At 50.2% G+C, this 139,892-nt stretch overlaps 5 protein-coding genes and 1 pseudogene across 10 annotated transcripts in view; all 6 read right to left on the bottom strand.

Moving 5' to 3' along the window:
• The window catches only part of STK40 (serine/threonine kinase 40), a 40,985-nt gene extending 24,716 nt beyond the window's left edge, over positions 1-16,269 (bottom strand). Inside the window, exon 1 of one of the 4 annotated variants that reach the window (XM_059377278.1) lies at positions 15,899-16,269. The gene's annotated coding sequence lies outside the window, so the exon portion shown is untranslated. Of the gene's footprint in view, positions 1-15,466; positions 15,646-15,898 lie in introns of those variants that run through there. The other 3 variants (XM_059377280.1, XM_059377276.1, XM_059377279.1) reach the window with 3 other exon arrangements.
• A 6,136-nt stretch (positions 16,270-22,405) lies between these two features.
• Positions 22,406-25,141, bottom strand: LSM10 (LSM10, U7 small nuclear RNA associated). The gene is made up of 2 exons (XM_059377281.1): positions 24,845-25,141; positions 22,406-23,163 (listed from the first exon to the last, which is right to left on the bottom strand). The coding sequence occupies exon 2, from the start codon at positions 23,138-23,140 to the stop codon at positions 22,769-22,771; it is 372 nt and encodes a 123-aa protein (XP_059233264.1). The 5' UTR covers positions 23,141-23,163; positions 24,845-25,141; the 3' UTR covers positions 22,406-22,768.
• A 9,229-nt stretch (positions 25,142-34,370) lies between these two features.
• On the bottom strand, positions 34,371-61,322 carry OSCP1 (organic solute carrier partner 1). Of its 2 annotated transcripts, XM_059377282.1 has the most exons (11): positions 60,870-61,322; positions 57,142-57,171; positions 52,314-52,468; positions 47,506-47,673; positions 46,899-46,979; positions 39,112-39,215; positions 38,531-38,659; positions 37,482-37,551; positions 35,950-36,089; positions 34,927-34,990; positions 34,371-34,705 (listed from the first exon to the last, which is right to left on the bottom strand). In XM_059377282.1, the coding sequence occupies exons 1-11, from the start codon at positions 60,979-60,981 to the stop codon at positions 34,589-34,591; spliced, it is 1,170 nt and encodes a 389-aa protein (XP_059233265.1). In that variant the 5' UTR covers positions 60,982-61,322; the 3' UTR covers positions 34,371-34,588. The 2 variants fall into 2 exon arrangements, with proteins under 2 accessions (XP_059233265.1, XP_059233266.1); XM_059377283.1 differs by lacking the exon at positions 57,142-57,171 and having other exon boundaries at positions 60,870-61,319.
• A 3,504-nt stretch (positions 61,323-64,826) lies between these two features.
• On the bottom strand, positions 64,827-71,073 carry MRPS15 (mitochondrial ribosomal protein S15). Its single transcript, XM_059376349.1, has 8 exons — positions 70,829-71,073; positions 70,499-70,543; positions 69,777-69,852; positions 68,929-68,977; positions 68,327-68,411; positions 67,377-67,435; positions 65,228-65,419; positions 64,827-64,979 (listed from the first exon to the last, which is right to left on the bottom strand). Exons 1-8 carry the CDS (start codon positions 70,959-70,961, stop codon positions 64,842-64,844), a joined length of 777 nt encoding a protein of 258 aa, XP_059232332.1. The 5' UTR covers positions 70,962-71,073; the 3' UTR covers positions 64,827-64,841.
• A 650-nt stretch (positions 71,074-71,723) lies between these two features.
• On the bottom strand, positions 71,724-87,100 carry CSF3R (colony stimulating factor 3 receptor). 2 transcript variants are annotated; one of them, XM_059377286.1, is made up of 17 exons: positions 87,013-87,100; positions 85,795-85,849; positions 83,906-83,989; positions 81,736-82,032; positions 80,257-80,380; positions 79,914-80,101; positions 78,701-78,870; positions 78,439-78,592; positions 78,275-78,354; positions 77,660-77,867; positions 76,515-76,703; positions 76,041-76,142; positions 75,304-75,450; positions 75,038-75,178; positions 74,708-74,801; positions 74,382-74,460; positions 71,724-73,951 (listed from the first exon to the last, which is right to left on the bottom strand). In XM_059377286.1, exons 3-17 carry the CDS (start codon positions 83,967-83,969, stop codon positions 73,472-73,474), a joined length of 2,517 nt encoding a protein of 838 aa, XP_059233269.1. In that variant the 5' UTR covers positions 83,970-83,989; positions 85,795-85,849; positions 87,013-87,100; the 3' UTR covers positions 71,724-73,471. The 2 variants fall into 2 exon arrangements, with proteins under 2 accessions (XP_059233269.1, XP_059233268.1); XM_059377285.1 differs by having other exon boundaries at positions 74,382-74,463.
• Positions 87,101-139,505: 52,405 nt separating this feature from the next.
• Positions 139,506-139,845, bottom strand: LOC132002035 (large ribosomal subunit protein P1-like; annotated as a pseudogene).
• Positions 139,846-139,892: the final 47 nt, after the last annotated feature.

Consider the following 139,892-nt stretch of genomic DNA (forward strand, 5'->3'; position numbering starts at 1 on the left):
AAGTATCCCCCCCCACAATGAAGGTTCACAGACGCCCCAGGCAGCGACATGCACACGTGCACAGAGACGGAGCGAGCCCCCCGTCCCCCACAAGTATGAGGGCAGCGATGGAGCCCGCCCACTGCATGGAAAGTTCTGCACTCAACACTGCCTGGGCTTCCTGCTGCAACCTCTGGGTTCCTGGAGAGATGGGTGACCCTGCACACCAAACCAGTGAAGGCAGAGGGCAAGGTCAGTCTCTGCAAGGAGCGGGCAGCAGACCCTGGCCCAGTGCGTCATTTGCCATGGGTCTGGATGTATGATGACAATGGCGGCTGGTAGCCATAACATGTCAGGAGCCTCCCATGCCTGCCAGGAGCCAAAGGGCTGTGTCTACACTGCAGGGTCAGGCTGAGAGGACGGTGTCAAGATCCAAGCAGTCCCTGCCAGCAGCCCCACTCCCATGTCTTCTGGCTCTGCCAGAACAAACCAAACCAAACAAACAAAAAGTCCTTGAGCTGTGCAGACCTCTCTCTTCTGGACTTCACCTCTGGCACTGTATACTGCAGGCAGGGACCCTGCAGCTCTGTTTGGCTCACACAGTGCATAAAAGGGGGCACAGAGCTCCCACCCATCCCTGGCCTCAATCCCATTGGCCGCACACGCGTTAAAGGTCTGGGTGTCTAGACTCACATCCCACCCCAGGAGGGAGGGAGCAGAGAGGACACAGTAACATGGTTAGAGCAATGGGTCTCGGGCTTCTTCACAGCACAACACGGACAGAACCATGTCTATGACACTTTGGGGTAAAAGAACACAGGACCCCCGCCGTCTTGTGCCTGGCCCATCTCCATCCACATAACCCACAGCGGCTGGGAACCTCTGAGTCAGAGCTAGCGTTCTGGGGTGAGTCAATCCTGGTTCAAACCCCAGCTAGTTACTTAGTCAGCATCTACAAAACACAGAGCACAACACCTACCTTAGGAGGTTGAGCTAAGGATTCAGTAAGACAACCCATGCAAAAGGTTCAGCAGAGGGGCACCTGGGCAGCTCAGTGGGTTAAGCCTCTGCTTTTGGCTCAGGTCATGATCTCAGGGTCCTGGGATGGAGCCCAGCATCGGGCTCTCTGCTTAGCGGGGAGCCTGCTTCCCCCCCTCTCTCTGCCTACTTGTGATCTCTGTCAAATAAATAAATAAAATCTTAAAAAAAAAAAAAAAAGAGGTCCAGCATAGTGTCTGCCTCTATACTGCAGCATTCAGTAGCATGCGCTGTCATTAGCTTAAACACCTAGCTCTGTATTTCTCATGCCCAGAAGAGAAAGGGGTTGTTAATAGGCACTGACTAGGGGGAGGGGATGGGTAGAGGCAGAAGAAAGAGGGTATCCGGAGGCAAGGCTTAAGAGACCCTGAACCTGCCACTGGGCTGCTGGCCGGGGGAAGTGGCGGTAGGGGCACTAGACGAGCTCCTGAGGAGGGGAGAGGTGCCGGGCAGCAGTTAGAGTGCAGAGGCCCACAGCAGCTTGTGCTCTTGCTCTGGGCAGTCATCAACCCAGGGCACAGTAAGGGACTGTCCAGGGGTCTGGAATTAAGACCTAGTGCCTCTAGTCCAGGATGTGCATTTGTCAAAATGACTGAACTAGATAATTAAAGGATCTGTGAAACTGTGTGTATATATACCTCAATTTTTTAAACAAAGCAAGCTGTGACTCTTAACCGAGGGATCAAAGTTAGTATCACTAATAACAGAACTGACATCGTATTACTCCTGATACAACGTCAACTTTCGGTTGTTATTTTGCCCCAAATGTATAGCCTTAATGTGATCATGAGATGAACCCAAACTGAGGGACATTCAACGAAAACAGGCCAATAGGCTTCAAAAACACAATGACCGGGGCACCTGGGTGGCTCAGTGGGTTGAGCCTCTGCCTTCAGCTCAGGTCATGATCCCGGGGTCCTGGAACAGAGAGCCCCTTGTTGAGAGCTCCTTGTCGGGCTCCCTGCTCAGAGAGGGGGGGGTCTGCTTATCCCTCTACCCCTCCCCCCGCTCGTGCTCATTGACACACACACTCTCTCTCTCTCAAATAAATAAAATAAATAAAATCCTCTTTTTTTCCTTTTTTTTTTTTTTTTGGTGGGCAGCAAAGCAAGGTTTATTAGGTATAGCAAAGTGATAGTACAAAGCTTCCAGGGAGGGAGGGGACCCGAGGGAGTTGCCCTCTAATAAATAAAATCTTAAAAATAAATAAATAAATAAAACAAAACACTGACTGTGGAGCCAGTCTAGCTTAACGGAGCCTAAAGACACAAGACAAGTAAATGCAGTGAGTGATCCTGGGGGGTGGGGGGCAGGCATAAAGGATATGGCTGGGCAACTGACAAAATCGGAATACGGACTGTGTGGATGTTAAGTTTCCTGAATTTGAAAAGTGCACTGTGGTTACATGGGAGAACGTCCTTCTTGGGTGAGAGTCGCTGAAGAGTTTGGGGTGAAGGTCATGAGGCCTGCAACTGACTCTGAGGTCAGAGACAGGAGAAAGAGCGAGCTGCTGAAGCTGCTGAAGCTCCCAAAGCCCTGCAGGAATGTGCTGTCCAGATTCACAGATTCAAAGGGACTCCTTGTGCGGGCACAGTCCACAGTGGCAGGACAGGGGATCTCATCCTTGTTGGGCAGAGGCGGGCTGGCAGGAGCCAGAGCTGCAGAGCTGCGTCTCAAATGCCCCCCACCTTCAGCCCCTGCAAACATGGTGCTAAAAGGGAAGAAAGAGGCCTTTGCGCCATCTCCAGGTCTGCCACCTGGTGGCATCTTTCTGTAGCACATCTTCAAAGGGTTCCTCCCTGCCTCAGGTGCAAGGCAAGCGGGATGCTGCTCTAGGTGGCCCATCAGGAAGGATGCAGGAAAGACTCCGTAGAAGACCCGCCTCAGCTACCTTTGTAACGGGGGCCTTGAGTAACAGATTCAAGCACCTTGCACTTTCTCCTCTGCTCTGGGACCTGGGCCTGCAGTGTTTCTATCCATCTCCGCCGAGGGGGTCCTCTGATATCCTTCTGGTCTTCAGGAGGAAACCCCAACTCCTCGGTGAGCCTGGCCAGAGCCTGGCCAGAGGCTACCTGTCCAGCCTCACTGCCTTAGGAGGCCCCCTAAATCCAGCCACACCTAATGACTCACAATTCCCTGAGTGTGCTGTGTACACCCTTGCCCTGCCCTCCTCTCCCGGGTTGGCTCATCCTTCTCCCTCGGTCCTCACTGCAGCAAGTCCTTTCCTCCTCCAGCTGCCAGAGCATCTGAGCATACCTCTGCCTCTGTTCCCTCCCACTGTCCTGTAACCACTGATTTATCTGACTCCCCCCACCACTGAGGGAGCAACTCCCATTCATTGCTGCTTCCCTGCACAGTGTCCAGGGCCTGGCACACTGCTGAATGAGAAAACGGAGTGTAGATCTGTTTGTTATGCACCCAGAATGCATAAGAAGCCACAATGGGGCAGGGGACAGAGACCACCCAGCTGGAGGCTCGGGCCAGAGTGGGGCCCAGCAGTACGGACGGTTGGTCCACCGGCTCATGGCAGGAGACAGAATCCGGGATCAGATCGCAGCTATACGGAACTGGGCTGCAAGGCTGCCGGGAACCATTTGTCCAGGCAAAGTCCTATGTCAGAAATGCTTGGATGCCTGGGGCAGGGAGGGTGCCAGGCTGGCTGCTGGCCGGGTGGTGTGCTTAGCCAGTGTCTGTTGCCACAGAGCGGCCCCCACTGAGGAGTGAATTCATTCATAGCATGCCTGAGGCTTGGGCCCAACCTCTCACTGGCAAAGGGACACACTAGCCCCCTTTCGGCTGAAGCCAGCAAAAAGATCTGCTCTCCCGCAGCGAGATGTGGGCACACGTGAATGACGGCGTGGGCTGCCCCTAACACCAGTGATCAGTCCTCTGGGTCACTCTAGGCTCGTAGTGCGAAAGTCCTTCTACGGATCAGAAAGATTCCTAGCACTCTTGCTACCCCTAGAGAAGAGAACCTGGGCTCAAGTCTGCATTTTATCTGACTACACCTGGAAAGAAACACCAAGGCTTGAGGTGAGCAGTGTGAAATCTGAGCAGATGACCCGACTAAGACATGTGGCTCTGCTTGGTAGACAGACCCCTCCACACTCGAGGTCTGACAATTCCCTCGAAACTTCCCCAGGCTCCTTCCTGGATGGTGAATTTTGGACTCAGAGCCCACGTGGGAGGCCCATAGCCTCAATGAACTCTCCCAACAACTAACTTTTGCACACAGCTCTGTAGTTTACAAAGCACCTTCCAATACATGACTGTAACTGACTCATGCTCCCGCCCCGTACCACTACCACCAAACCCAGCATTGTCTAGAAAAAGAAATGGAGACTCAGAGATCCCGAGACCTGCCTAAAGTTACCAGACTGCTTGCTCAAAGAGGAGAGATGTGGACACAGGTTTTCCAGCTCTGAATCCCATATTCTTTCTTCCTCCACTGGTCCTTTCCCACCTGATGATGGCTGCGGGCCTAGGAGTGGCAAGCACAGAGAGGACAGTGCCCTCAGGGCTTCCTTATTAGCAATTGTTCTCCTGGAATTGGGGAGCTGCCAGCCAGAAAGCTGCAGGCAAGCAGGGAGAGAGGGGCTGAGCTTGTCCCTGGAGAAGGAGGTGTTTTGGGCCCCCAAGCAGGTCTCTCTGGAGAGAGGGGCCAAGCTGAGGGTTACTGAGATATCCTTCTACCAGCCAACAAGTATGTGTCCCCCACCCCTCCACGACCCAACCACTCTGGGAGCCACCCCTACCGCATCCCAAAACTCACATGTAGATGTTTACCAATGCTCCCAACTTCCAACCTGCTCTCCAACCACAAAGTCAACTCAGGGAAACAAGAGGAATTCTTTGTGTTTCAAATTGTAGACCAGTGACCCAAATGCTAGTTGGGAGAGCAAGATGGATTTTGAGGTCCGGTAGATCCAGATTCAAATTCCAGCTTCTGTCACTCACTTGCTTTGTTTTCCTGAACTAATCACCTACCCCTCTGTGAGAGGGGAGCCTAGAGACCCTGGCCAGTTTACCAGGCCCACAGGAGGCTGCCTGAGGCCTGATCTCTTCCCCTCCTGCTAGGTGGAGGGAAGGGGGGGGGGCTCTGTTTGTCAGCTTTTCCTTTGAGTTTTAATGACAGCCACCCCCGAAGTAGGCACGAACCCTCTCCCTGGGAGCCTGAAGGCTATAATGAACCTCTCCGGAACCCACTGGAAGCCATTTGCTTCTGAGCTCAGGATGGAGCTGGGGGGATGGGAGGCAGATTAGTAATCCCTTGGCTTCAGCCAGGACTCCCTGATGACAAAGATTCATGCATGTGCTGTCATCTTCACTGTTCCAAAACAGTGTGATGATTTTGCTCATTTTTAAAATGCAGGCTATGTATAGCTCCAATTTGTCAAGAATCCGTAACATCACATCATTCCCTAAACGTCGTGCTTTAATGCCTCGGGGGTACCCAGTGAACTGGCTGCTTCTAAGGCAAGCCCAGCTCCCTCTCAGCTCCCTCTCGTGGCCCAGGGTGAACCCACCCCCCTGCTCTCCAGTATGTGGGAGAGTACCTGCAGCGGCCAGAGAGGAAGTGACTCAGCCCAGTGGGAAGTGGGAGGGGCGGCCAGAGCGAGGGCCCTGTGCCCAGCCTGCTCCCCCTCAGCACATCCGCACCAGACCCATCCTCTGTGGCCACCTTTCCCCGGCAGGACTCCAGTGTGGCCAGCACAGGCAAGGGCCCAAAGACCCCCTGCTCACAGCAGGCCTAGTGTCCACAGTTCGGCTCCCATGTCCTTTAGGAGGCCAGAGTCACATACAAGGAGATTACGTAATCAGAGATGTCCCTCTTGGTCCCACTGCCTCAAGGAAGTCCCCACTGGGCTCCTCTGTGGCCTCCATGGGGGCCGGGGGCAGAGAGTCTGGAGGCAAAAGGCTCCTGGGCAGAAGGATATGTTCCCGAGTGACTCTGGGAGAAAGGGCTCCGAGTCTGTGTACACAGAGGTGGACCCGTGCGCCCTTGGGCCCCTCGGGGAAAAACACATAAGGAGAGGAGACCAGTCCCTGCAGACGGGGCAGAGGGCCTCACCGGCACCACTCTGAGAACAGCTGTGCCAGTCCTGCCACCAGCTCGTCCCTCCCAAGGGCCTCCGGAAGCAGCTGATGTGACAACAAATAATCCGTCACTGTGTGTGGGTGTCGGAGGAGGAAGGGACAGACTTAGTAGCTCTTTCTGGGGCTGTGCTGCTCTGGTATCTCCCATCCAGAGGAGCCAGGCCTGGGAGACGTTCCTGGGGGCCCCCTGGCTCTGTGGGGGGGGCCTTCTGCCTTGGGCAGTGAGGCCAGACCAGGTCACTGACAGCCCTCCCCTCTCCTGCCAGCCTGCCCTGCTACTAAGGGGACCCATTCGCAGCTCAAGCCATCAGTGACTGCCTTGTGCGGTGACTCAGCCAGGGAACCAGGCCTGCCACAGAGTCCCACGTGGAGTTTGGGTTCTTGCCGCCCACAATGGCCCAGATCACGCAAGGAGAAAAGAGCAAGTGACTGAAGAAAGGCTGGCTGAGTCTGCGAGCCACCTTCGTGTCCGCGGTGCAAGCTGAATCCGCTTCTCAGCCCACCCCTGGCTCACCTAGAGGAGAGGGATGGCGCCTCCCCTGCACAGACAGGGCTCCCTGAGGACTGTGTGGGAGAGGTGCCAGACAAATGTTCCGGTTCCTTCCTTCCACTCCAGATTTCCAGAGCAACAGACGGGGAAAGCCTGGGCCAGGCCCAGGTACAAGTGACTTTCAGTCTTTATACTGTTGTTGTTGTTGCTGCTTTTGGTGGGGGGGTGGTGTGTGGGGCAGGAGAGGGCAGAATGTTAAGCAGGCTCCATGCCCAGCACAGAGCCAGCTCAGGGCTCCATCTCATGACCCTGAAATCACACCCTGAGCCAAACTCAAGAGCTGGATGTTCAACTGACTGAGCCACCTGGGTGCCCCTCTCTTTATACTGTTTTTAACAGCAAAAATCACTATGCCATCATCCTGTAAGAGAGGCAATTTGGACTGGGGTCAGCAAACTGCCTTAACTGCCTCCATCAAAAATTAAATCCAATTAAATTTCACAACTTTCACAATGAATAATACAGTTCATGAATGCTGCTGGCTGTGGCAGCTCAGAGGGGCAGGATGGCACAGGCTCCGGCAGGAGGGGCCATCGGAGTGCCCCTCAGTGAGCCATTCAGACGGCGGGTCTCCGTGAGATTCTCACCTGTTCTGAGCCACCGAGAGGCTAGCCAGGGCCAGTGCTGAGGTCCACGAGCTACCACTGACACTCCATGGTTCTCACAATGTGTTCTCACTCACTGTGTTCTCGCAATGGTGAGAACATGCTCATTGCCTGTTTGTCTCTTGGGAGGGGGAGCTCCTATGAGCAAGGCCCACGCCTTGGCCACCTCAGAATCCCCTGCCCAGGCTTGGGAGGTACGCAGAAAGTATGTGTTGAAACCACAGCCAACAAAGTAAACAACAACAACAACAACAACAACAACAACAACAACAAAGCACACCTCAGGCCCAGCCTTTCAGTTCTAGGGATTTATCCTACACATATACCCATGCAAGTTCACAAAGATAAATGTGCCCAATGAAGGTTCCTGTAGAACCATGTGTAGCTGCAAAAAAAACACAAAAGATGAAACCACAAAAACCAAAATACGCATGCACACGGATATCCAGACAGGAAGCACTCTACATGTCCACCAAGAAAGGAATGGTTCACTACATTCCATTCCAATCCATGGAACCTATATGCAGCCTATAAGACTAGGTCCACACCTGCAGATAAAGATATCTATGGTATATTTAAAAAATAAACCCAGACAACAAACCGGTACTATTTGTATATGATATGATCCCATCTGCGTAAAGAAAAAAAGATTATACACACACTTGAATATGCACAGGAAATTTCTAGAAGAAACACGAAGTGGGTACCTCCAAGCAGGACGAGGGGCCCAAGGAGGGGAGAGAGAGTTTTATTTTATATTCTTCCATACTGCTTAACGATGTTACCATACACTATTATAACAATACATTTTTTTAATCTAAAAATTTTTTAACCCATTAGAATTGTTAAGAGGAGTAACGGGCTCAAGGCAGGCCGGACCTCAGGTAAGGCACACTTGAGGGAGGACAGCATGGGCCACGGGGGGAAGCGGGAGTGTCCAGAATGCACCAGCCTGGGCGCCACTGCGAGGCCGCATCAGGAGGCTCGGGTGGAAGGGACAAAAGCACTCCTGGTACACTGAAGCTCCCTCAGGCAGCTTGCACACATGCACATAAGGAACTTCCTGCTTGCCAGCTAGTATCCATCCAGGCTGGGAGGACCACCAAAATGTTCAGACTGGAGACCTGGGAGCTGCCTCAGGACACCTCTTTTGGACCACTCCCAGACCCGCTAGCAAAGAGCTGACCCGGACCTCACCAGAGCTGGCCCTGCATCCTGGCTGCAGGCCAGGCACTAGGCTGAACCTGTGACAGACAGTAGCAGCTCGCGCGTAATCCTCATTACTACCTTAGGAGCAAGGAGCAAAGTGTCCATTTTACAGAGGAGGAGATGAGGCTGAAGACAGGCAGTGACTCGCTCAAGGTCACTCAACTGGTGAGTGGCAGAACTGGGTTTTGAAGCCAGGTCTGATCTGAGCCTAGGCCTTTAACTTCTAGGTGATACGGCTGCAAGTCTCCTTACCTACTCCCCACAGGCCAGGAAAGGGAGGGACCTACCTGCAGGAAGGAGCAGTTCCAATCTTCTGGCAAAGAAGGGACTGCTTCAGCTTTGTCAAAGACCCTTCCTACAACTCCCTGATTCCAAGATTCCGTGTGGGCTGGACTCCCTAGGGCCAGAGCTGGCCCAGGCTGAATGGCCTGGCGTGGGACCTAGAGTCACCCAAGTGTAGGCCGGAAGTCTGGCTCTGCTCCTACCAGCTGTGAAACAGTAGACCAGTTACTTAGCCCTTCTGGGCCTGCGGTTCTCCTCTATAAAACAGAGGCACCCCTCCTTCCTTAGATTCTGAGAAATATGTACTATGTACTGAGGAGTACTTAGCAAAGTGGTGGTAATCTCCCTTTTCTGGCTAGCTTCCTTCCTCTTCCTTCAGAAGGGACCGCGCTGGGAGAGCAGTCCGAAGAGAATGCATCCTGGAGAACTCCCGCCAAATGCAGCACCTCCAGGAACCCACCCCGACTGCAGAAAGGAGCAGGATCGTTGTTCTCTAGAGCTGGCAGAAGCCAGAAACGGGGTTCCAAAAGCTCCACGGAATTTGGGGCTAGCCAGTCCTAAGGTCTCCCAAGGAAGCAAGCTTATCTCTAGAAGTACCTGTTGTCCCCTCATCAAACCTCAGACTAGCTCTGGCCCAAACCTAAAGACAAACGACAGGCACACCAGCCCTCTTCTCGCCAATTCCCACTACAGTGTCTGTGCCCCTTTGTCTTCCTCCCGGATGCTTGGGTCACAGACTTTTTAAAGTTAAACATTTTCTGTCTCTTTTGCCAAGTAGGTGACAGTCTGTAAACATATTCAGAGGGGACAGCTTTGTTATGAATAACAAGAGCCCTTCTCAGTTTTCTCTGGGGCTTTCCAACAACTAGAGTTTCTTTTAAGTCAGGCCTGTGTATTACTGCGCTGTGTAAGCTCTGGGGAGCCTGAACTCACTCCCCATGTAGACCGCCATGAATCAGAAGAGGATGACCACCATGTGGCTGTAGTCTCTTCAGGGGGAGGAGTCCTCAGTGCCCCCGCAGGAAGGGGCACCTCAACTCCAAAGAATATCTTTGCTTGCTGGACCCAAATCAGGCTGCTCCAGTTTATGAAAAGGGAGCTTAGAAGTTCTTTAAAAAAAAAAAAATAATAATAATAAAAGGTACTGTTTGAAGCAGCAACCTCTCTTCTAGAGTCCTGCAGATTCCGGCAGATCCCTAAGATGAGCAAAATCATCTGATGGTCACTACAGCTCTGTCTGGAGAGCAAATGACAGAGAGAATCACCTAAGGTCATCAGCACAGAGCCTGCTGAATAAGTTAGACACACTCATCATGAAAACTGACCCAAGCACCCATGAGCCAGAATAGAAGCACTGCTAAGGCAGTAAGTAACCTGGAGCAGGCACGACCATCCCAGATCTTGATGACAGAGCCTGAGAGGATGTGCAACATGGCTGTGGGCCCTGGGTCACCTGCAAGTCCCCAGTCTCATCTGAGCAGGCGGAGGAGGAAGATGTGCTCTGATTTCAGGCCATTTTCTCTTCCACCTTCTTGACCCCACAAACCCAAGGACAAATCCTTGAAAATCTCCCCAGTACCAAAGGGCTTGTCTGTCTCCTGCGCGCACCCTCACCAATCACAATAAGATTCTGGTCTAGCTCTGCACTCCTGTTGAGCTCAGGGGAACAAGTGCATGGGCAACTCCTTCTCACCTCTCTGGTGGCTCTGAGTCCCAGTGGCCTCTGGCAGACCTCTCCTTCTAGAGAAGAGGGACAGAAATCTGCTAATCCAGCCTAGGAAGTAAATCCAATCGCAAATTCTCTTTCCGGATAAGATCTCCAGGGAGTACTGGAGGGTGCTGTCCAGGACCCCATCAGCTCAAGCAGCATGGAGAAGAGCTGCTCTGTGAGGCCATCCAAAGGCTGGAGAAATCACAGGAGTTTTGCACACTCAGCCAGCTGAGTTTCTGAAACGCTGTACAAGGTCAGCTCCCTGGGCAAATCTGGGCAGAGGAAAGGTGAAGGGAGGGAAGCTGCCTTTCCCCCAGGCGCTGACTCAGGAACAACCAGAAGGATGCCTGGACTGAAGCTGGAAAGGGTGCCACAGACTGTAACTGATCCTCGCTGGTGAGATGCTCTCAGGTCTTACTGAATGGAGCTGGTGGGTTTCACCAGCCACTGTCTTGTCAAGCCTCCCTATCTCTGTGCTATCATTCACTCTGTCACCCAAACCAGGAACCTTCTCATCCCCTGTCACTGCTGCTTCTCCCTCAACTATCACTTCCAAACATTTCCAGAGTCTGACCAACTTCTCCCCAAAGAGCACCCGCCCTCTCCAACCCAACCACCTCGGCCTGATGCAGGCCCTCACGAGCCCTTGCTCTAAGCCTTGGAGCAGACTCCTAGAGGACTCCAGACTCGCTCTCTCCCCAGTCCACTCTCCCCCTGCAGCTAGACGGCTCTGGCTGGGGAAGATGTAGGTCTAACAGTGCTTCCCCACTTAAAACAAAGCATCCCACTGCAAGAGAATAAGAAGTTCAAGCATCTTGGACTGGCGCTGACCTCTCCCAACACATTGCAGAGCCCTGTGCCAGAGCCTCTGTGGTTTCTAAAGTCGCACCCACACCAGCACGCATCCCAGCCCGTGCCACGCTGCTCCCTTGCCCGGGGTGCCCTGTGAGCCCTCGGAAAACTCTCCTCACCCTTTGGGAGCCAGTTAAGTTCTAAGGGCTCTCCAATGTTCTCCCCAATCTCCTCCTTCTCCCCCAGTGGAACTGCTCCTTCCTCTTGGTTCCCACCACACGCCGCACAGACTGCTGTTAGACTTGCCAAACCATGCAAATGTTAATTGGTTAGGAGCCTGCCTCATCCCTGCTGGACCGCAAGTTCCTCCAGGCCAGGGACTGCCTCTCTATCCGCCTTTCACCACATACGGGGGCTCACGCGTGTGCAACTGGGGCTCTGCATTTTGAGCCCCTCCACACATCAATGTGTGTGATGCTTCTTAAGGAAACTAACTCAGATACCAGACCAGGGTCACTAAGAGGGACACACACAGAAGAAACTCTAGATACCTTTTTTCTCGTGAATACTTTAAAACATGGTATTTTTTTTTTCCCTCAGCACTCCTTCTATTTTAAAAAAATTGGTTCTTTCAAAGAGCTGAGCTGAATCATCTGCAGGGCTCCCATACAGACTGGGTAAACTCCCCACAGATTTTCTTTTCAGAAGAATACAATAAAATCCTGTGATCTTGTGATCCCTCAAGACACTTCTGACAGTGCCATGAGGCGCAGTTCAACTCTTTCTTGGAAGTTCTTTCCTCCGGTCTGTAATAACACTTACCAAGTGTTTCTCACTCCATGTGTGCTAAATGCTCAACCCACAACATCTTAATCCTCACAACAGCCCTCCTAGGGAGGGGCCTTGCTGTCCCCACTTTAAGGATGACAAAGCTGGGCATGGAGAGAAAAAGTTACCTCTAGTGACCAGCAGGGCTGGGACTGGAACTGGAACTGAGATCTGTCTTACTGCAGAGCCAAAGAGGCTCTTTTTTTTTTTTAAAGATTTTATTTATTTAGGGGCACCTGGGTGGCTCAGTGGGTTGAAGCCTCTGCCTTCGGCTCAGGTCATGATCTCAGGGTCCTGGGATCGAGCCCCGCATCGGGCTCTCTGCTCAGCGGGGAGCCTGCTTCCCCTTCTCTCTCTCTTCCTACTTGTGATCTCTGTCTGTCAAATAAATAAATAGAATCTTTGAAAAAAAAAAAAAGATTTTATTTATTTATTTGACAGAGAAAATTTACTTATTTGACACAGCGAAAGAGGGAACACAAGAAGCAGGAGAGGAAGAGGGAGAAGCAGGCTTCCCGCTCAGCAGAGAGCCTGATGCGGAACTCAATCCCAGGACCCCAGGATCATGACCTGAGCTGAAAGCAGATGCTTCACGACCAAGCCACCCAGGTGCCCCCTAAACAGGCTCTCAGTGACAACACTGTGCTGCCTTCCCAGGGCTAATGTAAAAGACACAGGGGAGCAAGGGCAGCACCCCCTACGACAGGCCTTCTGAGAGGGCAGCCTTACCTCCCCAGCTGCTCAAGTGACCTGCAACCCCAGGAAGAGAGGGGCATATGCACCAGGCACTTCTTTGCTGGGCGAAGCTCAGACCAAGGCAGGGAGCTTGACACCTGCCACCCTGTGCCCACAGTGCTTTCTCGGCAGAGAAGCTCCATCCGGGCACCAACTCTCCCTAGTCAGGGGCCTGTAGTGGCCTCTTGAGAGGAATCTAGTCCTTTAGGCTCTCCCCTCCTCTGCTGGGAGGGGACTGCCTGACTCCAGGCAGATTATTCTAAAACACAGATCCAATCATGTCACTCCTCCTCTTGAAGACCTTTTCACTGCCCTTGGCATAAAGTCCTAACCTGTTAACGTGGCATTTCCTTGTCAACCTACACTGCCTTACCTTGCACCATGCTGACTTTCACACCACCACATGGCACAATCTGAGGTTTCTGGAATAAACTATGCATATACTCAGGGACGCCTGGCTAGCTCCATCAATGGAATGTGTGACCTTTGATCTAGGGGTTCTCAGTTCCAGCCCCATACTGGGTGTAGAGATTACTTAAATGAATAAATTAATTAAAACGTTCAATTTAGGGGTGCCTAGGTGGGTCCATTGTTAAGTGTCTGTCTTCGGCTAAGGTCATGGTCCCCAGGGTTGGGCTCCCTGCTGGGCCGGAAGCCTGCTTCTCCCTCTCCAGCTCCCTCTGTTTGTGTTCCCTCTCTTGCTGTCTCTCTGTCAAAAAATAAAATCTTAAAAAAAAAAAAAAAAGACAAAACACCTTTCAATTTAAAACACAAACTATGTATGTACTTATCTCTAGGGAGAACACCTTACCCTTTCATGCTCACTGGCTAAGCCTTCCCATCCTTCTAGACACAGCCCCACTGTCATCACTTCAGCCAAGGCTTCCCAGGACCCGCTCCCCCACCCAGGCTGGGCTTCCACAGCCCTCTCTGCCTGCTGCTACTAGCCTTTTTACACCTTATTTCAACTATTTGTTTACAGGTTAGCCTTCCTTAACCAGACCACCAGCTTCTTGAAATAAGTTATCAAGTATCATGTAACAGACATGGTTCTGTGTGTTTTACATGAGTTAACTTTCTTTTTTTTTTTTTAAGATTTTATTTTTAAGTGATCTCTACACCCAATGTAGGGCTCAAACTTACAACTCTTGAGATCAAGAGTCACAAGCTCAGGGCACCTGGATGGCTCAGTCGACTAAGCATCTGCTTTTGGCTCAGGCCATGACCTCAGGGTTCTGTGATCAAGCCCCCCCAATGGGGCTCCTGGATCAATGGGGAATCTGCTTCTCCATCTTCCTCTCCCTGGACTGGGGTGCACGCCGGTTCTCTCTCTCTCTCTCAAATAAATAAATACAGTCTTAAACAAACAAACAAAAATAGAGTTGAAAGCTCCACTGACTGAGCCGGCCAGGTACCCCTACATGTGTTAACTTTTTTAATCTTTACAACAACTCTATGTTTTCACCCCTGTTTTAAAGATGAGGACAATGAGGCACAGAGAGGTTATACCACTCGCCTACTGTCACACAGCTAGAAAGCTGCAGAGCCAGAATCTGAACTCAGGGAGTCTGACTCCAAAGCCCACTCTTCACCATTATACCAGAGGGTCCTTGCTTCTCCAGGCAAAGACACTGTTGTCATGTGGGGAATGAATGAATAAATGAGGCCTACTTGGCAAACCACTGTCACAGCAGGCCCACAAGGAGTCCTGAAGCAGTTCACAAGCACTGTTTACAAACAAGGATTTTCTGGCCATACAACTGCATATTCTGCTCTTCCTTATCTTATGCAAAGCTAAACCAAGAGGAAAATGTGCCCAGCCCAGGGTGACTACCTTCTTCCCCACTGCTCTCAAAACCAACCAAAGCCAACCGGTTTCTCCCGTGACTTAAAACAGAGCAAAGTCTATCCTGCCACCAAAGGCAGCTGTCATCTCTTCCTTCCGCCAACAAACGGGCATCAAACCTAGGGAGCGGGGGTTGGCAGAGAACGCAGCGTCGGAAATCCCAAAGCCCTTACCCACAGCCCGGAAGGTGTGGCCCAGTGGTGTGGGAATGGGCGGGCCTGACCTGGCACCGCAGGTGACACTGACCACAGCGGCGTGCTATCTCCCAGCAAAAGGCCGGCCAAACGCAGCCCTGGCAACCAGGTAGCTCTGACCCGCACCTGAACGCCTCCTGCGATGCCCAAATTTCCTCAACTGCGACGTGAGAACTCCTGGAGGAAGCCCTGGCTGGCCCGCCCTGGGGACTCCTTCTAACTTTCAAGTCCCTCTCGGGATCGGGGGGGGAAAGCATGGAGAGGCAGAGGGTGCCTCTTGGGGCTAGCTCAGTTCAAACGCCGGTGCCCTCACTACTGGCCGAATGACTCCGAGAAAGGCTGGCAGTGCCCACCTCCCGGAGCTCCGGCCGAACCGAGGCTCCCCGCTGCCGGCCGGTACCCCGCTCACAGCAGCCCCCGCCCCCGCCGCTCGGGAAGGGCAGACCCCAGCAGAGGAGGGGGCGTTCGCTGTTGCCATTTCTGTAGCACCCGGACGGCCTCGGGGTGTCACCCGGGTCCCACCACCACGGCCGCTGAGGCCCGCCCCGCCAACCCGCACCGCCCCCGCCTGGCTCCCCGCTCCGGGACCCCCGCCCTCACCTTCCCCCGGTGCTCAGCGCTGCTCGCCCATAGTCCGTAGCCCGGAGCCGGGACTGCTCGGCGCTCCGTCCCGGGGGGCCGGGGCCGGGCCGGGAGCGTGGGAGCCGCTCACCGCCGCCTCCCAGCGCAGCCACCCGAGCCGCCACCGCCGCCGCCGCCTCCCTCCATGGCTGCGGCGCCGCCACCTGACAACGGAAGTGACGCACCGCCCCCTCCTCTCGGGCCAGAGCCGCAGACCCACCCCTCTCCCCGAACCCCGCCCCTCTCCTGTGTCTGCAGCCCCGCGGCCCCGGGATTGGGGCGCCATCTTGAGGATGGGCGGAAGCCTTCAGGCGGGAGGCTGAAATCCGATTGAGGATTGGCTCAGGATGGGGTCTGGGCCGAAACCTGTAACAGGATTGGAGGCTGCCTCACTATAGGGGCGGTACTTACCGCTTATCTACGTCTGCGGTGAGGCTGGGACGCGCACACCGCCCGCGTCCCAACTCGGCAGGACCTCGCGTGCCCTACACTCGCCCTGCCGGGTTGGGAGAAGTCTCCCGCAGTTGGAAGATCGGCCAGTTGCAGTGTATTTGTCAGAAAAATGGCTCTTCCTTGATCCCCATTTCTCGGTTTCTGTAGCTCTGTGCGCGGAGCGGCTGCAGTTGGACTCAATGAAATCACAGGAATTCCTGTCTCAGCCCTCACAGTTTATTTCATTCAGCGCCCCTCGCCTTTGAAACCCCGCTCCAACCTGAAGATCCCTGGAGCCTTGACCAGGGACGTTTACAGTGAAGAGGTCCTGTTAACAATTCCAACCATCTAACCTCTCAGTCCCTCCTGCTGCAGTTTCGGTCCCTTTCTCCTCCTCCTCCAGCAACCACGCCCTCCATGAATCAGCTTCTTGCACCAGCAGATGAGCCCTTTAAAGGGATTGCATCAGGCGGGTGACTCACGGAGGCCCTCTGAGAGCCTGGCTTCCCTCCTCTGGCATCCAGAAGCAGCTAGAAGGGCTCAGTAGCAGTGGCACCAACGACCGTGGCCCCAATCCTTTGTCTCGGAGGTGTGAGGCAGTGTGCTGGCCACATGTGACTGTCTAACTCCCGGGTGTCTTTCCGGCGGTTTCCTGCGTCACTCTGTATCCATGTGTGGGCATACATCTCCAAGCCTCTGTGTGCTGCTGGGTTTTCCTAGGGGCGTGTGGCCAGGTGCTTCCCTGTATGTGCATTTGTGTCATCTCCACACAAGCAGTACCAGGACGTGAGAGTCGGTGTGAGTCTGGCCTCCTCTGTGTCCATCTCTTTGTCTCTCGGAACACCTGGTGCCCACTGGGCTGACAGGACTAAGTGACAACAGTAATCAAAACAGCTCCCTGCTGTTGTGTCACATGCTGTGTTAAGCACTTTAGAGGCATCAGGGTTGGGAGTCTGTTTACAGAAGCAGCAGCAGCTAGAGCTCTGAGAGGGGAAGTAACCTCTCCCAAGACATACAGCTAATAACGACAGGGGTTGTGATTCGAACCAAGTCTGGCAAATTCCAGAAAGACTAGATTTGAGTCCTTGCTGCGTCTCTCACAAGCTGAGTGACTCTGTGTGGGTTCCCTGACCTTACCATTCTGTTAGAGTAGGGATCACACTTCATGGGATCACTGAGAGGACTGGGTGAGGATGGAAACATCTTCTCGCAGGACCTGGCCAGTAAAAGTGCTCACGCTCACTTCAGTAAAGTTGGGGACTGAAAGTCAGGCACAAAGGAGCCAGGCCACAGCCCCCAGCTTCTGTCTCTGACAAAGGGAAAAGCCTAGGAATTCCGGAAGCCCTGACTCTGCCAGGAATGAGTTTTGGGTTTTCCAGAGCTCTAATTATCAGCTAGATGAGTCACTTGGAGCTGACACCACCATCCCCAACCCCCAGAGACTTTCAGTTGCCTCACAATATAGCATTTTAACAAAGAAGAGGAGGAGGAAGAAACAAGAAGGGAGAAGAGGTAATGAATAAAAACGAAAGGTGCCAGCCAGAGGAAATGAGAAATTGTCGTCAGGACACCAACATGAGGAAACTGGCTGCACCACTCACACACTCACACTCACACACTCACACACGCTCCTGCTGCCTGCTGGCTCTCCAACTTTGGGCACACCAGCAGACGGTACTGCCATAACAAAGTGACGCCTGTCACAACAGCGAAGATGCTTGCTGCTTGCTTGATGAGGTATAGGCAGATCTGCCTGTCACAGAAGGAGAGGAAGAAACCTTCACCCCTGAGGAGCTTCCTCAGGCTTCTGTGACCCAGCACACCCTGCATACTGCTGGCTTCTGGCTTCTTCTTGTGGCCAAGTCCCAAGCCCTGGGTATGGCAGAGTTTCGAGTGCCAGCCCCACACCCCGGTGGGGGCCACCACGGAGATGAGCAGACGCACGGCTTCTTTTTGCCATCGGTGTGATGTCAGGAGTGCTGGGAAGCAGAACGGTGCAGTAGTTAAGATCATGGAGCTGGAGTCCTACAGACTTGAGTTCAAATCCTCACTATGTTATTCCCTGGCTCTTTGATTGTGAGATCCTGAGCAAGTCACTTAACCTCTTTGGGCCTGGTGGTGCATGGGTAACATGAGGCTATTAAGATATACCTCCCAGTTGTTGTTGTGATGAAAGGAGATGATTTTTCCATCCCGTGAAGATTTATGGTGCGCCTGCTATGTACAGAGCACTGAGATGCTGGGGACCCCGGGAGACCAAAAAGACTATGGCTCTGCCCTCCCACCGCCCCTGGCACAGGTCTGGGCCCGCAGTTGGAAGTCAGCAAATTGTAGCTGTTTGTGACAACTATCTTGGCATTCAGCCATTAACTTCACCATGGGGCCTGGGAAGAGCCCTCCTCCTTCCCTTTCACTCTGAAGAAACTGGGCCTCAGTTTCCTCTGCTATAAAATGACAGAGTTGGAATGGATCAGTGGTTCCTGATCCTCTTGCTGTCAAAGCTTCTGTCAGAATTTTCCCTCCACACAAGCCTCATATTCAGTAAGATTTTGTCTCTCGGGGCGCCTGGGTGGCTCAGTGGGTTAAAGCCTCTGCCTTTGGCTCAGGTCATGATCCCAGGGTCCTGGGATGGAGCCCCGCATCGGGCTCTCTGCTCAGCAGGGAGCCTGCTTCCCTCTCTCTATGCCTGCCTCTCGTCTACTTGTGATCTCTGTCAAATAAATAAATAAATAATCTTAAAAAAAAAAAAAGATTTTGTCTCTCATACAACCTACATCAAGTCATTTCTTCCCTTTTATTGATTATAAGCCTCACTTTACAGATGCTGGGGCATGTGACTGGGGGAGCAAGCTAGGGTGACCGCCGCTCTGTTTAATTTCAGCCCAAAACAGCACACCAGCTTGGTCACCCTTCACATACTATGTGCTGTTTCTCTGGGTCCTTTCTGGAACGTTGACAGGAGCTCAAGGGACCCACTTTGCCCTGGGGCGGGGGGCCCTTCAGCTGGGGATGCCAGATTGGAACTCAGGGTGCTAGATGTTCTCCTTCACATCCCATCCAGCTGAGATCCGGGGGGTTGGGGGGCAAGGAGCTCCATCACTTGGGTGGCCCCCAGGGAGATGTGAACTTCCGGCTGTATGTCCAGCCTGGCAGTCCCCTCCTCCAAATGACAGAGACCCCCTGCACTCTTCTCTATAGGAGGGCAGGGCAAGATGGGGACCCACCAGGCCACCTGGGCAATGAGAATTTCTGGGGGCTCAGTCATCCACTGGGCCTCCCCATGTTGGTGTATACTCAGGCTTGAACAAAGGCCATGGCAGTGAGCAGCAAAACACCAAATCCAATAGGGCGATAACACTTGGAAAGATGTTTTTCATCTTTTCCTTGCTGTCCCTTCCTTCCCCTCTGCAGAGAGTTAGGTTACTCTGCCTTCGTGACTTCAGGAAACAAATGATACAACAGAATGCAGAGCTCATTTTTAGCTTCTGAATTCCAAAAGCTTAGCCTTCGGGGGGAGGAATGGAAAGAATTTCTGTGCACGTACAAATTTGGAAAACTGTGTAGCAAGGGGGATCTGGGAGACTGAGACTTGGTGGGGGTAGTGGGTTGGTCCCTGAGACTAGACCAGCTTCTCCTTAGCCTGGGAGCTGGAGGGTCAGCCGGGTGTCCAGGCCTGGGGAGCATCAAGATCTGAGCTCTTTTCCTGGGCGAGTGAGTGCTAGGCAGTAACAAAACCCTCCAAAGAAACAGCTGTGTGCTGCATTTGGGCAAACAGGGCCTAAATAAGCCAAGAGCCTAAGAATTTCCTGGGCCTAATATGGCCTGGGAAAAGTAGAATAAAAATCTGGATGCCAATAGAGGTGTATGGGTTACTCCTGAAAGGGTCTGTGTGTCACGGAGGAGTGACTGGGTGGCAGCCTGAGTGGGCTGATCACAAAAGGCCAGAAGGAAATGAGGACATCTCGGCGATGCTAGTGTGATGGGATGAGCACCAGATCAGACCGCCTTTCCCACGATGCCATCTACAAGGGAAATGTGCTAGAATTCAACCCGTTCCAAGGAAAGGGAGAACTTTGAACCAGCGGCATTGAGTTTCTGCTACTCTGGCTGAATGGGGTGAAGTAGGAATTCTGCTGAGTTAGGAAAAATTCAAGTTCACTGGCACTGGAACCAGCTACACTCCTCATGCACAAGGCCTGGTATCATTTGCCCCATTCCTGTCCCCTTCTCTAGCCTCACTTGTCTCTCTCCCCTCTGATGGTCACAGTGGCCCTCGTTACTGCCCCCCACCTCCTGGGTTCCCACAGCAGGATCTTTGCACTGGCAGTTTTTTCTGCCTTCCCTTGGTCTTTAAACAGCAGACTCCTTGGTTTACATTTCACTTCTTCAGGCTACACTTGCCAAAATAAAACCACCTCTGGGTTCTCTCTCAAGTACCTCATTTATTTCCTTCATGACATCTGTAAGAATTTTTACTTTTTTGTCAGTCTTCCCCTCTGAAATGTCAGCTTTCCAGGGGAAGGACCCTGTCCATCCTGACGTTCCTTCAGTAGCTGGCATTGTAAGCAGAGACAGCTTAGTGGAATGCATGATGGGTAGCCATTGGGGAAATCTGGCTCATTATGGCCTGATGGGCACTAGGCTCTCCTGGCCCCCAATACTTCTGGGGCCCCTGACAGTTTTTCCCAGTAATCCAGGACCAGATGCCAACCTATCCCTGGAGTTTGAAGGCTTAGCTGTGCTCTACCCCAAGGGTTCAGCAGGAGTGTGTCTCAGCAGGTCTGTCTCCCCTCCTGCTCTATCCTTCCAGTGCCTCACATGTGGATGACAGTGGGCCTGTGGGGTCTGGCGCATGATGCTTCTGGAAGGAGGATGTGTGCTTTGGTCTCAGCAGTCTGAGCTAGCCTGCTAGCTTCCCTCCCCGGCCTGGGGGAGGCTGCGGAAGTCGCTGGCACACCCTTTAATAGAACTGGACCTCTCGTTCATCTCCAGGCCAAACTCCCAGCATAAGTCCTCTTCACCTTGGAAACGTCTGCAACGGAGGTTGCTCTGGGACTCCCCCCGCATTCGTCACTCCAGACAGGGTGGCCCTCCTTGCTTACTTCAAGTGCAGGGACATCTCCACAGTGAGGACCTCCCTTCTGTGCTTGCCTTCTGGTTTCTCAGAGCAGTGGTGTCGCTCCCCTTAACTGGGGCTGTCAGAGGGGCCTAGAAACTCAAGAGTTGTCTTGTCCCTGCTAGAACCCTCTGTTCTCTCCTGAAGGCAAAGGTCAAGTTTCAGGGACTTCTGCGACCTGTAGGCGATGAAATAAACAGTATTCAAAAGAGTCATGGCGCGCGCGCGCGCGCGTGTGTGTGTGTGTGTGTGTTGATGCAGATTCCTGGGTTCTGGATTCTGGTTCACATCTGGGGAAGGGGGAGCCAGCAAAGCGGCTTTTCCAGAAACATCCCAGTTGGTTCTGATGAGGTTGCTCAAGGACCACACTTTGACAAAGATTGGGAGGGGAGGCGACCGGATGCCCCGGGCTGCTACTGCCCAAGTGAACACATTCGTCTCAAGTCCCCCTGGAGAAATGAAAGCATTTGAAGGTCAAACGCCCCTGCCTTATTCAAGACTCGGGTGTAGCGGTCCTCAGGCTGGATTTCAGCCCGAGTTCTTGGTTCTTGACCCCCTCCTCCACCGGACAGGAAGCCCCACTCTGGAAGGGACCAAATCTTATTCGACAGTGTGTGCTCAGAAGGCCCACCTTGTATCGGCTCTCTGGATGTTTGATGAGGACACAGCTGCTTTGGCTAAGATCATCGCTTGCCCGTGGCAGGGCTAGTATGCTGCATGGCAGCCATGGCAAAGACTTGGCTTCTGCCCCCGAGAGCCCCTTCTTCCTGAGGACCCCAAAACTTCTCAGAATCAGAGCCTGATTTCTTCCTGTTCGATAAGCTCCCACACTCGAGGGGAGGGCCCAGGATTACCTCAACCTCTCTACCTCAGGAAAGAGCAAGGAGACGAACAGCCTCTTCAACAGGGAATCTGACCAGAAAAGCTGCTTTTCATCAGGCCAAACTGAAGCACTCACCTATAATTCTCAAACTTTGCTGCTTAGTAGTATTGCCTGAGAATTTTTTTTTTTTTTAAGATTTTTATTTGAGACAGAAAGAGAAAGAGAGAGGAACAGGAGGGAGCAGCAGAGGGAGAGGGAAAAGCAGATTCCCCTCTGAACAGGGAGCCTGATGAGAGACTTGATCCTAGGATCCTGGAATCATGACCTGAGCTGAAGCAGAGGCTTAAAGACTGGACCACTCAGGTGCCTCTCACCTGAGAAACTTAAAAAGAATCCCAGTGTCCAGACTATACCCCCACACCAATTAAATCTGAATAGCTAATGTGGTTCGACGGATTCCAGTGTGCTCCCAAGTTTAAGTCCACTATCTACCACGTTGGACCCACACGGAGCCCAGCACACATCAAGGAAAGCACGAGGCATGGACTTGTTTATATCCAAGTTTTATGAGAAAGCAAACACAACTGTGAGAAACCTGAACACTCAGGGGTGGCTGAGTCTGAGTACGCTCCAAAACCTGCACCGGGAGAGGGCCAAGGACGACTTGACAGAGGCCCGCAATCCGTACATCAGATCCCAGTGTAAATGATCAAGGCCACAGAGAGATAAGCAGAATCCCAGCGTGAGTCTGAAAGGCAGCTGTGACGGGGGTGTCTGTCTGAGCGACCCCGGTCTCTGGGCCGGCCCTGCTCTCTTCCTGGGCTCTAGGCAGGGAGGGGAGCAGGCGGGGTTGGCTCAGTAGAACTCTGGAGGAACCTGAATGAGGACAGGGGCTAGCCGAAGAGAAGGCTCATTTGTACTTTTTGGAGGGGAACTCCCGGCGGCCTTGGCCCTTGCTGCCGAAGTTGCGCACACGGTGGATGACCTGCAGCTGTTGCTCGATGGTGGCCGTGATGTTCACGTCATCAGGGATGTGGACGTAGCGGACGTTGCGGCCGGTCACGAAGAGGTCATCCAGCTCGACCTGATGTCCCCAGCGGTCTGTGTAGGTGACGTTGGCTAGGCGGATGTTCATGAAAGCATCGACATTGTCTATGCGGCCGCGGGCCACGCTCTCATCCCGCAGGTCCACGGTGGTCACCTGGCCCTGGAGGCCCTGCAGCAGGATGATGAGGCTGTTCTCGGAGATGGTCCGCTCCTTCACCGAGTGGCTCACCGCCATGCTTCCATGCCCAGAGCTGCTGGCTGTGGGAGCAGGAGCACACAGACGGGAGCTGTGGCAGGCTTGGGGGCTACAACTGCGAGCTCCCCTCCACCAGGCTCTGGCACAGATCTCTCCAAGTCAGCCTGGCCAGGCTCCCCAATCTCTGTGTCTGTGGAACACCCTTTGGGCCAGGTGATTGCACACGTCTCACACTTGCACATGTCTCACAGAACCCTTCCACTACCAGGCAAGCCAACAATTACTTCTACTCATCTTGTAAATAAAGAAATATGAGCAAGAGATGGGACGTGACTTGCCCAAGGTTACACAGCTGATGCCTGGAGGTGCTGGGATTCAAATCTATCACTGCCTGACTCCTGATCCCACATTGCTGCATGTTCAATCACCTGGTGGGTTTTTCCTGGCTGCCACCGCCCAAAAGGTCTGATTCATTCAGTCAGGGGTGGGGCCTAAGGTGTAGTTTACAACCTTGCTACTCAAAGTGTGATCTGTGGACCAGCACTAGCAGCATCACCTAGGAGCTTGCTACGCATGCAGAATCCTGGGGGGCCTAGGCAGCTCAGCTGCTTAAGCGGCTGCCGTTGGCTCAGGTCAGGACCCAGGGTCTTGGGATCAAGTTCCACATCGGGCTCCTTGCTCAGAGCAGAGTCTGCTTCCTCCTCTCCCTCTGCCCCTCCTCTTGCTTGTGCTCTCTCGCTCTCTTTCTCTTAAATAAAAAATAAATAAAATCTTTTAAAAAAAAGGAATGCAAAATCCCTGATCTCTCCCCAGACTGAAAGAATCTGAACTTTACCATGATCCCTACATCAATCACTCGTAGTTCTCACATGTTGGTGTGGTGTCTCGGAATCACCTGAGGACTCGTTAAACTGCAGAATGTTGGGCTCCCCTCTAGATTTCAAACTTAGTAGGTCCAAGGTGGTGCCGAATAATGGTAATTTCTAACATGTTCTCAGTTAACACTGATGTTGCTGGAACGGGGCCCATGCTCCCAGAATGACTGGTCTACACCATGCAGCCACCATGGAAGAAGAAATTTTGGTAAAGTGGAAAACAACAACAACAACAACACCCCCCCCCCCCCCCGACATGGCAGCATATAAAGCACACAGGTTTTGAAGGCAGAGAAAAGTAGGTTGGAATCCTCACTCCACCCACAAACCCTGTAAACCTAGGACAGTTAGTTACTTAATGTCTCTGAACCTGTTTCCACATCTATTAAACCAGAGGCTAAACGAGGCTAACCGAATCTCCCCACACGGAATGTCCTTTGCTTTCATCACGTCCTGATGCTGTATGAATGTAACTCTGTCTTATCTAGTCCCTCCTTTCAGACTCTCAGTGTAAGGTGGTGGAACTTTCCTCCCCGAGACCTCACTCAACCCCGACCCCAGGCTGTGCAGAGCTGGCGTTAAGTGTGGCAACCCAGGCCACACCACCGACGGGGGCGTCCAGCCGGAGGAGTGTAAAGACCCCACCCAGGCTTCACCAGAATGCCACTCCGGCGACAGTAAGGACTGCCCGGGGTGGGGGTGGGGTTGGGGGTTGCCCGGCGGGAATGGGGGGACGCCAAAGGGGCAGTCCGGGGCTCTAGGACGGGCTCTGCCACTTCCCAGGTGAGCGACCTCGGGCAAGCCGCTTAGCTTCTTCAAGCTTGTCAGCCCAGCGGGAAAATGGGGATGGTGACGACCCTTTACTCACGGAGCAGTGGGGGTGGGCGTGGGGAGATGGGCTCTACTCGGCAAATCGGGAAGGAAGCGCTTCCCCGGCTCGCCGCCGCTCTCCGGAGTTCCGGGCGCCCCCGAGCTCCGCCCCAGGCTCCGGGACCCACAGCACCGGACTTCTTCCGCTTCCCGGCCCGCCTCGTCGCCCAAACTAGCGGGCGCCTCGCGTGGCCGCTTCCCTCCCGCGGCGGTACCGAGAAGCCATGGCAACAGCCGGGCCGCTCTGTCCTACCGGTGCATAGAGAGCGCGGCCGACGTATGCTTGCGCCACGGCGGACGCGCCCGGAACTACAACCCCCAGAATGCCTCGCGAGCGCCACGCTCGCGCTCGGGCGTTTCCGGGCCTGCGTCTTGGGGTGTCTTCGTCACTGGAGCCATTCATTCTTTAAACAAATACTCATTGAGCCTCCTCCGTGCGTCAGGCCGCCTCCCAGGCTCTGGAACACACAGCGGTGACCAAGGAGATGATCAGCTCCCTGACCTGGCGATCCATAAATCTGCTTGGGGCGGGCTTCCGTACGAAAGCTAACAAGAAAATGATAAAAGTCCTTCAGAGAATTAAAATAGGGTGATGTGATAGTGGCCGGGTGGCTTTTTATTGGATGATCAGGGATGTCCTGAGACGGTGACTTCTGAGCTGAGATCAATGACATAAAGCCAATTTGTGAAAACTAGGAGAGGAGCACCGCGATTAGAAGGAACTGTTTGTGCAAAGGACCTGGTGGAAATGTGCTCGCCAGTTTGGGAAAACGGAGAAGCCAGTAAGACAGGACAGTGGGAGAGGAAGCAAGAGCCAGAGTACTTATGGCTTTGTAAGCCAAGGTAAGGGATTTGGATTTCTGGTTAGGAGTGCAGGCTCTGGAGGCAGTGCCTAGCTTCAAATCTGCTGCCTGCTAACTGTCCACAAGTGAATCATCCTCTTTGTGCCCAGGTTTCCTCAGGTATTACTAGAAATGCAATGATAGGCTATGGGGAGGGGGGGCAGGGGGTGATGTGATCTGATTTACATTTTTCAAAGGTTCCTCTATAGCCATGGTAAAAGCTTCAATTTCCCTGTCAGAAAACAAACAAACAAACAAACAAACAAGGTAGTGTCTATCTCAGAGAATGGCCCTTCATTCATAGGTGAAAGCACCTGGCTCCATAGGAGTTAGGCTTGTTTCATTCCTTCACTCTCTTTGATTTCCAGCTCCCCCAGGAGGCTTCCCCTTTCGCCAAAGATCACAGTTCGTCTCTTCTCATTCTAAAAGTAGATTCTGCCTTTGTCCTCCATGCCAGCTACTCTTGTTTTCCTACCTTTCACACTTGAAGTTCTTGAGGAGGCCTCTATACCTGTGGTTCTCCGAGGGTAGTCCTTTTCCCAACTTCTCGACCATTCTCCTCCTTAGTGTTTTTTTTTTTTCCTCCCTCGTCCCCGCCGCGGGGCACTGTATCATTTGGTTTGTTTCTTCTCCATCTCTCTCCTTTTTTAAACCTCACTCTCCTGCTGCCTAATATATGTGCTTTCTCTGGGGCTGTATTCCCAGCCTCCCTCTCTAATTGGTCACGTCTATACATGCTGCCTACTACTATGTCCTGAGTCTCTTGCCTAGCACACCAGCCCAGACTGCTCTGCAGAAATCCGTTTTCCAACTGTCTGATGGTTATTCCCACATGTCTTAGTAGTACTTGAAAGTCAGCACGTCTACAAGACGGATTTATGTCCTTCCCAAATTGGTTGTTGCCCTGAATTTTTCTACTTCTGTGGTTGCTACCACCATTTTTCAGCTACTCAAATTAGGCACCTAGAATAAGCAGGATAAGTTTGATCATTTCTTGATTCCCTGCCCCTATCAGTCACTGAGCCCTGCAAATTCTTGGAATAAGGGTCTCCCACCCTTTACTTGCCTTTTCATTTTGACTTTTGCCAACCCAGTTGAGGCCTTCTTTCTCTCATTTGATTCATAATAAAAACCATCTTACTGGTCCACTCATGAATGGATTCAAAATACAGTTATGATCTCATAATTTACCTGCTAAGAAAACTTTTGATTCACAAGCAGAAAAGATTCCAGGGCTGACACTGATCTGATTCCAACTCATGTTCCAGCTGGATCTCTTTCAGGTTCTCTACTCAAGCCCTCCAAGCAGTGTTTCTTAAAGTGTGGTATGGGAACAAGTTGCTTTCATGGAAGGCTTTGTTTCACAGAATCAGAAGCGGAGCTCGGAAATCTTCACATCCAATAATGCGCACTAAAATTTGAGATCCGATGTCCTCCTCTCTGGGTAGACGTAGCCACTCAGCAACTCAGACAAGCCCTCCACTCCTGCCTCTGCCTTTGTTATCCTGCTGCATCTGCCTTAGATCCTCTCTTGTTTATCCTTGGCTGTTAAGTCCAATCTCTCCTTCGAAGCCTGGCTTAGTTGCTATACCTTTCTGAAGCGATTACCCACCTTATAGTAATTACCCACTTTGGGAGCGATGTCTCTCCCCTAACCCCTGTCACATGTTGCTTGCTCTATGTATGTTTCTCATATGCAGATTCACCATACTTATTTATGTGAATCTTATTTCCTCCCCAGCTAGTCTCTTGGGTGCTGAGACAGAGAAGGCCTTAGGAGGCCCAAATGCTTCACACTACAAACCAGTTATAGGAGGAACACTGGTTATGAATGTGGTGAGGTGACAGGGATCTGAATAAAGATGGTGTCATGGGAATGGAAAGAAGGGCTGAATGTTCGAGACTGAAACAAGTTAATCCGAGTCTTTGAAGGCTGATTAGATCTGGAGTGTAGGTGGGAAGAGGAGGAACCAATGACTAACAGAGTCTTTTTTTTTTTTTTTTTTTAAAGATTTAAAGATTTATTTATTGGGGTGCCTGGGTTACTCGGTTAAGTGTCTTGCCTTCAGCTCAGGTCATGATCTCTGGGGTTCTGGGATCAAGCGCCATGTCAGCCTCCCTGCTCAGCAGGGAGTCTGCTTTTCCTTCTGCCTCTTCCCTCTGCTTGTGCTTTCTCTTTCTCTCAAAGAAATGGATAAAAGATTTATTTATTTGAGGGACAGAGAGAGAGTGGACGTGTCTGGGGGAGGAGCAGAGGGAGAGGGAGAGAGAGAATCTCAAGCAGACTCCTTCCCTGTTGAGCATGGAGCCCAAGGCAGGGCTTGATCACAGGACCCTGAGATCATGACCTGAGCCAAAATCAAGAGTTGGATGCTTAACTGAGTGAGCCACCCAGGCGCCCCTAAAGAAATTTTTTTTAAGTTTATTTATTTTTTTGGTAATCTCTATACCCAATTTGGGGCTTGAACTCACAACCCCCAGGTCAAGAGTTGCATGCTCTTCTGACTGAGCCAGCCAGGAGTCCCTCAGTGATTTAAATTGTAATGCTGGTTATCTTGAGAAATGGTGGGATGACCCTGTAGGGGCTATCTCATTTTTTGGCTACTCAGCCAATTAAATTCCTTTCCTCACATTTGGAGGAATCTGACATTCTATGCATTTCTGTGGGAAGTGGGGTTCTGCTTCCTACTACAGATAATTTAAGGGCCAGAAATTGTCTCTGATCCTTGTTGGCTATGGCATGGGCTTGCGACCTAAGCCAGCAGGGACTGTTCAGGTCCTGTGTCTGTGCCTGTACCATCCTAGGCCTGTTGCTAAAGCTGCTGCTGGCACTGGAGTCCCCTGCCCTTCCTTGGCTCCTGGTGCCCTTCCTTGGCTCCTGGCCATTCTCTCACGCTTCTCTGGTCTTCCTGACAACTGTGAGTTGCCTAAAGCCCTTTAAGTAGATTCCTCGTCTAGTTAAGTAGCCGGAATTGGTTTCAGTTTTTTGCAGCCAAACACCTAGCCTAGTGCTGGGTCCACTTGAACTGCCTTCATTTCAGGAGACTTGAATGTCTCTATTCCCTTTAGATGAGCTGGTATGGTTTAGTTTCTTTTTCTTTTTTTAAGATTATTTATTTATTTGACAGCCAGAGATCGCCAAGTAGGCAGACAGGTAGGCAGAGAGACAGAGGAGGAAGCAGGCTCTCTGCTGAGCAGAGAGCCTGATGTGGGGCTCCATCCCAGGACCCTGGGGTCATGACCTGAGCCGAAGGCAGAGGCTTTAACCCACTGAGCCACCCAGATGCCCCTCTAGTTCAGTTTCTAATTGTCAGAGGATCACAGAATCCCGAGAGGGCAATACCCAGGTCCCCTGCTCCAAGTCAGCACCCGGTGCCAAACCCCTCAACAGTCCCTTGCTCCCAGGCGTCTGAGTCCAGTGTTAGGATTTTTGGTAACTTCTACATTGTTTCTAGTTCCTTTCTATGGAAAACTATCCTATTCTGTATTACATTTAAAGATTTATTTATAGGGGTGCCTGGGTGGCTCAGTGGGTTAAAGCCTCTGCCTTCTGCTCAGGTCATGACCTCAGGGTCCTGGGATTGAGCCCCGCATAGGCTCTCTCCTTGGCGGGGAGCCTGCTCCACTGCCCACCCACCCCGGCCCCGCCTCCCTCTCTGCCTGCTTGTGATCTCTATCTGTCAAATAAATAAAATCTTCAAAAAAAAAAGATTTATTAAAAAAATATAGATTTATTTATTTTAGAGAGAGACCGAGAGCACACGCTGGAGCTGGGGTAGGGGCAGAGGGAGAGAGGAAGCAGACTCCCTGCTGAGCATGGAGCCCCACTCAGGGCTCTCAGTGTCATGACCCTGAGATCCTGACCTGAACCAAAACCAGGAGTCAGGCGCTCAACCGACTAAGCCACCCAGGCACCCCTCTATTATATTTAATTTTAGAAGTTTTCTTCAGCCTTTTGAAAGCAAGGTAAATGTACCAAATAAGTAAAAATGACATCAGTGTTGGACACTGCGTTATGAAGTGGTGTGAAAGGTCTCAGGGAAAGTGAGCCTGCCATGCCGGCGGGGAGAGGGGTCACAGAGATGTCCGAGTTAATAGTTGAAAATAACAGCCTTTTGGAAAGAAAGTGATGTCAACACTTTTGGGTGCTGCAGGGCACAGGAGAGCCTGTGTCCGGGGGAGCAGGGTGAGGAGGGAGAGGAGAGGAAGAGTGAGGACTGGGGCGAGAAGCAGGGAGTGAAATAGGGGCCATCTGGCAATTGACAGAGCCTTTTTTTTTTTTTAAGATTTTATTTATTTGAGAGAGAGAGAGAGAGAGAAAAGCCAGGGGGGCAGGAGTGGAGGGAGAGGGAACAGCAACACCCTGCTGAAAGCGCAGCTCACCCCAGGGCTCAGTCCCAGGACCCCTGAATCAGGACTGGAGCTGAAGGCAGATGCTCAACCGACTGGGCCACCGACATGCTCCTGACCTGGCCATTTTGACAGACTTTTAAAAACGGCTACAGCAACATCTGTACCATGCAGAGCAATCCTCAGTCAGAAGGCACTGAGGGAGAAAGGGGAAGTGTGGTCAGAAAGTAGGATGTGAGCCACTGTGGCCAAAGGGCAGAGAGTTTTAGGAAGAAAATGGGAGTTTAGAAGGGCCACAAAGACTTCCAGAGGTCCAGGGGAGTGGGGAAGAGAGCAGGCCATTGCATGAGGCAGAGTCGGGGAAGTCAGGGCTGGAGGAGAAGGGAGAAGGGTCTGTGTGGTGACAGGAGCTGGAGGAGGGGGCTGGGGAGGCAGCTGGGAAGCCCGAGTGCTGCTGAGGGAACAGCGGAACAAGGACCGCCAGGGAGAAGCCGAGGCCCAAGGGGTGGGTGGGAGCAGCTTGGCTGGGAGTTCAACCTCAGCAGCCCTTCAGATGCAGTCTGACGTGCAGAAAGAAGGCTGGGTGTGACTGAGGGAAGGAAGGGTACAGATACAAGATATGCTGAAGTGGGGAGAAGAGATGAAGGAAAGCACAGGAAGAAGTTGTAACTGAAGCTGGGAGGCTTTTAGGACATCCAGAGACCCGTGTCACAGGTCCTTGGCTGACACCATGACTTCCCCTTGAAAATGCCCAATAAGGCCCCAACATTTCAAAAGGAAGTGAGAGATTTTTATAAAGACAGAGGAGGGCAGTTGACCTGAGCAGATGGGCAGATGTGTGCATCCGGGGTTAGGTGTCCCGGGCCTGCCCCCAGCTCAGTGGAGCGGCTTCGCCATGACCAGTGCAATGGGGGTTTCATGTAGTTTGGGGAACTGACAGAGAAGGTAATGTTATTTTTGTCAGCAGAGTCACCACTGGCCAAAAACAAGTAGTGTGTGTGTGTGTGTGTGTGTGTGTGTGTGTGTGTGTAGTGGGGGGAAGTGTTAAAGAATTCGGAGGAATTTCCGTTGACCCTTGGAGTGCATTTTGACATTCTCATTTGAAAAGGGTGAGTTGAAAAGGCTGAGAATTTACTTCACACTAAGTCACAAAGCTCTGAGGGGAAGATCCAGCTGGGATGGGGTTTCCTTAATCCAAACCCTGGTAAACACTTCCCTTAACTCCCTCTCCTGCCAGCTGTCCAGGAATTTGGCAGCTGAAGAGGAGTTACCCAGGGCATAATACAAAGGGGAGTGAAGGTCAAGTAAAGGTTGTATTAGTTTTCAGATTTTAATTTGGGTCTTTATGATTAGATACTCTGGTAAATATATTTTTTTAAAGTTTGCGTTTCTCTTTTTGTGGTTTCCCACAGCTTAAGTTGGCTTCTGTCCTGGATATAAATCTGTGATCCAGGTGCAAGCGGACAAAGGACTGTGACCCTGTTTACACCTGAGGATCTCTGGGATCTGGTAACCATGCTGGGTGGAAGAAGTGAGTTCACCTTTAAGAATGGCTAGAGGGGTGCCTGGGTGGCTCAGTGGGTTAAGCCGCTGCCTTTGGCTCAGGTCATGATCTCAGGGTCCTGGGATCGAGCCCTGCATCGGGCTCTCTGCTCAGCAGGGAGCTTGCTTCCTCCTCTCTCTCTGCCTGCCTCTCTGCCTACTTGTGATCCGTCTGTCAAATAAATAAATAAAAATCTTAAAAAAAAAAAAAAAAAAGAATGGCTAGCTACATGGGGTGCCTGGGTGGCTCAGTCAGTTGGGCGTCTGCCTTCCGCTCAGGTCATGACCCTAGTAGAGTCCTAGGTTTAAGCCCCATATTGGACTCCCTGCTCAGCGAGGAGCCTCTTTCTCCCTCTCCCGCTTCCCCTGCTTCTGTTCTTTCTCTCTGTCAAGTAAATAAATAGAATCTTTAAAAAAAAAAATAAAGGAATTGCTAGATACATATGTGGACTAGATGGGGGGGGCTTTAGTCTTCGAACTGAGAGCTAAATACACCCTTCCCCCTTTTCTTTCTCCCCTTCACTCTCACTTTTTACATCTTTCTTCCGGGAACCATCAAAGAACTTTCATTCAGAAGAGTTTTCTAGGGGCACCTGGGTGGCTCAATGGGTTAAGGCCTCTGCCTTCGGCTCGGTTCATGATCTCAGGGTCCTGGGATCGAGCCCCGCGTCAGGCTCTCTGCTCAGCGGGGAGCCTGCTTCCCTTCCTCTCTCTCTGCCTGCCTCTCTGCCTATTTGTGATCTCTGTCAAATTAATAAATAAAATCTTTAAAGAAAGTTGCCGTCCATAATCTAGGGCATGCCAACACTATATGTACAGGAATGGAAGAGTATGAAACTCAGCTGAAAAGAGGGTAGTCCCAGGAGAGCTGAGAGAGAGCAGACCTACCCCCAGTGGAGTTGGGTATAAGTTCCTAGTTCTCAGCTCCCACCTGGGGCAGGGCCTAGCAATCTGTGCACTCAACACTGTATCTGGGCAAGCCAGCTTTATGCCAGCGAACGAGTTCTTTCTCTTTCTTCCAGCTAAGGGAACCGATGCTTAGTGAGAATGACTGCCCAAGAGGCCATGGTGAATTTGGGGCAGGGCTGGGGCCAGAGCCCAGTGTCCTGACTCTGACGATGGCACACCTTCCCCCGAAGTACACTGGGCACTGTGGTGGGACACCCTCATACCCAGGCGCTAGTTTCAAACGAACACTGATGCGATGTTAGTACCCAGTCAGTACCCAGTGCACGTTTGTGCCAGAGCAATCCCTGGCTTCCATTTTCTTTGCATCCTCCTGCCTCCTTTCTTTGATTGCCCTCAACCACCATGCAGGTAAACTTGTTTTTCTCAATATCTATGCAAGTCTAGAGACATGAAAGCCAGAGGTTGCCTCATCACAAGGCTGCCCTACCAGAGATCTGTATCTTGTTTATTTACTGAGGGAACAGACACGTTTGAAATCATCCGCATGGCTCTGGGAGAGGTAAAGGGAGGAGGCTGCTTCTCGGCAGCTGGTGGCCCACCTCCAAGGTCCTAGGACAGGCTTGAAGCAGGCGGTGAAGTCTGGGTTTGTAGCTCAGAAAAGGATAGACCCTTTCCCTTCCTCTGTCACCATTTCAGGCCATGCCAACTGGTGGCCAGATTGCTTAAAAGAGACTAAGACAGAGGGTACTTTGTAAACTGTAACAAGCAGCTTACACCGCGATCTGCTTCTCCTCCCCAGACCACCTTCCGTGGGCTTCTCCAGGTAAGAAGTGAAGCTGTCATCCGGAGGAAGCAACACAAGTTCATTTGGTGATTTATCTTTCTGTATGCAATTGCTATGCCTTAGGCATGCTAAGGACAGCTTCCCTGGCCCTCACGTTCCAGAACTATGTCTGCCTCCACTCTTGCCACAGTGTCAGGAGCCCGAGTGGTCCTGGTGGACCTGGTTGGCTCCATCTCAGGCAATGACCAGCTCAGCTCTGTCTCTCTCTTGCCTTCTGCCATTCTGGATATTACCTCCCTGGGACTCAGTGGACCTCGACCTCTAGATGTTGGCTGGCCCTGAGCTTGCCAGTTACTCAGTCCAGGATGAACATGCGGTGGAGGGCTAATGCTTCTTCCTGAAGCAATTAGGGCAGCCCTGGCCTGGGAGATTTTACATGGATCTTAATTAGACTTGGCCTCCTGCCAGGGGAAGTAACTCATCTGGTCTTGGGAAGGGAAAGTGGCACAGCATGCGTGCCTCCCACGTATCCTATCCACTTAAGGCTCTGCCCCGCCACTGAGGGCGAAGTGGAGATGGATGTCATGGTGCGTCATGCTGGGGGGAGGCTGGTTCTTTAGAAGACAAGAACACTTGAGTGGCAGAGTAAGACTCTGGGGGGGAAAGGGTACATATCAAACAAACAGTTTCCTTGGGATACACTGCCACATGGGATAAGCCCACAGCACACAAAGGTAGCAAGAGAACAACAGACACCTGCCTGCTCCACATGGGGCCCAGCTGCATGTCCCCTGTCGTGGCCTTTCTTACTGGGCCTCTGAGGTTACAATTTCCAGGGTGCCGGGCAGAGGAGGACTGGCTAAACTGGGCCTCAACTGCCTTTCCCACCTATTGCCAACTCCCAAGGCCGAGTGCATCCTGGGAAGCTCTGAAGTTTCGTGAGGGCTCGCAGATGGGCATCTGTGGGCTATGGGTGTCCACTGCAAAGCTACGATGCAAAGCAGCAATAGGCGTGCCCCCTCAGTGACTCTGGCGCCTGAACCTATGGCCCAGGATGCTTTGGACAGTTGCCATAAGGCAGAAGAAAATGGAAAACGTCCAGTTTAAAAGGCAGAATCTATTTTGTTGAAAACATGTGTATGTGTGTGCCTTGCAGACACAGTACTCCTTGAGGGAGGCTTGTGTAGTTCGTTACAACACAGACAGGGATGGGAGGTAACTGCGCACTTGGTCGAAAACGAGCAGCATCATTCTGCTCCCTGGGGCCTCCGCGGGGTGCCACAGGCGGTGGGGTGGGGGTGCCAGGCCAGCGCAGCTAGAACCCGTCCATCATGGCCAGCAGATCGTCCCCCTTGCTGGCACTATGCTTCGGCTGCTCCGTGACCTCAAACTCCCCCATGATGCGAGCCAGCTCCTTGTTCCTTTGCAGGTCCTGTTGGAGAAGTGAGAGGGCAAGGCCGAGAAGGGGGTGCGTCAGCACGGCTGCTTCTCTGAGCAGATGGTGTTGAAATTTGCCCCGCCATTGTGATGTGTGTCAGGATAGGGACTCTGGGTACATGCTGCCGAGAGACGGAGGGAGGGCCTGGGATATTCAAGGTTAGCCCGAGATGAGGATGGGACTGACCCCTGGCTTGTGTAATCACGGGCACCCACCTGAGTAGCTTGTATATTGATAACCTCGTAGGATAACTCTTCTGGCCTGGTGAGCGCAGCTTGTCTGCAGGAGGTGGTAGAGAAGCGGGTCAAAGGTTAGAGTTTTCTCCTTGCCAGCGTGGCACACTGGCATCTGATCATTTGGCAGCCTGTTTTTTTTTTTTTTTTTTGCCTCACCTTCTGCCGCTTCCCTTCAGCTTTCTGCCCTTTCCCCAGCAGTGCAGCCTATGCTCCAGAAAGTCAGGTCCTTATCTGTCTCTGTGCCTTTGCATGTACTGAACTGGGCTGAGAATGTTTTTCCCCCTTCCTCTGCTTGGCAAACTCCAAGACCAAGCCCGAATGCCAGCTCCCTCCATCTGCCCGTGCAAAGTCAATCACTGTGTCCTCCATTAGCACATTTATGACACGACACTGAACTAACTCATGTCGGGTACATTCTCTTCCTACCCTGTGAGCTTCTGAGGACAGGCTCTAGGTCTTATGCTCCCTTCTTTGTGTCCCTGGCACTTAACCATAGTACCTGTCACACAGAAATGCACAAAAGTTAGTTCATTGGGTATGGAACTAGAATCGCCAGGTTCTATATTGGGGTATGAGGAGGATCACGTGAGATAATGGTGCAAAAGTGTTCTATAAACTGTAAATCTCTGTGAATCTGGGTGGGTTACTATCCTTATTGGTTTTGGGGGAGACTACCTTATCCCAAAGATATCATGCTCTGACTCTCCTCTGGTTTCTTAACAGATTTTTCTTACTATGATTATCTTGACTTCCAATATTTCTTGTTCAGCTATGCTTTGCTAAGTAAAACCTTAGAACTATTTCTTGAAAAAATCCAGAAGGTTCAGACTATTTAATACTGGTGGATTCTTCTTTAAGTAGGTGATTGAATTTGCTGGGTTTTCCTCTGTGACCCTTACATCTATGTTTATAAGTAATACTGGTTTATAATGGCCATTTTTTGGTTCTTATCACACTTAGGATTTTTAGATATGCCTTGGAAGAAACAGGTTTAAAACATACTCCTCCTCTTCATCCGTGGTGAAGAGATTCAACCGGAATCCTGGCTCAGGGCCACTGGGTTTCTTAATCTCCATCCCTCCCATCAGCCTGGCCAAGAAATTCAGCTCTTCTTTAGCAAGAGGGTTTGGAGCAATGATTTCCTGCAGAAACAATTTCATGATTTTTAGCTACATGAAGGTGATCACATTTCCTGCTGAGACCCAGATACCCACGGCAGTATTACAGAACCAGGCAAAACAGTAACTGTTTCAATTGTCCTGGGAAGAACTGTGTCCAAATAAATTGTAGAAAACAGGCTTAACCCAAACAAACAATCCACATCAGAAGCAGGACTTTCAGCAAACCAGAGATTCTCACAGCAAACCAGAGATTCTCACACTTTCAAGATGAGTGGAGGGCCCCAGGCATCCCCGTTCTCCTCAGACGACCTTCCTAGGAGAAGAACATTGCTTCCTCTTCTGTCAGTCTAGTTTCCTGGGCATTTACCAGGAACCTCAGCCAATGCCCCAGGGCCAAGGGCACTCCTTTCATAGGAGCTACCACACTGCCCTCAGGTGGTCACTATGGTGAACACACACCCCGGACCCATTTCCTCCTCCTGCTGTCTGGCCCTGCTCAACCCTCACCCCTCCTTCCAAGCCTGCTCTGCTCCTCTAAACCAGCTGCTCCCTGCTCTGCTGTCCTTTTTTTTTTTTTGGTCACTCTGCCGCCAGTTATCCAAAGTAGAGTTCTCTCCCTTCTTCCTCACTGGAGATAAACCCCTCTGCATCTTGCCTAAATGGCAAAGTCCAAATTGCTTAAGCCTCTTTCCAATCGGGCCCCAGGGTCCTGGTCTAGGCGAGTCTCTGGCCACCTTCCTCAGTTGCATTATGATCTAGCCAAGTGGGAGAGATGCTGCTTCCCCGCTTCCCCCAAATACCGCTCTGCTCTTTTGTCCCTTGGTGCCTGACACCTTGGTCTGCCTGCCCATTTCTCCTTCTAAGTTACCTTTGCATCCCTGGGTTCCCAGCCCATAGAAGGCGTTCAAAAAATGTTTGCCAAAGAGCTGGGTGTTTCCTGACCTGTCCTAGAGTTAGCTAGTAGCTATTTCTGTGAGATTTTATAAAGATGGAATTCAGAGAATCCAAAATCCCACTTGAACTTCGCTGCCACGGCATTATATAGGGTAGCCCCGCATTATGGAGGCTTGCTGCGATGATCAGGCGACATGGGAGCACGGACTCAGCATCCGCAGATCCCCAGGGGCTTGGGTACAAATGCTATTTCACCCGGCCTGGTGTGTGGTTCTTGCTTAATTATGGTGGCTGAGCCGAGCCTAAAATTACCTAATTAGTCAGATCACTGGAAGTCTTCATGAGAAACTACAATTAAAAACCTTTGTACTTGTAAGGCCAAACTGAGAAGATTGCAAACAATGAGAGTGAGGGAAACACTGGCTAGCTTTGAAGTCTAGCGTTTCCACTCTTCTCCTCGTCCAGATTTTTATGTCGAGAAATAAGCTCTGAAGTAGAAGAAGGAAGGCAGCAGCTCACCTGTGTCCGGGAAGCTAAGTTTTTGGATGCTCCAGACATGTGGGTTTCCACGGGCCGGTTCATACTGTACCTGGTATCAACAGAAAACTGTGAAAACATCGTCCAGCCCTTTCACACCGACTTCCTCCTCCTTCTTCTTTTTTTTTTTTTTTAAAGAATTTATTTATTTATTTGACAGAGAGAGATCACAAGTAGGCAGAGAGGCAGGCAGAGAGAGAGAGGAGGAAGCAGGCTCCCCGCTGAGCAGAGAGTCTGATGCGGGACTCGATCCCAGGACCCTGGGATCATGACCTGAGCCGAAGGCAGTGGCTTAACCCACTGAGCCACCCAGGCGCCCCACACCCACTTCTTTCTAACTCATAAATGTAGTGCGTCACTTTCATTTTGAGACATTAAAAGGCATCCAGAGGGCTGCCTGGGTGGCTTGGTTGTTAGGTATCTGCCTTCGGCTCAGGTCATGATCCCAGGGTCCTGGGATCAAGCCCCGCTTCAGGCTCCCTGCTCTGCAGGAAGCCTGCTTCTCCCTCTCCTACTCCCCCTGCTTATGTTCCCTCTCTCCCTGTGTCTCTCTGTCAAATGAATGGATAAAATCTTTAAATAAATAAATAAATAAATAGTATCCAGAAATGTGCTGGGAGTACAGAATATAACGAAGTGGATGTCAGCCACTCAGATTTCACACTTTCCCAAAGAAAAATACCCGCAAAGCTGCGTGGAAATGGCTCTTCTGGGAAAGGGATGTATACTACCGCAGAGCACGGGAACACTATGTGACGGTCTCGCCTTTCTGACCTCCCCTGGGATGCGGGTTTAGGCTAGTTCTCTTCCATGGCCATTTACTATCATTTATCTCTTCAGCCTCATGAGCAGCCTTATGTTTGGAAATGTCAGGCGCCCTTTGAAAATGTCAGCGCTCTGCATGCCTTGTATCTGAGGGGAAATGATTTCACTTGTCAGTAGGAATTTTCATAGCGGAAGTCAAGTTGCTTTTTTAAGTGAAGTGACCTCCCTTGGACTTGAACTCATTCAGGGAGGGAGAATTTGCTTACATATTAGTTCCCAGTTTCAGGACGCGGTCTCCATAAAGTTCAAAAGAACCTTCTTTTGGTGCGGTGACATAGTGCCCACCATGCTTGAATTCTACTTTCTTTGCTTCTTTGCCTTTGTCGGTGAATATTCTACAATACAAATATGACATGATGGAATGTTCTCCAAGCTTGGGGAGTCCTGGAGGCTTCTTTATTCTTGGTACTATGGGACAAAAAGGAATTCATGCACTCCTTCAAGATAAAGATGTTGGCTGAAGCAATAACAGTGGTAATACAGTAATAGTAATATTTACCAAGCGCACGTTATGTGCTGGGTGCTGTGTGAGCACTTCAGAGCATTACTATCTTATCCACACTCACAGCAACCATTTAACAGATGAGGAAGTGAATCCTGAAGAACTGGGTGGTTGGCCTCAAGTGTCCGCTGGGCGGCACAGCGGGGCATGAGAACCTGACCTTCTAACTGCCACGCTTTACTGAAGGAAGCGGGGGACCGAGCAGGGCACACTCTCTGTGGTGGCCCACATGTTGGTTTCCTGGCACCCCAAACATTGGTCTGACAATTACAGTTGAAAATTCACCTGATGAGTCCAGGAACTTCAGTTCCCCAGGGAACAGGTCCAGACACCGGCAACACAAAGCGACCATTAGAATTCTGCACTTTGTCCTTTAGAAATATGGATACCTGGGGAAACAAATATACTTGTCATTTTTCTTGGTATGTTTTCCTAGACACAAGCACTCTGAGGAAGGGAAGTATATAATGGCTTGGGGATGTTACCTAGGCAGTTTATAACAATGAGAGGGAAAGTGGGGTGCCTGGGTGGCTCAGTGGGTTGAGCCTCTGCCTTTGGCTCAGGTCATGATCTCAGGGTCCTGGGATCGAGCCCTGCATCAGGCTCTCTGCTCGGCAGGGAGGCTGCTTCCTCCTCTCTCTCTGTCTGCCTCTCTGCCTACTTGTGATCTCTCTGTCAGGTGAATGAATAAAATCTTCAAAACAAAACAAAACAACAACAATGAGAGGGAAAGACTCAGCATAATCAGCCCTGAAGAGTTACGGTGTTGTACAAACAGATCTTTTGACGTATGTAGCAAGGCTTCCAGGTGTCCTGTATTACCCCATTTTAGAGATGAGGAAGCTGAGGCTCCCCGAGTGAGGGGACTTGCCCAAAGAGAACAGTAAGAGGGCTACGATTCAAAACGAAGTCCACACCCATTCCTCAGTTCCCTCCTGAACTTCCCATACAGCTCTGAGGCAGGAGCCATCAGAACCTCCATTTTAGGGATGTGGAATTGGCAGCTCAGACAGAGGTTGACACACTTCCTCGAGGATCCCCCAGCTCATAAGGGGCAGAGCTGAGGATTCAACCCTGGTGTTTCTGACTCTGGAACCCAATCTTTTGGCCAAGTGCTGGACTGGTGGGGCTGGAGCACATGGGTCCGGTTGGCATTAGTGCCTGAATGTTTTCTGTGTGACTGAAAACACCACATTATACTCATTTCTACTTCCTGGTTTGTGTGCCTTTTTTAATGTTTGTAAGTAATCGCTATATCTGTACCCAACATGGGTCTTCAAGCTCAAAACTTGGAGATCAAGAGTCGCATTCTCTACCGACTGAGCCAGCCGGGTGCACCCTGGTTTGCACACTTTGTGTTGACGTCAGGGTCACATAAAATCCCACAAAGGCTGTAGCAGTTAATCAGTTTATTGGATCTTAGCTTCCTCATCTGTAAAAGGAGATAAATTTGAAGACCCCTTCAAACTCTAAAATGCTACAAGATTATATTCAAAATATCCTCAAAAGCAAGCATCTGTTGCATGCGAACAAGTAATGTGAAGCGGCTGGCTCTGGGTTTTGGGTAGGTTACACAACCTCTCTGTGCATTGGTTTTCTCTTTGCTATACTAGGGGTCATAATTCTATTATTTTTCAATAATTATAATTCTATTATTATTAAATTATTATAATTCAAATATTATTCAGTTCTATTCAATGGGCAAGTGCTACCAGCTAAATCAGATAATGAAAAGGCAGTTATCACAGAGTCTGATGCACAGTAGGTGCGCCAAGCATGGTAGGTAATATGCTCAGTATTACAGTCTAATTGGACATAGGACCCGAACATAAAATGGGGAAAAGGGAGAGTATAAAGCAGGAGATGCTGCCTAGCATATGCTTACTTAAGTAGCCCACTAAGGAGAATGACCACAGGCATGGTGGTGGGTAGGCTGACTGTGGGTTTGGAAGTGGGCCTAGAGGAAGGTGGGTATGAAGACATTTTAGAAGCAGAGATGGGAGGGCACAGGGCATGTTTTTTTTGGGGGGGGGAATGTGTAAACTGGTTTGATTGGAGGGTTTGTCTGGATGACTGTTAAGGAATTTTTAAACCTTGAGATTCTGTGACCAAGGGATGTGAATACGAGCGTGGAGAAAGAAATTTTGGAGGAGTGGGAATGTATAAGTATGTGCTGGACTTTCTGTGAACCTGATTGCAGCAATGTTGACTATGTCACAGCAGGTCTGAAATGTACACGCTTCCGTCCAGTGTGTAGCTATGTTCGACCCAACAACCTGCCCTTGGCTGGATGGGACTGTTGGGTCTGTCCGCTTGCCCAGCCCCTCTGCTGGCCCAGTGTAACTGTCCCCTGTCCTCCTCCTCTCACTCTACCCTTTTGTCCCCCAGCTGATCCCATCTATTCCCAGTGCTCACCTCTGTGCTGATGGCTCCCAGATCTTGAGCTGCCACTTAGCTTTCTTCTCTGGGCACTGGATGCCTCTATCCCATTGCCCATTACATGTGCCCACCTACAGCTTCCATGGGGTGCACCTCAAATTCACCCTGCTTGGAACAGGGTCATCAATTGTATTTCCAAACCCGATCCTTCTCTGGTGTTCCCAATCGTCGTGGATGATACCGCCTGGGCACCACGCCAGCAATCTGCACTCCCCTGCCCCCGCCTTCCCATGTCTATTTGGTCATCAAGCCCTGCCTCTCCAGTGATCACACCTTGTATCTGGGCCCTCTCCTCCACCCTGTCTCTAAGGCAGACCTTTGTCACCTCTGGCTTGGCTGCTGCAGGTGCCTCCTACCTAGCTGGGCTCCCTGCCTCCCCCTCACCTGGCTGGGATCCCTCTCCAATCGGCTGCTGGAGACTCTTCTAAACTTCTATCTGACCTTGTCCCTCTCCTGTTTCAGTGGCCCTCTACTGCCTGCCAGATAATGTCCTGTTGGCCCTTGTTCTTCTCTGTAGCCACGTTCTTCCTTGAATCCTATGTTCCAGCCACACCCAAACGCCTGCAGCCTTCTGCTCCCCCACCACCCCCCACCCCCTGCACCACCAAATACGCCAGGCCGATCCGAGCCTCATGCCTGTATTGAGATGATGTCCTCCAACAAGGGTGTCCAGTTAACCCCTCCCTGTATTTCCCATGGGCCTGTGAAAATATCTTTTTAAAAAAAGATATATATATATATTTTAAAAAGATACTTTTTAAAAAAGATATCAGATCCTCTATGAAGACTTTTCATTTTCTTTTTTAAAAAATTTATTTAAGGGCGCCTGGGTGGCTCAGTGGGTTAAGCCGCTGCCTTCGGCTCAGGTCATGATCTCAGGGTCCTGGGATCGAGTCCCGCATCGGGCTCTCTGCTCAGCGGGGAACCTGCTTCCTCCTCTCTTTCTGCCTTCCTCTCTGCCTACTTGTGATCTCTCTCTGTCGAATAAATAAATAAAATCTTTAAAAAAAAATTTATTTAAGTAATCTCTGTACCGAATGTGGGGCTTGAACTCACAATGCAGAGATCGAGTCACACACTCCACTACTGAGCCAGCCAGGCGCCCTGACTTGATTCTCTTTAGTAGAACTGACCACCCTCTCCTTTGTGATCTCTCTCTTTATATTCTTCTGTTTTAAAATCAAACATCTGGGGGCGCCTGGGTGGCTCAATCAGTTAAGCGGCTGCCTTCAGCTCAGGTCATGATCCCGGGGTGCTGGGATCGAGCCCTGTATTGGGCTGCCTGCTCAGCGGGAAGACTGCTTCCCCTTCTGTCCATGCCTGCTGCTCTGCCTACTTGTGCTCTCTCTCTCTGTGTATCAAATAAATAAATAAAAATAAATAAATAAAATCAAATGTCTGTAAGGTACTTGTCCCTTTTCCCCTTCTCTAATGAGTTCCTGAGGGTAGGAAGCACATGTTTCCTACCAAAAGAGGAAAAGCAGGTTGCAGAGCTGTGGGGCCTGAGAGCTGGCTGAGGCGTGTCCCTGAGTGTTCGCGTTCCCCAGGGTGGCGGCAGGGCTCTGGTGGCCAGGAGGACGGTGAGCCAGGGATGTGACTGCTCTGGGAACGTGGGTGAGCAGCTTGGCAACTTCAGCAGTGAGTGAAGCGTGCGGGGCTTTGCACAGTGTTGTGGTTGCTGGTCTGGCCTCCCTAGAGGAGGGCCGCACTGCTGAGGGCAGGAGAACCATGGTGGGAAAGTGGGGGTGGGGGTGGGGGGGAGAGGTGGCAGAATGCGACCCTGCTTCTCACACCCTACCTACCCATGGATGAGGGAAAAGGAGCAGCCTCCACAAGGGGCCAGAAGACTTCAAAGGCCACCTCTGTGCTATAGGCTGATAATCCCTCCTCTGGGCTCTCGATCTGCATATTCAGTTGCTCACTTGACATTGCTACTTGGATGCCTAATCAGCAAATCAAACTTAGATAGAATTAATTAATTTGTCTACTCAAATATACTTTCCTCAGTCCTTCCCTCTCTCGGTGGCATGAGGCAGCAGCAGCTGCTCAAGCCAGAAACATGGCAGTCATCCTTCATTCTTCTTTTCCTTCCTCCCCACGTTCAACTTCTTAGTAAGCCTCACTGCTCTTGCCTGGACGGGATACCCCAGAGGTGATGACCTCTCACTGTCTCCACTGGCAGCACCTACGCCAAGAACTTTCATTTTTGTCATTTCTGTAAGTGTCCTCACTGCTGTCCCATCTCCGCCCCGTCCTGTGCAGTTCATCTTCCAGAACACAGATCAGACGTTACCACTGACCTTAGGGTGCCTGAAATGTTTTCTCTACTCTTAGAAAAGAAGCCTCCCTAGGGCATAAAGCCAAGCCAGTCTGATTATGGCTGATGTCTGGTCTGATTAGTTAGTGCCCCTCTGCACACTACACCTGTGATGGCACACCCCTCCTTGCCTAGACGGGTTTCACTCATGCTGGCTTCCTCTCTAAGGAACACATCGTGCTTTTTCCGTCTCAGGGCCTTTGAATGTGCTGTCCCTTCCATTTAGATGTGCTTCCCTGAGATTTTTGTTAGTTACATTCTCAACTAAAATGTCTGTCCTCAGAAAGGCTGCCCTTGGCTTGACTTTGACTCTCTCATCTAAGGATGCATGGTCAGCTAACAGGAGCTACTAGTCAAGTGTGGCTATTAAGATAATGAGGGACGCCTGGGTGGCTCAGATGGTTGAGCGTCTGCCTTCAGCTCAGGTCATGATCGCAGGGTCCTGGGCTTCTCCCTCTGCCCCTCCCCCCGCTTGTGTGGGCCCTGTCTCTGACAAATAAATAAATAAAAGCTTTAAAAAAATGAAGCTAAATTAAAAATTCATTTTCTCAGTCACACTAGCCATATCTCAAGTGCTCGATAGCCACATGAGGCTGGTGGCTGTCATATTGGACAGCATAGATCTAGAACCTCCATCGTGACAGACGTGCTATTGGATAGCACTGGTCTCACCCGACATCCCACCCTGTTGCCCTTTATAACTTTCCCTTATCTTGCCATCTTCCTAAGGTTATCAGAACAAGAACCTGACTTCCTTATCCTGCCTGCCTCTTCCTACTAGCGCAGAACCCCGTTAGGCAGGGCCTCGGTCCTGTTCATTTTCGTATCTCTAACACTGAAAACAGTGCGCTCCATAAACATGCGTTAGACCGATGAGTTTTACAGGGGTGAGCTATTTCCGAGGGGAGTGGATCACGGAGGGGAGGGATAGGGAACATTCTATGAAGAGGCGAAAGACGGAATGCTGTTTTCTAATGACTGAAACCACGGGGAGCACCCGAGGGAAGGAAGCATGAGTGGGAATGAGAGGACAGGAGAGAGTGGCTGAGCTGAGGAGGCTGCCCTTTTGGAGGCAACTCTGGAAGAGCTCTGGAGGGCCGAGGGGGTCGGGGATGGGGATGGTTGTAAAGAACGGCTCAGGAGTCCACGCGGAAGTGGACTGCGGTTCCACAGGAAGTGGAACTGGCCAGCCCCGAGTGCAGGTCAGGCCCTCGAGCACACTCAGACTACTTCTCGTTCTTTCTCCATACCACAGAAAGCTCTGGATATCAGGATGAGGCGTTTTGTATTCGCTTTGGTTAAACAGTAAGCAAGGAAGTATTAGATCAGACCTGTGTTTTCTTGATTTAGTCAGTAAGTTTTACAAACAAATCTAAAGACTATCAGGGCTGTTTTGAAAACAGAAAATCCTCACCGGCAATCACAAATTGTGGCTGAACAGAAATACCATGCAAGACCAGACTCGGAAGACCAGCCGAGCGTCACGGAGCAGTGGCTGAATATTGTCAGGAGACGTGATTCCTGTTTTTCTTCATGAACATTCTGATGTTTCATTGCTTGCCTATTTAGCAAATAAAGCTTAATGTATTTTGTAGTTTAATATACTTTACTGATTTTGTTATAAGCTTATTATTAGGAGTGTCTTTTTATTGTAACGAATTTTTTTCTTCTCAAAACTGCGAAATCAATACGGCTCACATCACCATAATCCATAAAACAATGCCAAATAGGCCCCGTTTAGATAAGAATCTGATGCAAAGCTTTCAATATCTTAAAGTAATACAAAACATAATGTTATTTGTACTTTCATATTTTTTATTTTAATCGATGACTATTAGAGATCTTAATTTATATTGGTGTTATTATTCCTCGAGCCATAGCAAATAAAATTATTCATGAGGGTTAAACATAAAATTGGCCTCCGAGTTGGAACCTATTTGTCTTCCCTGATCCATGGAAGGGAAGTAATGATCAGGCACTAAGGACATCCTATTGCTTCTTTTTTTTTTTTTTGAATTTTATTGTGTGGATACGTTACGCCTACACAAGTACAAGATTCCAAAGGTTCAAAGGGTATACAGTGGAACATAAGTCTCTGTCCTATTCCCACCCTCCATGCAGTTCTCCACAACCAGGAGGTAACCACTGGGACCAGTTTCTGGAAGGAAGCACTCTGTACTGTACACATATGAGCGAATACACACATAATACACACACTGCTTCAGCTGTGCACTCGCAGTCAGGCATCATCAGATGAAGAAGGTAACACTCAAGAGAGGTGATCTGCCCAAGGTCACGGAGCTGTGTTGGAGCTGGGATTTAGACGCAAGGATGCCTGACTCTAGAGCCTCGGCTCCTTTTGCCTTATCCCGCATCCTTCCCTCAGCCATGTGTTAAGTTACGGAGAGGATCAAAGTCCTACCCAAGAGAGACAGGCCCCACATTCAAAAGCTCCACAGTGTGTTTTTAAAAGGTGTAGAGCTGTTCTGAGTAGGCCTGACAGGGTCAGGAGGCAGCGTCAGTTGGGAGGAACAGCCAGCAAGCAGAGGGGGCCCTGAGCCAGGCTGGGGGCACAGGAAGGGAAAGGAGGATGTATAACCTAAAAAGGCAGCCTCGGGAGGCCTTTAGAGGAGGGTCAGAGAAGGGGAATCGAAGGCGATGCTCTGCTTTAGAGCTGACTGAGTGAAGAAGTGGTGGGGCCCTCAACAGAAACTGGGAAGTTGGAAGTAGGGCAGGAATGGAATTTTGGAGACGAGTTTTGCTGCAGACCTTACGCCGTAGTGGGTGGAGACGTGGGTCTAGGTCGCAGAGCTGGAGCAAGGGGAAGGTGTAGGTGAGACGCCAAAGTCTTAGGTGAAGGTGAAGGAAAGGGAGGAAGAAGGAGTAAGGGACACAGAGCCGGGAGGGGTAGGGCAAGGCCAGGACGGTCTGGTGTCAGGAGAGTCCTGGTAAGGTGGGTTTCATGGGGTGGGACAGCAGCCTCCTGACAGCGTCAGATACTGGAGAGGTTAAGGATGTGAATGGTTTGAGAAAAGGCTTTATTATTAAGATCGGACTGGTAGCCTTGAGAACACATTTCCTCCGGAGAAGAGAACAAATCATATTTTCAAGGAACTGGGAAGGAATGGCCGTATCACTGCCTTCCTTGGTGGACTGAAAAACTGCTGAGATTTCTTATCAGGAAGTTTGTCATTATGGAGCCAAACACAGAGGAATCACTAATGGGCAACCTCAGCCCTCTTCCGCCTGATCACTCGGCACCCTGTCTCCCTCGGGTGGCGGTGGCACGGGGTCCCCGGGTTGCCCAGTCACTCACCCGGATGTGCAGGTCCTGGAAGAAGATAAGGAGCGTCTGCCGAATCAGCTGGAACTCCCCATCTGAGAGTCCTCCGTATCTCTGCCGGAGGCAAAGCAGAGAGACACTTCACTTCCAGAAGTGAGGTGAGAAGTGCAGACAGGCAGTGCTAGGCAGGCACTTGGGGGCGGGGGCAAGAGAAGCTGGCAGGGGGCTCGGCTGCTGGGGTGAGCATGGTAGACCAAGAGACCCTGAGGCTGACCCCATCAGGCATCGCCTGTGCAGGGGGGCATTTCACCTTTCCTGTTCCCCAAAGATCTGGAGGGACCCTTCCCCAACATTTAGCAGAACGTCCACGGCCAACGGCCTTTCAGAAAAGTCAGGAGGACATGGCCATGCTCTGTGTCGTTGCTTTCCTGACGTGGAAGGAGACAGAGAGAGGGCCTCAGATAGGAATGCCTATTATGTGACCGAAATGGATACATGCAGAATTTTGGAATTTTTCGGGAGAGTGGCAGGCTTTGCCACCCCTCATCCTGTTCTGTCTGTCATAGAATCTGGCTGTTTTTTAACAAGGGAACGAGAACAAGAATGGGGCTGAGCGGTGAGGAACCGGCGACCCGCTTACATCAGTCAGCTGCTGGAATGTCTCCTCCACCTGCTGCAGGATGGCTGGGGAGTCTTGGATGAAACCCTTGATGGCGTCTAAATGATTGAAAGTGACCAGCAACACATCCTTGGGGCGAGGACACAGCAGTACTTGGTATTTGAAAGCCATAGTCATCAGGTCATAGAGCTGAACAAAATACACAGAAATAGACATCAGCACCGTCACACACGCGTTCAGGCAGCATTTACGGAAAACCCGTTCTGGGCGTCTCCTGGAGCTCAGGCGACCACGTCGGTGATCATTCAGACGGAGAGTGGAAAGGGGATGGTGAATTATGAAGCCAGGACGACGGGTATAAACCAGGGCACTCTCGGGAAAACCAGGATTTCTGGTCAGCTTATGCGTGCCACTGATGGAACACGTTAGGAACAGCATTGGCAGCTGCGGGGCCCTGGACTGCGTCCTGGCCTCAGAGAGAGCAAGGTCAGAAACCAGGCCTCTGCTGCCACAGCTGATGTGCTGTGGATGGCCCTGGCCTCATCCCTTTGCTTCTCTAAGCCTGACTTTTCTCTTCTGTAAAAAAATATTCCCGCGGGCGCCTGGGTGTCTCAGTTGGTTAAGCAGCCAACTCTTTTTTTTTTTCTTTTTTTTTAAAGATTTTATTTATTTATTTGACAGAGAGAAATTACAAGTACACTGAGAGGCAGGCAGAGAGAGAGAAGGAAGCAGGCTCCCTGCTGAGCAAAGAGTCCAATGCAGGACTTGATCCCAGGACCCTGAGATCATGACCTGAGCCCAAGGCAGCAGCTTAAGCCACTGAGCCACCCAGGCGCCCAACAGCCAACTCTTGATTTTACCTCAGGTCATGATCTCACGGTTGTGAAATCGACACCCACATTGGGCTCCACGCTCAGTGTCGAGTCTGCTGGAGACTTCTCTCTCTCCTTCTCCCTCCCCTACTTCGAGCTTGCTCTCTTTCTCTCTCTCAACTAAATAAATATGTAAGTAAATACAATCTTAAAAAATACTCCCTAATTTCCTGTTGTTGTTAAATAGCTGAGAGGAGTCAAGGAGAGAGTAGGTGTGCAAGTGGCAAGTATGAAGTCTGACAACCGTGTAAGAGCAACTGTAAGTGATGAAAAACACCTAATGAGATATCAACAAGCTCCACGTGTGGTCTGACCATCCACTGATGATCAGAGGTGAGACACTGGTGAGGACCAATGTAGTCAAGATAGGTTTTGTGGAAGCAGAAGGCTGAGTCATAGGCTCACACTGACTGAGGGAGGGAAGAGGCATTCCTGGCGAGGGGAACAGTGTGCAGGGGGGCCTAGAGGCAGCAACAAATGTGCCATTTTCCTGGGAGAAACAGCGAGAAGAACAGCCTGATTAGAGAGGGCAGTTCGTGTTGGGGTCAGTAGGAAACACAGTTGGATAAGTATGGTAAGGTTAGAATACTAAAGGTTTTAGAAAGACAGGCAAAATAATTTAGACTAGACATGGTGGGGATTAGGGGAGCTACTGAAGTTCTCCGAGCTATCACGATGGAAGTGGTAATTAAGCTAGATTAGGTGTCCAGCAATGATGAGATGGGATGGAAGGGAGACTGGAGGTGGGGAGATTAGCTAGTAGGTAGCTCCTGATAGGTGTGTAATAACATCTAGGGACTATAAGAATGAAAAAAAGTTTGCTGGAATAATCCAGACATAAGGCCTAGAATAAAGATGGCGGGCATGGAAAAAGCCATGAAAAGAAGTGGGTATGATTCTTCGAAGGAACTGGCTAAGTAGGTTTGGGGCCGAAGAGGACGGCTGTCCGAAACAATCACAGTGTTTTCTACCTGGTGCCTGGGAGAAGGCTGACGCTGACAGTGGCAGGGCAGTCTGGGGGTTGGGGGGTGGAAGGAACCAGTCTGGGAGAGAAGCTAGAAGCATGAGCAATGCAGGAGAGAGACTAATTACATCCATGGAGTGTAGTGCTGGGCACACCCACATACATCACCTTGTTTCGTCCCATTCACTCTTCACATGGGACTCTATGACGAAGATGTTAGCCCCAGTTTAAAAATGAAGAGACTTGCTTGATTTCACATAGCTGGTAATAAGTGGCAGGGTGAGCTTTGAACTCAGGACGTTCAGATCCTAGCACTTGCTAGAATTTTCTACATGATCTCATTTCTCCAACATGCAGCTAAACATTTAACTTAGAAAGCTGAATAGCCGGGAATACCCTGGGGCGTGTGTGGCGGGAATGTAGAATACTGAAGATACAGACATTCTGTTGTCATTATCACACGTTAAGCCCCTGTGGTGGATAGGATACCATGAGAGGAATAAAGGATAAAACAAGGTAGAAGATAAAGAAGTGAAAATTCAGAGTTATTCAGTAAACTGAGTCTACAGCTAGCAACTGGTAAGGCTAAGACTTGAATCCAGGTTTTTGATTCCAAATTCTGCGTCCCTTCTCCATGGAAACCTAAACCTTCTTAAAGGCAGAAGGAGAAGAGCGAGCAGTGCAGGGATGATTAACATTGACTGAACATTTATTATGTGCCAGGCCTACGTGTGTTATGTTTTCTCACTTACCCCTCCTGAAACTGATGAAAAAGCCATTATTATCCCTGTTTTATAGATGAGAAAATGGAGGCTCAAGGAGATAAAGTAACTTTCCAGAAGTAAGGGAGAGGAGGTAAGGGCACAGTTAAAGGGAGACAGCTCTCTGAGGTTAGCCTGGCAGGAAGTAAGCACAGGTTTTGTATAAAGCTTGAAACTCACTCAGTCCTCGGGATTTACATAAATTCACATAATGGAGGAGCTAAAAAATGAATTCTTTAAAAATTGTTATTATTGGGCGTCTGGGTGGCTCAGTGGGTTAAGCCTCTGCCTTTAGCTCAGGTCATGGTCTCAGGGTCCTGGGATCGAGTCCTGCGTTGGGCTGTCTGCTCAGCGGGAAGCCTGCTTCCCCCTCTCTCTCTGCCTGCCTCTCTGCCTACTTGTGATCTCTCTGTCAAATGAATAAATAAAATCTTTAAAAAATAGTTATTGTTATTATTAAAAGTAACTGAAGTTCATATTTGATTCAGATTTCATTAGTTTTCCCCTAATGTCCTATTTCTGTTCCAGGACCCCAGTTACATTTAGTCATCAGGTCTCCTTAAGCCTTTCTTGGTTGTGACACTTTCTCTAACTGTTTTTGTTTTTGGTGGCCTTGAGAGTTTTAAGTACTGGCCAGGTACTTATAACATGACCTCCAAATGTTATCTGTTTGATTTTATTTATTTGACAGAGAGAGAGAGAGCGGGCGCGAGCTCACAAGCAGGGGTAGCAGCAGAGGGAGAGGGAGAAGTAGGCTTGCCGCTGAGCACGACACCCCATGCAGGGCTCAATCCCAGGACCCTGGGATCGTGACCTGAGCTGAAGGCAGCTGCTTAATGGACTGAGCCACCCAGGCACCCCACCTGTCTGATGTTTTCTCACAATCAGAATGGAGTGTAGGTTTTTGGGAGGAAGACCACCGAGTTAGAGTGCTATCCTCATCACACTGCATCAGGGTACACAAGACCAACATCACTTATCACCATTGACCTTGCTGTGTTTGTCATTTTCCCACTGTAAGTCAGCTATTCTCTGTCCTTTTCATACTGCCCTTTTGGAAGGAAGTAACTGAGTATAGCCCCCATACAGGGAGGGGGGATATCTATATTCTGAATTTTTGAATATTTTTTGAATAGAAGATTTGTCTATTCTCTGCCATTATTTACTTGGAATTATTATTTAAAAAAAAATCAGAGTGCCCCAATAATTTGTTTCCCAAAGAAACAAATATGTTCAGGGGCGCCTGGGTGGCTCAGTTGGTTTAGCATCCGCCTTTGGCTTGGGTCATGATCCCTGCATTGGGCTCCTTGCTCAGCGGGGAGCCTGTTTCTCCCCCTCCCTCTGCCTGCCACTCCCCCTGCTAGTGCTCACTCTCTGTCAAATAAATGAAAGAAAAAAATTTTTTTAATATTTATTTATTTATTTATTTGACAGACAGAGATCACAAGCAGGCAGAGAGGCAGACAGAGAGAAAGGAAGGGAAGCAGGCTCCCTGCTGAGCAGAGAGCCCGATGCGGGGCTCAATCCCAGGACCCCGGGATCATGACCTGAGCCGAAGGCAGATGCTAAACCGACTGAGCCACCCAGGAGCCCCTAAATGAAAGAAATCTTAAAAAAAGAAACAGATATGTTCATGTTCCTTTTTTTTTTTTTTAAAGATTTTATCCATTCATTTGAGAGAGAGTGACTGTGAGAGAGCACGAGCCCCTCATGGGAGGGAGAAGCAGACTCCCTGCTGAGCAGGAAGCCTGACACGGGGCTTGATCCCAGGACCCCAGGATCATGACCCAAGCCAAAGGCTGGACACCCAACCAACTGAGCCACCCAGGCGCCCCAATATGCTCACGTGCTAAGTAAAGACTGAGCAGTTTTGATTTGGCTTTACAAATGCCTCGTTTCCTCATCACAGAGCTGATGTTTATTAAGAATGAAGCAGAATTAAAGTTTTTAGGGATAGGCACTTGCATTGGGTTGAGGAGTGTGTTTTTAAATATGGGTCTGAACGCCAGCTCCCTCTTTGGGCGGGTGGAATGACATGATCATCAGAGGGGTTGGGATGGATGACTTGAGGTCCTTTCTAACTCTGGAACTCAATACCAACAACTGATATTTACACATACCTTTTCTTGGCAAGGCACCACAGCTTATCTCCTCTCATTAGACCCAGTCTGTGCTCATGCACCAAAGATACAAGAAATGCAACCAATGGGACAGAGGCAGCAGTCTGCTCACCTTATCCATGCTGGCCTGGTTCAGTCTCATAATGGAGGCATGAGCCAGGCGATCATAGACAGTCCTCAGGGCCTTCTTGGAGTAGAGCTCTTGGGGTTTGAATAACTCTTCCATAAACTTTCGATTGAACATGGTTGAGATGATGTCATTCAGAACTGTAGAGACAAGAGAGAAAACAGCTGAGCAAGGTACCAGAGGCAGATTTATTCAGGAAATGCTGTCTGTGTATGAATGGAATGCAGGAGCTGGGTCTATGCAGAGTAGGGATGCTGATGTGCTGGTGAGATCTGCTCCCTCGGGAGAAACCATCAAGGCGTCCCAGTAGAAAGCAGGGTCCAGAGTGCTTTATGAGACTGTCTCCGAGCAAACAGAAAATGACAACGTACGAATGTGTTGTGCTTCAGTGGTTACAAACCACTATTATACGTATGTTTTCTCACTTGATGATAAGGGAGATGTTTCTTTAAAAAGGATTCCTATGAACATTTTAGATAAGATCTCCTCCTTAAAATGAGAAACAGCAGTGCTCTTTTTTCAGTTTGTTTAGCTAATCTATAACTTAAAAAAAAAAAAGATTTTATTTATTTACTTGACAGAGACAGTGAGAGAAGGAACACAAGCAGGGGGAGTGGGAGAGGGAGAAGCAGGCTTCCGGTTGAGCAGGAAGCCTGATGTGGGGCTTGATCCCAGGACCCTGGGATCATGACCTGAGCCCAAGGCAGACGTTTAATGACTGAGCCACCCAGGTGCCCCACTAACTTATAACGTTTTTACTTAAAATTAAATTTTAATTAAAATTAAATTTTAATTAAAATGGGACCAATAATGGTAATTGACTCTTTTTAAAGAACAAGCATTTTATGAAAATAGACAAGTCTACCCACTGGTTAGAGATGAAAACATTTCTAATGCTTCTACAAAACATATACTTAGATTAGCACCATTTTAGAACACCTTAATTTCTACATTTAGTCTATAATATTGATATTACACTGTGGTGATGTGTCTTATATTGTTGTTCAAATGGAAAATTTCCATCTCGTGATAATAAAATCCTAAGGGATGTGCAAACCAAAGTGTCTATAATTCAAGTTTTTCATTCACTCATTCATTTCAATATTTTGTGCTACTCAAATAATAATATTAGCTGAAGGCCAGGAAAACCCTCTGGTATAAGAAATAGGAACAGGTATGTATGAACACACAGATCTTTTTTTTTTTTTTAAGATTTTATTTGTTTGACAGAGAGAGAGACACAGCAAGAGAGGGAACACAAGCAGAGGGAGTGGGAAAGGGAGAAGCAGGATTCCCAGCTGAGTTGGGAGCCTGATGAGGGGCTGGATCCCAAGACCCTAGGATCATGACCTGAGCTGAAGGCAGACGCTTAACAACTGAGCCAGCCACCCAGGTGCCCCTGAACACAGATTCTTCTTCTTCTTTTTTTTTTTTTTAAGATTTTATTTATTTATTTGACAGATGGAGATCAGAAGTAGGCAGAGGGATAGGCAGACAGAGGAGGGGAAGCAGGTTTCCTGCTAAGCAGAGAGCCCAATGTGGCGCTCAATCCCAGGACCCTGAGATCATGACCTGAGCCGAAGGCAGAGGCTTTAACCCACTGAGCCACCCAGGCACCCTGGAACACAGATTATTCATTAATTAAGCCAGATATATCCTGACTTCAGGGTGACAGTATATGGATGCTGAATACTATGAATATACATTCATAGTAATTAAAACTTGAAAGAAAACCGATGACTTACAATAATTTTACAAAATCAGTTATTAAACATGAGTGATTATCACTGAAGGATACAAATGCCCCTTTCTCTTGCCAAATGTTGCACTAGGTGATTGGTTGTGACCATGTATTTTAGAGACAGGGGGCAAGGTAGCTCATTAAGGTCATGGTTTCAGGCACCCTTTCCAGCTGTAAGTAACTTATAGAAGTACCTTGGGGGCCACGCCAGCATCGGGGGGCCTGGCTAGCCCAGTTCGTAGACCATGCGACTCCTGATCATGGGGTTGTGCTTGAGCCCCATTTTGGGTGTAGAGATTACTTTAAAAAAATCGTGGGGTGCCTGGGTGGCTCAGTTGGTTAAACATCTGACTCTTGATCTCAGCTCAGGTTTTGATCTCAGGTTAGTGAGTTCAATTTCCATGTTGGGCTCCTTGCTGGGTATGGAGCCTACTTACAAAATAAATAAATAAATAAATAAATAAATAAATAAATCCAGCTTTAAAAAATGGATCTCAAAGAGCAATTTTGGGGGAAGGGGGAGCTGTGGGCTGGTTGCATTTAACTCTTACATGGAAGGGCTAGAGAGAGAAGGAGAGAAGGGATCTCCCATATTTTGACAAAAAAGAACTAAATGACTGACTCCTTTCAGATGTGTTGAACTCACAATTGACCTTGTACTTTACTTGAGGCTCTACCCTCTTTGTGAGGAAGAACCAAATCCATTACCAACACAGGGTATCTCTCACATCTGACAATGTGAAACCGTCGCAGCTTGCCCTTCATGTGCACTAACATTTCCTCAGTGTGGACAGCTTGGAGACTGAGGAACTTTTCTGGGTTTCTTCATGAATGGTCTTTCGGCTTAGAACTAAGCAAGCAGGGACCTGCAAGAAACTGAGTTTTCTAGCTTTCTCCTACCATGGCCTGTATCAAGAGCAGAATTTACAAACAAATAGGTACAAATGAAAAGCCACATGTGAGGCCTTGAGAGAAAGAATTTGAAGAACTTTCCATGGATTTATGTAGGGCAAACAGGTGTGCCCAAGAGGAAGAATTCCAGCTGAAGGATCACATCAGCTGATTCTGTCGATGCTTTCAGTTGCTGCCATTTGCCTGGGTGCTGAGCCATTTCTCTAGGATCTTTGAGTCCCTAGCAGCATCTGTGAAAATAGCTAAGACCCAACTATATCAGTTCTAAAAGAAAGAAAATTGCGGAGGGGGGGGGTGTTAGTCACTCTGGCAAAGTAAAAAGCAAAACGAAGGCTTTCCCCCTGGGCAGAGAATAGGCTATACACCATTATGGCTCCTTGCACACTAGCAGCCAGAAAGTCTTCCTGTTGTTCAGAGTATAGCACACGCTGTCCTTGGGGGCCGAGCAGTGGATACAAATGACCCCACAGAGGACATGGCAGTTTGATGATAGGGCCCTGGTACCCAGAACTCCCACCTCCAGAATTTAAGTCTTTGGAAAGAATATGGGGGCACAAATTGGCAAGTTTATACCTTACACTCTGCTTTCCCTAGCACTTGGTTGAGGTGGGCCTAAATCTGTACCAGACATGAGATAAACACCAGCACCCAAAGTGAAACTGGCCACCGTCCTTGCCCTAGAGAAGCAGCCTACGTTGTATTTAAGTTAAACCTGAGAAATGGGTTTAAGCAGACCTGTCAGTCAGTCTTGGTGATAGTTTTTGGCACTTGCATGAGCTTCGCATAAGTTCATGAGGCAGGAATGCACTAGAAGCCAGGTTTTGGGGAGGGGGGGGGACTAAGGCAGGAAAGGAAGTAATTTTTCACAGGTGCATCAAAAGTGTTAGCAACTGAGTTCTTAACAGATCAGGTTGCTTGTCCCAGGTTCTGATTAGGAAGTCTGTTTCTGCTCATTATTTTGCAAATGCCTAAGTTAAAATAAATTCCAAAGATTCAATCATGTACACTAATGGCCTTCCTAATATACACCTCTTGCTTGAAATTCCACCCTGTGTCAAGAGGTGGGCCAAAAATTACTCATAGGAAATGGTAAGACAATAAAAGTATATCAAGCACTTCAGTTAGGTTTTTCTTTGACCCTGGCCTGTTGAAATAATTCTCTTGATGAAAGCAACCGAGTTTTTACCAACCACCTGTGCTATACATTTGTTTATTAGGAACATGCAATTTGGAACCGAGGGTAAAAGGGAGAAGCTACTACTTCTGGATGGTTACCATTTTTGAATCCTTACTATGTTCCAGGCACAGGGCTTAGAATTTTCCATGCATTCTCTCTTTTAAGCCCCAAGACAACTCTGAATTATTCTCCCTACTCTATCAAGGAGGAACATTGAATCTTCGAGAGGTTCAAGTCCAAGGTCACACAGCTGGTGGTGGAAGTGAAACTAGGATGGGGTGTTTGGTTTTAATGCTCATTCTCTTAGATACTACATGTGCCATCTCCTCAACATACTTGGTATGCTGAGAGCACTGAGACTCAACAGGACGATGGCTGATGACATGCATCAGCTGCACCAAGATGTCTAGTGATGGAAGGTCCCTGCGACATTTAAGGCGGAGAAAGGCTAAGGTTTTATTCTGAGGAACCGGCAAGTTTTTCTGGTTTGCCGCTAGTCCTGGCCGAAAGGGAAACTGAAGATTTGACACAAGGCCATAGCGCATGCACGTCCGGCAGCCACGCAGCCACCTGCTTCCATTTTCCTCCGTTCCTCCGTGCGGAGGAGAACAGCTCAGGGAGGAGCCCTGGCGTCGAAGCATAGTTTTTAGCTGTGCGATACTGTCACAGAATTGTTTTAAGGACTACCAAGTAGGACAGCCGACCCAGAAGTGTAGCTGATGGCCTGCAGAACTTGGAACCGATGAGACAAATACCTCCGGTGCCATATGGTCCTTTGGCCAAGTTGTGCTTGGTTTACATGCTATGCTGTATTTATTTAAGTGAGAGATTCCAATGTACAACCAGTCTCTTGGCTAAAGAGAAACTCATGCCTGGGTTTTTCCTTAGACATATTTAGAGTGGTCGCCCAGTCAGCCCAGTGATGAAGGACCCAGTGAGCCTGTGGATGCAGACTGAACGCATGCAGCCCAGAGATAGCATACCTCGTTTTCTGTCCACCTCTGTCCATTCATCTACATGAAGCATATAAAAAGAAAACACCGTTCATGAAGCAAGAACATTCTTTTCAAGGAGGCTTTAAAAATACCAATTCCAATGATCTGGTCAATGAAACTTCATTTTGCATGTTTGCATTAATGTCTAATGTAAATACTCTCTGCCTTCCAGTTGAAACTTTGAAAAGGTTGATGGGTAAATTAACAAGTTCCAAAAAAGCCCTGGAGAGGGGCCTCGTGGGAGAGGAAACCCAGCACTAGCTCCCCTGGGGTTTATCTTGAAAGGCAAGAAGTCATTTTCTCATTATGCTATGAGAATACACATCATTCAAAACAAGGCTTTGCAAAGGCGCCTGGGTGGCACAGTCAGTGGAGCATCTGACGCAGGCGGACCGGGGCGGTGGTGCCTCAAGGGGTTCACAACTCTAAGGGACCTTGGCTCCCTGCTGTTGACAAAGTGGAGCCGGCTGGGGAAAGCATGCCCGGGGTTCCCGCACTCTTGCGGACAATGACGCTCAGCTCCAGCAGAGGTCGCTGGAGTGCCACGCGCTCCCCGCCCCGGTCCTCCTGAGGATCCAAGGGAATTTGATAAAGCATGTCCCGCTCTTTGTTATTTTTCCAGATGACTTGCTTATGCCAATTTCACTTTAGTTGTATTTTGAGTGGGAGGAAGGCCCAAGGCTATCCAGACCTGCCTGCTGAATTGGAGCTAGAGAAAGAAAAATAGAACTTCGCCACCATTGGGTTGCTCAGTCCTTCACTATGATCTGCTCACATTGGAAAAATCATTTACTGGCTGTGTGTCTCAGCAGCCCCTCTGTAAAATGAGGGATGTAAACAAAATGTAATAGGGTCTTATTGATGAGGATTTGTGAGAGGACTGGCGTGAGGCCAAGGCAGCTTTTATTATTCTTGCTATTGCTTAAAACGGGGACAACATCCAAATGCAACACTCCGAAGTTGCCCCATGGCGAGAGCACTTCCTTTCTGTTGAATGCTAAACTAGAGGCTCCGCTGTGGTGAAAAACTGCAGCATCTGCATTGGCCTTGTGGGAGCCGCAGGGCCTCCAGGAGACCAATTAGTTGTGTAAGAGAATGAAAACACCTAGAAGAAATATGATTTCCATTCACAGCATCAGCGGGGACTCATTGACCGTGGCTGGTGTTTTATGGGCCTCTGTGTACCAGCAACTGTCACGGCAGCTCCTGTGGCTACACCAGCTCTCACTGGTGGGATAGAGGGGGTGATTCTCAGCTTTCTGAATCCTGCACCCTCCACCCTGTTTTCTGGCTGTCGTCTGTGAGTCCCCATGAGCCAGTTACTTTCTGTCATTTCTTTCATAAAATCAGTGGATCCATTGGACAATTTTTTCAGAGCTCCCCCTTTCTTCCTGATCTCCCATCCCCAAGGATTCTGATACAGTCCCCCTACGAATGGAACTATAGTGTAGCAGTTAAGGACATACAGGCTAAGAGTATGAGTTCTGGAGCCTGATGACCTGGGTTCAAATTCTTTATTCTTCCTCTTACTGACTATGTAACCCCAGGCAAATTAACTTTATTTTCCCCATCTGTAAAATGGGCATAGTATAACCTACATGATGGTACAGTTGTGGGGATTAAGGTCTTCAGAGAAGTCACCTAAACTGTGGAAGGAAGGGGTGTGTGAATGTGAATTACTAAAGAGCTGAAACTCCTTAAAGCTGTATTTAGCAGACTCAGAAGAACTATAGCTCCTGAAGACAAAGGAAACCAGTCCCTTCATATTCACAGTCTTGCCCAGACCTCTTGAAAGCCAACACCTGCTACTCATTGTGTTAAACATGTTGAATACATGATCTCATTCAGTTCTCACAAATTTGCTGTGAGTATGTGTGATGCCTGTTTTATGGAAAAAGAAACAGGCTTATAGAGGTAACTCTCCAAGGTCATACATCTAGTTAAAGGGCAAAGCTGGAATTGGAACCCAATTGTATGGCTGCAGAGAGTATGCTCTTAATTGCTAATTTATACCATTTTTCAAGATGCAGACCGCCAGCGCAAGGACGACCTGTCAGCTCACTGGTGCCATTAGCCTGAATGCAATCACAGAACATATGTGCCAAGGAAAACAGAACCCTCTTGAGGAAGAAATGGCAACATCATATAAAACAGCCAATTTAGATCATCAGTTCAACAAACAATGACTGAATACCAATTTATTCTGGTCTAGGAGCTATGCTAGGTGCTGGAGTACAAAGACGAAGAAAATAATCACGTTGGGGGGAGACACCCACAGACCATTTCAGTATAACTTGGTCAGTGAGTGGTAAGATAGGGAGAGGCATGCATGGGGTGTGATGGGAGTATTCTCAGACCCTTGCCTGGTGTGGGGAGGCTTCCTGAAGGAACTGATTCTCGAATAATGCAGTATGGAAGAGGAACCATTAGCATAGACATGGGAGCTTTGGGGTAGAATGGGGATTATTAGCACAGAAACGTGAATGAATATGTTTTAAATGTAGGCCTCCAAGCAGTTTGGTATTAAGATACAAAGTAGGAGGCAGGCACTGGTGGAAGGTGGGACTACAGAGGTGGAGACAGATCAGGTCAGCAGGGACCCAGAAATGTCCTGCCAAAGACTTGGTCTTCATCCAAACATCAGTGAGAGCTGACAAAGGGTTTTAAGTAGCAGGGCGTATGGACAGATTTGCATTTGAGAAAGCTCATGGGCAGCAGTGTGCAGAATGAATGGAGAGGGTATGCGATAGGGAGTTCTTTTTATCTCATTGTGCATGGACTTGGACTCAATCACACAGACACAGTAGTGAGTGTCTGAATATGTATGCTTAACATCTGAATCTGTACGTTTAACATCAGTTGAGCGTAGGGATTGCTGGAGAGAATAAATTTTTAATCTAGGGTCATGTCGGTTACCTTTACACCAACTTATCTTTCTCTACCTTGAATTATATATTTCTTCTGCACTTAATCCCAGGAAACTTGGTGAAAGCAGTTGTTGGTTGAGAAGGGAGGAAAAGAAGAAGAAAATGGTGGCAGAGAGTTCTGGGTGGCATTTCTCTGGAGATTAGATGTGGTGTATATGGATGACAGACTTTGCATTTTAGAAAGTCATATAATTATTTCCAGAACTTTCTTCTCTTCCAACAATTGTGAAGGGAATAACCCAGCTTTCTTATGTTTTCTTTTACATCCATTATTTCAGAATCCCACCTTTCTAGAAATAGCTTCTGAAATTAGCAAGACTGGCCTCAGCTCAAGGAGGATAGCATACAGAGGAAAGGAGAATCAGCACCTGTTGGGGTGCGGGGTGGGGGGAGAAGAGGATGCTTGGACTAGCAGGGTGTTTCCCAGGTGATGGGCGCCGGGTCTCCTATATTTGGGAGGGACTGGTTGTCAAGAGAGACAGGGAAATCATCTCTCCAGTTTGAGGGGATGAGGAAATGGGATGTGTGTGTGTGGGTGTCAGGTCCCTTAATAATAGACCCTAGCATGGGTATTAAATCCTTCTGCTGTGAAAATATTTTTGGGGAATTTAACTCCTGAGGGGCTCTGAGCGGATGATCTGTGGCTACAGGAGCGCGGAGTGCAGGGGTGTTGGTCAGTCTGTAGGGGGGCCTGGCTGTGGAAGTCCGGCTGTGCGCGCGGCGGCGGCGGCCGCGAGGGGACCGGGCTGCGGGGCGTGGGGCTGGCTGTGCGGGCCGGGCGCCTCTCACCTTTGCGGGCCTTGTCTGCCGGGATGTTCTGGGCCCGCAGCCGCTGGTCCAGGATGTAAAGCATCTCCCCGCCCAAGTTCAAGAAGAGCAGCGGTAGAGTCCGCAGCGACATGGTGCCAGATGCGGGCGGAGGAGGCGAAGGGCCACGGGGCTGGGTAGCCGACGGCCTGGATGCCCGGCCTTTGGGTCTGGTCGTCTGGTTGCCAGGGCAACGCGGCGGCTGGCACAAGGCGCCAATCAGAGGACCGTTTGTTGGAAGGCGCCCGGGGCGGACGCTGATTGGGCCGGCGGCAGCGGCCTCCGCGGTAGGTTGCGTCCCCGGCTCTCCCGTGATTTTCCCTCCAGCGCGGGCGGTGGGGAGCGGCCGTGGCTTAGTTCGTTCTCCCGACCCGCGTTTCTCCGCCAGAGAACGAGGAAGGCCAGAGCAGAACTTCCGAGCGGTCTCAGGGTGGCCGGACCTGGAGTGGGATGGTGGCTGAGCCCCTTCCTAGCCCTGCGACTTTGAGCAGGTGTTTGAGGGCGGCCTTCCCCCGCAGGGAACGTGGAGGCGCGAGCCACCTCTCGTGGGTGCAGAGAGGAATCCATGAGATGCGCAAAGTGCCATGAAGGCACTCAGTGAAATGATAACGGACTTTTCTTTTGAACGCGGGAAGGGCCGGACGTCCTTGAGTTTGCGTTTCCTTCCTAAAAGCTACTTGGGGTGAAGCAAGCCAGGCCTGGTCTGGTCTGTCCTGCTCCGGGAGGATGCGTGCTGAGGCTTCTCCGAAGCTCTCTTTCACGTTGTTGAGCACGCCTCCCACCTGCTTCTCTTCTTTGAGGACGTCGACCCTGTACTTCACCCGCACCTTGAGCTCCAGCATCACTCTTATCATCTGCTGTACATTTTTACTTTGATGAGCAACCATTGCTGTAAATTTCAGTATTTCTAAAACCCACGAAACATCTTTCCCCCCAGCCGTGAAATCTGGGCATTGGCTTCCAACTTTGTTTCCCTGGGTACTGTTCGTTACCAGTCACTACTTCTGCATTTTCCTTCAAGATCGTTCTCACATTTATCTCTTCATTTCTTTTACTGCCTGCGTTAGTATGTTCCTCCATGTTACTGGTCCTTTCTCTCCACCCCCCAGCACTGGCTGCTAGGCTAAATTTCAGCAGTTGCCATTGTCAATATGAGGCTTTCCTTCAGGGGCTCCCAGCTGTTTGCCAGATCACAGTTTAAATGCCTCAACATGGCATTCAAGACTCTCCACTCAGACTCCCAACTATCTTTCTATTTATTATTATTATTTCTTCATGTAGGCTCCATGTTCAGTGTGGAATGTGAACTCACACTTCTGAGATCAAGAGTTGAATGCTTAGCAGACGGAGCAGACTTCTGCACTCCCTCATTGCTCTCTAATCCAGCTGAACTCATCTACCTCATCAGCTTTGTCCCCTCAATGAAACATTACCCCCTCCTCCTAACCACACCTATCTCCGCAGTTTTGCTCTGACATTTGCCAATCTTATCGTTCCTACACCTCCTCTGGCCCCCTTTCCTTCCCAGCCAAGTTTTTGAGTAATCTACAGTCACAGCTTGTATTTCCTTAACATCTTCACTCCCTAACTCACCACACTTAGGATTCAGCTCTCTCCATCCCACTCAAACTGCTTTATCATGGAGACTTTTTCCTCCTTAGCTAACATCTCAGCATTAGCTGCTATACAGTAGTTGAAAGCTGGTGGTTCAAGGCTTTGATTTGATTTTCCCTGGTCTCCCCATTTTCAACAGGGACAAGAACTAGGGTAGGAATGTATCAAGAAATTTAGCATCACTATCTTAAACTTGGCCTCATGCATTAACCTGCCTGATTGCTAAAGGCATTTTAGTATGCTATAGTACCAAATCCTCCCATAGTGACTCAAGTCATTTTTTTACCCCTAGCTAGTGTGGTATAATGAGCAGAACACAGGCTTGGAGTGAAGACAGATTCGGCCTGGATTCCTAGGCCTGTTTCTAACCAGCTGTGTGAACTTGGACAAGTTACCTAACCTCTGAGCCTGAGTGCTCACATGGTAAAATGAAGATAATCATGCCAATATGGGGTGGATGGGTGAGGAAGGTGGCTCTCAGATGAGATATTGTGCCTAAGGCAGCACTTACGATGCCTTTCCTGTAGGGCCTGCTCCAGGGTGTCCCTTTTCTCACCTCCTCCACTGGTCCCCCTAAATTATGGCACCTGCCACCCCCCACCCCAGCCATAGGCTCTCCATGCAGCTGTGTCTACTTAAAGCCCTGCCCCTTAAAGGGCCTTCCCCACTGTTCCTGGAGGTGACATCTGAACATCAAGTTTATAGTTCTGAGCCTCTCATCTCACTTCTGATTCTGTAGGAAAACAGGCTCTATTCTATCCTCACTTCACTCACCACTCCCTCTGGGGCTCTCAGCTAGCTGCTCCTGAGTCCCTCTATGTCCCGAGAGCATCCTTACCATCCTGACATGGCCCTTTCTTTGCTTACACTCCCTCCCTGGGCAATTTTACTCCCACCCATGGCTTCAATCACCATCTAAACCTACCCCCTAAACCTGTCTCTACTTCAGGCCTTCCTGCAGTCCTGGATCTAAGTTTCCTACCATTCTTTGGATGTCCCTTTAACACACCTTCCCCCATTTTGGCTTTCCTTCTCAGAATGAAGCCCAAAGTTTTCTCCCCACTGTTGTGTACTGAATGCTTGTATACCTCCCCAAATTCATATTATTAAAGCTCTAAGCCCCAACATTACGGTATTTGGTGGTGGGGTGTTTAGGAGGTAACGGATTAGATGAGATCATGAACGTAGGGTCCTCACAATGTGATTAGTGCCCTTGTAAAAGGAAAATATCGTTTTTTCCCCTCCCCTTGCATGTGAGGACATAGAAAGCGACATTCTGCAAGCCAGGAATATTCCTCACCAGAAACCAAATTGACCAGCACCTAGTTCTTGGACTTCCTAGCTTCCAGAACTTTAAGGAAGTTTCTGTTGTTTAAGCCAGTTTACAGTTCTTATTGGCAGCCTGAGCAGACTAATCAACCCAGAAAACTCTGTTATCTGGTGTCTGCTCTTGCCTCTGACCACTCTCCCTACTTCTCTCTTTATTCACTCAGTTTTACACACAGTCTTCCTTGAGTTCTTCAGACAGGCCAAGCATACTCAGACATCAAGGCCTTGACAGTTCACTTGGTGTGAATCCGTGAGTTTTGCAGGAAAAGGGGTATCCATAACTCCCAAAATTTATGAAGAATGTTTTGCATTTGCACTTTCTTAGGGATAGGACTTGTAGCTTCTATCAGATTCTCAATTTGAGCACCAGTACCCTGACCCCAAAACAATAAATTGCTCTGAGTGTCTCCCCCTCCCATCTACCCTTCACAGTGCTGTTGCTTAACCATCTAAAACAGACTTGGTGCTGTCATCACTCCTTCAGTTTTAAACCATAACTGTCTCCCCACTCCCTAGAGGGTAGCCAGTACATCAAGCCTCTCACTGCCCAGGTTCAGCTTACTGGTCAAGCTTCATTTCCCATTCCCAGTGCTCCTTGAATACGGCACACACCTGCTGACTTCCTTGCCTTTGCACTTGCAGTGCCTTCTGCCTGGATGTTTTCCCACCCCGTTTTTACCTGGTGAACTTGAACTCATCCTTTGGGGCCCAGTCCCAAAGGCAGCTCCTACAGCTGGCCTCACCCAGCAGCCAGCCGGCCACACTTCCTTGGTGTGACTGGGCGCTCAGTCTCACCTCCTTAGGAACATCACCTGGACCGCAGGGAGCTGTTTATGTGAGTGTGTGTGAGGTGTGTTGTGAGAATGTGTCCTCTGGTGTGTGAGGGCAGATGCCCTGCCTCCGACAAGCTGAATGGAAGAACGAATTCCTCCTCCTCCTCAGGCTACACAGAGCAGTACCACGTTCTCTCCTATTATCCTTTAAGGCAGAAAGACATAACTCTAATAAAGTTTATTGGTTTTCTTTCATTGGCTCTGGTTCAGCTTTGGAAGAACTCTCTGGGTTCTTCTGGCCTTGTTTCTGGGCTGCTGCTGCTTTAGCTTTTAAGGCCCTTTTCTGCTTCTTGAGCTTTTGGGCCTCTTGGAAGACCTGGGGATGAAAGGGAGCAGAAGAAACTGTAATCCCATGTAAAGCCTCAGGCATAGAGCAGGTGGGATGGGCACAGACCTCCCTGGGTGGGCACGCCAGACTTTCTCCATGGGAATGATGGCTTGTGAGCCTCCTTGGGGTCTGGGGGCCAGTTCCGTGCCTCAGGCAGGAACAGACAACCCTCCCTGCTGCTCTCTCCACCACCGTCCCACAGTGGGGCCAACCAAAGCAGCAATTCTGACTCGTACCCGAATGCACAGGGCCTTCTTGGCTGCCAAGCGTCGGTGGGGTTTCCGGTTGTACAAAGGAGGGAGGGTGTACTCTATCCCCAGTTCCTTGCATGTCTTCTCGAAGACACTGTAGTTGGTCTTACGGAGGGTTTTAAGCATCTTTTTCCTCTGGTCGATGCTCATCAGCAGATAGCGCTTGTGGGCTTTGTCCTGAGAGAGAGGTGGTACATTACCTTTAGTATTCTATAAGTGAGTGGTGTGCCACTTTACGGTAACAAAGGACGGTCATTGTATCATCTCACTGAATCCTCCTGACAATCTGATGCAAATATTAGTGTAATTCTGGGGGAGGTATTGTCACTGTTATTCCCATTTTATAGAGGGAGAAAAAGAAAGGCTCAAAGATGTCACCTGATTCATAGAATGTCCTAGAACTGTACAGGGCAGGGACCTTGTGTGAAGTCAGGTCTTGAATCTGCATCTACAGGTTTCACTCCAAATCTCATGCTCTTTCCCCTACACTCCCTGCTCAGCCTCCCCACACTTTGGCCAACTGTCAGCTGGGGTGGAGAGAAGGGAAGGCCATCTTGGATTCCTCAATGAGGGACCTCTGCAGGGGGGCTGCTGTTCCACACTCCAAACGAGCAAAAATCTCATCTCCAAAGAGCTGGCTGAGGCGGCTCCAAGGACCACCGAGTGCCACCCCTGCACGGTGCTGGGACGTCTGGATTTACAAAGGTGCGTTTGTTAAAAAAACCTGCAGTTGCCCAATTACAGCAGCACCATGCCCAGTGCTGTGCTGGGGTATGGCATCGTGGTTAAGAGTACGGGCCCTGCAAGGATGCAGAGAAAGAGGAACCCTCCTCCACTGTTGGTGGGAATGTAAGCTGGTGCAGCTACCTTGGAAAACAGTATGGAGGATCCTCAAAAAGTTGAAAATAGAGCTACCCTACGACCCAGCAATCGCACTACTGGGTATTTACCCTAAAGATGCAAATGTAGTGATCCGAAGGGGCACATGCACCCGAATGTTTATAGCAACAATGTCCACAGTAGCCAAACTATGGAAAAAGCCTAGATGTCCATCAACAGATGAGTCGATAAAGAAGATGTAGTATTTATATACAATGTAAAACTATGCAAAAACCGTCAAAAACCTGAAATCTTGCCATTTGCAATGACGTGGATGGAACTAGAGGGTATGATGCTGAGCGAAATAAGTCAATCAGAGAAAGACAATTATCATATGATCTGCCTGATATGAGGAATTTGAGAGGCAAGGCAGAGGGTTGTGGGGGCATAGGGAAGAAAAAAAAATGAAACAAAATGGGACTGGGAGGGAGACAAACCTCAGGAAACAAACTGAGGGTTGCTGGGGGGTGGGGGCTAGGGAGAGGGTAGCTGGATGATGGACATTGGGGAGGGTATGTGCTATGGTGAGTGCTATGAATTGTGTAAGCGTGACGATTCGGACTTGTACCCCTGAAGCAAAAAATACCTTATATGTTAATTAAAAATAAAAAAAGTATGGGCCCTGGAGCAAGATCACCTAGTTTCAAGTCCTAGCACATCATTTCCCAGTGCTGTGCCTTGAGGATAAGTTAATCACCTCATGCCTGCATCATTCCTCTGTAAAATGGAAGAGGAGGATAGTTATGAGTTAAATGAGCTGAAGCACGGGAAGTACTCAGCACAGGCCTAGTACTTCACATGACCATGCTGGTGCTTTATTATTTATGTAGTTCTTGCAATCCTGTCAGCAGGTACTGTTATGATCCCCACTTTACTTACGAACAGGAAAACTGAGGCTTGGGCACATAAAGTAACTTCCCCAAAGTCACACGTCTGGTCAGTGGGAATAGCAAAGCTGAGAATTTGAACTGAGTCCAAGAATATTCAAAAAATATTTACTGAGCATCCACCATGTGCCAGACACTGCGGCCGTGTCCTGAAGTTGGTTTTCTGGACCATGGGTGACACTCACCGAAGCCCTGTAAGGCTCCCATTTCCCACTGGAGGCAGGAGGGAAATGTCTGGCCCACTGGAGCTGAGGAACGGGCACCCTGGTGCTATAGCCACTCGGCTTCTCCAGCTGCTTCCCTGCACCCAGAGCCCATGACCTCTCAGACTCTGCTGGTCTTAGCCGTGAGCGATACCCAAGGCTTACCTTTCGGTGTTTCTGCATGTGCTCTTCATAATTGCGGATTTTGACAGTCAGGGCAACAACTGAAACCACAAACCACAGAGGCTGAGAGCTGGCACAGAGGAAGGAAGGGCCCGGGCTTGGGTTATGTTTTAAGACCTCTCGGAGTAACAATCACCAATGCTCTGGTGCAGCTCTCCACAATTCCCAAAGTACTCTGAATGTCAAGCGCTCAGAAGACTTTGGATTATCTTCCTTTCAGAAAGCAAAGCCTAAAGAAGGAACGTTCCTTAATCTTTTAAAGGTGTCCTCCCCAGACCATAGCAAATAGCATTCTTAATAGTAAAACTTCAGAGCACTCCTGTCAAATTCAGGAATTAGCCTATGATACATGCTCTCATTCTTAATGATTCACCACGGCACTGGCTGTCCTAGCCAATGCAGGAAGATCAGGTTCCAGAACCGACAAGGGTCCACTCCTTGCCTCTCCTCTTCCAGCTGCCACCCTTAGCTCTGTTTTCACAATATCTGTCCTTGGGCAGCCTCTTGTTTGATTCCTTCCTGAACTACAAAGATGGGGGCAAAGGCAGAAGCAGAAGGTGGCCCCAAGGAGACGCTCTCACTACAGCAGGCCCTTCCGTAAACACGATGAGTTTTGGGAGCATTGTAGGGTGAGGCGGAACCTGGGCCCTGACCACCTGGCCCTTCGTACCACCTTAGCAGCAGGGTAGAGAGAGACCCAGACAAGGTCTGGTTCCTGAGACTTGCCTAAGCTCACAAGAGAGGTGTGAGGAGGGACCTGGGAGCTAACTCCTGCGTCCTGGTGGGCAGTTTTCATTGCCCTGGGTCCTTCTTGTCTCTTGCTTCATCAGGCCACGTCTAATACCTGGTGCCCTTGTAGAGAAGGGCCCTGGATCGAGTGCTAGCTAGGAGACTCCCCTGCACTCCCTCTCCCCAAGGGCCCCCTGACCAACTTCGAGCCTCCAGGGAGCTGGTGTCCTCAGGGTTTGCCACGACCTTGTTCATCAGCTGCTGTTGCTTGATTTTTAGCTTCTCCTTCTGTTGAAGATAGAGACAGAGAATCTGTGAAATCTGCCCTCTCCTAAGAAATAGCCAAATACCTCAAAGGCCCTGGGTGCAGTCATGGAAATGAGGCCATAAAGCTTAGCACCTGGCTTCACTCTGTTCATCAGGACATGGCCTTTGTCAGCGCGTGGCTATCAACATCTGGATAAGCCCAAGGCCAATGGCAGGTGACACAGCTTGTTAGAGGAGAGTGCTCAAACTGTGCTCATTCATTCAGGCATTAGATCATTCCTGAGTACCTACTCAGTTGGGTGTTGGGGGCTAGGGATAAGTGGTTTGTTGGAGGCTGGGGGCTAGGGATACAGTGAGAGAACAAGAGCATCCCCACCCTGGAGAGGCCTGTTCTGGGGGGTGGACAAGTGGACCTGGAATTCCAGTGGGATAAATGCTGTTTTAAGTTGAGAGGCACGGGATGGAGGTGTTACCACAGTAGGAGGGAGTCCCAGAGAAGAGGACTGGGAGAGGCTGAGGTCTGGCGCACGTCACTCACCTGGTTTGCCATTTCTAAAGACAAGAGTCTTCTCACGACGTCTTCAAACCTGTTGGGGAAAAGCACAGCAATGAGAGACAGGTGTGGGGGAAAGGGGAAAAGGGAATCAATGCTGTTTCCGTTTTCGTTTGAAAAGCAAGAATGATCGAGAATTTCTTTTATAACAAAAGTGTCTCTGTGGAAGTGGAGAGCCCTTTCTCAGGGATTCAAAGTCAGCAGGAATCTGATCTGCTGTGCTGAGAACATGGAATGATGTGATAACTGTACAAAATTGGGGCTTTTAGCTGGAGTGTTCCAAGGTCCTCACAGGGAGGGCAAAGGGAGGATTTTCATTTCAGCTGGAATATGGGTCAGTCTGTCTTGAGACATTTTGATTCTATAATCATTGTTTTTTTCCTCCTGTCACACGGTATAGCAGAAGGGACGGGCCAGCTCTGGCTGTATAGGGCAGGGGCTGGGCAGAAGGATCCGGTGTCTTTGGTGTCTTTCAGCCCTGAACGCCAGGAGGTCTATGATATTGGGCAGACATTACTAATCCATAAAATGGGGACACTAATTCTTTCCTCACAGGGCTTTTATGAGGATCAAGAGATGAGAGATCTCACAAAGACCCATGAGGCATGTTGCCTATCTGAACCACAGTAGGAAAAAAGGCAAGCAGTTAAGCTCCATGAACTCCATTCTGACCCTGCTGCCCCTCAGCAAGCCTGGGCTTCAGTAGTTCTCGCCAGATTCTACCATCAAGCTTCAGATACAGCGGGCCAGGCCTCGAAGCCACGGTCTTCCCTCTTTCCTCCCCAATCCTCTTACAGCCCCCTGCCTCATAAAAGAGATTTATTTCTGCTTACTTCTCAATTCCAGGAATGTTCTGGTAGTCTTTGAGCAGCGTGGAAGGGGGTGGGTCATCTTCTTGGAGGGGCTGGACTGTCAAGTGTGGGGAGAGAAAACACCCAGAGTCAACTCTCACTGCCCATGCTCCCTGTCCTGGCTTTTCTCACCAACTCTGTCACAGACACCCAGGGCCTCAAGCAAGGCACTAGAGATCTCTGGGCTCAGCCTCTCCTTTGCAAACCCTACAGGCAACTGTCTTGATATTGCACACTGGGAGTGGATCACCTTTCCTAAGGTCCCATATTGTGTCTTTCCCTCTCACACCACTTTAGATTCGCCACTAGGATGGGTTGTTTTGTGGACGGCCCGAGTTTGACTCTCTTCAAAGAGGAGGAAACCAAGGCCTCCACCACAGAAGGGCAGACACAAAGCGTCTACCTATACTCTAGGTAAGCCTGGGTGGTGCCAGGACGCTTTCTCTAGGGCTAGCTCATTCTCTCTCAAAGCCGGTCCGCAAGCTCCAGCTCCCACCCTCCCCCGGCCTCTCTCCCCACCCCAGAAAGGCTTCAGGCTACAGCCTGGTGGCAAGGCGGACGTGGGGGTCTTCTGCTCAGGACCTCTGGCCAACGCGTCTGCCCACTCCATCAAGTGGTTTTAACTAGCCACCTCCGTCCCTTTGGCCACCCGGCGCCCCTCCAGGAAGTGCCTCTCTGCCGAAGTCCCACCCCAGAGCTCCTACCTGGTTTCCCGGCGGCATATCCGCGAACGGCCTGGAGGATGACACCTACGCAGAAGAGAGAGGGCTGAGGCCCAGCTCCTTAACGAGTCCAGCCTCCATTCCTTTCTGTGCTCTCCGTATTACCCCTCCTGCACGGTCTTTGCGTCTCGGCGCCTTATCGCCGCCCCATTTCGTCCGCATCCCGCTGCCCCACGCCTTTCCCACCTCGTCTCACTTCTTCCCCGCCCATCGGCCTTTCCCCCTCATCCTGACGCTGCTCTTCTCCCGTATCCTCCACCTCCGTCTAACTCCACTTCCCTCATTGCATTGCCCCTCTTCTCAGCGCCTCACCTCGAGTACAGGGAAGGGCCCACTGGCGGGAGGGCGGCCTGGCACACGCTCCGTCTGGCAGCCCAAGGACTGGGGCCTGGGCTACTGCCTGGGTCCGAAGTGACCTCAGAGCCCTCCACGCCGTCCTCAGCATCGTGACTTGTGACACCGCGGGGCCGGCGCCACGGCCACTGTCCCTTTCGCCGCAGGGACGGGGTTACATGGGCGCCGCCATGCTGCCTCAGGCTCGACCAATGGAGCGCAGTTGCGAGACTGGAGCAGATGAGGACCGAGAGAATGGATTAGAAAGGCAAGACTTGGGGTGCGGCAGGGTTGGGTCCAGGGGAGGGGTCTGGTTGGCAGCGCCGCAGGGCTGGAGGCTGGGTGGTTGCGGGCCTGGTTAGTGGTGTGCGGCGATGTATAAATTCTAAAATGCCGTTTTTTCCTTGGGCATGCAACCCGCCCTTAATCCCACTCTATGTTTCTTTTGGAGGTTTTCTCGGGGCCTGCCTGTCTTCTTCCCCAACCTAGTCTTTCTGCCTCCTCTCCCACCACGTTCCAGGATGAGGCCCCGCAAGAGGTACTGGGATTCATTCAGCCTCCTGTGGGGCAGCCTTGTAAGCCTCATGATGAAGGTCGCTGATTTTGGAATGGAACAGCCCTGGGCTGATTGAAGCGCAGCTGCTTACTCACTGTGATCTTGTGGGCAAACCACCCCACCTTTGTGGGCCATGGTGTACTCATTCACCAAAGTGGAACGGTATTTACTCTTTAGGTTGCTGGAGTATTAACTGAGGCAGTTGTGTGCAAGGGATCTGCTTGCAATATAGGAGGCATTCAATAAGTATTTGATGTGATAATATTTGTGAAATGAGGGGTGTAAAGACAACTACAAATTAAAAGCAGGAAACATAAATTTTTTTTTAAGATTTTATTTATTTATTTGACAGAGAGAAATCACAAGTAGTCGGAGAGGCAGGCAGAGAGAGAGAGAGAGAGAGAGAGAGAGAGAAGCAGGCTCCCTGCTGAGCAGAGAGCCCGATGCGGGACTCGATCCCAGGACCCCGAGATCATGACCTGAGCTGAAGGCAGCGGCTTAACCCACTGAGCCACCCAGGTGCCCAGGAAACATAAATTTTTAATGAAATAAAAATAACACTTTAATTCTACCTTGGTGCAAAAAAGGAAAAAGCTCTCCTCCCCCTCATTTTTTGTAAGCACTGACTTTTGAAGAGTTGTAATTGTGAATTCTTTCTCTTTTATTTATTTATTTGACAGAGAGAGATCACAAGTAGGCAGAGAGAGGAGGAAGCAGGCTCCCTGCTGAGCAGAGAGCCTGATTTGGGGCTCGATCCCAGGACCCTGGGATCATGACCTGAGCTGAAAGCAGAGGCTTTAACACACTGAGCCACCCAGGCGCCCCCTTTCTCTATCCTTTTGCGACCATGTACATCTTTCCAAAAACTGAATGAGCCTCTTGCCAGTTTTACAGCGCAGGAATGTTCTTCTCAGGGACCTAGGCATCATTTCTTGAAATGCAATCGTTAAGGAAGACAGTGCCTCTGTCTCCCGGTTTCTGCCGGGCTCCAAGTTGCCAACCTGCCTCTTCTCATAAAGATACAAGAAATTTCGTTTTCTCTGGGGTAAAGGCAATTAGCAAACATGGGTGGCTACCCCATTTACCAGGTGAATTTAGGATGAACTCTGTGTGACAGATGGTGCCATACACCTGTATCCACTTGGCTATATACAAGGGTAAGATTTCTTTCTGTCTTTTCAAGCTCTTTAGAGGATTGCTGGTGATGCAGATCACGTTCTGGTTTAACGCTCATTCAGTAATAAAACTGATTTTGTCCTTTTCTACCCTCATGGAGTGGTTTTGTAGGTTGGCAGGAGATTTTGTGGTTTTTATTATTTTATTTTTTAAGCAATCTCTACACCCAACATGGGACATGAGCTCACAACCCTGAGATTGAGAGTAGCCCGCTCCATCCACTGAGCCGGCCAGGCGCCTCCGCAGATTTTCTTTTTAATTATATCTACTCCAACAGGGCTTAGTCTTTTCTGAGATCTATTCCCTATGTCCCACAGCCCTTTTGGGGCTCCCTTCAACCCTGGCCACTGTGCCCTAATGTCTTCAAGTCTCTACCACTAGCATGGGAGCCCTTCGCGGGTGGACTGAACCAAATCATTTTTGAGTCCCTGCTTCCAGCACAGGGCCTCCATGCTAGGTAAGTGCTGGTGGAATGAATGAGCGAAGGAAGGAATACACAAATGGATACTTCTGATAAGTACCCCCATCACTGCTAGGCCCTTAAAAGAAAAGGGACAGAGGCACAGGCACACTCGAGAGTTTCTCAGAATCAAACCAAACCAAACCAAACCATGAACCAGTTTAAGAGACTGAAATTATAGGAAATAAGCACAAGAGGTGAGTGGGCAGGGTTGGACAAAACATTCTCTGGTCACTAAAGTGAGAGGCCCAGTGGGGTCTGGGGAGATAGAGGAAGAGTGCTGAGGACCAGAGATAGAGAAATCCTGGTAGCTTTTCTGCCCTTCTGGAGCTATGTGGTTGTTTTCATGATGGACTTACTGACACTCTCCTCTCCTCTGGACGGCCCAGGCCTTTCAAGAGGCAGGCCCAGGTGGGGGCCCCAGGGAACACTAGACGCCCCCCAGCCCCTCTACCCCATGGACCTGGAGCCCTTGCAGGAGGGGGAAGTCAAGCAGTGGCCCAAAGACACAGTCATCCTCCTGGTTGGGGACGAGGGACTCTGGGGTATCCAGAGGGGTGGTCTGGAACCAGAGGTTCTCATAAAACTTGGGGCTGGGACTAAGGCTCCCTAAGAGGGGCTGAGTAGAGTCACAGCGGAGGTAATGCCCTGGACCTGGGCCTGTGGGGCTGCCCAGCACCTTCCCGTAAAGGACCTGATCACTGGTGATAGACGGGGGCCGGGGCTGGTTGGAAGGTGCTCTTGGGTCCCCTTGGAGCACATAGGCCTGGACCAGGGTGGGGAGGCCACAGGTCCCTGAGCTGTCATTGGACTCCCTGGGCCCTGGCTTCTTCTCTTCTTCTTCTAGCACCGTGATCTTGGTGATGGGTGTCATGCCGGGGTCCCGAATGCTGGGCAGCTGGAAGGTCTCCTGGACACAAGGACGTGGGGTGAGGGCATGAATCGTCTCAGGTGTTCATCCCAACCGCCACCCCTTCCTTTGCTGGGACATCTGTGGAACTATTCCTTCTGCTGGAGCCCAAAGGATGACACTTGTAGAACTGCTCATACTTTCCTGACACATGCTGTGTGCTTCAGACTTAGCTTGGTGAATGTCCCCAGCGATTCTGGGTGACATACATCTCATCTCACAGTGACATGGCCCAGGCTTTGTAATGGGTGGAGCTGGGATTCTAACTCAGATCTGCTTTCCTCCAGAGGGAGGGGACCTTGCCGGGAAGGGATGGGAAGTCCTGAGTCCTCACCCTCGGAGGAGTATCTTTTCACTTTGAGCCTGGACCAACACCAGCACCCCCCCCCAACACACACACCCCATTTCCCTCTCCTTCTGGGGTTCTCACCTCCACCATGATGGTCGGCACCCAGGAGCCCAGGCTGCTGTGGGCCGGGTCTGGGACACTTGGCCAGAGGGGATTCTTCCTGCTGCAGAAGAGGGCAGGTGAGGGTCTGGGTCAGGCATGCCCTCCCATCTTTCCCTTCTTTTTTCTAACCCCTTCCCAGCAGCTTAAGGCCCCTTGGGCAGAGAAGAGTTGGTGCAGGGTGTAATCCAGACATGGGCCCTGAGGCCTGTGAAGGCCTTCGAAGAGGGGCTTGGACTGGCCCACTCCCGCCTGAAGTTCCCTGTAGGCAGGGGTAGCTTGGTGTCAGGTCTCTTGAAAGGACTCACCTGGGTCTGCAGCAGAACCGGGTGGCCCCACAGAGGCAGATGAACAAGAGGAGGAAGCCAAACAGGCCCAGGAGGACATGCAGCTCAGATTCCTCTGGGGTGAGGGGAAAGCCAGAGGTGGTTAGAGTGCATGTGAGTAAGGCTGGGCCTCTTCCCTCTGACTGAGCTCTGAAGGCAGGATTGGGCCTCTTCCCTCAGTCTGAGCCTCCTGGGCAGGGCTGGGTCTCTTCCCTCAGATGAGTGGATCCAGGCAGGTTCTCAAAATGAAAGCTCTATTGGATGAGGAACCTTCCCAATAGCCTTGTCTAGTGGGCCCTCTTCTCCCCTTACCTAGGGCCAACGTCATCAGGGTAAGGCTTGTACTGTTGGCGGCCCCGGCCTTGTTGGTAGCCATGAGGTGGACATGGTACAAGCTGGCAGGCTCCAAGCCGTGGAGGACCAAGCCATGGGAGGAGGCATTCAGGACAGTGGCTGGGAGTAGAAGAGAATGGTCAGCCTGGGCCCAGATGCTGAGACTCCCTCCAAGGCTGCCGAGTGCACCTCCCCGCCCGCCCCCCAGGCCTCCTGGGGCTGTGGGGTGCTAAGGATAGACTCACAGAAGGACTGGTCTTGAGCATTGGTCCAGAAGATGGTGTAGTGGGTAAGGGGGCTCTTCCCCAGCTCGGGGGCCTGAGGCACCCACTCCAGCTGGGCCCAGGTCTTGCCAATGTGCTTTAGATGCAGCTCTGGGGCGCGGGAGGGGGCTGCCGGAAGAGAGAGGTGCAGGGGCTGACGGGAAGCAGGGCAGAGTGGAGAGCCCAGCGGGACATCTTGGGGCTCCCCAGACCCCAGAACTGAGACACACTGTGCCTTAAGCCTCATGTTGCCAGGACCTTTGACTGAATTCCATTCACTGCTAATAAGTGGCTGATTCCATATTTGAACTTGGTTCTCTTTGACTCCAAAGCCTTGCCAACTGCTTTCTGCCAGGCTTGATTTTGCTGGGCTTCCTCTCTGATTTCTACCGCTCGCTCTCTGACTTTATTCCAGGCCCTCTGTCTAACTTCTGCCACACAGGACGCTTGATTTCTATCAGGGCAATGGGTCGATTTTTGCCAGACTTGCTTCCCAAATTCTGCTGAACCCACTCCCTAATTTCTGTCGCCCCACCACCTGACTTCTGTCCCGTTGCAGGTGTCCAGTGTAAGACAGGGGTCATCTTGGGATTGGAAAAGAGCCTCTTCTGGGCCAGAGGTGGGGGAGGAAGGAAATGGTCCCTCGTTGTCCTGATTGCTGGGACCCAGGCAGGCACTGAGAGGAGAGGATTCTGGGAGGGACCAGGTGGCCGACGTACCCATCTCTTGGGAGTAGGCATAGATGTGCTGGGAGGGTCCCACGGTGTCCTGGTAGAGAGCGGTCACAGTGATCTCGTAGAGCTGAAAGGGCCTGATGTTCTCTGTAGAGAGAAGATGGGGCAGGCCCCCTGGTGAGGGAAGCTAACCTCAGAGCTTCAGCTGGGGACAACCCAGGCCTCCTGCTGCAGAGCATTCCTCTTCTACCTCTTCTTCAGATCATTTGATGGGGAGAGAGCAGAAAAGTGGGAAAGCTAGGAAGGTGGTGGTGTCAGGACTGTGAAAAGAGAGGGTCCAGTTAGTCTGGGAGAACGTCCTGATTCTGGGGATAAGAGATGACAGGAAAGAGTCTAGAAAGACTGGGGAGTCCGCTTCTCAGGTGGTTCAGGCCACCCCTTGCTAACTGTCAGACTAGCACTGCCTCCCTGCTTCCCAGGTGCGCCCCCCCCCCGGCCCCGCCTCCCCCTGCACCTCACCCTGCAGCAGCGTCCCAGAAATGCTTCCGTTATTCTCCATCTTCCAGCTCTTATTGCTGCCGCTGGGGCTGGGGGGACCCAGGCCCCACTCAATCACATAACCCCGAGGCCGAGGGCTGGGCTGCTCCCAGCCCACCCAGAGGCTGTGGGGATCTCGAGCCTCAATGTGGAGTCTGGCCAGGGGCGGGCCTGGAGACAGAGAAGGAGTTGAGAGAACAAAGCACGAAAAATGCAGGTCCCAGAGCCAGGAGCTTGGGTTCTGGTCCTGGCTTTGTTACTTACAGACTGGCTGACCGAGGGTCCCTCAAGCTCAGGACCTCACTTAGCTCATCTGTAAGGGCTCTATGCAGATCCCATGAGCTGCTGCATAGGATGAGCCTAGCACAGTGCCCCGTGCAGAGGAGGGCCTGACCGTGATCAAGGGTAACACTGTGTAGTTCACAGTATATGTCGCTAGGGTCTTTGATCCATGTTAATTTCCTGAGCCCCCGAGAGTCCTGTGAGGGAGCTGCCGCCCTGGCCCCATTTGATCAAGGAGACAGTTGAGACAGGTTCAGGAACTTGTCTAAGGTCACACAGCTAATGAGATCGAATAGTCCCTCTTGTTATCGCCAGTCTCACCCGGTGAGGACCCATGTGCGGGGGATCCTGGGGATGGTGGTGTTGGCTGACCCTCGAGAATGAGCAATTAACTCAGGGACCGTGTTCCAGCTGGAAAAGTGTAGGGCTTTCTTCCCATCTTCCTTGGCAACATGGGCTCTGTATGTGTGCACACGGGAGTGTGAGTCTGTAAGCATCCACTGTGTGAGTGTGGAGTGAATGTGTGTGCGGTGCGTGCGTGTGTGTGTGTAACCACCAGCGGCCCAGCTTGGTTCTGGCTCGTGATGATAAGAGTGGCGAACACACACTGAACAGTAACTTGGTGTCAGGCACACGTCTGAATGCCTGTAGCCTTGTAACGACGCTTTAGGGTCAACACTGTATTGTCCCCCTTTGCTAGGTGAGTAAACAGAGGCCAGGGAGCTGGGATCCCTTGCCCCGGGCACGCTGCTATCTAGTGACAGGACTAGATGTGAACCCAGGCAGTCTGGCTTCCGAATTGACATGCTTAACCACCATGCTCTACCAGCTGCCGGCCCCCTTACCTGTGCTCTCCAGGAAGACCACTGGGCTGGGGTGGGAGGTCCCGGCTGTGTTATAGGCCACAAGGACCACTGCCCGGGCTTCCGAGGGCAAGTGGAAGGTGCAGCTTAGCTCCGTGGTGTTGCAGAGTGGGGGGACTGCCTCAGTCTGGTTCGGAGCTCTGACCAGGTAGCCTTGGATCTGCCCACTGTATTTGTCCAAGGGCATTGGCTGCCGTGGGCACAGGAAGAAGATAAGGGGGTTGCACAGCTCATCTTGAGTGGGGGGGAGGCTTCTAGATGGGGTGGGTGGGTCTTAGGAACTGAGCCCCACAGGCTGGGAGTCAGCCTTCTTCCCTCCCTTCCTTCTACCCCTGTTCACCCTGTGCCAGGTCCTTGGAAGGAGAAAAGGAAGAAGCATGTTGACACTGAACTATTCCCTGAACCAACCCTTTGCCACAGGTGAGTCCTGCATTCTAGTCTCTCCAGAAGGGCACTACCCAGCTTCCTAGGCACACACAAATCACATACAAATGCATCCAAGGCTCCTGGACAGGTTGGAGTCCAGGGCCCCAGCCCACAGAGATGTGTCTGGGTTGGAAGGAGTCTCAGGGGTGGAGGGATGTCAGGATGGGTCACCTTCCAGAACAGCTGCATGGCCACCGTCCTGGGGTCCAATGGCCTCTGCCGCCACCATGTGTCCAGTCTGACGATGGGGACTGTGGAAAGAGCCGGAGGGTCAGCCCTCGGGGTTGGACTTGGCCCTGATACCTGCCCCTGGCTCCTCTCTACCCACTGCTTACCCCGTTGCGCAGTGGTCAGCGTCAGGCTAGCGCTCCAGTCGCTCCATTGGCCAGGCAGGGGCCAGCGGGTACAACGCATCTGCAGGACGTAGGCTGTGGATGGGAGGAGCCCGCAGAGCTCATACTGGAGGGTCTGGGAGAGCAGGGGGCCCACCTGGTGGGGTGGCCATGGCTCTGAGCCTGGATCCTGTGCCCTTCAGGGCCAGCTCAGCCGCCCTCCCCTCAGCCAGCCCCAGGCCCTCCAGGCTGCCCTTCACCTCACCAGGACCCAGCTGTCTTCTCCAAGCTGTGGCTGATGGCGCAGCTCACATTTCTGTTCTATGTACAGGCTCGGCTTCCATGGCTCCCAGCGTAACAGCAGGCAGCCTGGCTGGGGTGGGGCCACCTCAGGGCTGGGGGCCAGGGCCCACAGTGTCGGGGGTTCCAACTTAACTGCAAGGAGAGGGGATGGTCAGAAACATTCCCTGTCCCATCCTGTAGGGGATCTCCTGTACTCCTGCTTTTCTCTTGGCCTGTTATTCCATTTTTGGCTCTGGATCTCCATCCCTGGGGTCTCTGTCAGTCTGTCTCTCTTTTCTCTGTCTCTCTGAGTCTCTTCATCTCCATGCCATCACAATTTCTGCAGGTCTGAGTGTGTATATGTGTCTGTCTCCCCCTAGGTCTCTGTTTCATCCTCTTGCCCCAGGGCCTTTGTACTTGTTCCCTCTGCCTGGAGATCTTCCCCTTCAGACATCCAGGGGCCTGCTCTCTCATTTCCTTCAAGGATCTTCTCAGATGTCACCTTCTCAGCGAGGCCGCCCCTGGCTATCTAACTGGGAGGGCGGTTGTCCCCCACCCCCAGCTTTCCCTACCCCTTTCCCTGTTTTAACTTCCCTGTCACCCTTCTTGTCACCTGACATTCCATTTTATTTAGTTTGTCCCCAAATGTCATGTTCCAAGGGCAGGAGCTTCAATATTTCATTCAGTGCCCTATCTCCAGCACCAAGAGCAATGCCTAGTAATCTGTGGGCAACTCAAGAAACTTGCTGAAAGAATTATAGAACGTGTCTCCTTGCCTCTGTCCTTCTGCGTCTCCATAGCTCCATGCCCACCTGCATTCCATTTTGTCCCTGTCTCTTGCCTGCCTCTATCTCTAGGTCTCCCAGTGTCTCCTGGTCTGTGTCTGGGTCTGTAATTTCCTCTCTGTGCCTCTCTGGGTTGGCTTTGGCTCATCGTTATTTATTTATTTACTTTTAAAAAGATTTTATCCATTTATTTGACAGAGATCACAAGTAGTCAGAGAGGCAGGCAGAGAGAGAGGGGGGGGGAAGCAGGCTCCCCGCCGAGCAGAGACCTCGACTTGGGGCTCGATCCCAGGACCCTGAGATCACGACCCGAGCCGAAGGCAGAGGCTCAACCACTGAGCCACCCAGGTGCCCCTCTGGGTTGGCTCATCGTGGGGGCCTCTCCCTTCCACCAGACCCAGCGTCACCTACCGACATCCATGGGAACAAGGCACAGCTGTGGGGACTTGCTGGTCCCTAAGGCGTTCTTGGCCTCCACCCAGATGCTCATGTTCTGGTACAACAGGAGGTCTCTTCGTGGGATGGAGCAGTGGTTCTGCCCATCGTTAGGCAAACAGTTGAGGATAGAGTCCTCTTGTGTCTGACAGTTTCCCCGGCTCCTGCCAAGAGGCCAGGCTTGGGTGTCTAGCAGAAAAAGGAAGCGAGGCTCCCTGCTCCCTCCTGTGTTTGTTTCTGGCTCCCCCATCCCGCAGTCCCTCCCATGCCCCACCCTAGGACCCAGAAGAAGGGAGCTAGCATAGAGACCCTTACTTACTTGAAGCTCTTGAGGGTGAAGTGGGTGGACAGGTGGGTGTCCGGTCCTGGCTCCCACTGACAGATGAGGCTGTTGGTTGTGAGGTTCATGAGGCAGGACAGGTCATGGGGAGTGGCGGGAGGGTCTGCACATAGGGTGGGGAGAGTCAGGGCTTTGGGTAGGACCATTCAGAAAGCTGCGACTGGAACCAGTCAGCTTTGTTTCCTTGCTCTGGTTTGTTCCCTCTGGAGTCACCTTGTCTTGTTGCTCATCTCTCTATCAAGTGACCCAGGAGGGGCAGCCCTGGGGAAAGTGAAATGCAGGGCCAGACAGAGGCAGGTGCCACAGAGCCTCCCACCTCCTCGGCTCTGCCCCCTTGGACAGGGATGGTGCAGACCTGGCTTTTCATCCTGGTTTTGCCATTTGTTAGCTGTTGCGATCTGGAAGTCACTTAACTGTCCCGTGCCTCAGTTTCTTCATCTGTGAAATGGGAGTGATGGTAATATGCATACCCCTTGGGGTTTTGGGAACTGAATGACTATTTACACAGTGCTCCGGGCCATGCCTGGCATATGGTAGGTGCTATGTAAGGGTTAGCTCTACTATTAGTGACTATATATATATATATATATATATATATATATATTTTAAGATTTTATGTATTTATTTGTCAGAGAAAGAGCAGGAGGCAGAGGAAAAGCAGACTCCCACTGAGCAGGGAGCCAGATATGGGACTCGATCCCAGGACTCTGAGATCATGACCTGAGCCAAAGGCAGATGCTTAACTGACTGAGCCACCCAGGTACCCATACTATGAGTGAATCTTAAGAAAGAAACTGGTCAGATCGGCTGCGTGGCTTACTCGTTAGGTGTCTGCCCTTGGCTCAGGTCATGATCTCAGGGTCCTGGGATTGAGCCCCGCATTGGGCTCCTTGATGGGCGGGAAGCCTGCTTCTCCCTCTCCCACTCCCCCTGCTTGTGTTCCCTCTCTTGCTGTCTGTCAAATAAATAAATAAAATCTTAAAAAAAAAGAAAAAGAAAAAGAACTGGTCTTAGTGGTTTTCTTATGCATTGGCTTGGCAGAAAGTCCTCACTTTTCGGTTTGAGTAGGAGGCTGAGACTGCCATGGGGAGAAACTAGGAGCAGGCTGAGCTGGTCAGGTGTCCTCTCTGGGCACACTGTCCAGTGGCTGAGTGTCTGGGCTTACTTGCCAGCCACTCGGAGTAGTGGTGCCCTCTGACTTTGGAGCCGTACTGCCTGATAGAAATCTCAGCTCTATCCTTAGTTTGTGACCTTCACCAAATCACATATACTCCCTGAGCCTCAGTTTCCTCATCTACAAAATGGGGCTAAACAGCACTATCGCCGGGTTGAGAAGATTACCCAATGCCATGCCCATATCGTGTTTATTGAACAAGATCTCAGTGAATGATAATGGCTCTCCTGAGCCATGGCAGGAAGGCACAGGGGCCGGGCGGGTGGGTGGCCACGGGCACTTACAGCCTGCTTGCACCTCAGCCTGGTCCAGGATCTGTAGGCTGGTGCCCCAGCGCACGCAGCAGGAGAGAAGGACCCGGGGGCTGCTGAGGCGGGGCACGGTGATGGTGGATTCCTGCCTTCCATCTGCCAGACGTTGCTGCCTCTTTCCAGGTTGAAGCTCTGTTCCCAGTTTCCACAGAATCTGTGACTCGGGGTCCAGGTGGCTGCAGTTCGGGCTGATGACGCAGGAGGCTGTGATGGGATCCCCCAGGTGGACAGTGGGGGTGGGGAGGCTGATGCGCCCACATTCCTCCAGGCCTGGGGGAGGGGAGAATGGGCCATGAGTCACTCCTCTGCCATGAGGAGCTGAGTTATAAACCTAGGCCTTTGTATTCCTAGACTCAAGGTCCTTACCTCCTTGCCTCACCCCCTGAGATACAGGGGCTGGAATGGGGTGAATGGCTATGGGGATGGAGAGGGGCTTTCCGGGGTGAGAGAGAACTAGGGATGTGTCCATCAGGGCCTATCAGCTGGCTCTTTGAGAAAACCAGATACTGATTGGTAGTCTGAGCTGCTTTCTCTGGTGTAAATATTCCCACCAAGATTGCTTTTCAAGCTACCAGTGCGACATCACTGAACGTGAACTTGGGGAGGAAATGTGCACACTTAGGTCTCATAAGCCAGCACTAGCACACCGCCAAGCAGACACCAGGCCCCTCTGTGGCACCCTCCCCAGAGGTGGTGAAAGCATTGGTTGGAATGATAAGAACCCCACGGCCACAGCTCTCAGAATTCAAATCTTGATTGTGTTACCCCATCTGGACCACAGCCCTCCAACACTTCAGTGGTGTGGTAGGTAAGAGCACGGCTGGGTTTAGAGCCTGGCTGTATTGCTTATTAATTACATGACCCTGGCAGGTTACTGAGGCTTTCCATGCCTTGATTTTTCTCATCTGTACAATGGGGATGAAAAATAGTTTCCACCCATGTTGCTCACCTGATTAACATTGAGCATCTTGGGGGAACCAGACCAGACCCGGATCAACCAGACCAGGTCAAGTGCCCTGAACTTTCCCAAAGCTCTTATTCTCCTTCATAATTATGGAGTCATGTGATTCATTGCTTGCCTGTCTCCCCAGTTAGACTAGAGGTTCTGTGAGGCCAGAGATCTTGGCTGTTGGTCTTATTACTGTATTCCCAGAGCTTAGCACAGAGTAGGCCCTTGGTGAATATTTATTGTATAAACAAATAAAGATCCGCTGTACTTTGTCCACTGTGCCTTCTTTCCTCTGTCATGTGTTCTGGGGTCTGTTTTGCTGAGGAGGATGCTGAGGTCCTAGGAATTTGCCCAGGATTACAGAGCAAGTTCATGACTTTCAGCATGGAGCTCCTATCGCTTCACCAACTCAGAATTTCAGACTGGAAGGAATCTTGCAAAACTGTTTACTCCAGAACTCCACCTAACATTGCATCCTCTTTAGCAGGGCTAGGATGGCCCTGGTTTTGTATGGTCTGACAACTAAGAATGGGTTTTCCATTTTTAAATCCATTAAAAATGGGTTTTCCATTTTCCATTTCCCAATTTTAAAATTTCCACTTTTCTTCCATTTTAAAGGGTAAAAACAAAGCAGAAAACAGATAAGAACATGCAGCAGACACTATATGCGGCCAGCAAAGCCTAAATATGACTATCAGACAATGTTTGCTGACCTTTGCTATGCACCATCCCTGTCAATCCTGGCCTCAGCTTGCATACCCCCACAGATGGGAAGCTCTCCACCTCTCAAGACAGTTTCCCTAGTTTAGAGAGCTCTGCCTGGGTTTCCTTATTCTGGGAATAAGTCTCCTTGTGGCTTCCACTCCTATTCCTTTGCTGCCTGTGAAGGCTGGAGAGGACCCAGAGTTTCCTTCTGACAAGCATGGCAGAGATTTGCGGACAAGACCTGGGTCCCCTGGCCTTTTCCAGGCTGACCAGCTCAGACTTTCTTGCCATTCCGCATGGGTGGAGGTTTGCCTCTAGAGGTTCATGGGTGGAGGCCTGGCTACCCCACATTCTTGGCCCAGCCTCAATTGTCTGGGAACCCCAGGAGCAGTGTGGCCGGTGCAGGCCAATGAATCCCTCTTCTACCCACTGTACCTCTCTCCCGTGACTCTCCTCTCCTCATTGCACCCGATCCCCGGCCATACTCACTTCTGGGGAGCAGCGGGACAATCAGGGCAGCCACGGTCAGGCTCCAGGTTCCTAGCCCTGCCATAGCGCCAGTTTGGTGTTCACCTGGAGGCAGAGGGGGAAGGGGAAGGTCATGGGCTCTGGAGTCAGAGCTGAGCTTAACCCTTGCTCTGCCACAGTGTGGCTTTGGCCAGGGGATTTGACCTCTCTGAGCCTCAGTTTCTTTGTCCGCAAAATGGAATTAACAACAGCCTATATTGCATAGGACTTTGGGAAGAAGACACACAATGATGCAAGGCACATAGGCAATGACTTTGTAAGTGACAGCCACTGCTGTTATTATATTTGCCTTCCAGGAGAAAACAGGGACAGGAGCATCATGTCCTTTCCCTTTTATCTTGGCCAGGCTTGCATGCAGGTAGTTTATTTTGGAGAGACCCCAGGAACGGACGGAGGGGTTGGGGAGAACGAAGCAGGTAAGGAGGGAAAGCCAACACAAAGGTGCGTCATGGAATTGGGGTCATCTCTACGGGTGAGGGGGGCTCCATCCTACTGGGACCTTCCAAGAAGCTGTGTAGGCTATGCCTCAGGACCATCCACTCAAGAGACAATGTATCCCTTGAACAGGAGAGAGGATGGGAACATTTACCTACTGACTTCCATCTCTCATCGGTCAGAGGATGTTCTTTGGGCTATTCACTTTCTGGCCCATCCAGGTTACACACGCATGAGTACGAGGCAGGTTCTCTTGGATGAGCCATGCCAGAAGGGTCAGAGACGCTCCCTGGCATGGATTAGCCGAGGCAAGGGGCTGTCAGTTTACACCTGTGGGAAGCTGGCCTCCATGGATGATACAAGGGGTCCAACACATGCCCAGTTCTGGGCACAGACCTCTGGAGGTTTTCTGGGGCCAGGTATTCCAGAAGCTATGCAAAAGGTATTCTACCACTGGGGTGGGCTTCTAGCCTGACCTCCATCCTGCTCCCTTAGGGGTCTTGGGACCAGGGACCTGCTTCCCCAGCACCAGGTGGCACTCTTGGCAGCAGGTCAGTGGAAATCACTGACTAGCCTGCGCATATATCCAGGAATGCATTCGTGTAGGTGGTGTCCCAGCAGATCCCCTGTGCTCAGAGATGGGAAATTCCCCCTTTCTCTGCCCCTCTCAGACAGGAGTGTGAGTATAAGCTGCCCAGGATACCCAAGGCTGTTCCTTCTCACAGGGGCCTTACCCCAACCCCCGAGCTATTCAAATACATTTCCATATCAAGATGCCAGAGGACGGCTAGCCCATAAGTCACTTTTTTTTTGCAAATCAGGAAAAAAGTGCCACTACCTCTAGACAGATGTAGCCTCACACTAAGACCTGGCAACTTAAGAATAGGCTGGATTTCAGCTTCTACTTGGTCCTCAGCTGGGCAGCTTTATGCAGTGAGAAACCCACACAACTGTTCAGAGCATCCCTGTCTACCAATCAGTGGTTGGCAACTTTCTTACCAGAGCATGGCAGTTTGATTATCCCCCATGCACACTTGTGGGGGGAAGATTTAGCCTTGTAGGCCTAGTCTTTGGGATGCTGGTTTCCATTTCTTTGTGCTTTTGATCATGTTGCAGCTCTGCTACCCTTGCAGGGGTCAGCATCATGCCTAGTGTGTGCCCAGCAAGGTACTACTTCATCCCTCTCTCTCCTCTGGCTCCTGACCAGAATGGGCAACCAAACCTCACTCTCAGAGGCCCTGGTCTCCTCCCCTGGGCTGCCGAGTGTTGGCATGTTGGCTTTGGTCCCTGGTCCCCTGCAGCAGCCCAGGGTGCCCTCCACCCCCATTGAGTGTGATCGGGGATCTGTTGGAGCATGGTCTCACTCTCTGGGGGTCAGTACGTGGAGAAAGTGGGAGCCCAGCTCTGGGACTTACCGGCTTCGTGACTGTGGAGAAGTTACTTCACCTTTCTGAACCTTGGTTTCCCCATCTGTGAATGAGGGGGAACATTAGCACGCACTTCTCAGGATTGTAGTGAGGAGGCACCGAGATGGGCTGGGAAGAAAGCGCACTCAGTGACCGTAATTTGTTTTCACGCGACGTGAAGTGGGACACCGTGTCGTGGAATCCAGCATGGGGCCTCTTCTCCCCCTCGCAGGCCGTGTGGTCACAGCCTCCTAGGACTGCCACCTGGCTTTCATCCATGTCACGCAGCATGGCTTCAAAGCCCCGTTTCTGGGTCCCCTACTTGCAGCCTCCCCTCCCTGAGGGGCCCTCAGTCTCCCCTTCGCTTCGGCTTCAGTCCTCTCTGATCAGTCCCAGCGGAACCCGCTGCCTCCTTGAGGCACTGCCATCACCCACCTCTTCCTGCCCTCCTCTCCTTTCCCTACACTCTGGCCTTTTCCCCTGCTCCCCCTGCCCCAGCTCGCACCCTCTCCGCCCTGTTGTATCTCCTCTCCTTAAGGGAGATTCTTCCAGTGGGAGGAGGGGGCTGGGACTGAACCGAGGGAGAAGCCCTTGCTGAGAAGGAGGGAGGCAGAGCTGCAGAAGGTGTAAGAATGTGAAACAGGCATGCAGGCAGTGAGGCCTGGGCAGGACAGGTGCAGAGAGACAGGGCCCCGGGAGGACAAGGACGCTGACCCAGAGACCCAGGTGCTCAAGGCCAAGAAGCAAAAGGTCCCCGAGCGAGTTTAAGATTTGAGAGAGGGAAATGTGAGAGACAGAGAAAGGCACAGAAAGACTTCGAGACACACGGACAGATGGAGATCCAGAGCCCAGATAGTCCAGGTAGGGGCTGGGGAGGCAAGACAGAAACAGGGGACAGAGAGGGCAGGCTGAGACATAGGGTCTGAGACAGGAATGTGGAGAAGGATGGTGATCACACCCTTCTCTGAGCCCAGCTCTGTGTTCCCAGAGAGGTATTCAGAGGTTCGTGACTTCCCCAATGCCCTCCCCCCAAAAAAGTGGGGGCAGCCCTGGCAAAAGAGACTCCGTGTCCGGGGGCTCCTGGTTCCTAAGGACCAACGCTAAAGGCAGGAGCCCTGGTCCCAGGCCTGTGCATGGGCACTTGGCCGAGGTGGGGGGAGAGGACCCAGGACTCAAGGGTCCTTTCCCGCCCAAGGTACAGCCCTCCCAGCGGATTCCCCTACTCACGCTGGAGCCTGCAGCGGGAACCCGCCTGGCCTCCTTGGTCTCCGCGCTCCTCTGGAGGGCAAGTTCCTGAAAACAGCCGCAGTCCGGCTCCTCTCCCCAGCCCTGTCGTTAATGGCTCAGTCTCTGACAGGCCCAGGGGCTGCCGATTGCAACACCTGCCCAGCCTCCTTCCCTCCCTTGTGCTGTCAGACAGTCACTGAAGCACAGGGCAGCCCCTTCCTCCCAGGAAGGAGCCTGGGAGGGAAGCCGGTGAGGCCAGGCAGCCTTCCTGCCTCGGGGGTCTCAAAGGGGCCAGGGAGTGTGGCAACCGCGTCCCTCTCCCCTGCCTCCGGATTTCCTGACCTCAAAGCTTTGGGGCTGGCCGGGGCCCAGCCGTCAAGCCGCCTGGGTGCCATTCCTGCACCCCTATCCCTGAGGGAGCATCAGTGGGAGACAGACCTTGGCTTGAAGGCTCGCTCTGCTCTAAGCCTCTTTTTGGCTTAGCCTTGGGGCCCTAATCCTCACAGTACTCAAGAGACAGCCTCCAGGTTATGGGAAATTTTGGATCTGACTCCCTGTGGCCTTCTTGACTGCCTATTTTCCACCATTGACTGGCAATGGGGAAATGGGGACTCTGGAAACAAGATGGGGGGAAGACCTCAGGGAAGGCTCAGGGTCTTCATATGTGACCTTGAAATTGGTTTACTCACGATGATTCTGCTACCCTGAATATTTTTGGATTGGGTGTAGCAGGCTAAATTTTGTGTCTTTCATTGTTTGTATCCATGATTTCCCCGGAACTGGTTATAAAGACTTATTGAAAAATTTATTTATTTGATAGAGAGAGTGAGAGTGAGAGCAAGCACAGGCAGGGGGAGTGGCAGAGGCAGAAGGAGAAGCAGCCTCCCCTCTGAGCAGGAAACCTGACCTGGGGCTTGATCCCAGGACTCCTGGATCAGGACCAGAGCCGAAGGCAGGTGCTTAACCAATTGAACCACCCAGGTGCCCTTCAGAACTGCTTATAAATAATTTTCTGTGCATTTTTCTGAAGAGGGTTCAGACTGTTCATAGTCCATTGGATTTATGACCCAGTAAGGTTAGGTACCAACTAACCAGCAGAGCGTCCATAACGTATGATCCTTTTTGGAAAAAAGGCTTCTGAGTCTTATGTGAGGGGCAGACGTGGGCTGCAGGAGAGGGTCCAAAAGGAAATACCCACCTGTCTGTGGCAACCTCCCCAAGATGTCCTACAGGGACCCCGCCTGCTCAGCAAATCCTGTCAACTCTTCTTTCAAAATATAAGCAGAGTTTTGGGGAGACAGTTGTTCCTGTTACAGTTCACCTTGCCTCTATGTTTCAATATTTTCATGATACAAAGTTGGAAAATATAACTACCACTTAAACCAATACTAGTCAGGATTAAACAACCCTAACCTCTTACTTAGATTGTTGCAATAGTCTCCTACTTCCATTTATCCTGTCCCCCACCAATTTGTCTATTGTACCTTCAGCAGCCGGTATGATACTGACCAAAAAAAAGTCAGTTCCTGTCAAGTCACTTCATGTCATCCTCTGTCCCAAGCCCCCAGTGGTTCTCATCTCACTCAGAGTCAAGTTCAAGGTCCTTTTGATGATCTACAAGGTCCCACTCAACATGGGGGGGCACTCTCCTATTCTTCTCTCCCTTGCTGCTCTGCTTCAGCTATGCTGTTTTTCTTCTTGTTTCTTAAATTTGCTAGGCTCCCTCCTGCCTCAGGGCCTTTGCACTTGCTGTTTCTCTTGCCCGGATTCCATCCCCCCCCCAATAATGACATGGGTCCACTCTCTCTCCTTCTTCAGATCTTTGCTCAAATATCAACTTCTCATTGAGTCTTTCTTTGATTACTCTTTAAAAAAAATTGCACCCCCTACTCCGTAGCCCTCTTTTTTCCCATATCCCTTTTCACCATCTGTCATTGGCTTTCCCCACCCCCCACCTCCCACTAGAATGGAAGTTCCATGAGGGCGAGGGTTTAAGTCTGTTTTTGGTCAAAGCTTTCTCTCCACTGCCTACAACACTGCCTGTCACCTAGTGAGCCCTCAGTGCACACTGGATGAATGAGTAAAGTGGAGAATGAATGACTGAATGGATAAATCTTCTCTGCACCTCGCCAGACCTGTCCTCAGTCCTTGTGGGCCTCATCTTGGTAAAGTATATCACCATCCCCACTTCCTCAAGTCACCCAAAGAAGGGACCCAGGAGTCCTTCCTCACCCCCGCCCTTCTCCACACTCCCATCTCCAGCCAATCCCTAATGAAGGAGAATGGGCCTTTGGTTCATTATTCAGAAAAACGTATTCCCAGAGCAGATGCTGGGATATAATGGTGACCCAAAGCAGTTTTCATTCCTGCCTTTGTGGAACTCTTTGTCTTGTCCACAATTCTGAAATTCATCTTTCCCCGCCTTTGTTGGGTCTCCCCAACCCTCACTGGGGCTCCTGTGGACTCCCTGCTCTGGGTTCTCTCCCTCTGCCCTCTGTCAGCTCCTGGCAGAGTGAGCTTTCCTACATACAGGGATGGCTGATCATGTTGGTCCCCATTCTTCAGAGGCCCTATGGCACATCCTAATTCCTTCACAGGACAATCAAGGTACCCTGCCAGCTGGTCCCACCTCCTTCTCCTGCCTTACCTGCCTCTGCTTCCCCAGACACATTTCTTTGGGTTGTGGTCCAGCAGCGTTGGTCTACCTCTCCCTGCCTGCCTCAGGCTCTGAACACCTCCGCGTGTTTGCTCTTGCTGACCCCCTGTCACCGCCAGCTGGCTGAGTCCTGCCCCTGAGCTCGCCCAGACTTGAGTCTGTGCTGAGCATCTCTCTGGGCTGGTGCCCTCCTTCCTCGGTGATCCTGGATAACCGCAGTGGGTTCTTGGCTGTCTACCTCCTCCATTAGACTGTGAACTCCTTGAGGGCAGAAACCATATTCTCATTCTGCCTCCAGCCTCCACCTAGAGGATCTCTTGGGCTGCAGAATCTCCCTCTCCAAGCCTCTGTCTGTTGCCTTACCTGCCACAGGGAAAGCAATTCTTCCCAGGGGTTTTGTGATGATTAAATGAACTATGGGAGGTCTAATACCCAGCGTGGTAGGTGTTCAGTCCAATTCCTTTCCTTTCCCCCCACTGCATAGTTCAGTATTTCAGAGCAAGATTTTACTGATCTCATCTGTGTTCTGTTCTCCACTGAAGGCCTGCACCAGGAAACAAAACTGTGGCAGCTGAAATGAAAGTTAGGTTTAAGGAAGAACTTTACTTAGGGGAGAGACCTTAGAGACTTTGTATTAGGCGTTGAGAGGTGAAGAGTGGGGCTGAAGGGTTGGACTGCTTGGATTTGCCACTTACTAGCTGTGTGATGCTGGGCAAGTTGTTTAACCTCTCTGAGCCTCAGTTTTGTCATCTTTAAAGTGGGGATGGTAGTATTTGCTTTATGGGGTTTTTGAGAGAAATTGGTGAAACAATGCATGCGAGGCATGTGCAACAGAGCCAGGTATACAGTAAGTGCTCAATAAGTGTTTACTCCCGTGCGCTAAAAAGCACGAGACAGATGTGGTCATCTCCTCCATCACACCCAGTGTCTGCTTTGTGGATACTTCCTCCTCCAGCCCTCTTGCCCCAGCCCCCTCCTCCATCAGACAGAGTGACCTCCGGGGTCTGGAAAGCCCAGTCAGGAAGCCCAGGGGAGGAACCCCGCTCTTGGCAGTCCTACGGCGGGTTGGATCGTTTCGGTTTCTGTCATTGTCTGCGGTGTGTAGGGCTCCTGAGTGGGTCAAGGAGCTGCCTGTCCCCAAGGGGCGGGAATGGGTGGGCCAGCCAGGGTACGTGTCCGGAAGTGGAGGCTGTGCTCATCTGCCCCAGGCTGGTTTGGCTGGAATATAGCAGTCGGCCGAGATTGTGCAAACAGGTCATTGTGCAAACACGTCCCTGTGTGTGACCTCGATTGTGCAAAAAGGTGTTTACTGGAGGCTGCCTGCCTTGGACTGCTTGCTTACAAAAAGTGCCTGAGCTGTTGACTCAGAAAGAAACCAGAATCTGGACACTCATTCTTCCTTGAACACACCCTGAACTTTGTGTCTGCCGGTCTTTGCTGGGGCTGGTCTCTCTGCTTGAGGGCCCGCTTCTGCCTCTCTCCACTTGCTGAAATTGTACCCATTCTTCATGGCTCAGAGAAAATACCACGAAGTCTTTCTCCATAAACTTTTTCCCGACTTGCCTCCTCAAGGGACACAATACACCTCTTAATCAATGGTCCTGTTTTACCTTGTGGCCCTTTCTAGACCTCGAGCTCCCTGGGGATGAGGACCTTTCCTTGTTAGGACAGGTTCGGAAACTGAGGCCCAGAGAGGGAGAGTGACCTGTCACACGGCCAGCTTGCTGGGTTCTATGTTTTGTCTCCGCACTTTCTGTCATACTCACCATTCCCTCTTTTGAACCCCACTCATCTCTGACTGTGGCTCTGTGCTCTAGCCCCTGAACGGAGCTGGGACTCTAGCTGGAACTGGAGGGTGGGTGGGATGATACAGAGGAGGAAGGAGTACTCTGGGGAGATAAACAACAAGAGCAAAGGCATCATGGCCGGGAACAGGAAGAAGGTGTATAGAGACCATAGTAGGAAGAGGCAGCACTGGCCCTGGGAAGTTGGCGGGGCAGGCTTGCGTTCTAGACCCAGAGGTGGCACTAACCCTATATGGCCCTGGGTAACACCTCACAGGCCTGCTTCTCAGATCCCCACCTGCCCTGTGATGCTCCAGAGATAGCCCAGACTAAACGTGCCTCCCACCGAACTCCTCCATGGCTCGCCTCCCCCCTGCCCTGCTCTCTATAACCTGCTGGAAACCTGCACTCAGCCTGGACTCCTTGCTTTCCCTTGCTTTCCCAGCCTGTCAGCCCTTTGCATGGGTCCTTCTCTCCCAGCGCCCTGCCACCGGCTGGGCTGCCAGCCTCGTTCTCAGGGACAACGGTGGCAGCCTCCGCCTGCTCTCCCATCTTCACTCCTGCGAGGCCGCCCTTGCTGTACTCGGCTGGACAGCTTCTTCCAAAACACAGCCCCACCTGACCATTGCGCCAGCAAAAACCTTCCATTGGTGCCTTGTTGCCCATGGGATAAAGTCCCAAGTCTTTCTTCTGACCTTTGAGGCCTTTCAAAACCAGCCCCTAACCCTCCCTGATGCTGGGACCTCATCTCTTCATGCTCTCGCTACCTTTTTTTTTTTTTTTTTTTAAGATTTTACTTATTTATTTTAGAGAGTGAGTGTGAGTGCGGGAGGGGCAGAGGGAGAAGGAGCGAGAGAATCTCAAGCAGACTCTTCACTGAGTGTGGAGCCCAGCGTGGGGCTCGATCCCATGACCCTGGGATCATGAGCTGAGCCAGAACCAAGAATTGGATGCTTAACCGACTGAGCCACCCAGGTGCCCCTTTTCATGCTTCTTTCTAAGCTTCCTCTTCCCTCTCCTGGACTTGACAGCCCCACCACTTCACTTATTATCACTGTCCTATCATGCGTGGTTTTTTCATGGCTCCAAGACTTCTCCACATGGTTCCCTCTGCTTGGAATGGCCTTCCCCTTATTTCTGTGTCTGAAGAAATCCTTTTCATCCTTTAAAACCCAGGGGAAATGTCACCTCCTCTGGGAAGCCTCCCTGGATTTCCCAGGCTGGGTTAGCTGCTGCTTACCTGGGCTCCCAGGTGTTCTGTGAAGGCAGGGACTCGCTCTGTGACTCCAATACCCAGCATGGGATGTGACATTAGAGGAGGTGTCTGTGAAAGGATGCTGAACAGTTTGGATGTTGGACCCGGTTTTCAGGCCTGAGAGGTCCCCAGCAGCCATCAGGTTTCCTGCCAAGAATCTGGAGAAGTCTCTTCCACCCTGTGGCAGCCAGCACTCCACTGTCCTGCTTCCCTGGTGCTCAGACTGGCAGGATTTTCTCCCTCTGATTGGTGCCCCGAGATGAGAAATGAGTCAGTTAGGACACAATCAATGCTGTGTGCTAGAGAGCAGAGTGCAGGGCCCAGGCTGTGAAGGCCCTGGGATGACTGTCCAGATGCTGTCTTGGGGCCCGTCTCTAGGGAAGGAAGCAGAATTTGAGCTTTGGGTGGACCAAAGGGAAGGACCTCCCCCCCAACACCCCTCTTGTGGTCTGCTGGCCAGGAGGGCCTTATCTCTGTTCTCCATGGTGTGGCTGGGGAGGCGGTATGGTCTGGGGGACAGGGTATGGGAAGATCAGAGGCTGAGGAGAGATAAAGCTCAGATACTTATCTTGGCTTGGAGGAAACCTATTCCTTCTGCAACCCTGTGGCTGGCAGACGAGGTGGGGGGCAGCCAGATAAAGGGGAGAATCTCCAGGCCAGGCCAGCAACTACCCTCGTCATGGGCTTCCTTGGCTGGGGGAGTTAGTTCAGGCAGCTGGTTCACCTTCTCACAACACTGGGGTGGGCCCATGGTAGGGACAAGACAGGGGCACTTTTCCTTAAAAATCTTGCCAGTAAGAGTGTCAAGAAGAAACTGGATGACCTGTTTAAGGCAAGAGAGAGGTGAAGGCAGGTCCATAACTTCTGTGATGAGAGCTGGGGTCTGCATTCTCCCCTGCTTTCTGGGGTTTTCCATCTGGATCCTGAGAGGGAAGAGGGGTCTCCATTGGTTTCTAGTGCTCCCTGGTGTCGTGTCCTCTGCCCCACCAGTCTAGATGCAAGGGCCACAGATGGGGGCTTGTGGCCACAGATAAGCCTTTGGGCTGGGGGAAACCAGGGAGCAGAGGGATGGCGACTTTTGCAAACTCCTTATGCTTATAAATGTTCTTATGAGTGGTTTGGACTGTGAGGGAAGGGCCTGACGTGTCATCTCTGTCACATTTCTGACCTCCCAGGCTGACCTCTCATGTTTCCTGGATTGCTCGGTTTATTTAATTCATGCATTTGTTGATTTACTCATCCCTATGCCCATACTTTTTTTTCCTCTTCATCCCCTTACTCACCCATCCACCCACCCATCCACCCATCCATCCACCCATCTATCCACCCGTCCACCCATCCACCCACCCATCCACCCACCCATCCAACCATCCATCCATCCACCCACCCATCCACACACCCATCCACCCACCCATCCAACCATCCATCCATCCATCCATCTGTCCATCCATCCACCCGTCCACCTGTCCATCCATTCTCCCATCCACCCACCCACCCACCCATCCACCCATTCTCCCACCCACCCACCCATCCATCCACCCACCCACGCATCTACCTGTCCACTCATCCATCCATTCATACACCCATCCATCCACCCACCTACTCACTTATCTCTCCACCCACCTATCCACCACCCATCCATTTTTCCATCCTGTTTTCTACCCACCCACCTGTCCATCACTCTCCCATTCATTTGTTCATTTGCCAACCATGCGCTCCTCATCCATCCATCCTTCTGTTCAGCAAATATTTTTGAGTACATACTACTAACCTGTCCTTGCATGTGAGTCTGAGGATAGCATATGAATAAAAGGCCAGGTTGTGCCGTCTTTGATAAGCCAACTTGCCACCCCCTTGAGCTCTTCACAGAACCCATGTACCTCCCATCCCTAAGGACATCTCCCTGTGGCCCTTATGGCTGGAGATGGTTCCTTCCATCAAGCTCCAGGTATAAGAGGAGTCAGAAGCATGGTTGAATTTCTTCTTGACCCTGGTGTTGGATCTAGACATGGCTCCTGGGTCATCATTTGAAGCCATTCCCCGTGAAGCTGTGATACCCTCTTCCGTCCTGTCACACTTCTACTTTTCTCTGGGCACTTGGCCTCATTCTCTCCTGACTTGGGAGCCTGCCTCATCCTCATCCTCTCCACTCCCATCCTGCCACCAGTTGGGGGCTCTTCTCAGCTACATGGATGGTGCCCCCACATGTTCATTGTTCAGTTCCTTGACCAGTCACCTCCATCTAGTTATTTGACAGAGAGATCACAAGTAGGCAGAGCAGCAGAAAAGAAAGAGAGGGGGAAGCAGGCTCCCTGCTGAGCGGAGAGCCTGATGTGGGCCATCCACGTACCCCATGTGTGTACTTTTAAGCTTTTAATTTTGAGATCATTTCAGATTTATAGAAAAGTTCCAAGAATAGTGCAGAACACTTTTATCTACCCTTTACCCAGATCCTCAACATTTTATCAAATTTCCTTCTTTCCTTCCTTCTTTCCTTCCTTCCTGTGTTCCTCCCTTCCTGCCTTCCTTATCGATCTATGTCTCTGTGTATCTATCGTCGCTCTATCATGGGCTGAGTTGTGTGCCCCCCCATCCATATGTTGAAGTCTCAACCCCTAGCAGAAAGTGACTGTATTCGGAAATAAGGTCTTAAAGGAGATGATTAAGTTAATATGAGGCCTTTGATATAGGGCCTAGTTCAATATGATTGGTGTTCTTGTAAGAAGAGGAAGAGACACTAGGGGTGTGCATATACTTTGGAAAGACCTCTCACCATGAGGACACAGTGAGAAGGTGGCTGCAAGCCGAGGAGAGAGGCCTCAGAAGAAACCAACCCTGCTGACACCTTGATCTTAGACTTCCAGCTTCCAGAACTACGAGAAAATATATTTCTGTTATTGAGGACTCCTGAACTCTGGTATTTTGTTATGGCAGCTTTAGCAAACTAATACAGTGTGTGTGTGTGTGTGTGTGTGTGTGTGTGTGTGTGTGTATACGTATACGAATACCATTTATTTCTGAACCATTTGAGAGTAAGTTGTACACTGTGATCCTCCAACAGCCTTAAGTGCTATCATGGTGTTTTTCCTAAAAACAAGGACACTCTCTTACTTGACCACTGTATAAGGATAAACATCAGAAAATTCGTAATATTACTATCCAGTCTATAAATCTTATTCAAACTTCCCCAGTTGTCCCTGCATATATCTTTAAAATTTAAATTATTCTTTACTATTTGATATGTAAGCATGCTTGAAAACTATGAAGCATTATAATAAAGTGACCATCTGTCCATTAATCACTCAACTTCAGATCTAGAATAGGCATCTTTGGCTATATATAGACTATATATATAGAGAGAGAGACTATAGTATATAGTCTTTGACTCCCTGATTTTTTTTTTAGCATTATATTTCTGCCATGTCACTCTGGGTGATTGGAGCCTTTTCGCTTTATCTATGGAGAGGTCATTGTGCAGCCTTACCAAAAATTAGTTTAGGCATTTCTTACTAATAGAGGTGGAGGTACTATACCCACCCTTTTTTTTGTTCCTAGGGACATTCTTTTTTCTTTTTTTTTTTATATTTTATTTATTTATGATTTTATTTTATTTATTTATCAGAGAGTGAGAGTGAGTGAGCACAAGCAAGGGAGTGGCAGGCAGAGGGAGAAGTAGGTTCCCCGCTGAGCAGGGAGCCTGATGTGGGACTCCATCCCAGAACCCTGCGATCATGACCCAAGCTGAAGGCAGACGCTTAACTGACTGAGCCACCCAGGCGTCCCTCCTAGGGACATTCTTTTTTTTTTTTTTTTAAAGATTCTATTTATTTATTTGACAGACAGCGATCACAAGTAGGCAGAGAGGCAGGCAGAGAGAGAGGGGGAAGCAGGCTCCCTGCTGAGCAGAGAGCCCGATGGAGGGCTCTATCCCAGGACCCTGGGATCATGACCCGAGTTGAAGGCAGAGGCTTAACCCACTGAGTCACAGGCGCCCCTCCTAGGGACATTCTTATACAGCTTCCCTGAAGCATGAGTTCCTGGGTTTCTCTGGAGAAATTACTGGGCACTGTAGGATATGCAAATGTTCCAATTTGCAAAGGGCATCGTCTTGTCTCCCAACAGGCTTCGGTCATACTCATTTGCATTACTACCAGCTAAGTGTAAGAGTTCCTGTTGATCCAGATCCTCAACAACCCTTGGTGGTGTCAGACTTCACTTTTTGCCAACATGGCGTAAAATTGTAGCTCATGTTGTCTTCATCTACATTTACTGATTATTAATGAAGTTGATCTTTTCATATGTTGGTTGTCTTTCATGTCCTGCTTCTGAGAAATGCCTGTTCCTCTCTTTTGTTCGCTCATGTGTTCAGCTGGGCTGTCAGTTGTGTATGTTGCAGATACCTTTCCCGGGCCGGTGGCTTGTCTTTTCATTTTCTTTTTTCTTTTTCTATTTTTTTTTTAAAGATTTTATTTATTTATTTGGCAGAGAGAGATATCACAAGTAGTCAGAGAGCGGGAGAGAGGAAAGCAGGCTCCCTGCTGAGCAGAGAGCCCGATGCAGGGCTCAATTCCAGGATCCTGGGATCATGATCTGAGCCGAAGGCAGAGGCTTTAACCCACTGAGCCACCCAGGTGCCCCTGTCTTTTCATTTTCTTTGCGATGTCTTGATGAGTAAAAGTACTTAATTTTAAGGTAATTGAATTTATGAATAATTTCTTCCATCATTGGTTGGTGCTTTTTACTTTATTGGGGAGAGTCTTTCCCATTCTGAAGTCATATAGATATTCTCTTGTATTTTCTCCTACGAGTTTAAAAGTTTTGGCTTTCATATTGAAAGCTTTAATCCACCTGGGACTATTATCATTAATGGTTTGAGGAAAGGATCCAATATTATTTTTTTCTGGGTGGATTTCCAATTACTCAAGTACAATAGGTCTTGCGTTTCCCAGTGATCTGAAGTCATACTTTATCTATGTCATAGACCAAATTTCCATATATTTGTGGTTTGAGGCTCTCTATTCTGTTCTGTTGGTCTATTTGAACATCCCTATGCCAATGCCATATTATTTTTGTTACTTGACCTTTAAAAGTATTCATATTTCGTAGTGCAAGTCACCTGGCCTTATTTTTTATTTTTTGCTAGCCAAGTTAATTCTTGGGTGTTTGCTCTTCTAAGGTGGCTAGAGTTAGCTTGTCTAGATCTGCAACAGTTTTGTTGTAAATTTCATTGGCACTGCATTGATTCTTTAGACCAATTTAGAAGGAATTGACATCTTTATTTATTTATATAGTTAAAAAATTTTAAAAATAAACATATAATGTATTATTAGCCCCAGTGGTATAGGTCTGTGAATCACCAGGTTTACACACTTCACAGCACTCACCATAGCACATACCCTCCCCAATGTCCATAACCCAACCACCCTCTTCCTACCCTCCTCCCCCAAGCAACCCTCAGTTTGTTTTGTGAGATTAAGAGTCTCTTATGGTTTGTCTCCCTCCCGATCCCATCTTGTTTCATTTATTCTTTTCCTACCCCCCAAACTCCCATATTGCATCTCTACTTCCTCATATCAGGGAGATCATATCATAGTTGTCTTTCTCCAATTGACTTATTTTGCTAAGCATAATACCCTCTAGTTCCATCCACGTCGTTGCAAATGGCAAGATTTCATTTCTTTTGATGGCTACATAGTATTCCATTGTATATATATACCACATCTTCTTTATCCATTCATCTGTTGATGGACGTCTAGGTTCCATAGTTTGGCTATTGTGGACATTGCTGCTATAAGCATTTGGGTGCACGTGCCCTTTCGGATCACTGCATTTGTATCTTTTTTTTTTTTTTAAAGATTTTATTTATTTATTTGTCAGAGAGAGGGAGAATGAGAAAGCGAGCACAGGCAGGCAGAGGCAGAGGGAGAAGCAGGCTCCCTGCTGAGTAAGGAGCCCGATGTGGGACTCCATCCCAGGACGTTGGGATCATGACCTGAGCCGAAGGCAGCTGCTTAACCAACTGAGCCACCCAGGCATCCCTACATTTGTATCTTTAGGGTAAATACCCAGTAGTGCAATTTCTGGGTCATAGGGTAGCTCTATTTTCAACATTTTGAGGAACCTCCATACTGTTTTCCAGAGTAGCTGCACCAGCTTTCATTCCCACCAACAGTGTAGGAGGGTTCCCCTTTCTCCGCATCCTCGCCAGCATCTGTCATTTCCTGACTTGTTAACTTTAGCCATTCTGACTGGTGTGAGGTGATATCTCATTGTGGTTTTGGTTTGTATTTCCCTGATGCCGAGTGATGTGGAGCACTTTTTCATGTGTCTGTTGGCCATCTGAATGTCTTCTTTGCAGAAATGTCTGTTCATGTCCTCTGCCCATTTCTCGATTGGATTATTTGTTCTTTGGGTGTTGAGTTTGATAAGCTCTTTATAGATTTTGGATACTAGCCCTTTATTTGATATGTCCTTTGCAAGTATCTTCTCCCATTCTGTAAGTTGTCTTTTGGTTTTGTTGATTGATTCCTTTGCTGTGCAAAAGCTTGATGAAGTACCAGTAGTTCATTTTTGTACTTGCTTCCCTTGCCTCTGGCGATGTTCCTAGGAAGAAGTTGCTGCGGCTGAGGTCGAAGAGGTTGCTGCCTGTGTTCTCAAGGATTTTGATGGATTCCTCACATTGAGGTCCTTCATCCATTTTGAGTCTGTTTTTGTGTGTGGTGTAAGGAAATGGTCCAGTTTCATTTTTCTGCACGTGGCTGTCCAAATTTCCCAACACCATTTGTTGAAGAGACTATCTCTTTTCCATTGAACATCTTTCCTGCTTTGGGAATTGACATCTTTAAATACTAAGTTTCCGTATCCACAAAGCTTTCTTTCTTTCTTTCTTTCAACTTTGTTTACTGTCTTTAAGTTTTAGGATTCTTTCCATTCAGGTTTTACACATCTTTTATTAGATTTACTACTGGTAACCTTATGGTTTTGTTGCTATTGTAAATGATACATAGCTTAAAATTGCATTTCCTAAATACAGCTGATTTTTCCCCCTTTCGGAAAAAACACCTTTCTCCTTCCCTCTTATACATTGTGTCTTTTTTTCCTTTTCTTTAAGATTTTATTTATTTATTTGACAGAGAGAGGGAACAGAAGTAGGGGGAGTGGGAGAGGGAGAAGCAGGCTTCCCACCGAGCAGGGAACCTTATCCCAGGACCCTTCGATCATGACCTTAGCCAAAGGCAGATGCTTAATGACTGAGCCAGCCAGGTGCCCCTTATATATTGTTTCAAAAAGCTTGCAACTTTGGGGGCACCTGGCTGGCTCAGTCAGTCAAGTCTGCAACTCTTTGATTTGGGGTATTGGGCAAAGAACACCTTGGACATTGAGCTTACTTAAAAAAAGAAAAAATCTAGCAACTTTGTTACATCTCTTATCCTAACACTTTGTAGATTTTTGGGTTTTCTATGGAGATAAATACATAATCTGTGAATGACATACATTTCTTTCCTTCTGATCTTTACATTTTTTATTTCATTCTTTTGTCTTATGTACTAGCTAGGATTACCAGTTTGGCTTTGAAGAGAAGCTGTGGTAATAACATCTTTGTCTTGTTTATTATTTTAAAGGAGATGCTAATATTTCCCATTAAGAATAAAGTTTTCTAAAGGTTTGGGTAAGTAACCTTATTATTTAGGAATTTTCTCCTCTAGAAAAAAATATTTTTTTCCTCTTAGCTCTAGTTTGTTAAGAGTTAAAAAATCATGAGTAAGCTGTTATGTCCTATCAAATACTTCTTCTGCCTCTAATGAAGAGATAATGTGGTTTTTCTCAATTAATTTGTTAACATAATGAATAACATTTGTAGGTTTAAAATATTAAAACATCTTTGTAATTCTAGGATGAACCCAACCTAGCCATATTAACATTTTTATGCATGGCTGGGTTCAGGTTGTTATTACCTTGTTTAAGATTTTTTGTGTCTATGCTCTTGAGTGAAATTAGCCTATAATTTTCCTTTCTTGTATTCTCCCTGTTAGGTTTTGGAATCAAGGTTATACTGTCCTCATGAAATGAACTCAAAAGTGCTCTTTGTTTAGTTTCTATAGGTTTGTATAGGTTGGAATGATCTTTTCCTTAAAATAGAGTCAGTGGGTCATAGCATTCACTTTCTGTCCTTCAAATCTCTTCTGGATATATACATATGTTCCTTTAAAAATTCTTTTCAAATATAGAATTTTGGATTAATCTCGCCAGAGGTTTGTCTATTTATTATTCTTTTCATGAGGCCAGTTTTTGACTTTGCTTTGCATTAATTTGATATGCTTTGCATTAATTTAATTAGTTTGTCTTCTTAGCTTTATTACTTTTTAAAAATCTCTTTGGGTTTATTCTGTGGTTCTTTTTATAAATTCTTTTTTTTTCTTTTAAAGATTTTATTTATTTATGAGAGCTGGAGAGAGAGAGTTGAGAGCAAAAACTGGGGGAGGGCAAAAGGAGAGGGAGAATCAGGCTCCCCACTGAGCAAGGAGTGGAAGGGGGGGCTCCACGGGCAGGGTGTTTGGGGGTAGCTACATTCCAGGACCCCAGGATCCTGACCTGAGCTGAAGGCAGTTGCTCAACCTACTGAGCCGCCCAGGTGCCTCTTTTTATAATTTGTAAGTCAGATGCTTAGTTCATTAATTTTTTTGACTTTTCATCTTTTCTAATAGAAACTTTCAAGCTCTCTGTTTTACTAGAAATACTACTTTGGCTCTACCCCACGGTTTTGACAGGCAGTATTTTCATTTCATCGTTCTGTTCTAAGTGTTGTTAGATTTTCATTTGGATTTCTACTTTGATTTATGAATTACTTAGAAGAAAACTTTAAAATGTCTGAATGTATGGGGATTTTAAATTGATCTGTTTCTTATTGACTTCTACTTTAAATGCACTGCAGTCAGGGAACATGATCTGTGTGACATTTCTTTGGAATCGAGACCTGCTTTTTAACCTAGTACGTGATCAATTAAAATAACTTATTTTTTATTCTTAAAATTTTATTTATTTATTTATTTTTAGAAAAGAGTTTTATTTATTTATTTGACCCAGAGAGAGATCACAAATAGGCAGAGAGGCAGGCAGAGAGAGGAGTCGGGGGGGGGGGGGGGGGGGGAAGCAGGCTTCCCAATGAGCAGGGAACTCAACACAGGCTTGATCCCAGGACACTGGGATCATGATCTGAGCCAAAGGCAGAGGCTTTAACCCACTGAGCCATCCAGGCACCCTGGCTTATTGGTATCTTAAAATCCCTTTCTAAAGAATACAGTGAGCTTTTGAACACTTGAACTTCGATCGTCCACAGATGTACATGCTATTTGGAAGCAGCATTTTAATTATTTCTGTTCCCATATGTTGTTGTTATTTTATACAGTGTTTGTGTAGACGTAGCTCCCTGTTTATCAACGTCTGTGCTCACCATTCTTTCTTGCACACCTGATCTTTCTTCTGGGGTAATTTCCCTTTCTCTTATAGCACATCCTTCAGACCCTCCTTTCGGAAAGACTCGCTGATGGCTCTTTTTATTTATCTTAAAAAAAACAACAACAACAAAACAAAACCCCTCCTTTTCAGCCTTAGCCTTGAAAGATAGTTTGACTAAGCTCACAATTCTAGGTTGGTGGTTATCTTCTCTCAGTGCTTTGAAGCTGTTCCCTGTCTTCTGGTTCCTGTGATTGCTTTTGAGAGGTGTGCTGTCGTCTAATTATCCTTCTTTGTAGGTGGTGTGGCTTTTCCTCATTGCTGCTTTTAAGATCTTTGTCTTAGGATGCACTTTGCTAGCCATTTCATCACGTGTGGCTAGACGTGGATTTCTTCTCATCCGTCTCTTTAGATGTTTGTGTCACTCGCCATATCTGTGCAGGTGTGGCTTTCTGCAGTTCGGGAAAATTTTCAGCCATCATGTCTTTGGATAGTCCCCCTCTGTTATTTTCTCTCGCCTCTTTGTGGAACCTTGGTTCGGGCCACCGTGGCCATTCCCTTGTCCTTCACATTTTCTGTCTGCTCGTGCCTGCGCTGTCCCCTGTGTGATTTCTTCAGATCTCTCTTTAAGCTCACCCTTTGTCTCTTCCGTCATGTCCTATCTACGGTGGGACCCATTGGCCGACTTCCAGTTGCAAGTTACCATTTTTATTTCTAAAAGTTCTGGTGTGTTCTTTTCCAGAGCTGGCGAGTCGGGTTTTTTTTTTTTTTTTTAAAGGTTTTATGTATTTATTTGACAGATCACAAGCAGGCAGTAGAGGCAGGTGGGGGTTGGGGGGAAACAGGCTCCCTGCTGAGCAGAGAGCCCAATGCGGGGCTCAGCCCAGGACCCTGAGATCATGACCTGAGCCGAAGGCAGAGGCTTTAACCCACTGAACCTCCCAGGCGCCCCTGGCAAGTTGGTTTTTATTTATTTATTTATTAAAGATTTTTATTTATTTATATGACAGACAGAGATCACAAGTAGGCAGAGAGGCAGGCAGAGAGAGGGGAGGAAGTAGGCTCCCTGCTATGTAGAGAGCCTGATGTGGGGCTCGATCCCAGAACTCATGACCTGAGCTGAAGGCAGAGGCTTTAACCCACTGAGCCACCCAGGCGCCCCAGCAAGTTGGTTTTTAAATGGTCTCTTGTTACTTGGTAACTCTTATGATTTCATCTTTTATTTCTTTGAAAATTTCAACCAGTTACTTAACATACTGTAATTATAAAAGTTACAATTGCTGACATCCTTGGGGACCTGAGGCTGTTGTGTGTTATATCTGCTCACTCTCGCCTCTGGGTGTATTTGAGTTTTCAAAAACTTGTGGGTCTGTATGTGTATTCTTTGGGAATCATGAATGCCTGAGTTGGAGATGCTGTCCTCCAGCCAGCATTTTGTTTGCTTTTGTCTGGGGTCAAAGGACATCTCTGCCTGGGGTCACGTGAGCCTCTATTGTGGGTCCTGGGTTAGTGTTAAGGTGACGGGCCGCACCTTGCTTCTAGCTCCCTTGTTTTCTTATAGTTCTCTTCCCAACCAGATGTTAACTCTCAGTTTTTCTATCTCTCTGCTGATGGTGCTAGTGTGCTCAGAGCAATCCCTTATCCTGGCGTGCCTAGCAATGCCTTAAAAGGTACTGTCTTTCGGGGCACCTGGGTGGCTCAGTGGGTTAAAGCCTCTGCCTTTGGCTCAGGTCATGATCCCAGGATCCTGGGATCAAGTCCCGAGTCAGGTTCTCTGCTCGGCGGGGAGCCTGCTTCCCTTCCTCTCTCTCTGCCTGCTTCTCTGCCTACTTGTGATCTCTGTCAAATGAGTTAATAAAATCTTAAAAAAAAAAAAAAAAAGGCATGGTCTTTCAAGGATTGCAGCGTGAGGGGCCAATATCCACACTGTTGCTGGGAGAGGACTCCTCTGTTTTGCACAATTCCCTCCTCTGTCTTGTGACTTGGATGTTCTTCCTGTCTCCAGCCTGTTAACCATCTTCCATACCAATGCTAGAGAGAATTACCAAGGCATGCATGGGATCAAGTCACTTCCCTGGTTAAAACCTTCCAGGGGTCCCCAAGGCCCACAGGGTAAAGTTCAAGCTCCTCAAGGCCTGGCCTCCCGTAGTCTTTCCAGTTTCATCTCCACGGCTTCTGGCCTCAAACTGCATGCTCTAATAATTCCTAACATCTCTGTGGCTCCCACCTTCTCCCCCGAGTCCTTTCCATGTCATTTGTCTATTTCCTAGCTGGAGCCCAAGCTTTTTCTACTGCCTAAAATTCCCTTTCCACTATCTTACTGCCACCTTTTTTTTTTTTTTTGGCCTGGATAAATCTCATCCTATAAGATTTATTACTTGTGACACCTCCTCCAGGAAGCCTTCCCTTTTCCTCCTTCAGGTTGCAGGGCTCTCTCTCTCTCTTTTTAAATATATATTTCTTTATTTATTTGAGAGAGACAGAGAGAGAATAGGGGGAGGAGGGGGCGAGAGGGAGAGAGAAACTCAGGCAGACTTGGCGCTGAGCACGGAGCCATCCGTGGGGCCTGATCTCACGACACTGAGATGACCTGAACTGAAGCCAGGAGTCGGATGCTCAACTGACTGTGCCACCCAGGCGCCTCATTTTTTTTTTTTTAAAGATATTTATTTATTTGAGAGAGAGGTAGTGAGAGAGAGCATGAGAGGGGAGAAGGTCAGAGGGAGAAGCAGACTCCCCGTGGAGCTGGGAGCCCGGTGCGGGACTAGATCCCGGCACTCTGGGATCATGACCTGAGCCGAAAGCAGTTGTCCAACCAACTGAGCCACCCAGGCGTCTCTAGGTGCCTCATTTTTTAATACGATTTTTTTTTTGAGATTTTAATTTATTCATTTAAGAGAGAGAAAGAGAGGCGGGCAAAAGCGGGAGTAGGAGCAGGGGGAGGGGCAGAGGGAGATGGAGATACAGACTTCCTGCTGAGTAGGGAGCCTGATGTGTGACTTGATCCCAGGACCCCAGGACCATGACCTGAGCTATAGACAGATGCTTCATCAACTGGGCTCTCCAGGTGCCCCCCAGACCCCTTATTTTTGTTAAAGATTTATTTATTTATTTGACAGAGAGAGAACAAGTTGGAGGATGCTTCTATCCTCTGGATAGACTCCTCTATCTTCCCAAAGCCTCCTGGGCTTACCTTACTCACAGCAATTGCCAGCTCATGTTGAAAGTTATCATTTATGCATTTGCTTCTCCACTAAACTGGGGTGCCTCTTGACATCAGAGATGGTTTCTCACTGTCTGAGTATTCAAACTGCTTGGCACAGTCCTGGCATGGAGAAGTTCCTCCATACACCTTTGTAGGATTGAACGCAGACCCTTTTTTTCCCATCCCGAAGTTTCCCTTGCCTGAAATTATTTGTTGATTAGAAGCACTTTTACATACGAGGACATCATTTGATGTTGTGCCTGGGAGACTCCCTACCAGGGCTCAGAATAAGAAAGCTCCTTTAGCAAGAAGAGGTCTGTTGGACACACAGACTGATGGGTGCCTGGCTTCCTCGTTGGGCATGAGCCATTGTGGGTCCAGTACCCTTTCAGTTTCTGTGCCATCCTGTGTTGTGATAATACTTATTATATGATAGTAAGTTATTATCATCATAATATGTTATTATATGATAATACTTATTATATGATAAATGATAATCATTATTATATAGGCTTGTTAGAAATATTAAATGAGTTGCTATATGCTCAGTGCTTGGCATACAGTAGACACTTAAAAAAAATCTAGGTCCTTTTTTTCTATTAATGATCGAATTCTTTGAGTTTGGGAATGCTGTGTTGTTTATTTCCTTGGTTCCCACTCCGTGTAGTTCAAGACCGGCCACGAAAGGGATATAGTAAATGTCTGATAAGTCCCTGTGTGTGTGAAACCTTAACTTTCAGAAGAGGACTACCCTTCCTGGGACATCTCTGGTTTCTGTAACCTATGGCTCTGCCCCCACTCTCCCCCACCCCACAGTATTTTGGGATCTGTCAAAACCAATTGCAGCTTTCCGTTCTCAAAATACAAAACCGAGCAAGAGGTCAGACACATGGGGGAAAGTTCTAGAATTTTCTAGAAAATTCTTTTCTGAGCTTTAGCCTATAGGCAGTCCACATGCTGGGGCCCCCGCATCTGTTGTTTCCAAAACTGCGTGATGCCCTCTATTCTTCTACCCAGATTCTCCATCTGCTCTTGCTGTCAGATAGTGAAGAAGATTGCTTTCTTATGATGTCACACCACGTCCCCGACACGAGGCCCTGTAGAAGTCTCTTTCAGAATTAGTTCCTGGAAATATATGTACCTGCAGAGGAACTAATCTGCTTCCTCCTTTCTCATAATCGGTATCAGAACTTAGTGTTTCATTTCTTGCCCTGGCTACCTGGAAGCTCAGTGCCTGATTTCAGGACCAGTTAGAGCAACTATGGCAACCTTTCAGATTGCTGTTTTTATTCTTGAGCAATTCGAATCTGTTGAACGAATTGGTCTTTCCTGTTGTACGCTGCCCCGTGCCCTTTTGGGAAAGAGATGCAGCACACGGGTTTTAAAACTATGCCAGTAGCAACATAGCAGGTAGTCACTGCAACCACACAAGGGGGGCGACAGGGAGCAGGGGGAAAATCTGTGGGATGCCGGCAAGAGCTATGGGCCAGACTGCCCTTGTGCAAATCCCAGCTCTGCCCATCACTCCCCCAGAACTCCCGTGCACATTTGATAATTTTCCTGAATGTCCTCAGTTGTAAATAGGATCATCACGGTCTCTACTTTAAAAAGGTCACCATGAGGATTAATGAGCATAGTTTCTACTTAGCATGGGCTCTGCCACAGAAGAAACCTCCAACTGTTTTTTTTTTTTTTTTTTTTTTTTTTTTTTAAGATTTTGTTTATTTGACAAAGAGAGTGAGAGAGTACAAGCAGGGGGTATGGCAGAGGGAGAGGGAGAAGCAGACTCCCCACCGAGCAGGGAGCCCTCACCTCAGGATCACAGCCTGATCTGATCTCAACCCACTGAGCTATCCAGACGCCCCCACCTCCAGTTGTTTCGAAGGTATTGCACTGAACACTTGAGCCTGGGTGGCTGGGCAACAAAACAAGAAGCAGGGAGGAAGGATTCGGTTTTAGGAGAATCGCGATATGGCTGGGCACGTGCCTTTTGTTTCCAGTTTCCACCAAGCCCTCACCAGCCTGGGAATGGCACCAGTGGAGTCCTATTAACAGTCACGATCTGTGTCCTTGGCTGGCTTCTAACCCCATCTGTTTACCAGCATTTCCAGAAGCCTGCAGGGCTTGTCTAGTTATTTCTGGTAACCTCCAGGGGCTTTTGCCTAGTGTTCATGAAAGATCCGACCAGCTTGAGGCGCCTCGTGGCAACGGCCGTGTTCTCCGGCCTGGGCTCCTGCTCCCTGCCCCCTTGGTGTCTGCTGTCTGGGAGCTTTCTGGAGGCTGCCTCACATTTCACAGCTGCGGGGGGCCCCTCTGTGGGGGCCCCTGTGTCCTGGGGACAGAGAAGGCTTTTCTAAGCAAGGCACGCAGTTCAGAAGCTGTGAAGGAAAAGACTGTCAAGTTTGACCTCATAAAAATAAAAATCTCCTATAAGACAAATGACACCATAAACAAAGCTAAAAGACAAGCAACAGACTGCGATTTGAAGGGGAAAGAAGAAAAGAATCTCAACGTTGAGATCTTTGGTCTCAGCACTGGGAGGCAAAGGAGGAGGGATGATTTCCCTGAGGTTGGGGTTTGGTGCCGGGTCTACCCATTGGGCTGACCCCAGATTAATCTGACAATGCTTTCTCTGTCAGCCAGAAATGAGATCATCCCTTCTAAGAGGACCGTATCAACAAGGGGGTTACTTTTCATGGCTTCCTATTAGCCAGAGTCCAGGGTGGGCCAGCAGCCGGACAGCTCACACAGAGCCCTGCGAATCACGAACTTACCAGTTCATCCTGCTAGAAAAGTCCTCCTGCTTCTACTTGAGCTTCTGAACCGTCTCCACCCTCTCCCGGCCCTGATCCTAACCAGTGGGTCCCCATCACCAGTGCAGCATGAAGAGTCCCATCTAAGTCTGGCAAGTTCTGTGCTTTCAGACATGTCAGCAATAGTTCAAGAATGGGAACGCTGGACTTGTCCACAGGCTCCCAGGGTGATCCCTAGGGTCAGGGGGAGCTCCTGAAGGAGCGTTCCAGAGCTGGTGAGGATCTGTGGCTGTTCACGTGGTCCTGGGGTGCCTATGCGTACCTTCCTGCTGAGCAGTGGGCCCCCCCACGTCTCTGGCAGAGAGTGGGGATGGAATGCAGGAACAGGGGACCTCGCAGGAAGGATCAGGACTCTCCCCAAGGCCACCCCCATGTTACTGTAGGGACCGGGTCGGCAAACTCACCAGTAGACACTGCCAAGGGCTGTGGAAACAAGGGGGTAACAATTTGCTTGCCCCCAAATGCTGCTCCCCGAGCTGAGGAGCTGTGGAGAATGGCTTCAGCCACTTGAAGACGGACAGAACTCCAGCGAATCGGGCTGTCTTTCTGGTCTAAGATGGCGGAGGACGTCAAGTACCAATGGGAACCCTGATGTCTCGTGGAGGAAACCACGTGAGAGACTTACCTGGTGATCCTTCCAGGCCCTGGGCCTCAGAAGCTACTGTACTGACATTTCTTGTCTTTTGAGAGTCAAAACCTCTAGGCTGGGAATCATCAGTTGCCTTTGATGCCCAGACCTGTCGTGCTGGGTGGGGATCAGAAGGCACCCACAGTGGCCTCAGTGGTGTGAACGAGGCAGCTGTCAGCTTGTGGGTTTGCTCTGGGATTGACTTGAACTGGGACAATTCTACAGGTGTTTGACTGGGAGGAATGCCTCTCCTAGCACGACTGCGGCCAGCATTTCCTTTCACTTGGCAGCTGGGAAGGGGTATTTGCTTGGGGGTTTAGACAACGGAGAACTTCTTTCCCTGTCATGTACAAGTCCAGGGCTGGAGGAGCTCTGGAATGTTCTTGGACTCTGGCTCCTGGCAGCTTATTGCTTCCTGTCCCGAGGGTGCCCCTCTTGTCCTCATGGTCCAAGACGGCAGATCCATGTTTTAGGCAGCAGACTGGAGGATGGGTTGAAGGAAGAGTGCAAGGCGACCTCCAAGTTTCTTCTAAATAAGGGCCCAGGAGCGGCCACACACCACTTTGGGGCCAAGGTCATAGTGACCTGCCAGAGCCTTCTTCGAGGGAGGCTGGACGCTGTAGAACACGGTGCCTCTGTGGCGGGATGTCACGACTTGAGCACGACTGGAACCAATGGGCCGCATTTTAATTTTACTTAATAAATTTAAGTAAGCTCTATGTGGGGCTCGAACTCATGACCCTGAGAACAAAAGTCACACTCTCCACTGACTGAGCCAGCCAACTGCCCCCGACAGCATTTTTGATTCACGTAATATTCATATGTGCCCTGCTATGTGCCAGTCACTATTCTAGCTACAGCACCCTCATTTTAGAGATGAACGGGAGAGGTTCGTTGACCAACTTGACATTGCCCAGGAAGTGTCTGAGCCTGGAGGGGACCCAGACAACCTGGCTTTAAAGTTTGCGCGCTCAGCTCCTGCGCAGTTGAGTCAGTCGGTCCCCTGGGGCTGCTGTAACGGGATTCACCTGCTGCCGCCCTTCCCTCAGCTCTGGGGTGGCGTTGCAGGGCTGCCGGCCTCGGGTATGTTCCGGAGCTGAGCCAGCTGGCTGCAGGTGCCCTTTGCTGCAACAGCCCAGGACCAGCCCTGGGGCCCTGGGTGATGGTGTTTGCGGCAGGAAGGGGCACGAGTGCAGCCCAGGAAGGATAAAGCAGCCCAGTGCCGGAAGCTGCCCTCACCTCATGGTGGGGAGACATGGGATTTTGCCACTGAGTATGGGACAGGTAGAGGGCGACAGGGCAGGTGTGGAGGAGCCACAGAAAAAGTGACAGATGGCTCTGAGCATGAAATTGCCCCTATTGTAGTTTGGTGCCTGTGGACCCTCATGGCAGAAGATGGGCCTCCCTCTAGATGGACTCTGAGGACTGTGACCCTCGTGCTCTCAGGAGTGAAGGGCGAGGACTGGCCATCGAGAGTCAGGGTTGCGATGTGCAGGTGGTGGCTTGTTGGACAGGGCACTTAATTCTGTTCCCCTGTGAGAATTACTCACCTAGGATGACTGGGAGGACCAGTCCACACTGTGGACAGCTTGGGGGCCTGAGGAAAGACAGGGGCATCTAGCAAGGAGTTAACAAGGTTCCAGGCTCCTCTCCAGGGCCTCTGAACAGGATGACTACACGACAAGGTCCTCTTTTTCAGGGGACAGTGACTGTCTTGGGAGACTCAGCTGAGAACAGGAATTCTGGTGTCCAGCCTGCACAACCGGCCATGTCCTTTTCCCCCAGGGTCAGTACTCTTGGGAAGGCTCTGAGGGTATAGTTTTTGCACGTGGCCCAACAGGATGGGGACATTGTTTCTTCTTTTCTGAAGTCCTTCATTCTGCCCTAACTAGGGAGGCTGAATCAGCAGGAAGAAATGAAAAGACATCACTTCTCTGTGGAGGCCCAGATCCCGTGGTGTTCCCAAGGGTTGGCTCCCCCTCTATCCCCCGGGAGTGAGTGTGTGTGTGTATGTGTGTGTGTGTGTGTGTGCAAGGTACACTGGGAGGACCAGGGTGGTGGGTGTCTGCTGGTCCTTAAGCTCTGTCAAGTGCTACTGTGGGAGAGAGGAAGGGAAGCCAGGGTGTGGCATGGGGCACCCTGGAAAGGTCAACCAGGAAAATGAAACCACTGAGTATTTAAGTCGGGGGAATTTAGTGCAGGGTATTGGCTCCATGGCTTATGGAAGGGGGGGGGAAGCAAACATGAGGCCCTGAGGCTGACCCGATACTGTTCATAGCTGGGAGTCATTACCACCCCGAGGAAGGAGACCTAAGACAAGAAGAAGGACTCCTGAAACTGAGGGGTTGGGTCCAGTCGCCCCATGGAGGGCCTGCCAGGTGCGAGCTGGGGCCCCGCACGGAGACACAGCTGTTGTCAGAGATGCCAGCCAAGGAGGGAGGGCGGTAATGCCCTGGCTTCTCCCTTCCTCCTGCCCGTCTCCCATGAATGCCTCCTATTGTCCCAGGGGCCGGAGACACAAAGCCTGCAGGCGCCAGCCCCTGGGTACCAGGAGTGAGGAAGGGCTCTGAGGGCTGACAGATCTGGGACTGACATAGGGAGAAGCCTGTGGGGAGAGAGGGGGTGAGGCATGGGGTCCTGGTTGTCTGGCCGGACTCCTGATGGTGGTTCGGGAGCAGGTCGCTGCTCTGGGGCTGCTGGGCCATCCTGGCAGTGCCTGGGGTGTGGGAACAGCCCCCAGCACTCTGTTGGGATGCCCTGCTTGGGTGCTCTGCTCCCAGGTGAGGGGACTGTCAGTCTGCTGGCCCTGCGTCCTCCTGGTGGGGAGAGGTGTCAGAGGGCTCCTGGAGCTGTCCTTCGTGGTTGGAGAGGGGCCCATGGGTGGCTGAGCCCACGAGAGTGAGAGAACAGCATAGATTTGCAGGATTTCAAGGAGGGAGAATCAAGAGGATTTGAACACTCCTTGGATATGATCAGGGGCGCATGACGAGGGACGCATTTTCTCTTCAGTGGGGGGAGGGTGCACATGCGGTCTGGGTGCTTCAGCCTGATGCTGGTGCCCATGCCGTGTGGGGCCTGAGTTCAGGTCCCCATGTAACAAACCATAGCCTGGTTCAGAGGAGGCTTCTGGGGAGAGACAAAAATTGAGCCGGCCCAATGGGAGGTGAAGTGGGGCTGTGAGACCCCATGCTGCCCTGTTCCAGGAGACCAGAACCCTGGGGTCAGGAGGCTGCTGGGACAGCCTAGGAGCCCCACGCTGGGTGGAAAGGTGTGGGGAGTTCCTGGAGCTCGGGGGCCCAAGTCTGGTCAGGGCAAGACCTCCCACTCAAGTCCAAGCTTGGGGACAAAGTCCTCAGCTGGCCATGGACCTGTCCCTCAGGCTGGTCCTGGGAGCTCTGACCGGTCCTGGGATCCCCTGACCTGAGCTCACTGGTCAGTAGGCTGTGAGCCTTTGCTTTCCTGGCTGAAGATATGTGGTCAGTCCTTTCTGCCCCTGCTCAAACCCTGGCCTGGACAGCAGTGTCCCTTTTTCCTGGCCAGGCTCTGAGCTCACCCCTGGGCTTGCCTGCCATTCCTGGGAAAGAGGAATTACCAGCAGGTCTCAGAAGAGCATGGCTTCCTCCTGGACATGAGAAAGCAGAAGTCAGAGGTGGCACTGTTGGGCTGTAAACCCTGGGCTCAGGTCAGAGACCTGGGTCCCTTTTGTCCCATTTCACAGATGGGGAAACACAGACCCAGAAAGGAGATGACCTTTACGGTCACTAGACAAAGATGGGAATAACCCTGTACATAGGCCTGGCCCTTGAGGAACTGAGTCTCACTGAGTTAATGACAGTCATGATGGGGTTCCTCTTACTTCCAGGACCCCTAGCGGCACCCCATGTTTCCCCATAGTCCCAGGTCTTTGTCCCCTGCTGGGACTCCTGACCCACGACAGGCTCTGTTTTTAGCCCCTTCACCCCAACCAGACTGTGGGAAGTGGGACAGGAACTGGATCCTCTCTCCTCTGAGACACCCCAGTCCACAGCAAAGTCTTGCAGACTTGAATTGAAGATGTTCCTTTCACTGTGTTGGGCCCAAACCCTGGAGATTTAGAGGATGGAGATGCTGTTGCTGTCATTCCCAACTTGGAGAGCTGTGACCTGGCCACCACTTTCTCCTGGCCCTTCCCAGGGGATCTGGGTGGGCTCTGAGGCAGAGAGAAGGAGCCTGGGACCCACTCTGGTGGCTTGCTGGGAAGGCCCCCATTGCCCGTTCTCCTGAAAGAGAACCGGGCTTCCCTCTCCGTCAGGCTGCTTGTGTCTTTTCCCCAATGGCCAGCAGGTGGTGCTGTGTCACCAGCTTTGCCCATCCTCAGGCCTGGCTCTGCAGCTGGGCTCTGATGGTAGTGGGAGGCTGGGCTGCAGCCCTGGAGGGACCCTGAATCTTGCCAAGGCCCCTTTGTGGCTCTCTTCCTGCCTCTTCTGGTGGGTTCTGGTGAGGCAGGATGTCTCCCGGGGCTGGCAGAGCCAACACAAGCTCATGGCATGCCCCTTATCCCAGCTCCTTGCCATCCTGAGTGATTTCTCTGCTGCCCAGGTAGCCTGTTCTCAGTGGCCTGGGTGTCTCATTCCCTGATGGCTTCTATGTGCCACGCACAGTGCTGGGTGCAGTGCAGGTACTCATCACACAACTGTGTGAAGTAGGTACCCATTGTCCAGATGAGAACACCGAGGTCAGGGTACTCAACTAACATGTGGCAGAGCCAAGCCTGCAGCCTGCCTGACTCACCCCTGTGTTTCAACCCCTTCACTAGACTATAGCCACGTCCTGGAGGAATTACTGCTTTTAGGCAAACGACCCTAAATCTGGGACCCTCCTTTCCTCCTTCCCCACCTCGATCCTGGAGTACTTTGACCATCCGCACCAGATCCTGAGCTGAGCCAGAACAGACAGCTCGAAGGAGCTGCCTGGGCCTGCCAGGGTGGGGTGGCGTCTTACCCCAACTTCACACGTGCGGTCAGTGCAGGGGTTGGGGGCAGGGCCAGGGAGGGCCTGTCCTAGCCGCTGTGCTCCCACTCTGCTGCTTCTTCACCCTGCTTTCTCCCTCTCCCTTTCACCCGTCCCTCTCCCTCTTCCTGACCTCATTTCCAGTTCCTGGCTCTCTAGATGCCTCTCCCTCCCCGACTGTCTGTCCCCCGTTCTCCCTTTTACTCTGTCTGTCTCGGCTGCTCTGTCAGCTAGTCTTTCTCTCTTTTTGTGTCTCCGTCTCTCTCCAACAGAATCGGAGTTAAGTGACAAAAGAAAAATGATCCCCTCCTGCCAGGGTTATTAAAATCATGTTCTACAATTGAGCCGCCAGAAGAGCCCCAGTTAATGACGGATGATGAGGCCACAGCTTCCCCACGGCTGGGAGCAAGGCGATAGGCTCTGCGGCAGGATTACCACCAATTACTCTGGGCAGAGAGTGAGCAGCCCCTCTCCTTGCCTTCCAGATCGCCGCCCTCCTGCTCTGGGCAGATAAAGTGTCACTCCTGGCCGGGAGGCTGGCTCTGGGGTAGGGGAGAAGAGGAGACAGGTCCCCGGGAGCCAGGCGGCCCTCCAATTTGCAGGGAATTACCTCAGTTTACCCAGGGCTTCCCCGTCTCACAGCAGTCTTGGAGGCAGGCAAGGCAGGATTCTGAGCTCTATGGAGACCAGGGCTCAGAGAAGTTAGGTAACCCGTTCAAGGTCACACGACTAGTTAATTGGCAGGGCTGGTACTTGAACTCCAAACTCCAGTGTCTTATTTCTTAGTCAGCCTCGTGTCCATGAAAGGAGCTTCGGAGAAGAAAGGTTTTGTTTGGCAGAAAATGATAGAACTCGGTCAATCAGATTTGATCCAACTGGGACTGTGGTAAGAGTAGGCAAGTGTGGAGCACCTGGATGGCTCAGCTGGCTAAGCGTCTGAATCTTGATTTTGGCTCAGATCATGATTTCAGGGTGGTGCGATCGAGCCCCGCGTCTGGTTCCACGCTCAGCAAGGAGTTTGCTTGAGATTCTCTCCCTTTGCTCCTCCCCATGTTCTCTCTCTCTCTCAAATAAATAAATAAAATCTTAAAAAAAGAAGAGGAATCTAGTACATTGCAGCAACGTGGACTTGAGTTAGACACTGGGAAGGACTTCCCAAAGGAGTGGGCACTAACAGAGACGAACGAGAGTCTGTGGTTTTGCCTTCTCTGGTGGTCTTTCAGAATGAGAGGGATCATCGTGGTAGACTTTCTAAGCTAGACAAGGTTCTGGAGCAAGAGAAATCCAACTGGTCCAAGGGGGTTTGAGGGTCTCAGGATGGGCTCTGACAGTCAGGGAGACTTGACAGGGTAAATTGCAGGAGAGCTGAAGAAGTCCATTTGCTAGACGTAGGCCCAAGGCCCGGAACCCTGGAAGTGAGGTTGGGGGACTCCGGGGCCCTGCGGTTATAGATGCTGCCGGTGTGGGTTGGGGTCACATCTTACGAAGCCCTCTCATGGGCAGCTCCTTCAAGTTTGCCATCCTCTCTTTGGGTGGACAACTGAGGAATTACTCTGATTTTGCAGCTGAGGAAAATGAATCTCCAAGAGGGGAGTGGGTTAGGAAAGGTCGGATAACAAGGTAAGACTCTGATGTCCCAGCTCCATACTCTGGTTCTTTCCATGCTGCCGGACTGGGAGGAGGCCAGTGGGGGCTGCAGCGTCCCAGGGGTCTGTGAGCCCCCTCCTGACTGATCCCATATCTGGCACTGGCCTGACCACTTGCTCCCCATCCCCCACCCCCAGAAGTTAGTACCAGCAGCACAGTCTGTACAGAATGAATGACTATCTTCTTTCCCATCTGGATTCTATTATTTTTCAGTTTATCCTGGTCAAAAACACAAGATGAACGTCTAGAGGAAAAATATATAATCTTTGAGAAAATTGAAAATATATATCATTGGTTGGGGCTGGGGGCTCGGGGGCCCTGCAGGCGAGTTTTCCCAGACTGATTGCTGGGGGCCTCGCTCAGCCCATGTCTGCCCTCACCGTGGGATCCACAGAGTATCTCTTCCCTTGGAGCTCTGTTCAGGACCTGGTCTCCGGGGTGTATGTGGTGGGGGGCTGGGAGGGAACAGAAGTGGAGCCACAGACCCTCATTTCCTTCCCTGGGAAGGTGGGCCTGTTCTGGATATTTTTGTGACCTCCAGATTATTCCCTGGAGGAGAGAAACCCACCTCAGCACCATTGGCTAAGGTACACTGAGCCTTTATTATGGACCAGGCATCTTCCAACTCCCTTCTGTGTGTTCTAGGGTCTGTTTCCCCCGCTGGGTTCCTCACACCAACCCTCTCTGCTAGTACCATTGTCTCTTCTTATAGGTGAGGAAATGGACAGCGACAGCTTAAGGAACGTGTGCAAGTTCACATAGCAAGGCCAGGGCAGAACCATTCAAATCCAAGTAGGTGAACTCCAGAGTTCACGGTGCAACCACTAAGCCGTGAAGCCTCCTTTCTTGGAAGGAGACGGGAGAAGGTGGAGGAGAGAATGTGCACCTAAGTGGGTCTGTGAGTGATTATTCTGTATGTCCCAGTATAGAACCCTGTAGACTACGCAGCTCTGTGTCCCTTGTGTCCTTGGCTGCATGCAACTATATTTGTTGATCCATCCATTGGTCTGCTCTCCTCCTCCCCACTCCCATCCGTCCATCTCTCTCTCTCTCACCTACCATCCATTTCTATTTATTTACCCATTACTTACTCATCCGTCCATTTATTACCTATTCATTTTCTCCATCCATTCATTCCTCATTCATCCATGTATCTATGTTTCTCTTATCTCTTTTTAACCGTGGGGCCCCACGTGTGTGGGGACACTGCCAAGTAGGTCTGTGCACACACACACATACGTCTGAATGCATGGGATTGGTGTCGGTATATGGCCAGCTATGGGGACAGGTAGCCCCCTCTACCCCCGACCAGAGCCACTTCCCCCACACCTGGCAAGCGACCCCAGGGAGGGGACAGAGGCCCAGGCTCGGGGAGCCTGCCCTGGGCCCTGGCTCCCCTCCGAAGCCTCAGTGGAGAGTTAATTAAATCCTTTCCCCAACAAGCGTGGTAATTAGTGCTAATGGCCGGCTGCAGCTCGCTGGGCAGCTGAAGAGGTCCTGCTGGGGGGTGTGTCTGTGTTTGTGTGTGTGCCTGTGTGTGTGTGCGAGGGATGCACCGTCTCTGAGCCTGGCCGGGTGCACCTGCGTGGCCACGTGGGAGAGGAACCGGTGGAGTTGTGTGCTGGGACGGCCTCGATCCCTGGGCTCTGGGTCCGGGTGTGCACACTGTGCGTGGTGTGTCCAGACTGCCCGGCTGCTCCGGGCGCGCTCCGTGTGTCTCCAGGGGCTCCCTGAGCGTGGGGCCCCAGGGAGTGTGGACCCCTGCACGCGTGTCCTGGAGAGCGAGGAGCTGTGGCGCGGCTGACTTCGGGGTCTGACTGACACCCCTTGCAAATAAATGTGACAATGAAATATAGTCCTGGAATTGCTCTGGATGCTCCGTCAAGCAGGCGACGCCGAATAGGTGAAGTTGTAAAACGTTCCCTGGGGAGCCGTGGCGGCTGAGTGACAGCCCGGGCCTGACTCCCGCCTGGCTGCCTGGCTCGCCCTCTGTGAGGCCCCTCCGACCCTAGGGCACCCCCACCTGCGGCCTGCTGGGTTGGGGGGGGGCGGTCAGGGCTGGGGAGGGCCAATGCGTCTGTCAGGACTTCTTGGATTGATGTCTGTCTCACCGCTGTCCTCAGAATGGGGGACCCAGCATTGGGCTCTATCTAGGCTCCCCTGTTGTGCACTCACCCTGGCTTCCCGAGGCCATGGCCGGGTCTCCCCCTGAGACAGGACTATTCTGGGGACATGTCCCCTCTCAGACTGGATGTCTTGAGGGCACGGCCATGTCCCCCTCAGCCCCCAACCCCAGACTGGGCTCCTGGAGGACACAGCCAGCTCTCCCTGGTGGGGCTCTGCCTCCATCTCTGCCTGGAGTTTCCTTGAGAGTGGGGAGGTTCCCTCGGAGACTGAGAGACCCCTAGAGAGAGTGTCCAGTGTCCCTAGGCACCCCCTCAGCCCCCTCCCTGCTGGCACCTTGTGACTGCCTAGCTGGGGGTGTGCACATAGGCACGGGAAGGAGGGGACAGGTTTGGAGGCTGGAGAGCCAAGTTTGCTGAACCTGGGCTCATGGCGGCACAGGCTTCTGGTCTTCCGTGGGTTGGCGATGAGTGGCAGAGTCCTCTCCCGGCCTGAAGGCTGCGTGGGGGACACTGTGGTTTCTCTCTTTCACTTTTTTCACTTTTTGACCTGTGGGGGTGGCCGTCTGTCCTGAGAGCCCCAGGATGTGTGTGTGTGTGTGTGTGTGTGTGTATGTGAGAGAGAGAGAGAGAGGAGGAGAGAGGAAGGGAGAGAGAGAGAGAGACAGGGAAAGAGGAAGTGGGGGGAGAGAGAGAGAGAGGAGGCCTGTCGAAGAAGACAGGGTGAGGTAGGGAGGGGGCATGATAGGGAACCTGGTCCTTTTTTTTTTTTTTAAAAGATTTTATTTATTTATTTGACAGAGAGAGATCACAGTAGGAGAGAGGAAGGGAAGAGATCACAGAGAGAGGAAGGGAAGCAGGCCCCCTGCTGAGCAGAGAGCCCGATGTGGGACTCGATCCCAGGACCCTGAGATCATGACCTGAGCCGAAGGCAGCGGCTTAACCCACTGAGCCACCCAGGCGCCCCGGGAACCTGGTCCTTTTCCCTCAAACTGGGCCCTCTCAGTCTTCTGACAAGAACATCCCTGGGGTTTCCACCGCCCTTTCTGGGAAAGTTCCCGCAACTCTCTGAACACAAGGGATTCCAGGCCGTGTGTCCAGACTGCCCACAGTGAACGCTCTTGCCATCTGCCCTGCCCCTCCCACAGCAGGTCCCAGGAGGGGCTATGGCCTGGGACGGAGCCCATCCCTGCTCCCGCGCAGGCCATAGCCTGTCACTGGGCAATGGGGTGTCCCCTGCCCAGAGCCCACAGCACCACGAGTCACGAGGGCCTGGACCATGGTGTCCTCACAGAGACATCCTCAGCTCCCGGCCCATGATAGCTGCTTCACAGACACTGGTCTTAACCACTGTGTTTTCCCATCAGGATCCATCCTTCCACAGCTGTGGCTTCTGGCATTGTGCACGGCATGACAAAAATTAAGACTGAGATTGCTGGGCTGGCAGAATGTTCTGGAGGTCTTACCGACAGGTAGCATATTCCACGGGATGAGGGTCAGCAAAGTCTTTGGTCCAGCCTGACTCCGAGAGAAAGATTTCCTCTTAGCCTCTATAAGCCCTAAAGAGACAGTAACGTCCGTATCTCCTTCTAGCAATTTCATCTCCATTTTCATACGAGACCTGGGCCTTGGCAGGAGAGGAAATTTGTGGCTGTGACTTTTGCTCTTTGTCCTGGAGGCTCTTTGCCCTGCCTTTAATCTTCCAAAGAGGCCATCCGTTGACCCTTTGCTGCCCTCAGCCAAACTTGAAAATTCTGAGATTCTAGACTGCAGACCAGACAGACTGCAGTGGACATTTCCCCCTTTTGCACCTGAACACGTGTTCGTCATCAGACCCTGTCTGGATGCCTCTGGGTGTAGCTGAGGTGTGTGTTCTGGCCAATTTCGTCAGGAAGAAAAAGAACAAAGGCAAAACCCATTATGCAGCGAAGATGATCGTTTAACACCCGGGCTGGCTTTGCCGGGGAAGGGAATGGGGGAGGAAGCCAAGTTTCAAAGTGTCTGCCCACGCCTGGGTCGCTGCTAATTTCATTTTAATATCAGACCATTGTACGATGAATAATTATAGACCTCCAGAGAATGAAAGAAAGATGAAAAGAAGGTGCATACAGGGAGGCATAGAGCACATGGGTCAGAAGCGGGGGTTGGGCTCTTCTGCTTTTTAGGGGCGTGACTGTGCAGAGCTTCCTTAGCGACTCTGCCTCAGTTTCCTCGTCTGTAAGACAAGGATGGCACTTACTTTACAGGGCACTTATAAGAAATTAGATTCTGCATATAAGGTACCAAGTCTCTATACTTCAATATATGAGTTTTAGGGTGGCCCCATTCAGCCCATAACACTGGGAGAGAAAGATTCTCCAGCACAGTTTTCTGTGACCAGAGCACCCTGGCCTGACCGTGCTCCAGTGCCCTCCTCTGTAAAATGAGGAAAAACTGTACGGACCTTGTAGCTGTTCTGAGAATTAAATCAGTTAATCTCCGGAAGTGTTTAGGGTCTGGCACACAGTCCGTGCTCCATGAACACTGGCTGGTTTTGTGATCATTTGTGAATCTGTATTATTAACAGGTTTACACTTGCTGCGTTTCAGGGGATGGTGCTCCCATAGTGATGGTTGCGACGTCCCAGCAGCCGGGACGGTGGACCGCGGTGCAAACCTCCAGGGCGGGCTTCCTGCTCAGCATCCGTGGGCTTAGAAAACTCTTTCCCTGAGATCCGACCTTGAGCCCCAGAGCTCCGTTGCTGAGCAGGAATTCTCTCTGTAACCCCCAGACAAGAACAGCAGGTTGTTTTTTGTTTTGTTTTGTATTGTCACACCTCTGGGGATGGGGAGCTCACTGCATCCCAAGACAACCTTGATAGAAAGTTCTTTCTGGCAGCATGTCACTCTGCCTCTGCCTCCTCCTTCGGCCATCTGTGGCCATCCAGCCACCCTGGTCCCATTTCTCAACGGTTTCCCTCGGAGCCGCAAGCCTCCAGTATTTCTTTTGTCACGTGAGTTGTGGCCCAGCCAGACCTTCAGCCTAGACAAGCGAGGCAGACTTTTACAGAAAAATGTTAACAGCGCTCTTATTTTTCTTGATTTAAAAACGTAATACATGGTCATTAAGAAAGTTCCGACATTACAGGAAAATACGAAGAAGAAAGTAAAACCACCTATCACCCCAGCAACTAAAGATAACCAGTGTTAACATTCTCTAATTTAATTTTTGAATAGGCAATACATTCACAGGGTTCGAAATTAAAAATCATAAAAGGGTATTATTCAGGGAAAAATTTCCCTCCCACACCCCTGTCTTGTAGCCTTAGTTCTCTCCACAGACTAAAAAAGTTATTCATTTCCTATGGATATTTCCAGAGATATATTAAGATATATAAGGTTATTTTAAGATGGTTTAAGATATTGTGAGGCAATTGGAAAGGGTTTTAAAGGATATTTTTAAGCCACGGGAGGACACGCATGCACACACGCACACACACACACAAACACGCACACGCTTTCCTTCCCACACTCCGTTTTTATTCACGGCTTTGTGTGCTAAGCCAGCAGATGGAGGTGAAACTCTCTTCCTGTTGGCTTTCAGAGAGCGGATCTCTCCCCTTTCCCTGTTACATGTTATCTTCTGGGTCCGAATGTGCTGCTTTGGACTGGCCGGGTGGGTTTTCATTGCCCCGTCGGTCCTGGCTTTCTGTCGTCTTGTCATTTTCGGATGTGCTTTGTAATGACCCTCTCCAATGCCGTGGCCTCTGCTCCATTTAATCAACGCACCCCACGGCTTCAGTCAGCATGTGCCCGTATTTTATCCAGCCCGCATCTGACAGAAATCGAGGTGGCTCGGGAGGCCATCGGACGGGCTTCTGAAGATCCTTCGTGCCCTTCCCACTCATCCTACCAGAAACTCGGTTCTGCCTGGCGGTTAGCAGGTGGAATTTTTCAGTGAAAGGCTGTTGGCTCCTGGGGACTTCCCTTTTCTTCCTGAAAAGTTAACAAATGACCCCGAGTGCTGAGTGCTTTTCACCTGCCACACGTGGTTATTTCGCACACCTGAGGTCATACCCTCACCAGCCCTATTTCAAGGTTAGGAGACAGTCTCAGAGAGTGAATCACTTGCCTGAGGCCACCCAGCTTGTGGGAGGCAGAGCCATGCCTGGAGCCCACACACCACCGGCTTCCACCAGAGCCCACCCCTTCTTGGCCACTCCCCTCCTGCCCCATGGTCCACTTTAAGTCTTATCTGTCAGCTGAAAAATGTGCTCCAGAGTTTCGCAGGGATCCAGTCCAAGTTTCTGCCCCTGCACCACCATCAACCTGTTGGGCTCACTTGACTCAGGGGTCCAGGCTTCTCCATGGGGTCTCCTCTTCATGCAGCTGCGGTGGGGGCTTCATTCATTCACTGACCCATCTGCAAATCTGCCTTTGCAGATTTCTGCCATGTGGTTTATGGAGAGGGTTTTAATCACAGGGGCTGCAGCAGAAGGTGTGAGCCGGCCCTCCCACAGGCCAGGGGAAGGGCCTGGGCATGGTGCAACAAAGGGTATTGACCAAGACCGCCTGAATTTCAGCCAGGTTCCACTCCTTACTACTGGGTAACCTTGGATGAGTTACTTAACCTGTCTGGACCTCCATTTCCCCATCTGGGGAGACCAACGGAGAGGATGCGTGGAAAATGCTCAGGGTCAAGGAGGTGGTCAGTAAATTCCCCGTCATTATTGTGGTCATCCCAACCTTATTTGTCAAACTTCAGTTACCTGGGCCCCTCTTTTACTCCTGTTTCCCCAGTCCTTCTCTGATGGTGCAGTTCGGGTCCCAGCTGGGTGGGCTGGGGCTGTAGAGAAGAATAGTCTTTGTCCCGCCCTTGAGACTTCCGGTGTGGGGATGGGGCAGCTGGGCCTGACTCTGGCAGACTGACTCTGCCCATCCCTTCCCCATCAGCTTCTGAGGCCCCCTCCCTGGTCTCTTCTGAGGGAGGGCGGTTCCAGATATCCCCCTCCCTTCTGCCATGACTGCTCAGTCTTTCTGGTCTTTGGGTTTCTCCAGTGGACATGCTGGCTTTGTGCCTTCCTCAATCAGGGGCTCTCCTGGGAAAGGTCCATGTGTCCTCAGAATGGACTTCCCACGGCCTCGGCTCTCTCTCCCCCTTCAGACTGGGGCCCCCAATGTTGGTGTGTCTTTCCACCAAGGCCGTTCAGATGGTCTCCTTATGACTGCTGTCTTATCCTTCTCAGAACGGGGGTGCCCAAAGAGAGAGATTGTGTTTCCCTAGGCCAGGGCCTTTGTGTCGTAGGGATATGACTTAGGTCTTCCCCCGTCAGGAAGTTCCTTGGGGGTAAGATCTATTTCTAATCTATTTCTCCTCTCACACTCGGAAACACCCAAAGGTAGAGGCTATATCTCCCCGCTCAGTCTGGGGCACTCTGGGAGCAAGGGTTGTAACATCCTGCTCAGATCGGGGCTCTCCTGGGGTCAAGTTGTGTCTCCTCTCTCACACTTGGGCTTTTCTGGGACAGGCCTGTTTCCCCCCTGCTTCAGACTGGCGTTCTCAGGCTGGACATTTGGAGCCGCCCCTCCCCCCACCGCCATGCCCTGGCCAGGAGTTCAGTGCCAGGCAAGTAATTGAATTCCTGTACCTTAACAAGTCAATCATGGAGTCTTAATGAGTCCTGAGTAATCTCAGACATGCGTGTTAATTAAATAGCTGTCCCGGTTCTAATCTGCTGGAAGTTAATCACTGGGGAATTAGGAAGTGTCAGCTGGGGAACTTCATTAAGGTGGTAAGGATGGGGTCCAGCTAGGGGAGGGGGGAGCCAGGGATGGAGCTGGGTGGGGGGAGAGGGGTGACCTGTCCTGAGTGACCCATCAGAGAGTTGGGGTGGGGGCACATGGCTGAGGGGTCCCAACCACCTCTGAGCAGCCGGGTCAGAGCACCCCCACCCTCAGTCTTTGCCAGCCCCTTCTACCTGGGCAGAGCCCCTCACCCCCAGCCTGGCCCTGCCTAGCCCGTGCCCGGTCTCAGGCTCCAGTTCAGGAAAACTCAGAAAGTGCCGGGCACAGAGTAGGGTTAGCGCAGGCATGCTCTGGAAACAGGTACTCCTGATCTTTCTGCTGTTTGCCCCCTCCCTCCCCCTGCCTCCAGTCCCCGCCACCCCCCTCTGCACCTGGGAGGCAGAACCTGTAGGGAGGGATCTCCTGCCACCCCTCTCTGGCTTCCAGGTGGGTGTGGCCCACGGGAGACTTCTGTAGGGTGGCAGCTGATGGGTCCCTTGAGCTCTGAAAGTGCCCCGGCCAACGGGGCAGGCTTTAAACCTTCTCCCTGAGCCCTTGGAGTGAGTGGTCTGTTTCCAGCCAGAGCCCTGACAGGTTTTGAACAACCACTCCACGCTCGGAATGTGGCCGCATCCTGGGTCTTGGTCTCTGCGGGTAAAAGACGATCCCACTGCACATTCTGTGCCACTCCTCCCCCTGAGAGGTGGAGTCTATTTTCTTTCCCTTTGAATTAAGTTGGCCCCTGACAGCTTTCACCAATAGCGAAAATGACACCGTGTCACTTCCGAGGTCAAAGTTAAAGAGATCTGCCACTTGCACATTTCTCGCTCTGCCCCGCCTCTCGGAAGCCAGGTGCGGTGTGAGAAGCCTGACTGTCCTGAGACCATATTGTGAGGAAGCCTGGGCCAGGCACATGGAACATGTTGAGGGTACCAGATGGGCGAGTGAGATGTGGGGCTTTCCAGCCTGATTCACATGCCAGCCGAATGCATGTGAGCCCCGGCCCAACCTGGACACAGCAGAAAGACCACCCAGCTGACTCCTGTCTGCATCCCCCGCCCACAGAATTGCAGAAATAACAAACTGTTGCTGTTTTAAGCCGTTAAGTTTTAAGTTTGTTATGTAGCAAAACCGAAATGGTTGTCAAGTGTATTGATTTCTTAGGGCTGTTGTTACAAGAGACCCCAAACATCGTGGCTCAAAACGACAAATTTATTCTTTCGTGGTTCTGGAGGCCAGAAGTTCGAAGTCAAGGTGTCAGCCAGTGGGTTCACTCTGGAGCTCTAAGGGAGCATCTGTGCCCCCCACTTGTCCCTGGAGGCTGCCAGCCACACCCGGTGCTCCTTGGCTCAGGCTCTCTTGGGTCCCAACACCACCCCCTCTCTGCAGGCTGTCTTCTCTCTGTTTCTGTTTTCCCTTTTCTGATTCTTCTAAGGGTACTTGTCATTGGGTTCAGGGCCCACCTCATCCAAGATGATCTCATCTTGAGATCCTTACCATCATACGTCATTAAGACACGTATTCGTGAATCTGCAAAGACCCTTATTTCAGGTAAGGGCACAATCCTAGGGTCAAGGCAGACACATCTTTGGAGCCTACAAATTCAGCCTTCTACAACTGGAAATCGTGGCGCACTGGGGCGTGTGTGGGGGCTGTGCTGGCCGCCCCACTTGGGACACGGCAATCTTAGCCAACAGAGATTCTCAGCCCACCGACGACCTGCACTGTGGTTCGTGGTGTCTTTTCTCTCTCCCATGGAGAGTGGTATAGTCTTCTCTGGCTATCTCCATGCCACGGCCACATGTGCTGACCTAAGCGTGGGGCACGTTATTAGACAGATAGTCACTGAAAGTGGCTCTCCCCACCACCTGTCTTTGGCATTCCCACAGGAGAGCATGAGGTTTTGTGGGGAGAGCTCTGTGCCATCCATACTCCTGGAGACTGTGGCCTTCCCTGATGGCTGGGGTGTTCCAAGATAGCAAATGAGGGTCGTGGGATAAGATACAATCAGGACTTCTCTGGGTCCTCACTGTCCAGCTCTTTGAAATCTGCCCCGGAGTCAGCTAGGGCTTTGCAGGATTAACTCTCTCTCCTTCGGCTCTCTCGGGGGTCTGGGGAGCATCTATGACTGCGTATTTTATTCTCTGCTCTTCTCCCGTCAGCTCTGAAGTCCTGCCCCTGGCCCTGAGCTGGGAGGTGACAGCTGGCTTGCTTCAGCTGGGAATTTTTTGCTGAGTTCTGGTATCTAGATGTTGAGAGGGACTCTTCCTTACTCCCAGCCAGATGGCAGAAGTGGCTATTTCAGTGGACCAGCTCACTACCTCGAAAGCTTCTATAGCTGAGCCTGTTCTGTAGGGTTTCCCCCACTGGGTCTGGTCTATAGCCTTGACTGTATCCTTGTTTGCATTTGGTTTGTCTTGGCTGGTGGCCTCCAGAGCCATCAGCCCTGTCTCTGGGTCCCTATTGCATCCTGAGCTCTCCCCTCCCAAAGCCCCCCACAAACTCTGGGTGGTGTAAGGTCTGGGTGTGTGCGAGGTGGCAGATGTGTGAGGGGCTGAGCGATGCCAGTGGACCGGAGGGCTGTAACCCCTGGCCCGTGCTTTCTCCTGTCTCCCATGCCCCTTCTGTCTGGCCCTGTTTGTTCTGCCCTGTCTGCCTGCCAGTAGGCCAGTGATAGGATGGCTATAAGCCAGATTTCTATGCTGCTGACCATGGAAAACAGACACGCCAGTCCAGAGCATGGCCACCTTCCTGAGCTTGGCAGGGTGCCACAGCCCCTTGTCTCCTCCTCCCTGTTCATGCCCCTCCCTCAGCAGGTGAGTCCCTTTCTGGTGCATCCCGCTGGGTGACAAGTGCAGCCAAGAGCGCCTCCCCAGCGAACGGATCTGCTGCCTGATTGGGGGAGGGGAGGGAGATTCAGTTCTCTAATTTTTAAGAAGAAATCTGCCTTTCAAGAGATAGTCTAGGGCAACGATAAAAGTCCAAATGCCCACTGGACATCCTAAGTTTGAATTCTTTCTCTGTCTCTCTCCAGCTGTGTGATTTCAGGCAAGTTCAACCTCTCTGTTCCTCTGTTTCTGATTCTGTATCACCAGGAGAATAACACCTACTTCATAGGACTGATGGTTTGAACGGTGCCTGGCAGGTAAGTTCTCGACCAACGTCCATCCCTATGCCTGAAGGCCAGGGCACAGGTCTGACTATGCTCAGAACTGTCTCCTTTCAACCTGTTTTTATTCCTCTTCTCTTCTTCATGCAAATATATTGTAATGATGCTTCTGTACCTTTTCTCTCCTGCCAACTGGTTGTCCAGGGGTGAAGGGAACCAGGTCCCAGACTCCTGACAGGCAGTGGGCCATGAAGGACTAAGTGATGTGCCTGGGGTAGGCTGAGCCCAGAGGCTGGCACCTCAGGGCCACTGAGCTGAGGAACCTGAAGCTGACTCTGGACTGCATGGCTTACAGAAAGCTCTGTGTGGTAAATAGATTTTGAATTTGACTTGCTTCTTATTCACTTGCCCCATCCATACTGGCCTTTTTATACCCCTGCCTCAGGGCCTTTGCACATACTTATCCTGCTGTCTGAACTTCTGTCCTTGATAGCCACATGACTCTCTCTTTTACTTCACTTAGGTCTCTGCTCAAATGTCACTTCGCAGAGGAATCCATTCTGGCTAAAACAACATTTCCCATCACTGCCTCTCCCCTTCCCCCTGCTTAGTTTTTTTCCATAGCACTTATTACCGTCTGAAAAGCTGTGTTATTTGTTAGTGTCTTTGTTACTTGTCCCCTTAAGATAATATAAACTCCTTGAGGGAAGGGGCTTTGTTTTGTTCACCTCTGCATCCCAGTGTCTATAAGGGTGTCTGTCCCATGGTTGTTAAGTAAAGGAATGAACAGTGACTTATTTAAGCTTCATAATAGCCCTTGGAAATAGCTACTCTTAATTATCCCCGTGTAGAGTTAGGGAAACAAAGGCCCAGAGATGATAAGTAACTTGCTCAAGGTTACAGAAATGGTAAGTGGCTTAGCTGGTTCACAAATCCAGGTAGTCTCGCTCCAGAGAGTCTCACCACTTTTGTCCCCCAGTTTCCTGTTTGCACTTGACCCCCAGGGGTGGGCTGACCTCCTGCTGCTGTCTGCTGATGGGTCAGGGGCTGGCTGAATGGGCTATAGAGAGAATTTCTCATAGACACCACTCCTGTGCCTCCCGTAGATTTGCAGGAAGAATAAACTTGGACCCTAGCCTTCCTGGGGTCCACATGGCTCTGGGTGATGGAGCCCAGGATAAGCACTGGGGTGGGCTGCCCTGCAGGTCAGAGGGGACTTGTCACCAGCCCACTGCCTGATTCACTTGCCTGGCCTTCCCCCTTGTCTTCATTATCCTGAGACATAATTCTTTCTCAAGAAGATCCACACTCGGGGCAAGTTACAGGCTTTGATTCAGATCTCTTTGCCAGAGGAGACCTTCCATGACGTTGACCCCTTCCTACCCATAGCGGACTTGACTGGTGTTCATGTGTCTCGGGTTTAGACACACAGAAGACCGCACTTTCCACTTCATATGCAGGTAGATATGGCCACGGGACAGTTCTAGCTGATGCATGGACTGGAGGTGGCATGTGTCCCTTCTGAACTGAGGCATTTAAGAACCTGGGTGCTCACTCTTCGAATTCTCTGGAGGAACTAGGAGGTCCTGTGTTCCACACGGTAGAGCTACAAGATGGCGGGCTCTCTGTCACCCTGGGTCCCTGAAGTTCACCCGGCTGAGGCAGAGGCCCTTGTTCTGCTGGCCCAGATTGAACCTGCAATGTGGCCCGAAGTCAATCTTTTTAAAAAATTTTTTTTATTATTGTTTTTTAAGATTTTATTTATTTATTTGAGAGAGAGACAGTGAGAGAGAACATGAGAGGCGAGAAGGTCAGAGGGAGAAGCAGACTCCCTGTGGAGCTGGGAGCCTGATGTGGGACTCGATCCTGGGACTCCAGGACTGTGACCTGAGCTGAAGGCAGTTGCTCAACCAACTGAGCCACCCAGGCGCCCCCCCCCCTTTTTAAAAGATTTTATTTATTTATTTGACAGACAGAGATCACAAGCAGGCAGAGAGGTAGGCAGAGAGAGAAGAAGGGAAGCAGGCTCCCTACTGAGCAGAGAGCCTGATGCGGGGCTCGATCCCAGGACCCTGAGATCATGACCTGAGCTGACGGCAGAGGCTTAACCCACTGAGCCACCCAGGCACCCCAGTCTCCGTTGTTTTATGCCGCTGTGATTTGGGGTTAATTCGTTACTGCAGCTTGGCCTAACCTTTCCTGACTAATGCACCGTTTTGGCCCCATTTTGTGTATCTTCAGTATTAGGGGCTCATAGCTCATTCACTGCCTGCGGGAGCGTGAATCGGCAGCGTTGTTTCTGAGAGACAATGTGGCGGTTCATGTGTATGAAAAGCCCTAAATAAATGTATTGTCTCTGACTCAGAAATTTCACTTCTAGGAATTTATCCTACAGCAATAATTGGACAAGTTCAGAAAGTTGTATGGATAAGGAGGATATTCATCACATAAAGTGGTGAGAATTGGATCAGACTAAATATCCCACAACAGCAAATTGGTTAAATAAATTGTGATCCAGCTCTACGATAGAACACTAGCTGCCCGTGGTGCAGATTTATTGGCATAGAAAGAGAGCCACAGTCTATCGGAGTGCCGTGTGTGCATAATGTGAGCCCATCTTTGTGGGGAAAAAATTATATATACATATATATGTGCATGAAGAAAGGCTATGTGAGAGTCAGCGAAAACTTAATGGAAATTTCTGGGTGTAGGAATCCCAGGTGGTTTTATCTTTATTGTTTTTATTTGGCCTCTTTCTATTCAAATTTTTTCCCTCACTGCTTTTGTACCACGGGTACAATTAAAAATTAAAGGGGAGGAAAAAAAAAATGACTGTGCGCTCTTGGACCCGTTAACCCCGAAGAGTCGTGCTTTCCTTATCTGTGAAACAGGCGTGCCAGTACCCGCTTCGCTGGGTTTGAGGAGGATTCCATGAGGTCACGTGTTACGAAGCTCCTGGCACCTGTGAGGCATTGAAATCCACGGTTTTTGTTATCAGTTATCAGTGAACTGAGGAATCTTAGGGGTTGGTTGCTTTATTAATGAATCCATCCCCCTATTAATTCAGTAAGTATGGTGTGGAGCCTGCTACTGTGTGTTTGGCTGCGGGCTGGATAAAACCAGAGGCATAATAAGAATAGTAGATATTTACATGGCCTTCAGCGGTGCCAGGCACTATTGTAAGTGCTTGGAATTTATTCACTGTCACGATCTGCACCCAGACTCTATGGGGGGAGTACCATTCTTAGCCCTGTTTTGTAGATGCTGAAATGGAGGCACAGAAGGGTCCAGTGACCTGCCTAAAGTCACAGGCCTGGGGGTGGGGGGAGGAGTCCAAGCCAGGCTCTGAAGTCCTCGCTCAACTTCCTGCCCTGGGTTCCACCCTGCTCCCAAACTGGGAGCAGCAGGGGTGAGGTGAGAGGGGCCCGCTGGACAAGGAGAGCAGCTGAGTTGGAGCTCTCAGGGCTAATCCAGATGCCAGAGGGGGATGGGCAGGTCTAAGGGATGTCTATTATTCTGAAGCCCCTGGCTGAGCTGAGGGACCAAGGCTCCCTGGCTCTCCGAATCCTGGGCTCACAGGAAACTCACATTGAGGGGGGACACCCGTCTCCTGGTGAGCTGGGTGGAAGCCAGTAACGGCTCACACGCACTGTGCTCACCATGGGCCAGGGACTGGGTGAAGCCCGTTCCTGCAGGCTCTCTCATTCAGTCCTCACGCCAACTCTGAAGTAGGCGCTGCTTTATAGGACGGGCAGCCGAAGCTCAGCGAGGTGGGGTGACTTGCCCAGGGTCTCACAGCTAGTAAGTGGGCAGCTTAGATTCACACTAGGATCCTGAAGGTCAGTCTTAACCATTTTGCTCAATATGCTCTCGCGTGGGGCTCCCACGTCTCCCTGCCAATCCCCGGGAGGGTCCTGGGGGCACGGGGGAGCTGGGAGACTTCCTCTCTCAGGCATAGACCATTTTACAGGAAAGGAAGTGGAAGCAGGTGGGACTTGTCCAGGGTCCTGCTGCGAGAATGGAGCAGGTGCTGGGACCCAGGCCTCTTGGCTCTGAAGCCAGAGTTCTTTCCTCTGCACCAGCTACCCCCTCTGGGGTCCCACTGCTCCCTGGAATTTTGCAAAGTACGAACTACTATTCTATTATGGTGAGGGGGAGGCACGAGCTGAGACTGCTGGTGGGTTGGGGTCGGGGAGAGTGGCCCCTAAGCCGTTACCCGCGGAGGGGGGCGGTGTCCCAGACTCCTCTGGGGCAGGAGAACATTTAACATTCCTAGAGTCCTCAAAATTTCAGGCCCTGAGTGTGGCCAAGCCCTACCTCCCAGCAGGATCTCAGGAAGACATCGTCTGTCTGTCCTCACCATCACCACCTCCTCCCTCCCATTCCCCCACCCAGTCAGCCCTCGCCTCCCACAGGCCTGGTGAGACAAGCTCTTGCCAAGATCCCAGTGAGCCTCCCATTGCTGATTCAGCGGTCACTTCTCACATCTCTGCAGACCATTCTCTCTTCCCTGAAAGAAACAGTCTCTGCGCTCAGCTTCTGCCCTCAGGCAGCACAGACCAAGGCTCTACCTCCGCCTCCCTGGCCATCCTTCTCTGTTTCCTCTGGTGGGTCCTGCTCTTCCCAACCTCTGACCATTAGGAAGGCTAACATCTGACTCTTCTCTTTTGGGAGTTGGGGTACATGTTTTTCTGGGTGCAGGGGGCTGGACCAAGTGACAGTTCAGCCTCAGGGATACTCCTTAACCAAACAAACAAAAATTAATACCACCTAAATGAGAACACCTGGACAGCCACATCCCTCAACTTCCAGGAGCCCTTCTCTGCCATGACGTTAGGCTGCTGGTGACTTTGAAGAGGGAGGAGGTAGCCATGCCCCCAAGAAATGCAGGAAGTCTCTAGAAGCCAGAAAAGGCAGGGAAATGTCTTCACCCTGAGACACCAGGAGAAATGCAATTCTGCTGTCACCTTGATTTTAGCCTTGGATGTCTGACCTCCAGGACCATAAGAGAGTTAAGTCTGTACTAGCCACTAAGATTATAGTAATTTGTTATAGTGGCCATCGGACATTAAAAATTTCTGCTGATATGACGGATTACGTGGGTTTATTTTTGAATGTTAAACCAACGTTGTATTCCCAGGATAACCCTCACTGGGTCATTATACAGAATCTATTTGATATATTGTCAGATTCAAGTTGCTACAATTTTGTTTAGCATTTTACTTCTGTGTTCATGAGGGATGGTGGTTTGTAGTTTTCTTACAATGTCTTTGGCTTTGTTATCAGAGTAAGAATGGGCTGGAAAGAATTCTTTCTGCTTTAATTTTCTGGAAGAGTTTTTGCCGAATTGGCATTATTATGACTTCCTTAAACATTTGCTAGATTTCTCCACTGAAATCATCTGGTCCTGCAGTTTTTTTGTTGGAAGGTTTTTAGCTACAAATTCAATTTATTTAATAGATACAGGGTTATTCAGAGTATCTGCTTTTTGAGTGAACTTTGATAGTTTATGTCTCAAGAAATTTGTCCATTTCATCTAAATTGTCAAATTTATTTGTGGGAAGGTGTTTTTCATATCCCCTTATTCCTTTTAATATGTGGGGAATCTGTAGGGATATCATTAATATGTGGGGAATCTGTAGGGAGGTGTGGAATCTGTAGGGATGTCATCTCTCCTGATACCCATAATCTGTATTTTATCTTTTTTGCTTACTGGTCTACTCAGAGGTTTATCAATTTTACTGATTTCTTTGAGGAATCACATTTTGGCTTCAGGGATTTTCTCTTTTATTTTTCTGTTTTCTATTTCATCGATTTCTGCTCTAATTTCTATTATTTCCTTTCTTCTGTTTACTTTGGCCTTAATTTGCTTTTCCCACCCCAGTTTTCTTTGCCTCTTCTTTTTCAAATTGAGTTAGAATTGATGTGTAACATGATGTTGGTTTCAGGTATACAACATAATGATTCAATGTTTGTATATGTTGCCAAATGGTCACCACAATGAGTCTAGTTAACATCTATTACCATAAATAGTTACACATTTTTTCCTGTGATGAGAACTTTTAAGATTTACTCTTAGTAACTTTCAAATATGCAATGCAGTATTATTAACTATTAACCCTAACCATGCTGTACATTACATCTCTAAGACTTATTTATTTTATAGCTATATGTTTGTATATTGACTCCTACCAGCCCATCCCTAGTATCCTTTTTTAAATTTATTTTTATTTTTATTTTTTTTAAAGATTTTATTTATTTGACAGACAGAGATCACAAGCAGGCAGAGAGGCAGACAGAGAAAGAGGGAGAAGCAGGCTCCCTGCTGAGCAGAGGGCCTGATGCAGGGCTTAATGCAGGGCTCTATCCCAGGACCCCAGGATCATGACCTGAGACAGAGGCAGAGGCTTTAACCCACTGAGCCACCCAAGCATCCCCCATCTGCAGTTTCTTAAGGTAGAAGTTGAAATCAATGATTTGAGACCTTTCTTCTTTTTTAATGTTGGTGTTTAGTGCTATATATTCCCTCCTAGTACTGTCGTAGTAGCATACCAAGAATTTTGTTGTTTTTATTTTGTGTTGTGTTTTCATTTTCATTCAGTTCAGAATACTTTGTAATTTCCTGTTGATTTCTTCTTTGACCCATGGGTAATTAAAAAAAAATTTATTTATTTATTTATTTGCCAGATTGAGAGAGAGAGCACAAGCAGGGGAAGCAGCAGGTAGAGGGAGAAGCAGTCTTCCCACTGAGCAGGGAACCTAATGCAGGGCTCTATCCCAGGACCCTGGGATCATGACCTGAACCAAAGGCAGACACTTTGTGACTGGGCCACTCAGATGTCCCTGACCCATGGATTATTAAAAGTATGTTTTTAGTTTCTAAGTATTGGTGATTTTCCTCATATCTTTCTGTTAAAGTGTTCTAATTTAGTTCCATTATGGTCAGAGAACATTCTTTGTATGACTTGGATCTTTTAAAATTTATTCAGATTTGATTTATGGCTCTCTCTTTTAAAATATTCAATGAGTACTTAAAAAATTATGTATATTCTGATGTTGTTGAGGGAAGTGTTCTATAAATGTTGACTAGGTCAAGTTGTTTTAGAGAGTTGTTCAAATCTTCCATATCGTGAGTTTCTGTCCACTTGTTCTATTAATAATTGAGTGAGGAGTCTGGAAGTCGTCAACCATAACTGTGGATTTGTTACTTATTCTTGCAGTTCTGTTTGTGCAACCTGTATTTTAAAGCTCTGTTCTTAGATGCCCTCCATTTTGGATTATTATGCCCTCTGTATTAATTGATCTCTTTATCATCGTGAGTGATTTTCTTTATCCCTGCTGATAGTTTTTGAACTGACAGCTACTGTTTCTGATATTAATATAGCCACTCTAGCTTTCTTTTGTTTAGTGGTAGCATGGCATAACTTTTGCATGTCCTTTTAACCTATATGTGTTTTTATTTTTTTAGGTTTATTTATTTATTTGACATACAGAGATTGCAAGCAGGCAGAGAGGCAGGCAGAGAGAGAGAGGAGGAAGCAGGCTCCCCACTGAGCAGAGAGCCTGATGCGGGGCTTGATCCCAGGACCCTGGGATCATGACCTGAGCCCAAGGCAGAGGCTTTAACCCACAGAGCCACCCAGGCGCCCCCTTATATGTGTTTTTAAATTTAATGTGTCTTTTTTGAGACATCTACTTGGTTCTTGCTTTTTATCCAACCTGACAATCTCTGTCTTTTAATTGGGGTATTTGGATCATTCACATTTAACGTGATTATTGATATAGTGAGGCTTAAACCTATCATCTTGTTATTTGTTCTATGTTTGTCCCAGCTGTTCTTTGTTTCCTTTCTCTTTGTTTGGTCTTTTTATGGATTTTTTTTTTAAGATTCTAATTTAACTCTATTGTTGGTTTATTCTCTATTAACTATATTGTTGACTATAACTTTTAGTTTTAATTTAGTCATTATTTTAGGATTTAGTTATTTATTTTAAAGGTTATATTTATTTGGCAGAGATAAAGACAGAGCACAAGTAGACAGAGGGGTAGACAGAGGGAGAGGGAGAAGCAGGCTTCCTGCGGAGCAGGGAGCCCAGTGTGGAGCTCGATCCCAGGACCCTGGGATCATGACCTGAGCTGAAGGCAGATGCTTAAGCCAAGTCACCCAGGCTTCCCTATTTTGGGATTTATACTATATACCTTTAACTTATAATGGTCTACAAATGGTATTGTATCAGTTCAGGTGTAGTATAGGACTTTTATAGTGGCTATAATTCTATTGTTGTCATACATTTTACTTACATATACATGTTATAGGCCTCACAATATATGTTGTCATTTTGTTTAAGTGGTTAATTATTTTTAAAATTGGCTTAAATAATAACAAAACTAATATATTTACCTGTGTAGTTATTATTTCTGGTGTTTTTCATTCCTTCAATCCATAAATCTATTGGGTGTCATTTTTCTTCTGACTGAAAGTCTTTGTTTAACATTTATTATAGTCTGTTGTTGATGAATTCTTTGAGGTTTTGGATGTCTGAAATAGTCCTTATTTTGTCTTTGTTTGGAAAGGTATTTTTGCTGGGTTTGGGGTTACAGATTAAATGCTGTGACTGGAACATATGCCAAGGGAGTCCCTGCATCAGGGAGTACTTTCTCATTCCATTGCCTGGAATGCTTTCCCCTTAGAGAGTTCTCTGCCTACCTCTTCCCAGGGTCTCAGCTCAAGTGTCCTGTCCTCATAGAGCCCTTCCATGGCTATCTGGTCTAAGATAACACCTCTGTTGCTTCTCTTCATACCATGCTTTGTTTTTCATTCTAAAATCCTCACCTGACACACCCCATAGCGATTTTTTCCTGTGCTTATCATCTTTTTCCTCAGTAGAATGGGGGCTTCACGAGGGCAGGCACTTAGTCTTGGTCACTCTTGGGTTATCTGACAGCGCCTGACATACTGTAGATGCTCAGTGAAGCAGATTGAATGAATGAATGAATGAATCAGTGCTCTTTCTGGCCATTAAGTACAATCTACTTGCTGCTTGACTATAGACAAGTCCTGAACATATCCTCAGGACATGTCCCTTTCTAGTGGGCAGTGGCTGAATGTCAGCTCATCGTCCCTGGCTGTGCACTGTACCAAATAAGCCCTGGGCTTTGTTGTTAGGTTCCCCACCACGCTGGAGGAGGTTGGGCCGGATGTTCACTATCCAGAGCCTGCTGGCTCCAGGTGTCGGAACATTATGACCACCACCAGGGGGCGCTTGATGCTTGGATTCTTGACCATGAGCTCTGTGCCCTAGCTCTTCTTTGAGTTGGTAGACGTCGCTGTGGTTGACTATCTGCTGCTGGTTGACGTCGCTGTGTTAGGACTTCTGCATGAACATGGTGTAAATGCATGTGGGGAATGGAAAGGCGTTTCTAGGAGCCCTGACTCCAGCGCTCAAGGTGTGGGGTCTCAGCTCTCACTGCCCACCTTCCCATGGCTCCCTACCCATCAACAGACCCCATGAAAGGATTCCCTTGGGTCTTCCTGCAGAAAGGAGGAAGGGGGCCCACTAGGATGGAAACTGTGCAGGGTGCTCAGTGGCTTCTTATATGTCCAGGACCCCCAAATCAACTGGACAAGTAAACACTTTGACATCACTGAGCAGGGTGACCCTATTCTCCTTGGGGTCCATCAAAGAAACTAGAAACCTGGCAAACCTGTTCCAGTTCTTTGGCTTCCTTTGGAGTTGAGCCCTTCCCTGTCCCTCCTCAGGTCTTGGAAGACCCCCGGCCTGCAGATTGTCCCTTAGACTCCAAGGTCCTAGTGGGGCAATCCCAGGTGTAGCCGAGAGTTGTGTTCTGAGTGGGGAGGGTCACATGTATATAAACTCATTTCATTCTCTCAAGAAGTGGGAAGGTTTCTGCTATTGAGCCATGGATGGATTCGGAAACCGAGGTGCAGAGAATAGGAAGATCAGTTTGAGGTCGCATATCGGCGTGTGGTATATTTGGTTCTGCTGTACCTTCTGTTTTGGGTGTGTGTCCAATGCCCCCTTGGGCCATTCCTGTCCCAGAAAGTTAGCTCCTTTAGCCGACATAATCTCTGAGCCTTTGCACTGCTATTCCCTCTGCCTGGAATACCTTTCCTGCAGACCTTCATGTGGCTGGTTGCTTCCTGTCATTTGGATGACAGGCCAGATGTCACCGCCTCAGAGAAAATGTCCTGACCACACCTGGTCCCTCGCATCGCAGCAGCCGGTTTTATTTCTTCTAGAGCACTTATCACCGTCTGAAATCAGTCAGTTTCCTGGCTTATGCTTTATGCTCCATCTCCCCTGTCAGAAAGAAATTGCCCGTAGGGTGGGGACCTTGCCTGCCTTGCTCCCTGATGGGCCACGTCTCACACATGGCACACAGTAAGAGGTCCCTGTGGGTGTTACTAAACGAATGAACGAGGAGGATGGAGAGTTACCTGTCACTGTGCCGGTCTCCAGACAACATGGCAGAGTCCCACTGACCCTTCCCTGGAGGCCCCAGGCTCTGGGATGCTCTGTGGCTGATGTGCCCATTCCTCTCTGGGCTTCTTACTCCTTCATCCTCGGGGCGCCTGGGTAGCCCAGGTGGTTAAGTGGCTGGCTCTTGATTTTGGCTCAGGTCTTGATTCCAGGTCCTAGAATCCAGCCCCATGTCTCGCTCTGTGCTCAGCAGGAGTCTCCTTGAGGAGTCCCTCTCTTCCTCAGCCTCTGCCCCTCCCCGAGCTCCTGCATGCATGAAGAACGGAGCCCAGAAACTGCACAGGAGCTTCATGCCTTTGCTTTTCCAAACTCAGCCTAAGTATGTGGTTGGCATTTCTGACCCTGGTGGCAGCCCTGTGTGAGAGTGTGAGTTCCCGGTTAGAGGACCCGACTGGTCCAGAGGCTGCAGAGGGTGCCCCCCTTCCTGTGTGTGAGTGCTCGGGGTTCCTGAGATCTCTCCCAGAACCATGAGGGCCCACTTGCCGGACAGCCTGATGCCTGGGTGCACCGCAGACTAGGCAGCAGGAGGTGAGTCCTGCTTTGGGCCCAGAAAACTTGAGTTAGAATCCTGACTCGGTCACTTCTATGTTGTGTGACCTTGAGCAAGTGACTTTCTCTCTTCGAGCTGAGAAGAAATGAGCTCTGCTTTCTGAGACCAGCTCTGGAACTCCATCATCCAGGCCCAGCCTTTTCTGATCTGGTTTCCTAGCCACCCTTCAATGGGAAGTCACCCCACCCCCACCTGGGGAGTCAGGTCTTCTTCCCCTGGACTTAGCCTGTTCCACTGACATCTGTAGCATGATGGCACTGTCTGTTTAGCTGTCTGCTTCCCTTCCCACTAGACTGGAGCCCCTTGCGGGCAGGACTAAAACTTCGTTCATTTCTGCATCCATCACACCTAGCGTGGGGACAGGCACGTCGCAGATATGGTTGTGATACCGCGGGAGCTGCGTGGCCGAGCCTGGGTTGATTTCTCTTCTCAACGGTATCTCTGGGACAAGTCCAGTGACTTGCCTCAGCTCACATAGCTTGTAAGGAGCAAAACTAGAGGTGTGCCCGTCAGGTTAATGACTAGCACTCAAACCCAAACAAAAAAGTCTGAGTTTGAGGCACTGGTCACTCTCTGTGGGGCATATTTTCCCCCAGAATTTCAAGCTAGCAAGATGGTCTCGCCAAACTTGAGGTTGGAAAGAGATGCTCACGATCGGCTCTTGGGTGAGGGTACGAGCCGGCTTCAGCACATGGTGGGGCAGAGCTGAGATTCAAACCCAGGCCTGTTTGGTGCTGACCAATCAGCGTTCTAGACTCCTAAGATCTGATATTAAGTGGAAAAACAAACAAACAAACAATGTGTATCAAAGGGGAAAGAGAGTATACGTATGTACAGAAGGATATATATGGATGTATCTATTTGCTTGTGTGTGTGTATCTTGAAGAATTTGCTAGAAACTGTTATACCACTCTTTTTTTTCCAGGGAGGAGAATTGTGTGGCTGAGATACAGGGCGGGAGAGAGGCTTACTCTGGGTGTCCTTTCTACTCTTTGATTTTGGACCATGTGAGTCCATTAACTATTTAAAAAAAAAAAAAAAAAAAAGAACAACAGACCCCAAATCCCAAAAATGAACCAACTGCAGATGGACGTGGCGCCTGCCACTCTTTGCCGCTGGGCCTGGAACTGGGCGGGCTGTGCCGCGTGGCTTGGCCGGGGCTGGTGTTTTAGCAGCCCCCCAGCCCGGGTGGGAGGGGAGCCGAGAGGGAGGCGCTCATCTTCCCAGACGTGAGAAATAGGTGCACTTGCTTTAATTCTCATCCATGCGGTTTGGTCACTGAGACTTTGGCACTGCACTCTAAACTCAATTAGAAATTTAACAAACCTTATAAATCCTCCCCAGCCTGAGCCTTGTAAATCTCCAGAGCGGGGCCAGCTTAGCACTTATCCATCTCTGGCTTAATGACCTCCCCAGCCTGGCCTGGGAATGATTCAGGAGCAGTGACAGGTCTAATTAGTGAGTACAGACTGCCGCGGGAGCCGGGCTGCAGGAGGAGGAAGAGGGGGCGCCATTCCTGCCCAGGGGCGATAGGGAAGTGAGTCCTGACCCTTGTCCTGTCTGGACCTCGGGGGTCTGGCACACAGGAGGAAGGGCAGGGAGGGGTGGCAAGGGCCTGATGGGTTTCCTTAGTTAATGTCGCCATGTTGGTGGAATGTCTTCCTTGGGGAAGGCTATGGGAGGTGTGCCGCTGGTAACACTATGTGTCGGGGCCATGTGGGGCCCAAGCACTCTCCTAGCAAGGCAGCAAGTTCATGGTTGGATTTGAGGCTGTGTTGACAGCCAGTCAACATCAACGTGAGCGAGTTTTGGGGGTGAGGTCTGATCTTCCTGTGCCTGAGGGAACTGTATTCCAGAGCGATACATGTGAAATTGCATAGCTCCATTTTTAAGGGTGAAAAGTCCAGGCTTAGTGAGAAGATGCATTTTCCAAAGGAGCTATCCTCATGAGGTAGTGAGTTCCCCGTCAGTGAAGAGACAGCCTAGGATCCTCTACTTTTTTTTTTTTTTTAAGAGTTCAGCTTTTTATTGACCAGGTTACAGAAGAGGGGTGGGCAGAAAGACCAAAGTCCATGTCAATATCAGAGTCCTCCGATTCTTCTTTCTTTGCTTCTACTTCCTTCTCCTCAGCTGGGGCAGCCCCAGTGGAGGGAGTGGGACCTTCTGCAGGTGCAACACTGGCTGCTGGGGCAGCTCCCCTAGCTCCTAGAGATGAGGCTCCAATGTTGACATTGGCTAGGGTCTTTGCAAAAACATTTAGATCCCCTGGACCATGAGGGCATTGATCTTATCCTCTGGACCGTGCCTTCATGGTTGTGTGGGACGTAGATGCAGGCCAGCTCCAAGATGGTGGCCATGGAGCCAGTAAGCGCTGAGCGGGTGCTGCCCCACGTGGGACTTGCCG

The sequence above is a fragment of the Mustela nigripes genome, chromosome 14 (genome assembly GCF_022355385.1).
Source record: "Mustela nigripes isolate SB6536 chromosome 14, MUSNIG.SB6536, whole genome shotgun sequence".
In the NCBI taxonomy this organism is placed as follows: Eukaryota; Metazoa; Chordata; class Mammalia; order Carnivora; family Mustelidae; genus Mustela; species Mustela nigripes.

What these genes read in the sequence shown, in the direction of transcription:
- LSM10 (XM_059377281.1), bottom strand. Translation starts at nt 23,140, where the DNA reads ATGGCGGTGAGCCACTCGGTGAAGGAGCGGACCATCTCCGAGAACAGC.
- MRPS15 (XM_059376349.1), bottom strand. Translation starts at nt 70,961, where the DNA reads ATGCTGAGGACGGCGTGGAGGGCTCTGAGGTCACTTCGGACCCAGGCA. An exon ending in ATATGCCGCCGGGAAACCAG is followed by an intron (nt 69,853 to 70,498) that starts GTAGGAGCTCTG and finishes CACACTTGACAG; the next exon opens with TCCAGCCCCTCCAAGAAGAT. An exon ending in AGAAGGCCCTGTGCATTCGG is followed by an intron (nt 64,980 to 65,227) that starts GTACGAGTCAGA and finishes TTTCATCCCCAG; the next exon opens with GTCTTCCAAGAGGCCCAAAA.
- CSF3R (XM_059377285.1), bottom strand. Translation starts at nt 83,969, where the DNA reads ATGGCAGGGCTAGGAACCTGGAGCCTGACCGTGGCTGCCCTGATTGTC. An exon ending in GAGAAGACAGCTGGGTCCTG is followed by an intron (nt 78,593 to 78,700) that starts GTGAGGTGAAGG and finishes CCACCCCACCAG; the next exon opens with GTGGGCCCCCTGCTCTCCCA. An exon ending in GGTCTTCCTGGAGAGCACAG is followed by an intron (nt 76,704 to 77,659) that starts GTAAGGGGGCCG and finishes CTCTGTCTCCAG; the next exon opens with GCCCGCCCCTGGCCAGACTC.
- OSCP1 (XM_059377282.1), bottom strand. Translation starts at nt 60,981, where the DNA reads ATGTCGCTGCGGACTCTACCGCTGCTCTTCTTGAACTTGGGCGGGGAG. An exon ending in AGAGGTGGACAGAAAACGAG is followed by an intron (nt 52,469 to 57,141) that starts GTATGCTATCTC and finishes TTGTCTCTACAG; the next exon opens with TTCTGAATGACATCATCTCA. An exon ending in GAAGTTCCTGGACTCATCAG is followed by an intron (nt 38,660 to 39,111) that starts GTGAATTTTCAA and finishes TTTGTATTGTAG; the next exon opens with AATATTCACCGACAAAGGCA.